General features: G+C 37.4%; 6 protein-coding genes and 1 long non-coding RNA gene across 12 annotated transcripts; 4 read left to right on the top strand and 3 right to left on the bottom strand.

Moving 5' to 3' along the window:
- Positions 1–5,935: 5,935 nt before the first annotated feature.
- GPR35 (G protein-coupled receptor 35) lies at positions 5,936–8,505 on the top strand. The gene is made up of 2 exons (XM_034439487.3): positions 5,936–6,073; positions 7,160–8,505. The coding sequence occupies exon 2, from the start codon at positions 7,190–7,192 to the stop codon at positions 8,114–8,116; it is 927 nt and encodes a 308-aa protein (XP_034295378.1). The 5' UTR covers positions 5,936–6,073; positions 7,160–7,189; the 3' UTR covers positions 8,117–8,505.
- A 2,663-nt stretch (positions 8,506–11,168) lies between these two features.
- LOC117678417 (tubulin alpha-3 chain) lies at positions 11,169–16,389 on the top strand. The gene is made up of 5 exons (XM_034439483.3): positions 11,169–11,889; positions 12,739–12,961; positions 13,637–13,785; positions 14,125–14,805; positions 15,717–16,389. Exons 1-5 carry the CDS (start codon positions 11,887–11,889, stop codon positions 16,011–16,013), a joined length of 1,353 nt encoding a protein of 450 aa, XP_034295374.1. The 5' UTR covers positions 11,169–11,886; the 3' UTR covers positions 16,014–16,389.
- Positions 16,390–18,345: 1,956 nt separating this feature from the next.
- Positions 18,346–32,003, bottom strand: LOC117678415 (integral membrane protein 2C-like). Its single transcript, XM_034439482.3, has 6 exons — positions 31,527–32,003; positions 26,058–26,225; positions 23,400–23,588; positions 20,895–21,005; positions 20,255–20,405; positions 18,346–19,223 (listed from the first exon to the last, which is right to left on the bottom strand). The coding sequence occupies exons 1-6, from the start codon at positions 31,638–31,640 to the stop codon at positions 19,132–19,134; spliced, it is 825 nt and encodes a 274-aa protein (XP_034295373.1). The 5' UTR covers positions 31,641–32,003; the 3' UTR covers positions 18,346–19,131.
- A 6,204-nt stretch (positions 32,004–38,207) lies between these two features.
- Positions 38,208–68,366, bottom strand: CAB39 (calcium binding protein 39). Of its 3 annotated transcripts, none has more exons than XM_034439480.3 (9): positions 67,801–68,366; positions 55,545–55,703; positions 50,806–50,970; positions 48,355–48,473; positions 43,965–44,133; positions 43,048–43,107; positions 42,362–42,427; positions 41,641–41,784; positions 38,208–40,920 (listed from the first exon to the last, which is right to left on the bottom strand). In XM_034439480.3, the coding sequence occupies exons 2-9, from the start codon at positions 55,656–55,658 to the stop codon at positions 40,732–40,734; spliced, it is 1,026 nt and encodes a 341-aa protein (XP_034295371.1). In that variant the 5' UTR covers positions 55,659–55,703; positions 67,801–68,366; the 3' UTR covers positions 38,208–40,731. The 3 variants fall into 3 exon arrangements, with proteins under 3 accessions (XP_034295371.1, XP_034295372.1, XP_087728820.1); XM_034439481.3 differs by having other exon boundaries at positions 67,805–68,105; XM_087872694.1 differs by lacking the exon at positions 67,801–68,366 and adding an exon at positions 67,464–67,668.
- A 29,360-nt stretch (positions 68,367–97,726) lies between these two features.
- Positions 97,727–103,858, top strand: LOC117678413 (transcription cofactor HES-6-like). 4 transcript variants are annotated; one of them, XM_034439479.3, is made up of 4 exons: positions 97,727–97,934; positions 98,927–99,022; positions 99,143–99,218; positions 102,983–103,858. In XM_034439479.3, the coding sequence occupies exons 1-4, from the start codon at positions 97,872–97,874 to the stop codon at positions 103,390–103,392; spliced, it is 645 nt and encodes a 214-aa protein (XP_034295370.1). In that variant the 5' UTR covers positions 97,727–97,871; the 3' UTR covers positions 103,393–103,858. The 4 variants fall into 4 exon arrangements, with proteins under 4 accessions (XP_034295370.1, XP_034295369.1, XP_034295368.1 ...); XM_034439478.3 differs by having other exon boundaries at positions 97,729–97,934; positions 102,980–103,858; XM_034439477.3 differs by having other exon boundaries at positions 97,731–97,934; positions 99,140–99,218.
- Positions 103,859–119,919: 16,061 nt separating this feature from the next.
- On the bottom strand, positions 119,920–120,707 carry LOC148113093 (uncharacterized). Its single transcript, XR_015728614.1, has 2 exons — positions 120,605–120,707; positions 119,920–120,049 (listed from the first exon to the last, which is right to left on the bottom strand). It is a non-coding gene; the product is annotated as an uncharacterized LOC148113093 (long non-coding RNA).
- Positions 120,708–120,782: 75 nt separating this feature from the next.
- LOC117678411 (transcription cofactor HES-6-like) lies at positions 120,783–124,570 on the top strand. Its single transcript, XM_034439475.3, has 4 exons — positions 120,783–121,120; positions 121,288–121,374; positions 121,512–121,593; positions 122,490–124,570. The coding sequence occupies exons 1-4, from the start codon at positions 121,040–121,042 to the stop codon at positions 122,933–122,935; spliced, it is 696 nt and encodes a 231-aa protein (XP_034295366.2). The 5' UTR covers positions 120,783–121,039; the 3' UTR covers positions 122,936–124,570.
- Positions 124,571–124,783: the final 213 nt, after the last annotated feature.

The raw sequence follows: 124,783 nt of genomic DNA, 5'->3' as shown, positions 1-124,783 counted from the left end.
CGTTACTATTTTTATATGCCTGTAAAGAATTGTTCTATTAAGAATTGCTTCCATTTTTTTCCAATTTAAATCTGTAAAGCATCAATGTCTGATTTGTCAATAATGTTCTTTAAAATAATTTGAAATAACTCTGAAGGACCCAAAGATGTAAATTTTGTAATAAAAGTTTTGTAAAGTCATTGTTTCTATTCCTAGTTGCTTCATGACATTTCTTTAGTTGAAGTGAAATTAGAATTTGAAACTGTGCGTATATGATGTGATTCAGTTGAAATACATTGGCAGGGGTGTCAAACTCAATTTTATTGCAGGCCAAATCGTGACGATTATGATTTATGGGGACTTTTTTTGCCTTTGTGGAGCCGGGGTAGGCGTGGCCTGTGCAGGCCATATCCGGCCTGCGTGCCGCCTATTTGACACCCCTGAAATACAGCTTGGAACTGAAACTGAAGAAGAAATTAATATCGTTGATTAATATGTAATAAGAAATTACATAGAGCTTATCCATCATCTCTGCTGGAAACAGCAAGCAAATAGTCTTCTGCTTCTCCAGCTAGCTATTGCAGGGTTGTTGAAAGCTCTACCTACAACGCCATGACCGTGTTGCTAAGATCATTCACTGGAAATTGTGCCATATAATGAATCATGCCTTGCACCCTAAAAGTGATGTTGACCGATTATATTTACCAAGAGCAGAGGGTGGTCGAGGACTCCTACAAGTAAAGCAGACTGTGGAAGAAGAAAAACGCAGCTTGAATGATTACATCCAGAAAAGTGAAGAACCAATGATTAAGGAAGTAAATAAAGGAGGCCTTTTAAAGACAACTAAAACAAAAGCAGAATATAAGAAAGAAGTAATTGAGCAGCGAGCTGAAAATTGAAACACAAAGCTCTGCATAGCCAATACTTGAAAAGTATTGAAGGCAAAGCTGACCAGAAACTAACTTGGAACTGGTTAAGATCAGGAGTACTGAAAAAAGAAACAGAAAGCTTTATTTTGGCAGCTCAAGAACAAGCCCTAGCCACAAACTGCATGAAGGCAAAAATTCAACATGTTACCACCAACAGCAAATGCCGCCTCTGTAATGAGAAAGATGAGACAGTCGACCACCTGATCAGTGGGTGTAGCAAAATTTCACAAACTGACTACCTACAATGCCATGACCGTGTTGCTAAGATAATTCACTGGAAATTGTGCCAGAAGTTTGGATTTGAGTACAGCAAAAACCACTGGGAACATCAAGTTGAGAAAGTTTTAGAGAATGAGAAACTCAAGATCTTGTGGGACTTTAGGATTCAGACTGGCAGGCACTTGGTCCACAACACACCTGACATAACAATAGTTGAAAAGAAAAAGTATGGTTCATTGACATTGCAATACCTGGTGATGCAAGGATTGAAGATAAGCAGCAAGAAAAAATCACAAAGTACCGGGACTTGCAAATTGAAGTTGAGCGACTGTGGAAAAAGAAATCGTGTGTTGTCCCGATTGTAACTGGAGCCCTTGGAGCAATACCCAAAGGGCTACCCCGCTATTTAGAAATTCTAAATTTGCCGGACTTGAACATTTTGACTTTACAAAAAACCACCTTATTCGGAACAGCTTACATCCTCCGACGATACCTTAACAGTTCCTAGGTCCTTGGTTAGGACTTGAGCTGCTGAGCTATTAACCAGCCTCAAAGGCTGTAAATCTCACTAAAGATTAACCAATAGTAATAGTAATAGTAATAGTAATAGGATCAGGAGTGACTTCCAATTTCCTGCTGGCTTCTTCATTGAGTTTTCTTGTGTGAATCTAGTAGGGAGCACCATAAATTTTCCTTCTTCCCTTTCCTCTTCTCTTCTCTTTCCATCAGACAGGTAAATTACTGCTTCTGAAGTAGGGAGAGGGAAAGGGATTACCAAACCAGCTGGGAAACTGTTACAGAACATTGGAAATAAAAGTGGTGTGATTGCAGCAGCAGTCAGTAGCACTTGAAAAAGTCACATCTTTCCCAAATTTCATTCCCTTGGGAGTCACAGGTCCTGTATTTTCATTCTGTAAATTAACCCATTTGAGTTCAAAAATGGTTGCCCTTTGATGCATCATTTCACACTGGTGAATGGTTGCCCTTTGATGCATCTATATGCTACAAAATTTCTTGTCATGAATTTCATGACAACAAGAAATTTTGTAGCATATACATTTCATTTGACTGGAGGTGGAGGGAAGCATAGCAGTTCAGTTATTTTGTTTTCCTGTCCAAAAACTCACTGTAGTGCAGTATTCAATCATAATGAATTTATTGACTGAATAGATATTTTAAAATAAATAGTGTGTTGATTAGTTGAGCTTTCTTTTATAGCTCATCTCAGTATTATGCATAACGATATTGAATGCAATGGAAACTCCCTTCACCTCCTTTTACATAAGTCCGTGGAAGAAGAGAGCCAACCCAATGTTCTGACCTAGGCTTCCTGAGTCAGTAAAACACACGAGTAGTCCCAAAACCTCTTTTATTGAATAGCTGTGAATTCTGGTCATTCACAGATGAGTCCCAAATAGTTGTAAAGATTCCTTCGGGATAAGGCTGATAATCACCCACCTTTATCTCCCTTGACCCGCTGTCAAAGACCTAATTGGCAAAGCCACATGGAGCCCAGAATCAAACAGAGCTTCAGACTTTAAACTGAACAGAATTAACAATGTTGTTTCCTGCAAAGGCCCACATGCCTTTGCTCCTCTTTTAAGTCTTATGGGAGGGGCCAATCATCTCCAAGCCCTGCTCCTGAGTTGTCCCTTTTGTTTTAACTGTTCTTGCCTTCTGGCAGCTCTGCACATGTGCACACTGGGAACAGGCTCCCCCTGTTCCTCTGCCTCGCTGAGATCTGATTCTGGAGGCTCTGGAGACAGCACGTACCTCCCAGATGGCCCTTTCTCTGTCTCCAACGCAGAGCCCTCGTCCAAGCCTTCCCCAGATTCCAAGACTGGCCCATGTTCCTCCCCAACCTCCTCACTGTCTGATTCTGCTGCCAGCTCTGCAGACTGCTGGTGGACCACATCACCCAAATAATTTTTTTGTGAGGGCAGCATTACTGGTTCATTGCTAAGCCAGTAATTTACTATGCCTCAGCCTGGTAAAAGATGTGATGTTTTCTTGATTTCTTCCGATATGTGTTTTTATCTATCTTACAGCTTTGGTTTATTTCCTACTAGTCTTTAATCATAGTGTTAACCAGATGTCACTTTGCTTAGTTTCTGAACCTAAACAGGTGAAATTTTACCTTATAAAAAGATTGAAAACATAGCAAACTTGGGCAATTCACAATTACTGTACCATGCTGGCTCTACTGAATATGTTCCTCAGAACTTATAGAGTACAAATTATATAAAAATTAAATGTGAAATTATAAAGAGATAAATATTCTTCCATCAGTATTAATCTGAGTGAAGCAAAATTAGAAATGAAAGATGTAAAAAGAGTTATACTATTTGAAGGAATCCATTATTAACTGAAAATTTATTAAAATGTTTAATTCGGAAGATGTGATATTCATAACAGTCTCCTTGCTATGCCTTCAAATAAGTAAAAATTGGCAGCTGAAAAGATGTTTATCTATTTTTCATTCAATTCTATTCCCTCATATTGTTGCAGAATATTTTATGCAGAAAGTGCAGTATTACCAGTCTTAGAGCTTCTCATGTATGCTATTTCTGCCAGCAACAGATCTACTGGAATTCTTAACAGTCTTAATTGTCCACTTAAGGCTAATCCGCTTAACTGAATATTGCTTAACTGAATCAAAATCTCCACACCCTACAATAGCAAGGTTTGGAATTAAGCTCAGAAGGAATTGGGATGCCTTAGAGGTGAACCATTGATAACATCAGTTCTTGGAGATTTGTAACCCCCCTCCTTGGGGTCAACGGAAACTCAGAATTTTATGATCATCATGATATCATGGATTATTCCTGTCATTACTAGTCTGATCCATTTTGCAGGCCATCTGGATCCATTCAATCCGGTTGGCCAACCTGTGGCTAGGGCATTGGGAGAAATTGGACTGGAGATAGAAGAAAATTCTTATTATGGCTTCATTTAACTTTATACAAAGATTTGTTTCTGGGTGGATTCAGAGACACATTACCAAGAGTGACCTTGGAATGGCAAAAATTAGTCACTTTTTCTTTGCACGTTGCTGTGGTTATCATGCTGTTACCAAGATCTTCAGCAGATTTCGCTTAATGCTCAGTGTGGTTTCCTGCTTGCTTACGTGCTGGATCCATTTTAAACAAATGCCAGGTGACACATCAAATCATAAAAATGGCTCTGCTTTTGATTGGAATGCAACATATTGCTGTCCCATTTCCCTTCAGTATCTCTCTGACTTTATTAAACATGCCATGTCAGCTGCCCAATCCAAAATCAAACTATGGATAAGGGCAATCTTATTAAACATTGATCTGGCATTCAATAACAGCAACTAGAACTGGGACCAGCCAGTATCCAAGGGCCTGGTATCAGAAGTAAATAATGAGGGGTGAAAAGTGGGAGTGATCTCAGCCAAGGGTCTTTCCATCCTTGTGATTGGCCCTCCTACAGACTTGCATCATTATTCCTTTGTCTATCATGAGCAAGATGGTATTGCCTGCCCATTGTCCACTTTTCTGCCCCTATTTTCACTCTGCCCCACCCTTCCAGACCATGGAATCCATCCTTCCCTGAATAGCTCTTGTACTGTTCTCAAGCATTCTGAAGGTTGCTCTACTGAGACAGTTAAACCAATAAACCACATGCAACCCTCAAAAATTATACAGATAAACTGATCAGTAGATCAGTTTTTTAAATTTTGCAAAATTAAAGAACCAGTAGATTTTTTGCCATTTATTGTAATTCGAATTATGATGGTTTTCCACTTCTTTTAAGAAAATTACCAATTTTAATTATTAGATCATATACCAGTACATTGTGCTACTAATTTGTATGTACAAGTTTTCATCACCACACAGATATGTTTCCTGACTTAAGTATTTTCCGCAAATGTTACTTTTTTCTCTCCTTTTTTTTTGAAAGAATATTATTACTATATACATACAGACAACTTCAGTTTTCTTTCCCCCCACTTTTTATTCAAGTTTTAATTAAAAGATGAAATACAAACAGAAACAAATATTGACAAAGTTAAAGAGAGAAAAAGAGAATGTAGAAAGAAGTGAAAATTTAAGAAGTTTATCTGTACAAGTACCACACTCTAGAAACCTAGGGAAAAAAATCAGGTTAGCAATTTAGAGCTCAAATATTGCTCATTCTCCTCAAAAAATGTTTTTAATTGGTTCCAGGAAAGTTCACAAGAAAATGGATATATAAATTAAAATATATAACATTCCATAAAAAGCCTTATATAAATTAATCTAATTATTGTACTTTATGGTAAGGTGATTGCAGCCTGGCTGCAGCCCTACATTTCAAACTATGGTAAAATGCAAGTTTCTTCCTGCCAAGTGTAGACCACTGAAAGATGCTGTTTTACTCTGTGATAAACCACAAGATGCAATATTATTTCCTTAATGTTGAACAATATATGTATTAGCCACTGTTTTCTTCTATACTAAATAGCCATCTTTTTTCATAAAAGGACAGAGGCATTTCCAGCACCCTTAAATTCCTCCCCTCAGAAGAAACCCTTCAAAACTGTAGAGTTTTTAAGTAAAATAGAGATGATATTTTAAACTAAAATGTTTGTGTTGAAATGTGCAACCAAATGTTTCAAGTGGATTTCCTTTTAGTCAGCATATGCCAGGCTTTCATTGAAGTCATTTTTGGGGAAACTCCAAAGATTATCAAGTTCACCTTTTTTGAATTTCCGCTAGACTGCCTTGATTTTGAATGTTGATATGGCCATTCTGACCTCAGTGTTAGCATATGAAATTGTTTTAACACAGGAATATGATAGAGCTGATTAATCTAACAGAAGAAAGAGTGATGAACAAAAAGCAGGCTGAACAAAAGGACTCATCATCCTGAAGAGAGAGGGAGAAAAAACCCAAGGTAGAAGCAAACAGAATATGGTGAAATCCTTAAAATTCTGAAAGGTAAGTTCTTTTGGGTAAATATGTCTAGACACTTCCAAATAAGTCTTTCATTGTTATATGCTTCAGTTATAACATCTTATATTATAGTCTGACAACTATATTGTTCATTGTAAGTTTTCAGTGCCTTCCCCATATTTTTCATTTTTTAAAAATGGAAAAGCTACAGTGATAGAAACCATCTATCCACAAGCACCGCACTGCAGCTGATCACTGATTAGATTGGAAAATGTTCAGTTAAATGATTCTGCCTATGATTTTAGCAACTATAAGCAAATATTACATTTACGCAGCCTTATACTGCAGCTTGCAAAAATAATTATTTGCAGACTATACAGTAGGCAACAATTCAGTACTACATAAATAATTTTTGATTTTGTTTCAAAACAGACAGCTGTTAAAAAGCGCATTTATGAACTCTGGAAAAAGATCCTTTGCAAGTCAGAGTTCAAGACTGCAAAATTTCTCTTTATTCTTGAAGCATTCTCATGGCAATGTCTAATATCTATTTACATGGCACAATCTCTATATAAATATATATACATATATCCATTTTTTTGATTAAAAATAATTTATAAGATGCTAAAAATGAATTTAAGAATATTCAAATTTATAATTAAAAATAATTTTACAAACAATTGTTGAAACTCTGCAACCTCAAGCACAATCTATACTTTATATTAGTATTAAGCAGCATGACAAAATGAAAACCTACATTGTTCAAGCTTATTATAAACAGAATATTCCAGAAAAGGGAGGGGGGAGAGAGAGAGAGAGAGAGAGACAGAGTTGTTCAGGTGTATTTACAATTGGTTAAGAATATTTGGGGGCCAATAGGAGCAAGTCTCTAGTTTAATGGAGGCCTTGAACAATTCCTTTCCAATTAGTTCTCATCTGTTTTATGGGAATAATTATACTAACTTTCTAAGATTATTGCAAGGATTAATATAGCTGTACTTTACACAATTCAAAATTGTAAATAAGTATAAAACATAATGCTTAATGTTAATTTTATACATATATTAATTATGCAATAAATAAATAATGGAAATGTTACAAAAATAATCATTTTTAAAATTTCTTTTACAGCATGTACTGTACAGTAATGATTCCCCAAAAATGAACCTCAGCAATGATACTAGTGAAACAAGCATTCTTCTTGCTGAAGCAATCATTTATGTACCAGTATTCTTTATTGGAGTTATCCTAAATGTGTTTGCTTTAAGGGTATTCTGTTGCAAATTGATCCAATGGACTGAAACCAGAGTATATATGACCAATTTAGCCATAACAGACTGTCTATTTCTCTTCACTTTGCCTTTCAAGCTAGTTTCTAACTTTATATATAAATATAAAATACACACCAGTATATACACAAATAAATTATGCATGGTTTTGGAGAGTGCATATTTTATCAATCGATACATGAGCATCTTCCTTATTACCATCATCGCACTTGATAGATACATCGCCATAACATATCCTCTCCAAGCAAAGAATATCAGGTCTCCTTTAAAGTCAGCGCTTGTCTGTGGTCTTCTTTGGATCATAATTATAAGTATTGAACTTATATTCATGTATATAAATAATGAAGAGGACAACCTTTGCTTTCAAACAATTTACAGAATACCATCAGTGTCTTCTTTTGCCGTGGTAATATGGGGATTTTTTATACCTTTAATTATCTTGAGTTTCTGTTCTATTCAAATAATTAAAAAACTCACAAGGAAGAAAAAGATCCATCTTCGTGAAAAAAAGGTCATTCAGAAAGCAATCAACATAATTCTGGCAAATATGACCACATTCATCACCTGCTTTTTACCACTTCATGTTACATATTTCATTAAATTCATAGATTTCAAAAATGCTACTGATGCTAATCTTAAACATAATCTGTTTCTAAATGTTGCTGTTATTCTTGCTAACACCAACTGCTGCTTGGATGCATTTTGTTATTACTTTGTAAGCCAGGAATTTCAGGAGGCTTCTATACTACGAAAGACTCAGAATCAAGCACCTGAAAATCAAGGTACTGAAATTATTTAGGAAGGCCATGACTCAACAATTCTGATACCTTCAGATCTCTCTGGGATCATCTTCCTCCTAAAAGTTTTGATTGGAATTCTCTTCGTGGTCTTAATAAAGTACAGCTCAGCCTTCTCCATTAATGTATTCAAATGAAGACAACATGTTCCCATATGTATGGCAGTATACATTATAAGTTTCAGGAAATTAATTTGAAATGCAGATTACTTCCTGGAAATGTTGCTGTTTCATTGTCACATCTAATTAATGTCTCTTATTGTTTGATTTGTTGCTTTTTGATGCATCACATATACCAAATGTATATAGCATGTGTTTTTTACCCCATTCTGTACCCTCTCTGACTCCAACACACATACCCACCTCTCTTGATAAACACATTTGCTTTGTCTGATGAACTTGTGATTCATGCTGTTGGAAGGCTGTTGAAAAATTAGTCTATCAAATTCAGAGTACAAATTTTTATGAGCGACATGACAAATTTGTGCCTGAATTTTAAAGGACCAGTAGGCATGTGAGATTTATATGTATTTAGCTTCCTTTTTATGGCCTATCAAAAATTGTTCTAGACAATAAATGTCAATTTTTATTCGTATTCGCATCGTCCTGCCGATGGGACTTCATCTCCTCTTCCCGAGAAGAGTCCAGGTAGCTTTAAATGGGTGCTGGGTGGCATTCGATGGATGTAATGTACTTTGGATATTTTTTTAAAAGATAGAAACAATTTCTGGTCTCTGACACTTCTATCATCCTTTGATCACTTAGATACCTTCTATTTGGGTTCAGTTCCTAGTCCGTGCATGAACAAATGTCAGTTACAAGTTGACTTAGTAGCTTTTCGAGAGACATTTAAGTCCATTCTTGATTTTGTCCATCCTGTTTATTTGTAGTCTTCCCTTTCTTCTAGTTTCCTCAATCATCCTAAGCAACATCTCTTTTTCTAGGACATTGTCTACTCACATCATAAATCCCAAAAATGTGAGTTTCTGCTTAGTATCATTTTGTAATCCATTTTTCTAGGGTTTGAACCTAGAATAAATTCTGACTTATGTATGACAGTTCCCACTTAAGATAAAACCAGTCATGTACTGCCTCCTGGTGATCAATGTAACCATTTTGACTAACTACCCATAGTCTCTTCAAGAACTTGTTTTCTGACATTTCTCACTTTGCACGCACCATATTTTTATTCTTACTTACAAGATCTTAAGCAAATTTATTGTTAAGGCAAAACCTTTGTCACTTTATGGGTGGAATTAGTATAGTGTCTTGTTAATTTGTACATTGACTTGCATTTTTTAATGCAGTGGTATGTGTGTATGTGGATATGTGTATACATACATACTGGTACATATTTTATGCTACACCATCTTGTTACCTTTTAGTACAGATTGATAGCATTTCAATTGTCTTTTCTCACAGAGCTTTATAACTTTGAAAGAAATATGTATATATTCTAAACAAAATCTGCTAAAGATATGGATACATCCATATATAAGAGTGAACACAAATTTCAGCTTAATTGTAATATTATATAAATGCCTATATAATATAGATCAGGTTCTTTGGAAAACATGGGACAAATATTTTAGACCTGATCTTAGTGAATCAATTTGAAACTGTTTATCAAACAAAATTCCATTTAACTTTTTTTTAGCATTTCATAAAAATGGACCATAATACAACCACCTTTTAAATTAATATTATATTGGTCAACATTTTTCTACATTGTTGGTACTCAACTATTTTCAATGGTAATTACTATAAAAACAAATGTTTTTAACTTAGTTGAAAAACAAGTCAAGAATATTTTGTAATTCATTCTACTCTTTATTTTTTCTGGTAACAGTCATATTCACATCTTTATTAGAAACAGTAGTATTTAAAAATATAGGAAATAACATATATGTAATATTACCTACTGGCCAGTAGGAGCTGTCTTTGTCTTCAGATTAAATATAAAGCCCAGAGCAATAAAAATCAGAAAATTCGATACATGACAGTATATTTAAAAAGGAACATATTGTGTAGCTTCTAAAATAAGTCATAAAAATAAAAAATAAAAAAAAAACTGGAAAAACCTTCAATGAATGAAGGTTTTATTCACATTTCTTATAAACAGAGTTAAAAGATACCACCGAGATCATCCACTAAAACACTATTCAGTGATCACCCTTTTTAAATTTAATTTAATTTTTAATTAGTCTAATTGTAGACTAATTCCTAAGAGATTGTTCCTCCGTAAAATATTTTCCTGGGCAAAAAATTTGAATATGTATATTTAAAAGTATATTTTTTCTTTAAAATTATGTTATTACCAAATAATTTTTGTGGATTTTTTTACATTGTTTTTTTAAAAATTATTTCATTTTTCTTATCTTCAATGTTTAACAAATTCTTCATAAAAATACATAAAATGTTGAAATGACATGTAGGAGTAACGTTATCCACATCCGCCCAAAACAAAAGCCTAGTATAGTGAAGGAATGAGAATTTCTGCTTATATCATTACTGTTTCTTAAACAATGAAGTTATTTCTTTATGCAATTTATAGTTTACACCTGAGCTATATTTATTTTCAGTGAAAATTATTCATTTTTTCATTTTATAATGTACAATTCTGCCTTGTGTTTAACAGCATTGCATAATTTATGGGTTCCAAAAATATGATACATGAATCCAATACATTTTGTCAGTTGGGCCACAAGTAAAAGTAAATCTAAGTAAATAAATAAAAAGTAATTTAAAAGATAATTGTAAAATGTTGATTGGCTGAGAATGACAACATGAAGTTTCCAAACAGTGACTTATAACCATAAACAAATGGAGTTAATTATTTTCTTTTCAGGTGTTAGTGGTTAGTGTAGACAAACTTCCAAGATTGAAAAGCAATGGCATTTAAACATTTAAAGTATTAAAATATTTTAAATGCAAAGACCCAATTCTATTCTGATTGGAATATATAATGCATTGTTACATACAAAAACAGACATATCAACAATAACCTTAAAGAATAACAAATATAGTCATATTTACTGAATTTCTACAGAAATTCACCATATACTTGAAAAAGCACCTTTCGGATATTTGACTGAATGTTATTCAGCAAAAAATACTTCTATTTCTCTTTTAACATGCCATTATCTGTCTATTGCCTGCCTATCTATCATCCATCTATATCTATCTATCTATCTATCTATCTATCTATCTATCTATCTATCTATCTATCTATCATCTCTGTCTTTCTCTGTCATTCATTCATTCAGTTACCTATCTACAATATTTATTTTAGTGTTGAGGCTACAGACAGAAGTAGCCTCTCACTAACTACATCATGTGAATTCCGGGTCTCAGGAAACTGTGAAAAATATAACAATGAAATAATATCTCAGAAAGTAGCAAGAATCACACCGCAAGGAATTCCACTTTATTTATTTTTTTAATTGAGGCTTGCGGCAGGAGAATTCATGAAATCTCGATCCTAACAGACGCCAGTCTATCCTTCAGCGGAGAACCCATTTCCCGCTCAAAATTCCACCGATCTCCGATTCTTCATCACCAGAGGTTCATCCCAGACTAAAAAAAAAAAAAAAACCCACCTTGTTCAACCAATCAGCTTCCAGGACCTGAACAGCCTCCACCAATGGAGAGTAGGGAGTTCGCGGTCGGGAACCGTTGCTCTAACGGTCGACAGTTGAGCCCACCTTCAAACGGGAGTTGAACGTCGAACCTTCGAGGGAAAGCATTGAACCTCGTCATCTTCGTGAGGCACCATGGTGGGAAGTGGGACTAGGGTGGCTGGGCTTTGTTCAGTGGGGAGCTGGGACATGGCAGCTCTTTAAGCCTCTTGGCGTAGTAATGCTATGAGGGAACCGCGAGCGTAGGATACGAGAATGATATGCTCGTGGAGGAATGTTTGTCGCCTCATGCGAGTTTTCCCGCGCGAGCTTAGCCTCAGTCGAGTCTTCATACCTCAGAAAGGCGTGATTCGGTCGAGGACATGGGTTGCCTCGCGCTGTATTGTCTTGTATTTATTTGGCTAGGCACGAGGGCTGAAAGGCCCTCCGCTTAGAATTTGCCACGGTGCGAAGCGGAAAAGGGGATGGAGGGGGGGGGGAGAATATAATAGTCTTGGTGCTGAAGAACTGTGAACCAACAAGAAACGAGAGAGAGATCTGTTGCATAGATTTAGAGTCCATTGATTTGGCATTACAAAAGACCGGTAAAAGAGCTGAATAATAAAGAGTCTAGTGTGAAGTAGTGGCGAAGAGTGAGACATGGGAGGGGTTGAAGTATGAGGTATAGCATAATTAAAGTTGAGACAAAAGAGATTTTATAAAATCGCATAGTAGGTACAGTGTAAGTGGGCTGTAGAGAAAGCGTACTCTTTAGCATCATTAAACAGTTTTCAAAGACCTTTTCTTTTTAACTTGGGTGTCCTAAGGGCAATTGATCATTAAAATAGTGCATATTTTAAAATAGACATTAGAAATCAAATAGGTACATTATCAAAATACAGAACTGGGTCAATATACATTTTTGTGGTGCTTCATTATTAGGCATATACTTTCAAAAATAAGCATTAATCATGCCTTTTATAAAAAAATACACTTTTTTTTAAATAGCGTGAATGTATCTCTATCCACGTTGGACAAGCTGGAGTTCAGATTGGTAATGCTTGTTGGGAATTGTATTGTCTTGAACATGGAATTCAGCCAGATGGTCAGATGCCCAGTGACAAAACCATAGGAGGTGGAGATGATTCCTTTAACACATTTTTTAGTGAAACCGGTGCTGGCAAGCATGTACCTAGAGCTGTTTTTGTGGACCTTGAGCCAACTGTTGTTGGTATGTATAAGGGCTTGGAAATGTGGGATCAACATGTGGATGATCAGAAATAATTTACATTTATAAAATATTTGTTTTCATTATTTAGAAGTGATAAAAGTAGGGTTTTTACCTACATAAACTTGAATTTTGATGAAAGCAATTGTAAAATAATCCCCCACTAAGTTAAGATTGCCTTTACACATTGACTTTGTGAAATGAAATCCAATTGTTATTTCATTTATCCTCTCATAAGAATAATAGAAGTACACAGTTTACTGTTTTATAACAGTTCTTTTCTTAACAAGAAAAAACACCTTGATGTAGCCATATAGTCATCAGAAGTAAACTAACACATCTTTTCATGCTGAGAGTCCTCTGTCTGTCTATGGTTTATTTTAATTCCTGCAAAAAGAAATACTATCTTTTGTTCAGAAATATTAGCCAGAATTGATCTCATAAGTATCTGAAGTATTCTCAAGTTTGTAATGGTTTTGGATAATGTAAAAACATAATACATATGCTTAACAAGTAATTAGAACAGCTGAATCCCTTCCAACTGTTATTCTATTAATAGAATAACATTCTATTAAATACATTATTTCTGAGTTTGTGGAATATTATTAGAAATAATAAAACAATGGATTTTGAATTAGAATTAATCAAAGTTTTTGGGGGTTTTTTTAATCTTCAAAGATGAGGTGCGTACAGGTACTTACAGACAGTTATTTCATCCTGAGCAACTCATTACTGGAAAAGAAGATGCTGCTAACAATTATGCTAGAGGCCATTATACCATAGGAAAAGAGATTGTGGATCTAGTCCTGGATCGCATTCGAAAATTGGTGAGTCATTATAAGATGTGAATTAGAAAATACTTGCAAATAAAACTGAAATTTTAAAATTTACCATTTTAAAGTCAGGAGCATAGAAATTCTAGTTTTTTATTCAAAAGTACCATGTTTAAAAAATATTTGATCTGTTTAAATAAGGAATGCATTTTTAGAACTATGTATACTATACTGACTTTTTAAATTTAATTTTAATTGACTGAAGGGTATTAATGCAAATATTTTAATTGAATATAGTAGCAAATAATATCTGCATGTTAAATTTATACTGTTGAAATTAAGTATTCTGTTCAATGACCACTTTTTATTGGGTTTTGGGGGTTGTCTTTGTAGGCTGATCTGTGTACTGGTCTACAGGGTTTCCTTATTTTCCATAGTTTTGGTGGAGGTACTGGCTCTGGATTTGCATCTTTGCTAATGGAAAGGCTCTCAGTTGACTATGGGAAAAAGTCCAAACTGGAATTTGCAATATACCCAGCTCCACAAGTATCTACTGCTGTGGTGGAGCCTTACAATTCTATCCTTACCACACATACCACATTGGAACATTCTGACTGTGCATTCATGGTGGATAATGAAGCTATTTATGATATATGTCGACGCAATCTTGACATTGAACGTCCTACTTACACCAACCTCAATCGTCTCATTGGTCAAATTGTATCTTCTATCACAGCTTCACTACGTTTTGATGGTGCTCTGAATGTAGATTTGACAGAATTTCAAACAAATCTTGTTCCTTACCCACGAATCCATTTCCCCTTGGCAACGTATGCTCCTGTCATTTCAGCTGAAAAGGCATACCATGAGCAGTTGTCAGTGGCTGAAATTACTAATGCTTGTTTTGAGCCAGCTAATCAGATGGTAAAATGTGATCCTCGGCATGGTAAATATATGGCATGTTGCATGCTATACAGAGGTGATGTAGTGCCAAAAGATGTCAATGCAGCTATTGCAACAATCAAGACAAAACGCACAATTCAGTTTGTGGATTGGTGTCCAACTGGATTCAAGGTACTATATTGTCGAATGTAAATAAACATGGGGTAAATCTTAGTGAATTCCAATGATTTGGGTGGAAACTTCCTAATATAAAAGTAATAAAAGCAGGATAAAAATATAATCTAATAATATATGAATAAGATTGCATTTACCTGATAACTGTTTCCAAATGGAGGGATTTTGTGGCAGATGTGAATACAGCAGTAATATTTTTCTTGCCCAGATCAGATGATATATTTCGCAATTCTGAAAATGTTGATCAGCATTTATTAATGTTTGTGTGGTGCCAAATTTAGAGTTTCCTATGATACTTGAGTCGACTTTTTAAATTCTTTTATGATTTTTAAAATAACGAGGTGGCAAACGTGTGAGAGAGTGACTAACCAAAATCATCCAGCTGGCTTTCGGTGAAGTAAATCATATCCTTACATGAAGAGTCATTTCATTATGAGATGGGTGGCAAATAAATTCAATAAATAAGTGCTACACACCAAATTGCCTTTTTTCAGTTATTAGGCTGGTACAATCATACAGGATAAATAAATAATCTATTCTAAATGAAAGCTGGTCTGCTTATTAGAGCTTTAGTATATTTAAGAGAATTAAGCCTTAATTCCATTTATTATATATAAATTATGTATAAATTCCATTTATTAATTCCATTTATTATGTATCTCATGATAAAAGTGAGGCAATTTGCATAGATTAGGGGTTTTCTTTTTCTTTATGAGGTATATGTGAATACATTCTCTGTCTCCAGGTCCCATTCTGATTCAAAGATTCATGTCTAATTTTTTGTTTCCCATTATGCTTTTATTCACAAAATTCTTGGGGAGGAGGAAAGGCAGGGAGAGAAAAAGTTCGGATTTGAAAATTCCTTGCACTATTGAGGGAAATGTAATGAATTTTTTGCCTTCCTTTAGGTAGGCATCAATTATCAGCCACCCACTGTGGTACCAGGAGGAGATTTGGCTAAGGTGCAACGTGCTGTATGTATGCTGAGTAACACTACTGCAATTGCAGAAGCTTGGGCTCGCCTTGATCATAAATTTGATTTAATGTATGCTAAGAGAGCCTTCGTGCATTGGTATGTAGGGGAAGGAATGGAAGAAGGCGAATTTTCTGAAGCCCGAGAGGATCTCGCTGCACTTGAAAAAGATTATGAAGAAGTTGGTGTTGATTCTGTGGAAGCTGAAGCTGAAGAAGGAGAAGAATATTAAACTATGATATATATTTCAATATTTTGTACTTTCAGGTTCACTTGTTCAGTTTCAAATAAACATTTAAGTGTTCTAAGAAGTTTAATAGCTATTATTTAAAATAGCTTTAAAATCATCCCTTGAAACAGTTTCTATAAACTTTGAGCAAAGCATAAAATAAAAGTTTTCTGTAAAACTGTCTCAGAAACATATTTATCCATTCTTTATTTTTCCCTTTCATTCTTACAGGATCTTTTAAAAACTTATAAAGTATTCTGAAATAGTCCTTAAAGTTATTGCATCTTAGAATGTATGTACATAATAAAAATGATACTGGGGTTGTCATTGATTATGTATATGGAATTTTATGTTAATTAAAGTAATGTGAATAAGAAAATCTTGTTGCAATTTTATCAGTGGATTTTGTCTACTCTGGTTTCATCTTCACTTTTATGTATTGAATTTTCAGAACTGGCTGGAAATAAAATAGTTTGGGAGATAATAAAATGAAGATCGTATTGCAGCTTTACTGATCTTTAGTATGGAAATGAAATGGATGAATATTTTACATAATCAACTAAGCATATTGATCCTAAGATACTAGCACAAACTTGATTTACATTAAAAAACATTTTGGTTCTTACATTCTGCTAGCTGATAAACAGCTTAGTTTATCAGCTAGGTTTAGGTGCTGCAGTAACAAATTTTATGATAAACTCCGCTATATCAGATTTCAAACTTTTCTATCACTAGCTAGTAAAGGCTTGAAAATAGAATAGCATTAAGTGATATCTACTTAATTGAATTATGAAAATGAGATGGATGGGCTTGATCAGTTGCATGGTGTAAAAAAGTAATGTGCATGTGATTATCTTAAATTACAGTAACATAGTTTGACGTATTTATTGAGAAGCCTATTCAGTTCATTGGCCTTTATTTTCAAATCAAGGAATTGTATTCTGTCCTAACCCTTCAGATGCAAAAACCTTGATTGCATTATCTCTTATCACTTAAATTATTTTTGAAAACTCAGATCTTGTCCTGCTTTCATTTGGGGTGATGATTTGGAATAGAAAATGTCAACCTTTTAAGTATACTAAAGCAATAAACGGCTCAGGAAGACTACAGCTGAACTTAATGAAGTGTGCTATATATTCTTGCTAGTCTGATTGCTCTCCCCACCTCCAAATAACCAAGTGAGGGAGGGTCAGTAGAGTTCATAATATCACTTTTCCAGGACTGAAGTAATGTTTCTGTTTATGCAGTGAGGCCTTTGTCAAGCAAATATATTTCTGGAATATTGCCACATAAAGTTATCAGTGATAGCATTCATCTTTTTAATCTGCATATTTTATACATTTAAGGTTTGGTAGACAATCTTTAAACTACTGGAAACTGGAGGGACTGAACAATTAAATAGATATATATCTGGTTTAATTACATTTGTTCTCAACAAATTGTCATTAGTTCCTCATTAAATTGGAAACTTGAAGAGACAGATGCTTATCAAATTTGTAGATGAAATTAAATTTGGTGTAATAGGGTAGGGTTTTAACATTCTTTTAGGTTACGGAATTTTTCTAATTCTCTGGAATCCCTGATCAACAGGCAAAGCTTTAGAGACTCAAAATAGGTTATATTTCACTGAATCTTTTCCTCCCTTTAGTCTCAGAATCCTATCAGCTATATATTCCTGATACGATTTTTGAAATTCTTATCACAATTGTTTTTCCAAGTAACATGCCTGCCCATTCCACAACATTGGTCTGCAAGGGTTGTCATGACAAGTCAGTTTTGCATTTCTTTCAATAGCATAGCTGTATTGTGTCATTTGGAAAATGATACTATATATAAATCCTTTATATTATTAATGTGCTTTTCCTGTTAAGGCTACAGCACAGTACTGTATGTTTTAATTTACACTGTTTATCTTTCATGACCTCAAGTTCAGTGCTTTATGTGGCAATAGCTGAATATTCAAACTAAAAAAAAATAAGACTACTAAAGAATGAAAAAAAAACCCTCAATTACCACAATTATGTGCCGTCAAGTCTCATCTCTTACCCACCAAATAAATCTCCAAGATGATCTGAGCCAATTTGAGCCTTTTTGTTTTCTAACTGCACTCATTACTGCTGTGATTGAATCCATCCACTTTCCTGCTAGCCATTCTTTTCCTCTTTCCTTTCACCTTTTGCAGGGTTATAAACTCAAGAGAACTAGGTCTTTAAATAGTACACCCAAAATATAATTTGAGGCTGATAACAAGCACACAACTAGGAAAATTGAAAAACATTCCGACATTTGTTTCTATAAAAACTTCAAAATAAAAAAGTCCTCCAGAAAAACAGAATAATTTAGTAAACTATTTTATTCACATTTTTTTGTAGATAAAATATACACAGCATTAAATGTTTTCTTTCATTCCAGAGCAGCTTTTCCCAACCAGATGTCCATCCTTCAAAAGGCACTTCAATTTGAAAAGCTCCCAAGCAGGTTGGAGATGGCTATCCCACAGTAGTGATGTTTTGACTTAAAATCTACTCCAGATTTTAAAAAAATAAAATAAAACAAAATATAGCATTATCATGGTTTGGGTTTTCCACAATTTATTAAGATTAATGACCAAAGAAAATTACTGGTTTAAGAAAAGTTTGAGTTCTTAAAAGTTTTAACTTGAGATCAAATTAGTAGAAAATAGTATCAAAGCAAGGTTTAAATATTAAGTTAGAAAAAACTTTATTAATATGCTCTTGCATTTTTTTTATACTCAGCGGATGTCTTTACAAAGAAATAGCTCATACAATATTGTCTGAAAAGGGCCAAAAGACACAAAAACAATCTATGTCGAAGTTTTCTATTCCAGTTTTTCTTGTGTTTTTTTCTTTATCTTCCTGCTCCCAACTCTAGACTTAAAGAACATCATGTACTCTGAAAAGGCTAGATTACTATATTATGTTTTATTATCAGTCTACAAAAAATTAATGAGGATTAATATATAAAATATTGATCCAGTATCAAACACCAGTGACGTAACAATTTAGTAATGGATTATGGTAGGCATATTTTTTTTCTTAGAATTTTTTTTTACAAAAAAAAGAAGCAAAGCCCAGAATAGAAAAAATCTGAGTGGCAGTTCTCACAATGGCTGGCAAATTGCTGTGTCAACCACAAAAGTATTTGCAAAATGGCGGATGTGATGACACTTCTCAGTAGCTCGTTGATGGATATCTGGAAAAAAGAACCAGAAAAGAAAGTCAAATTAAGTTTCTTGGATCTTTAAAGACACACCACCAAAAAAATGCAACCATTTAATTTCTAAATTAAGTACATAGAAATAAGAGCACAAAAACAATATAAATCACAGAAAGGGACACAAACATTACTGGCATTGTCATGTATTAATAAACCCAACTCTCAAAAGCTGTTTTCTCACCTTAAGTGATTTACATAGAATAAAGTGCTCTGATCCAAAAATACTATCAAAATATAACAATTTGTTACAGAAACAGCATCTAGACAAACGTTTGAAATGTTTGTTTTTTTTAAACACTAAATTTTAAACTGTCAGTGAAGAACAAATTTCTTTTTCCTTAATCTCTGAACATTTGCGATTTATAGCTGGCTTTATTTAAACAATATAGACAGCTGCCCATCTTACTGAGGTAACTCTAGATGGTGCATACAACAAAATACAAACACTAATTCACCAAGTGCCTGAAGTTGGGGGAAAATATCTACTATCACTAAATAACCGGCCAGCAGAGTTAGAAGCTCGTTTGGATGGCGTGGTCTTGTAGAGGGCCAAGTGGAGCTCATCAGGTCACTGATCTCTTAGAATGCCTGAATGGGAGATTTTTTTCTAATTTCCAAAAGGAAACATTGCTTTCAAGATGGTGTATCTTGGATTGGCTTCAACCTTGTTCAACCCTGGGATGCTATTAGATGGAGGTACAACTATGAGGATAGATACTCAGCAAGTTTTAAATAAGGTACCTTCAAGCCAGGGCAAGGAAGTTGTGTGGATGAGCCAATTATCATATATACAATAATTCATTAATGAGGTATTAATATCATATATGCAAAAACATTAATTTAGAGTTACTGGAGATACTATTTTAAAAATAGCTTCACTCTACCAGTATATTCTTTTGCCAATATCACATGTTGAATTGAAAAATAATAACTGCTGTAAAGTTACAGTCCATTTAAGAATCATAATATAAAATTCAGCAAAAGAAATAAAATGATGTTCCCCTTACGTCCTCTTGCTATCCTATGGCCCAATCTGAAGGTTTCTTTCCCTTGGCAGAGTTTATGAATATAGGAGCCAAACAGATCTGGGTCAGTGGCATGTTGTGTCACCATCCTCTCTTCCTGGATCATGTTGGTTTGTGGCAAATATTCCCCTTTCTGCAATCAAAAAATTTACAATTCACTGAGAAATTGCTTGTTTTAACATCTGGAAAGAAACATCTCTTCAACAAGTCCAAAACTATTATTTTCACTGTTAAGGAATTTTTGATCCATGCTTCAGAATATCACTTCAAGCAACAATAAGTCATTTTTCTCATCTCAACCTATACGCTGAAGTAACAATGGTATTAGTGCTACAAAATGATCACTATTTTGTATTTTTCTGATGATAATTTATCGATGCTCTATAATAATTTCTCAATTCATAACATTCATTCAAAAGTCAAAACCTAAATACTACAGAGACTGGGAGTCCTACTTTCTTTTAAGTCAAATATCAGGGTTCCATCAACCTACTACAGCTTTTCAAAGCTGGTTACTATTATTGGAACCACAAGTGAAAGCATTATCAGTTCCAAGGGAGGGTGCAATGGTTATAGAATATAGCTGTAATCAAATATAGAATAAAAAGGATTATTTACTGACCTTTATATTAAGTGTTAACTCCCAGAAATGCTTAAGTGGCATAACAATAGTAGCATTTAGCTCTCCAATGTAGCATTTATTTACTACCCAATCATAATAAGCTGTGAATCCCTGAAATTGCACCAAATAAAATCAGGTTAAAAACAGGTTGAATGCACTCAAAACAGATTCAAGAACCCTCACAGAAGAATCTGGGATTTGGTAAAGGTGACTGCTTGAATTGGACTGAAAATATTAAGTTTCACGTCCCCACTTAATCTCAGTGCTCACTGGGTGATGTATTGTCTCAGGACAAATTAAGGAATCAGGAGTAGTCACCCAGAGACCACGAGTTCAAGTTCTGATTTAGGCACAAAGCTAGCTAGGTGACCTTGGTCCAGTTATTCTCTCTCAGCCCAAGGAAGGCAAACCACTTCCAAAAAATTCTACTAAGAAAACTGTAGGAACTAGTCTAGGCAGTTACCAAGAATCAATGCTGACATGAAGATATCCACACACAGCCCAACTTCACAAGTTTATTGTTGCAAATCTTGAATTAGGAGACAAACCAATGTCAGTCACTTTGAGACTCAAGAGAAAAGGGTACTAGAATCATATGATTTAACCTTTTATACCCTTTTCATAGGAAGCTGCTTTCCAATTCCAGGCAACTGTCAAGAGCCAGAACAGTATAGGAACACAAACCCCCACAAAAGCACACACACACTAAAAGGCTATAAATGAGAGACTAAACTGATCAAAATTTCTAGTAGCACATATCCAATTGAGGCCAAAAATTAAATAAAATCAAAAAAAGGTTATTAAGGTACATTGTTCTCTTTACAGTACCATCCCATTATATACTTGTGATGGGAGATATCGAACAGGGGATATATAAAAACTAAGAAACTCAGGTTTCACAAACTCACAATGATATACTTCTTTTCACCAGTGGGAGACTAGGTACCCTACTCTATCCCAGTAGTCCCTACAAAGATGCAAATGTCAAGCTAATGTACACCAAGAATAATATATATGACTCCATCGATTTTCATTATTAGTACACTTCTTAATAAAACTATTGAGGTGGCTGATGTGCTGGCTAAACAATTATCTTATCAGGAGGGAATGAAACATACTGTATTTTCTAAATGAAGACAAAGGCGATCCTAAAATATGCTAGCAAGATATTTGACACACTGTTAAGAGAGTTATGGGGAAAGCTGCAACAGTAATTATTATACATTTAAATCCATACACCTTGCATGATGAACACAAATTCAACTGTACGAATTATGGCTGAGGAAAATGAATAAGGCAGTTCAGACACAAGTTTAGGGAATCAATAAAACTACAGGTAATTTTTTGATTAATGATCTGGCAAGATTATCACCCTCCTAAACATTTCCACATCTCTGATATGGTTCTCAGAAATATGGGCATATTAAGTATTTAAGTCTTAGAATTACAGATGAATTACAGGATTATAAAATTACATTTTCACATTCTTGTTAATAAGGAAGATTGAAAGCAGCAGTCTATGGACATGTGTGATTGATGTAAAGATACCTGGATATCTTTTATTTGGAAGTTACATAGAACTTTGCATTTTATAGGGTAAGTAAAGAATTTTGTAACAGAGAAACCATTATGTTTGAGATGCCTTATTCATTGAGCATTCCTATTCTGACCAGTCAGTTTGAAAGATTCCACTGATGAGTGATGCCATGGCTATTATCAGTGAATATATGCCCGTATTAAAACCACACTACCTCCCAATGAAAGAAGCAGGATCTGGATCAATTTTGTTTGTTTCTCCATGTCTTATAAAACTGTAAGATCATCAAAGGAAAATAAGTTTGATATCATGGCATTCCAACCCATTATATGCCTAGCCCATCAGGTTCTTTAAAATGCTTAGAATTGGTACTAGGGTCTCCAAAATGATTATTTCATATTATTACTGAACTACATTTCAGATACATCACCTCAGAAAGGCAATGTGACCCACTGATGGCCAACGTGAATCACCAGACTATCAAATCTCAAAAGGTAATCCCATGTACTATGTGGTTTAGAATATGGATGTCCAACCTTTTGCCTTGCCTAAACTGCATTGAGCAAAGAGGAATAGTCTTGGGTCACATATAAAATATATAATATAGTTAATATGCATAAATCACATAATAATGTTAAAAGTTTATTATGATCTTGCCAGGTTGCATTACTAGCTGTCCAGGGCTGCATGCGGCCTTTGGGCCATGGGTTGGGAGCATCTGGTTTAGAATGTTAGATGTCAGATGGTGAGACACATTCAGTTCCCACTCAACAATAAAATCTCTGGTTGGTTTTGCCCAGTTATCTCTGAAATTTGTTATGAAAATATATTGAAAGAAGAGTATTATATATGATATGAATTCCTGGAAAATGTGCTGAAAGAAATAACTTCCAAAAAAGTATTTTCTATATCTTTCTTTATTTCTGTCTTAGACATTCTTTCAAAGCATGTGCAGCCTAATTTCTTACCTGCTGAAAATCATGGATAATGTCTGCAGGATGCCCAACATTGGGCCTTGGGATGCTGATCTCCTCATAATCCTCTCCAAGGTAAATCTTCACATCCTCATACACTGTCCTGATTTCAGATGAATCATCGAATTCAAAGTAGTCACACTCCAAACCTCCTTCTTCATAATTGTAATACTCCGTCCTTTGCTACAATAGTTTAATAAAAAGTTCTCAAGCATAATTGACTGTGTTATTACCTCATTTTTAAACTTTTTAAATATACAAATTAATTTTGGATTACAGAATATGACACAGACTTAAAACTAAGTGATATTTCTTTCCTACTGACCAGTGGGACAGTGTAAGAAATTTGTAACCAAGTGTTGATCTTATGTCCTGTTTGGTCTATCATTCTGTCTTCTTTGTATCTATGAAATTGCTAATCTGAGATCACTTCTTTCTGTCTCTCTACCCTGGTTCATACTTCTGAGTATACCACCTGGTGGGATGCAGTTAGCTAGGTACTAGGCTTTTCCTAGCTCTGTAATGTATTTCCTCCAAATAAATCTCCCTTTACTGGAGCATGTTCCAAAACCTGCTCCAGTAAACTTCCAGAGAATAATCCATCATTTCTAAGATTTAAAAAAAACCCACAAGATGGTACAATGAGATAACGTTTAACTCATCGCTGAATGTACATATATTTGCAGTCTAAATCTGGTAACTCTAACACACGAGTGGAGTTTTTGTCACAAAAAAGCAGTCTTAATTCTTTTTCTACCAGTTTTTTGTTTTGTTTTGTTTTGTTTTTGCTGCTTGTTAAAAGCAGTTTTTTCTATATTTTATTCAGTATTCAGTTTAATCTTTTAGTTAAGGCATCAGAATAGAAACCACGAGACTGTGAGTTCTAAATGTGCCCTTAGGCATGAAAACCAGCTGGCAGCCTTAGATCAGTCACTTTCTCAGTCCAACCTACCTCACAGGGTTGTTGTTGTGGGGAAAACGAGAAGGAACTGTGTTGGTTATGTTTGCCACCTTCAGTTATTTATAAAAATAATAAAGGCAGAATAAAAACAAATATTCCCACATATAATTCTTGTAAACATGATTGCAAATAGCAACTTGCAATTGATTGTAATTGTCTAAATAGATCCATATCCCTTCTCAGTGGAGCAGCTTCCTAAAGCAGCTTTTCTGCAATTTTTCCAAAATGCTGATGGGATTCATTACATTTGTACATATCATGCAGATTACAAAAGACTCATCTGATATTCTGTATACCATATTTACTCAAAGGGTCAATTATACTTTTAAAGTGACGGGATCATCTTGGGTCCAAATATAGTAACATTGAATGCTTGTTTTTACTGCTAGATTCAAGCATATTTTCCCATTGAGCAGGAAACAGACAAGATAGGGAAGGCACATTTTGTTGCTCTCTTATTAAATGAAATTACCATATTTTTCAGAGTATAAGATGCACCTTTTTCCCCCAAAAAAAGAGGGTGAAAAACTGGGTGCGTCTTATACTCCGAATGTAGCCCTGCCCAGATTCTCAAACGGAGGTTTCAGAGGCTGAAAAAAGCATCAGAAAAGAAGCTTCAGAAAAGAAGGCCCCAAACAGAGCTTCAGAGGCTTTTTTTCTGAAGCTCTGATTCGGAGGCTTTCAGAGGCAGGAAAAAAAGTTTTTTCTGAAACAGTGTTTCAGAAGTTTCAGAGGCAGGAAAAAAAGCAAAAAAGAAACAAGGCACAGAGCTCACAACTAAGGAACCTGTTGCTAAAATTCACCTCTGGGAACAGCTGATTGGGGGTATTCTGGGAGACTGATCCACCTGCCAATCAGCTTTTTTCTTATTTTCCTCCCCAAAAACTAAGGTGCGTCTTATACTCCAGTGCGTCTTATACTCTGTAAAATACGGTAAGTGGCTGAGTGGGGTGAAGTAGTGAAGCAGTATTACACCCTCATGTATGTCAAAAAAGAGAGTAAACGCAATGTGAAAAGCAAGTTGGTATGGACAAGAATAGCATGTTCTACAGGTACAAGGAGCAGTTACCATGCGAAGTGTGTTCATAATAGAACCATAGAAAGAGAAAATCCTCAAGCCAGGATGAGTCTCCAGGAAAGGTAATGGGGAAAGGTTGAAACTATCAAAACAAGTCTCTGTTTACTAAAGCCCTATGGAAATTATTCAGTGGACATACGGCAAAAGGCTTTCTCAATGTGAAATCACAAACGTCCATTCACAGAAAGAGGATAGAAAACCAATTTTGCAGGTATTAAAGGGCATAAATTCATGATCAGTTATGGCTGATGAATATGAATTATAGCTTAATAGAAGAATATTATCTGCTATCACTAAAGACAAGAATGTCATTTTAGTAATGTTTCTCTTCTGGCTATAGTGGGAATTATATGCTTGTAAGAATCTGTCATATATGAGACATAATCTATCAAATATTGGGTTAGAAAATATATAAAAGGAAAGCTTATGCTGAAACTACTTTGGCTATCTGAAATGGGAAGCTCAGTTGTCTCAGATTATTGTGTAGCTCTCGGCTCCGTCTCTCATCTGTCTCTCATCTGAAGCAGACCAGTGGAGCAACTACTTTATAAATTTTAAGGTGGAAATGTTAATCCTCCAATCGTGTGATTAGTTTGAACCAAATCATACATACCATATCCATGCCCACGTGAGCAACTGAGTGAGTGAGAGATAAATATTTGTAGATATACATCGATGTTGAGATCAAGACGAGCAGTAACAACAAAAATCCCAAGGCCAAAAAGAAGAGGCAAGTAAGAGATCGCCAGCTCTGCTGTGGCAAAGATAAGGGCTGCTTCTCCTGTTTAAATAAAAGGGACAGGTCATTTATTAATGGACAGCATAGTAAATACGGAATATCCTGAGCAAGATGGTTCTATGCCAAGGTTCCTTTTTCCATGTTGTGTACATCTGTTTTCTTTTACAACAGGCTTCCTAAGAAGGAAAAATAATGTCTTAAAAAGTAATAAAAGATAGAAATACTGTATGCTTAACTCAACATGACTTGCTGATCACTTTCTCCTTGGAAAGTGGAAGAAACACAATAGGATAAGATAACTTATTTTGATACTAAGAAATAGTTACCATATTTTTCGGACTATAAGACGCACATTAGCTTTAGAGGAGGAAAACAAGAAAAAAAAATCTGCCTCTGCCTCTCAGCATCATCCGGTATTCATTTGGCTAGTGTCCTTGCAGCAAACAGCCTGGTCAACTTCAGCACATTATCATGGCCCCAGCACATGACTCGCAGGGCTCTGCTCCACTGCGCCCACCACCGGTCAACTGAGTTGAGCTGCTGCCGCCACCAGGGAACATTGGAGCCTTTGCTGCCAAGCAGCTGATTGGCGTTTGAATTTGCCTCCTGGAATACCGCTGATCAGCTGTTCTAGGCAGCGGGAATCGCTGTGGCCCGTTCGCTGCACCCTGTTTGCTGCTGCCCATTCGTCAATGTCACGACCCATTCGCCACTGCCCGTTCACCACCGTGTCCATTTCATTGTCACCGCGGCCCGTTCAATAAGCAATAGGTGGCGGCAGTAGGAGACGGCAATCCCTGTCACCTAGAACAGCTGACCAGCACCGCACCAACCGCCACAATATTTGCTCTGTAAGACACACTGACATTTCCACCCACTTTTGGGGAGGGGGGGAGAAGTGTATTTTATAGTCCAAAAAATATGATAAGTCAAGAAACTGAAAGTAACAAATATTGGGAAAAGTCATTAATACTTGAATTCTTGATTGGAAAGGAAACTAAGGTACATGCAGTCAGACATGAATCTTGAATTAAAAAATAAGTTTTTAATAAACTTGTAGCACTGATAAGTAGGAAGGAGAAGATACTGTAAGAAGAAAAAGGAGCTCCATTTCTAGGTGACTTAAATTGCAGGAAAATATTGAATAAATGTTAAGGAAAACTTCCTAAGAGTAAGACTAGATTGACAGCAGAACTAATTACTAGACGAATCTTTATTAGATGTATTAAAGCAAAGGCTAAGCAGCCTTATTACGGTGGTATTTCATTTGGATTTCTGGAAAAGGTTGGAGGGAATGGCTTAATTAGAATAATCTAACAGATTATCTTATTCTATTGATGTAGCATGTTTACAAATGTACATGAAATTTTCCTAAGTAACCTAAACAAACAACAATCAACTGCCATTTCACATTCTGGTTCCTTAAACCATCTCTTCTAATTTAACTTTGCAGACACATTTGTGCAAGGGTATGAAGAACATAAATTTCAAACAAACAAATGATATCACTGTGTGTTCCAATGTCCATGAGATCAGCCTACCCAATGATAATACTAATTCAACATTGTAACAGCAAACTACAGTCAAGTAATACAAAGAAGGATGTCTATTGATAGCTAATCTCCCATCAAAAATAATTAAAATAGGCAGTTTATGGATCATATATTTAATTTGTATATACTGATATATATATGTGTGTGTATTTTAATATGTGTGTGTATGCACACACATTCGCACACTGCAATATAAAGAAAGGGGGGGAATCATACATTTCAACAGATGAAATTACTTCTCGCTTCTGATCTTTTTTCAGAATTTTTTTAATCAATACTGCCTACCACTTTTTTTTCCTCTAGGCACACAAGCACATTTCGAACAAAGCTACTTATATACTGGATGCTTCTAGAGCATTTCTGCACACAACAACTGCATAAAGAAATACTTACTTGAAGATGTCACTTGTTTTGTAGCATGCTACTTTTAAATAAATACATAAAATAAATTAAAAACAGAATTTATTGAGCATCAGAGAAACTGTGGGCATGCAGATACACTTGAGTGCCATAATTCCAATGCCCAGTTTTTCCAGAAAGCAGGAAAAAGAAATCAAGAGAGTGGTAAAATAAATATCAAGATATGAAATATCCAAAATTTCCTCAGAGCATCATACACTAGTTTTTCCTGATTATGAAACACATCTAGGCCATATTAAAATAAATTAATACAGTTTAGACAGGTTTTAATCTCTTCTCCACGTTATCTCCTCTCTTTAAAAAGATGGTAGTTCGTATAGTTCTGGAAGAAAACCCTGAGAGAACCATCTTTGTTGCTAATGTGATACAGATCTACAGTGTCAAGCCAACTGTCAGGTTGAAAAATAAAATATGAATTTTTGTTCAGGTGTGGGGATAATCCAGTTAATGTGTCAATATTCTACTTAAAGTTATTTCCATTAGGTACAGTGGTGGGTTTCAAAAAAATTTCTACTGGTTCTGTGGGTGTGGCAGGGGAAGAATACTGTAAAATCTCCATTCCCACCCCACTCCAGGGGAAAGATACTGTAAAATCTCCATTCCCTCCCCAATCCAGGGGAAGGTTACTGTAAAATCCCCATTTCCTCCCAATCAGTTGGGACTTGGGAGGCAGAGAATAGATGGGGGTGGAGCCAGTCAGAATTTTTATTACCGGTTCTTCGAACTACTCAAAATTTCCGGTACTGGTTCTCCAGAACTGGTCAGAACCTGCTGAAACCCACCTCTGATTAGGTAGCCCTATGAATGAGAACAATTTCCAGTGAATATTGTACTAAAACAGCAATATGAAACTCTTTATAATAAAATGTGTTACAGGATTGGATTTGAAAATTATGCTGCCTGGATTGAGAGACTTATGTGCAAGAGTATATTTAAGAGATTTAGTGAGATTTGCATGAAAGCAAAAAAAAAAAGTCTTCGGAAACAGAAAAAAGCTTAATATTATAAAAATAAACCTTTTAAATTGAATTTCACTTCCTTTTTAGTCTCCAGTGACAATCTCCTTCAAGTGTTTTTAACTCTGCAGAACTCGTGTAAGCAGTGTAGGCCTACAACACATCTCCCAAATACAGGGGAACAAATAGCAGAAAATGTTACCTTCTCCATGTGTAGGTTGTGGTACCACATATTTTGCCTCAATGTGAAATAACTCTAAATACCACAGATGTAATTTTTGGCTACCAAAAATCCATCCATATATGGTCTAGCCATAATGTGCCTCCTAAAAATAAGATTAGTAGAGCTGATTTTATCTTTCAATCTCACCTACTAATGCAATCATAGTTCATAGCACAAGGCAACCACCAGGCTTGAAAAAAAGCCATCAACAGGGTCACATGCAAATTACAGAAGATGGAAAAATTACCTCTGCTGTTTTAGATTACAGATCACAAAAACTAGAAATATTCTTAGTTTTATTTCACCTTAAATAGAGAAATGTTCTGCAATTATTGGAATTTGTGGAAGACAAAAATAGGTCCCTAACATGATAACAGTAGAGATATTATATAACAACACAAACAACAAAGAATGAAGTCAAGTTCCGATTATTTTTAAAAAAAGAACACAGGAGCAGCAGAACAATCCCTCAGAAGGCCTGATAGAGAACGTCCCCATGGTAACAAACAGACTTGCTTGCCCAGAAATTTTTGGCTTTTTTCCCTTGGTTTTATAACTGGAGATATTCAAGACTCTAAGAAGAACACTAGCCATTCATCCGTGTCAAAGAAACAGGAATAATCTGAAACATATATCATTCAAATTTGCCAATCCAATCCTAGAGTAGGAATAGAGAATCCAGTTAGAAGCTCATAGCATTACTCAAGGCAAGGATAAGGCTTTCACCAGAAGTATCCACTCTACCAGGTGAAATAACTAAAAACCACCTTCTCTACCTTGGTGCCTTCTGAAATGCTATGGATTGCAACTCACATGAATTCAAACAACATGAAACTGTACAGGAATTGGAGTCGCAAACATGCAGAATAAAAGAGTGTTGGGGGAAGACTGGACCAGAACAGAGGGGAGGCGGTCCAAACTTCTGCTGGAGCTTCATTTGACTTATTATTTAAATGAAACGTAATCGTTTTAAGTACCAAACAATCCATATCCTACAAATTTGGCACTGAGACACCAGGCTCTGATCATGATCCTTTAAAATAATTTCACATGTATACGTTCAGAAGTACAACAACAGGGGTAAATGTTTGGAAGATAGGGATTTAATAAACCCCTTTCAAGCAAAAGTTGCTTTGTGGTATGGAAGTTAAAAGATCCTTTAGGGCTGGGAAACAGTTGTCTAAATCCAGAGAGTTACAACTGACTGTATATGGGCCCGGTTGCCATTTGTTGCACCGCAGACGTAATTTGTAGAGCAGTGTTTCTCAACCTTGGAAGCTTGAAGGTGGGTGGACTTCAACTCCCAGAATCCCCCAGCCAGCGCTGCTGGCTGGGCGATTCTGGGAGTTGAAGTCCACCCAGCTTCAAGCTACCAAGGTTGAGAATCACTGTTGTAGAGGATGTGGAGTGGAACCTTGTCCGACTTGATGCACGTTGACTTCATAAGCGTCGCTTATACCTCAGCCACACAGCAGCACATTTTCCACTCCGCTGGCAGGAAGGGATGGAAACAGATCAGCACACGTGGTGCCAGAGTTGAAGGTAGGGGATTTTTAGTTTGGCTTGCTTCGTTAGTAGCTGAAACCAACAGCAGGCACTTCTGGTTTTCTGGCATCCATGTGGAAAGGGGGAGAAATACTCACTATTCAGTCGCCCTAGCCCAGTGTTTCTCAACCTTGGTAGCTTGAAGATGGGTGGACTTCAACTCCCAGAATCCCCCAGCCAGCGCTGCTGGCTGGGGGATTCTGGGAGTTGAAGTCCACCCATCTTCAAGCTACCAAGGTTGAGAAACACTGCCTTAGCCAGAGACAAGCCCTACAACAGTAGCACTTTTAAAGAGCCACCACTCTTTCCCTCTATGAAGGGAATTTCTGTTCTGACCCCGGGCTCGAATCGCTTGCAATGAAAGCGCTGTTCTTCACTTCTAGCGTCCGCCGGACCTACTTCGATCTTACCTGTTTTACTCAAACACCTTAAAACCATATTGCGCCATGCAACAGCTCCATCCTCGGAAAGATTTACCCAATCGTCCAGAAACGCACCTATGCTTCAATAAATGTATTAAAGGTTGGTTTGTTTGTTTTTAAATCACCACCACAATCTCGTCGGCTCCTCAGAGCGTTCATGTATTCATCCTCATTAACTGAAATGCAAACCCGATCTGATAAACGCCACCCACGTAACAACTCACCGCATCCTGAGAAAGGACGAGGCCTTTTGCTGGGGCCCCGTGGCGCGTTGCAGCTGCCGCCTCTTTCTCCGGCTTGAGGTCAGCTGTAACCGGCTGGAAGCCGATTTTCACCATGGCTCGACTGCAAATCCCCCCCACAGCGAGCCCCGCCGACCGTTTCGTGCAACCCGCGCAAGCGTCTCCCGCGAAGATCGGGGCTTTTGAGATCCCGCCTCCGCGAACGGCCCCACCCAGGCAGCTCCGTTTCGCCTCCGGTTTTCATTGGCGAAGCCTCACGCTCTCTTTGCAGAAGCCCAGCCTTTTTGATTGCAAGCGGGCCGATTGTGGAAGGCCCACCTCGCACGTGCTAAAAAAAATATTCAGGACTTTTTGCACGTGGGTCACAAATCTCTCCTTAATTTTACCCGGAATGAATCTGAGGAGATTCTCAAGTCATCCAGGACATGGTTGTCCCAAAGGTGCTTTTTTTCAGGAGACAACTGAACTTCCTTGTTTTTTTCTTTTCTTTTGAAGAACGTTTAGCTTCTCATCCAAGAAGCTCCTTCAGCTCTGATAGGATAGTGGGGAATGGAAGGATTTATATTCCTTGCAGACCGCTGGTCCTTTGCGTCCTTTTAGGGGGTCTTTGAAGCACTTGGAGGTTTATCTGTGTACTCAGGGTCGCCCAAGTATTTCCATTCCCCACTATCCTGAAGAAGCATCTTGGATCTTCAAAAGAAAAAACAAGAAAGTCCAGTTGCCTCCTGAAAAAAGCACCTTTGGGACAACCATGACCTGGATGACTGAGAATTTCTACAGACTTTTAGCTATACAATTTGGGATGAACACCTTTGGAATGGAGTGGATTTCCAGAGAAAAAAATTGCACACTACAGGAACCAGGAGCGCTACTCAGGTGACCCTGAGGACACAGATAAACCTCAGGCATTTATCTATGTCCTCAGGGTCCTTCTAAAAAGATGCAAATGACCATCTATCTGCAAGGAATATCAATCCTTCCATTCCCTATTATCCTGTCAGAGCTGAAGAAGTTTCACTCTACCTGGAATGTTTGAACACAGGTTGGAATCTCCGTGGGTGAAAGCTACTTGAAATCTGACGATCCACCCATAAGAGGATTAATAAAATCCAGTAAAATTTATTTCGGGATAAAAACCAGCTATCTAGAAACTCAGTCTAATTGACAGTCGGAATTCCAGAACATAAAAAGGCCAGCCTGTTCTTTTTATTAAAACACTATTGTTTTTTTGCTGCTTGTATACTCACCAGTCATCTATATATTACTAAACTGCTATTATTACTACTTACTAGCTTAATGGAAGGGGAGGGGGGAATTGGAATTGATGGCTAACTATTTATTTCCTTACCAATTTCATATGCTGCTCATCTTGCAGTTCAAGGAGACTGAGCAGCTTACAATGTAATAAAACGTATGGATGTTAAAAACCATTATAAATGAAAACAGGTTAAAATTACAGAAGTTTAAAACAAAGAAAAAAAATCAAGGGTGGAATGGAGAGGTGGTAGTGACTTCTCTGTTATTATATTACCCACCTCCAACCAAGAGCTTTTTCAGGGCCCCATGCCAACCAACCATCATAGCCAAGTTTTAATGCATTTACTGAAGGCCAGAAAGGTGGGGGGTAGCCTTCGCTTCCCGTGGCAAGATGTTCCAAAGGTTGGGGGGATTTTAACAGAAAGGATTCTTCACCAGGACCCCGCCAGCTGCAATTTCTTGGCTGATGGGATCCGCAGCAAATCTCTTGCCAGCATTAGTGGGTGGGCCAGTCCTATTTAGGCAAGACAGCTCCTCAGGTATATCCTGGACCTATGCAATAAAGGGCTTTAAAGGTAATGACCAAATATCTTGAATTGGACCCAGAAGCAAAGCTGCAGCCAGGGCAGTCCGTGTAACAATGGTGTTATACGTGCCACCCTAGGGATTCCAAAAGTGTCCATGCTGCTGCATTCTGGACCAATTGTAGCTTCTGAATACTCTTCAAAGGGATGCAGTGCCTCAGTGGCTAAGACGCTGAGTTTGTCGATCAGGTCGGCAGTTCAGTGGTTCGAATCCCTAGTGCCACGTAATGGGGTGAGCTCCCGTTACTTGTCCCAGCTTCTGTCAACCTAGCACTTAAAAAGCACGTAAAAATTTTAAGTAAAAAAATAGGGACTACTTTGGTGGGAAGGTAACAGTGCTCCGTGCACCTTTGGCATTTAGTCATGCCGGCCACATGACCACAGAAACATCTTCGGACAGCGCTGGCTCTTCGGCTTAGAAATGGAGATGAGCACCGCCCCTAGAGCTGGAAACAACAGGCTAAGAAACATAGCCAGGTTTTTAGGGCCTTACAAAAGGTTAATAAGATTGGAGCCATTCTAATCTTGAATGAGAGAATATTTCCATACTGATGGTTAAGAAAGATGTCCGATGAAAACCATTTTAATACTCAATAATAATTCATTTCAGCATTATTGAATTCAACATTCAGATTTTCTGAACATTCTGAACATTTTCAACATTCATATTTTAATTTGCACATAATTATTTTCAATGTTTGTATAACAATGATTCATGTAATAGCCATGGGCATCAATAATCAGGATTCAATGAGGAAACTTGAGGAAATATGCATATGAAATATGGGACATAAGTACATATATAGTTGGTATTGTGTCTTTATTGCAAAAGTGTCATTTTTCTATTATTATGACTTGCTGGAGAGAAAGCAAATACAAATCCGTAATCCATTATTTTAAATCTGAAATAGTTTTTCAATTCTGAACAGCTATCCTGTTTGTTGTCTCCTCAGTTGCAATATTGGCAACTACTGAGTATCCCGTTTGTGTCAAAATCAGTTGCTACATCTGCTAATATTGATTGCAGATGTCTATGGAAATTCTCAATCATCCAGCTCATGATTGTCCCAAAGGTGCTTGAATGAAAAGCAAAACGTTTTTCAAGGAAAAAACAAAGTCCAGTTGCCCTTTGAAAAGCACTTTTGGGACATTGATTGCAGATATAATCTCAGCTCTTCAGCTCACAAAAAACTTTCATTATATACCAGTTAAATCTACTTTCTATTGGGTCTTTATTCAAATTATTACTAGGTCTCATATAAATAACTCTTTTTTTCAAAGCTTGAATTAAAAGTTTATTCATTTTTAGTCATTGCTGATTTCTACAGTTGTTAAGAGACTTTAAAGGAATCATCTTAAGACTCTTGAACCTGTAACCTACTTTGATATTTAAAAAATCAAAATTATTTTCCTACGTATTTATGAGAACTTTGGGACAACATGCAGGAATGGGTGCTTTTGTAAATCAAGAGGTCACCTTTAAAAAAATCTGCAATTACCCCAGTTGCATCTTAGAAAAATAATATAACAGACAATTCTATCTATTGGGACACTTTGGGGAATGTTTAATAAGATTGTGGGCCACATCTTGCTATTAGAAATGTAAGTCAAAAGTTGAACATGGCTTGGATTTGTCCAGTTACCATATTTTGGAGTAAAGCTATAGAAGTATTAATATGACTTCTAAATCATTGTTGCTGATTAAGAACGCACATATATTGCTTTACTATATTTCCAGCATTTAGAATATGTAGTGGACTAAAAGTGTACAGAAACTGGACAAACATACTAAGTTATGCAACACTGGAAGAACAAATTTACCCCTGACTTCTATCAATAGAATGCTAATGTATGTGGTCTGTCAGTATTTGAACTGGGTTTGTGGTTCTTTTTTTAAAAAACAATGAGCAATAAAGAACAATCAAGCAATCTGCTCACTTTGTTTGGAGTGTTTTCTCATGAGAAAATTTTCCAGACTCTTATCCCCCTTTCTTTTCTTTGTATATATGCGTGGCTAGGAATAAAATTTTATTGTACATTATTTAGTAAACTCTATATATTTAATTTTTTTCTCAATGATTTTTTTTAAATGTAAGGGTTCAAGATATTCTTCAGCTGATCAATCAATTAACAAGTTCTAGTTTATTACTAGTTGCTCAATTTACAAAACAAGAGCTCCTCTAGTGATGAGATACTTGCACTGGAATCTGTATTTTTATTTTTGTAGGATTGCAATTCTGTGCACACATATACCAGAATAATTCTCACTGAATACAGTGGTTTTTGCTTCAGAGTAAACAAGCAGACTGAATCACTAACAGTGTGGTCTACTCTGAGAATTCTAGAGAGGAGCATGAAAATAAACTTAATTTTTGGAGAAAACAGTTCAACACGTCCTTCAAATGTGGTGGCTCAACCACATGTTCTTCGGCTGGGATAAAATCTAGTTGGTGAGAAAAGACACATTCCAGTTTCTATGGCAGCCAGTTTCATTGTCTAGGTGACAAATCAAATATATAAAGGCAACTGAACTACCAGGCAATAAATTCAACAAAGTTTGCTAAAATGTTTCAAAATACAAAGTTCATTTCTGGACTTAATATGTAAAATACTATCATTAAAAGCAGATATTTCTGGTTAATTTGGAATAACTCCTGTGGAAAATCTAATTTTGCTACTATACTAACTTCACATTATTGCCTTTATTTGTTCTCAAATATCCTCAGCTTAGAGCCTTAGATACGTATGCACAAGACTAGAAATTATTATTTATTATTCATTCATTCATTTCATTCATTGAATTCAATTCAATTCAGTCAAATCAAATCAGTCAAAATCAAGTGACTCTCGGCGACTTACAATTCTAAAATTATAAAACAATAAAAACATCCAAAAAGTAAATTAAGTACAAAAAGCACCAATGACGATGAATCAACTAATAGTAAAGCCAAGCAATAGGGTCCTTACCACTTTCTGAGCTCCAGGCCCTTCTAAAAAGTTTTTAAAACTTTGCAAAAAGCCAAAGGGGCCATTCTACTTTCTGAGGGGGGAATATTTATTTATTTATTTATTGGTTCGATTTATATGCTGCCCTTCTCCGGAGACTCAGGTGGCTTACAATGCGTTAAGCAATAGCCTTCATACTTTTGTATATACCTGCTTAGTAGGGCTTTCGGGCCCCCCCTAAGCGGTGTTCTTTTTTATACATAGTCAGCTTATTGCCCCCACAATCCGGGTCCTCATTTTACCTACCTCGGAAGGATGGAAGGCTGAGTCAACCTTGAGCCTGGTGAGATTTGAACTCGCAGTAATTGCAGGCAGCTGGCAGTTAAGTGCTATTTAACAGCGCTTTAGTCCGCTGCTCCACCATAGTCCATAAGGCAAAGGCCTTATGGCAGGAGCAACAGCAGGCTAGCATAAAATATGGTTATCATCGTCTCTGATAGACCTACAGCAGCTGGACCAGAGTTCCAAATCTTTCTAAGCTGAAAACATGGCTGTTCTGATAAAATGACTGCTTCGGTACCACTTTATTTAGCCTTCCAGATGTTTCTCTACTAGAATTTTTTAGCATTTAGCATTTAGTTTTATATACCACTTTACAGTGCTTTACAGCCCTCTCTAAGCAGTTTAGAGTCAGCATATTGCCCCAAACAATCTGGTCCTCATTTTACCAACCTTGGAAGGATGGAAGATTGAGTCAACCTTCAGCCTGGTGAGATTCGAACTGCCAAATTGCAGGCAGCCAGCAGTCAGCAGAAGTAGCTTGCAGTACTGCATTCTAACCACTGCATCACTACGTTTTTTCCTGGTCAGGGAAACATATTAAGAAAAACATTGCACTGTAGACCCCTTTTTCAGAATGCCTTCAAAATTTAGTGTCATTGTAACTTCAAACAGTCAGTCAAGGACTACCTGCAATTTAATAGATAGTGGTAAAGCATGAATTGGTTATTTTATGGTAGATTTGGTTTCAATGGTAAAACTGATACAATCATATATCCATTGCATGTCTTATCTATTCACCTCATTCTGATTTAAGTTTATAACTAGAAGCTCTGCCAGCTTCTAGTTATAATGCATTTTATTTTGATTCTACTGGGAGCAGCGACAAAAGAAGATTCAAGACTAGATCAAGAATCTTGCAAAAATTAGGGAATGTTATTTTTATAAATTTGATATTTTAAGATGTACGAAAGTATGTATTCTAACATGTCAGTTGTTTCAAAGACAAAAATGTGTGTGATGAACAAGAGTAATATCATAATTTTAATACATTTTTGTATAAGATCCAGCAGAAAGTTTTTGGGGGTGGGGAGAGAACAAGGACTTTTATTAGTGCTACAGATCTACGTTTTTTTTTAATTGCATAAAGCTTTTTAACAGTGAGTATATCTTTAGGAGGAAGGAAGTACTACTCTTACAGAAAATTGATATATGGAGTCTGCCTAAGTAATTGTTAATGAATTCCAAAACCATTTATGATATGGCATAGATTTATATATAATATTCAATGGCAATTCTACTCTAAATATTGAAATTTAGTGATAATCTCTTCAAGGAAATTTAGTAGCAGGAAGATTGCTCAGATGCCTTACTATTCTCAACATCTTCACCCATAAATAGTTGTTTGGATACTTTAGAGAAAACAATGACAGTAAAAGAGATATAACCGCAAATTTGTCCTATAAAAAAATAGCTTTTTAAAAAACTTACAAATACATTTGACCATTTTTATTAGCAAGATCAAAATTTAACCTAAGATAGTTTTTAAGAACTCTAACAACATTGTAAACCATGAATAGAACAGCTGGTAACTATGTCTGGTTGAATATTATTTATTTACTTGTATGAAAATTTTAAATACATGGCCAATGTTTTACAAGAAGCAGAATACTTCTTAGGAAAAATACTCATTTTTGGGTGAACCTTCTTCTTGATACATATTATAGCACGCAATTTGTGTTTCTTCAAAATTTTATTTCAATTTAAATTAAGGGGCCAGCCAGATCTTCTAATAAGAAATGCATTCATTTGAAGAAATGCTTTCATGGAAGTAAATTTACAATTGTACAGAGTTAGAAAAAAACCCCAAAAATCACATTAAATAACTTTTAGTAATATCTTTAAGCCTTCACACAGATAAGAAACCATTTCCAGTACAATAGTTTTTAATATGAATAGCACATCAAATGGTCTTAAATACAACTTTTTTTTGAAAGCCAACACTTCAAGGATTAATGTTTTTTTAAAGTATAGCCTTTTGTCCCATGCCAAATAATAGAGAAGCAAAATCAATATCCAGATCCACCTTTTAACTTTCATATATCTATTTTGATAGATGTGTGTGTACACACACACATACACACACATATATAGATATATAGATATACACACACACAGATATACAACTTTTAGCATGTCTATATTTTTTTTTCTAAAAGTGGAAGCCTTATGCATAATGGAGAATAACTTGCCACCTAATATTTCCTTGTCTTAGCTATACTAAACCAAAATATAAAAAAGGACAGAGTACTGTACTGATCTATAATATTATCACCTCCATGGTTGTTTTTGCTTGTCTATATAAATGATTCAATAGAGGATTATGATTTTTTTCAGTAGATATTACAGACCATTTTGGAAAAGACAAATGGCTTATGGCTGCTGAAAGAAACATAGGTATATATATCCAACATTATCAGAATCCTATTTGCTGGACTTTATTCCAACTTCCATCATGAAGGCTTTGAAAATTAGCTAAAATGTCAATCAGCAAATTAATCATTTGTAAAATAATTTAATCATATAGATGCTAGAAAACAATAAATAATTGTATAGCATTTTCAGCCAGATTCAATCATGCGGAATTTGAACTTTCATACTCCCAATTCAAAAAGTTGGCTGGTTGTGATCTCAGTTCTACTATTATGAATAGATAAGATTTTGATAACATACTTTAGATATATCTAGCATTTTGTTATGATCACAGTAACAAAAAGTGGTGCAAAATCAGTCTTTAAAAAAAATAAATACTGATAGTTTGCAGCATTAAGGAACAGGATATTGACACTAGGACAGTTATGAAAATTATGGTTGTTGAAGGGAAAATATAAGTTAAATACAACACAACTATTATACTAACGATATGAAAAGAGATTCTCTTTATACCCACATGAAAAACAAATCTGAATTAATTTAGCATAATCTTTATAATTTACAATTGGCCAAACACAGCACTAATATAAATGGAGAAGGCCAACATTGAGGAATACAGGTTTAGTGGGCTCCAGAGCTATATTTTTAGTCTACTTTAACTGATGGCACTGCATTATACTTGCAAATACAGAAAAATGGATTCTTTTTAATGCTGCAGTATTTAAGAAATGTGAAATCAGTATTTTCATGTGATCCAAAGTATCATTTTACATGAGCTTTCATTTTTCAAAACTCAGTATCAGTATCAGATAAAAGTTACAGACTAATACATTAACATTCCTCTGCTGTACAAATTAAATCATTTTTAAAGAAATGAGCAGCGTAGGAGTTATATACAGAAGAAAACAAGCATTGTTGAAATGAAACACAAAGTGTCACTGCTAAGCTCTATTGTCTGAAACACAATTTGAAGTAAAATTAACAAAAATTCTTATAATGTATTTCCAAGTCTACATCTCAATTCTCAGAAAATCACTCTCAAAAACAAACTATAAAGCAACGAAAGGCATATATACATTTTCCTCATGAACTCTGAGATGTCATTCTTAGAAGTTGCTAAGTTTCAGTATCAATTTTATTTGCAAGACAACTGTTCATCCCAGAAAGCTCACATCTTAGATACATTTCCCCTTTGATTACAATTAAAGCACTGCACATTTTTTTAAAAAAATCAAGGCATATAATCTTATACTATGGTGCCAAATATGCACAGATCACATTGTGCTCGCATCTCATACAAGGTTAAGTGCAAACATGGATTGAATCAGATTTTCTAGCATGCACCCTGTCATAAACTAGTCTAATACCTTCTCTCCTATCTCAAACTATCTTATGTTTGTTTCATGAACCAATAATCTTTCCCATCCCACCCCCACCCTGGACTTCTAAAAACAAGCGGTGTGCTTGAATTCAGACACAAATATCAAGAAAGTCCACATTGTGCAAGAAAGCAGCAGCTAGGTTTGTCAACTCGGACTAAAAAAATAAAGAGAAGAAAAAACAAACAAACTGTTCACTGAACAGCGGTTAGCAGTAATGTTCCTCATGAAGTGATAAGAGTGCCTGATGCTGAATATCTAACAGCAAATGCTGAATTTGGATTTAATATTTTAGGGGTTTATAGAAGATTAGGCTTCTTGTTGTGCTGGTCTTTTCAAATCCCTGATCTGTTTAACTAAATAGGTCTTCTCATCGTTAAATTGTTCATCCTCGGTCCTGTCGTTCTGAAACTTGCTGAGAAACTCAATAAGTTTGGTCTGGTTCTTTAAGAGAATATCTAATATAGGTTGCGTCTTGTTAGGATTGGCTACAAACACCTGCAATACAATTTTCAGAAAAATTAAAATTAAAATCAGAATGTATTAGAAAATATTAACAGAAGAATAAGTTTTTCTCTATATAATGCATGAAATTTACAAGCAATGTACCATATGTAATCCATGCATAAGAATTTGTCAGAATCACAATTACACTATGTAGGCAGTGTTTCCATTTTTTTTCTTTTAATGACCCTGTAATCTCTTGCATTGGGTGGGGAGCTGAGCGTTTACTGACCCTACACGGTGTTGGGAGCAGATATTTTCTCTTTGAGGCCAGAGAGTGAAATATCTGCTGCTACTTAGGATCAAACTCACAGCTTCCTGATTGTGAGGCAAGAGCTCTACCTCTAGACCACCTGCTGCTCTTTAGGCAGTGTTTCCAATGATTTTTCCAAATTGGGAAGTAGATCAAATATCCACAAAAAGCCTAGCAAAATACAAAAAAACTCCATTTAAAAGTTCTATAAATAGGCTGAACTTAAGAAACTAAAATCAGCATTTAGGTATTTATTTTCACAAGCAATAAATGTATTCATACCATAGTTTAGATCTGTGATGCTGAATTAAAAAAAAATAAAAATAATTACATGGATTTATTAATTGCTGACTGTGTATACTATGATTCTGAAAAAAATATCCCTGGCTCCATCCCTTTCCCATTTATTCAAATCTTACTAGACAACTTTGTATTATACGGTGACTGTAAATCAGCATTACCTTAAAGACGTGGAAGGCCTCAAACTGAATGTTGCGACTTTTGTCCCTTAAAAGATTCATCATTAGCTTGAGATTTTCAGGTTTACTGATGTATTTTGTCATAATTGTGAAGTTGTGTCTATCCAGTAGCAATTCACCAAGTAGCTACAGCAATAAACAAACAGGGTTGTTTTTTCACAAGGACTATAAAGCACAGAAGTTTCAATAGTTAACAGAGCCAATGGTTGTATTTCCCTTTGCACAATTGTTATTTTCAAAAGATTAGTGATATTAGACTAATTTACTATTATACCCTATTCTCTGCCATGTAAATTGTTAAAATTATCTGGATTCATTCCAAAAATCATTTTAAAAATGGAGGTCACCATAGCCTTATAGACCATAATTGTCAAATGGAAGGACAAAGAACAAATATGGAAGCCTTCTTCCAGATTAGACCAGAGATGCAAGAAGTGGGAGAAAATGGCAAAACAATCTTTTTAGTACTTCTGCTACCAATTAAAAAAAATGAGTAGTGTTTATAGTAAAAAGGAGAAATGTATATTACATCCTTAAAGCTTTAGTTATTATTTGCTGGCAAAGAATACTTGTAGAATTGGTATTAACAAGTTACATATATAACTACAAATTGCCTAAAATTCAGAATCCTCCTGACACTTTTTATTTAATGTAGAAGAACAGAATAACTAAATCATCTTATAGCAGTGATTTTTTTTTTTACCTTAAGTGACTGTCGTTTTGTTACATAATTTTCTGAGTGGAGCAATTTTTCATATTCACTGAAGAACTGGATAGAAAAAAAAAATAATCATGGCTTTTCCAATCAACAGAATGATCCCAAGTGATCCATTTAATTAGAAATAATAAAAACAAAGAGAACTGGATGCGAATCATAGAAATTGAATTCCAATGCATTTAGATCGTTCTAATTGTTTTTTTAGCATTTTTCTTGTACTACCTACACAAAGCATCTGAATAAGTATTCTGCAGCTGACAGAATGGAGTTTTCAGTTAATTCTTTAGGCAATCACATACTTGAGTTTATAAACAACCAACTTTATATTTTTATCATTAGCTATGGCCAGTAGATGGAGCAACGTTGTCATATATACTTCTCTGATTAGCATGACTACCAGGAATGGCAACATAGTGAGAGTATGTTGTTTGCTTCTTACAAAAACAATTTTATTCTTAGCATTTTTAAAACAACTACAAAAAATTCCTGTCCAAGTTTAAGAAAAACCCTTACATCCCAGGTTCAACTTGTATTGCAACAATAAACCAGAAAATGCTGAAAATAAAAATATTTGACTAGACAGGAACTGTTTCATTGTTTTTCACTCTCTTATTTTGTGATTATTCTGATAGTTGAAAAAAAAATTATAACAAAGAAATAAAAATACATACCCTATCATAATGCTGTTCCAAAAATTCTGCACTCAGCAATTTGTGCCTTGTAAGTAAATCCTTAAAATAAGAAAATATACTGTTACTTAAAGATATTCCCTCTCCTTTTCTATAATTTCAGGATGTCTGAAAGCAATTTTTAACATACAGGTAGTCCTCAACTTATGACCACAATTGAGCCCAAAATTTATATTGCTATGCGAGACATTTGTTAAGTGAGTTCTGCCCCATTTTACAATCTTTTTTGTCACAATTGTTAAGTGAATCACTGCAGTTGCTAAGTTAGGGACATGATTATTAAGTGAACCTGGCTTCCCCACTGACTTGTGAGATGATCACATGATCCCAGGACACTGCAGGAGTCATAAATATGAAATAGTTGCCAATCGCCTGAATTTTGATCATCTAACTATGGGGATGCTGCAACAATCCTAAATGCGAAAAATGGTCATAAGTCACTGTCTACAGTGTCGTCGTAAATTTGAATGGTCACTAAAAAACTGTTGTAAGAAGGACTATCTGAATTCTTTTCCATTTAGTTAATTATTTATATGCCTCATAACTCAGTTGAAGCTTTCATCTATTTTGAAAAAAATTAGTACAGCCATAATTTCTGTGCCATTTTTACTTGAGCAGGGATGGAGAACCTGAAGTCACTCCCGCCTCAATATTACCAAGTTGGTAATTCCTATTAAACTTCATTATTATGTTGCTGGAATTCAACAGCTGAAATGCCACATGTTGTTGTTTATCTCTTTTTTTTTAAAGTGGTGTACATTTTAATATTGGTTTTATTTTTGCAATTTTAATAATGTTATTTTGTGGCTGTCTGGTTGATTCTTTGATATATTTTCCAAAATGAACTACAGCAGTTATGATATAAATTTTTAAATGTTGTCGAATATAAACAATACAACCTTGAAAGTGGCAAATGCATCTGAAGCAATGTCAAATGTTGACATTTCCACATATCTGAAGAAGTCGTAAAACTGTTCTGACCACAAGATTATTTTCGCTAGTGGTTCATGTCTGATGCATTCTCTTAACATGATTCCACAATTCAGAGCAATTTCTGGAGATTCATACCTGTTTAAGTAAAAAATATAGTATCAACAAAACAGGCATACAGTCAAAGCAGATTATTAATGTATGTTCTAAATCACCTACTAAAAACATAAGTTTATATTTACTGGAACAACACTTCTGTTGCATGAATGTCTGTATGTTCAGACAGATATCCCTCCTAGTTTTTCATTTATCTTGTAAATGGACAGGCTTCATACATGGAAACAGTATCAGATAAATGCTATGAAAACAGCAAGCAAGTTGTCAATGTTCAAATATTATAAAGGGGCAACAGCAATTGAAAAAAATAGTCATGAAAGTTTATTGTGGCACTTTGTACAGCTACTAACCCGGTTTTTTTTAATCTTTGATGATAGGGATTTACAAGCAAAAACTCTTGATTTTTTAAGATAATTTTTCTGAAAAAGTACAATCTGATTTTCTGAGTGAAGTTCATTACCATAAATGTTGATAGGTCTGTTAGCATAAAACTAAGACTGAAGCCATGGTCAGGGATGTCTTTACCAATTTCACATTATTAGAGATAATAATTGAGAGCAAGTTAGGTGTGTGGTTTAAGGTGCTGGTCTAGAAACTGGGATATTGTGAATTCTGGTCCCACCTTAGGCATGAAACCAGCTGAGTGGCTTTGAGTCAGTCATTCTCTCTTAACCCAACACACCTCACAAGATTGTTATTGAGAAAATAGGAGGAGGGAAGAATATTGGATATGTTTGCTGCCTTGAGTTATTTATAAAAATAATAAAGGTGGATGAATAGCAAATACAAAATATAAAGAAATAAAATTAGCAGGCTAATCATCTTCTTCATTCCTGCCTTCAGAATCCATTGTTAAACAATAAGTTTTCCATATTTGGGAGGCTATGGATACAACTGGAGCTTGGAAGAAAAAACCACTCTGGGTAGAAAATGTTTTATGTAACCCTTTTTATACAGGTTATCTGTACTTTTTTTCCTTTTCTCTTTTTCATCTTTTGCTAGCTTACTCTCCTCGATCACTGCTTTTGCCAAGGTATTTTTTCTTTTAGCAAAGCTCTGTCATGTAGCTATGTCAACCATCCCACTCAGTCATTTAGCAAAGAAAGACTCCTGGCCATTTGTTTTTGCCAAGATTATACTTTACTGAAGCTTAAGTGGTTACAAAAGTAGAGTAACCTGAATCTGAGGTTTTCTGTGCAAATAATACAAAGTAAATTTTCCTCCTCTCATCTTTGGCCATCCCCAGTTATCTTAAATGTCCAATTAGATGCTTGTATATTGTTTAGGACAGGGGTCACCAACCTTTCGGACCTCAGGACCACTAAATTCATAATTTTAAATCCTGCGGACCACTAATATGATCTGCCTAATGACCGGCTAGGTGGGGGTGGCTAGGTGGTTATGTGACTGGGTGGGCGTGGCCAACTCAATGTCACTCACATCGAGGGATGCTTCACTAGCGTCTACTCGCCCCTCCCCTCCCAGCCACTCCTTGCCTCCCTGCCTGGGCTCCTTAGCGCTCCAACAGGAAGACGTTGTTGGAGCTAAGCAGCCACCACAAAAAAGAGTTGGCAAAACAGTTCAGTTCAAATTGGATCTGAGCGAGGAGGGAGCTCAGTAGAAGCACCTCACTGAGGACTACGAGCATAGGCCTTCAAAGCAGAGCGAAGACCTGCAGGAGTGCAAGGCCAGGTACCGGCGCCTGGAGGCTCAGCAGGCTGAGATTGTCAGCCAGTTCCAGGCCATGATCCAGTCCCACTGGAACAAGGTCCTCTGGCTCTTCGCCACCAGAGGCACTTCCCTCCAGCCTTTATCCAAAGCCCTGGCACCAGGAGGCCAAAGCAGACTCCAAGTTGGAATTTCTGTCGCCCTCCGACCCATATAAAAAGACCCTGAAGGGGGACACTCTCTGCAGCAACACAAACGTTCACTGCAGGTATTCATCCCAGGGGCCTTGGTTTGAGGACCCCTAATTTAGTGCAACATAAAAAATACAAATAATTTTTCTGCGGACCACCAAAATTTTCTCACAGAGCACCAGTGATCCACAGACCACCAGTTGGTGACCGCTAGTTTAGGAAACAGGTTTTCAATTCCCAGCTCTGTATATTGATAGTTGACCTTGGCTGGCTGAAACTTCTCACAAAGCTCAGCTGGGCTTCCACCCCTCCCTTCTTCCTTACATTCCAATCTTTCCCTCTCCATCATCCCCCACCCCCATTGCTAATGTCAGGCTCATGAAGCTTAGATAGGAGTGATGTAGCCATGACAACTTCACCTTTCTCTTTTTTTCAAAGAATGTTCTGGGTGTACATAAAGTTCAAGGGATTCTGGGCAAGGGAAGGGATTTGCCAACTGCTAGGGGCTTCAGTGTAAATTCAAAGAAGAACCAAGGGACACAATGGAGTCCAAACATTTGCTATTTTTACATTCATATTAGAAGTCCCTATAGAGTGAGATTTCAAAATGCATTCATGAATTGAATTCCAAGAATACAATCATACTCCAAATAATATCCAGACTTCCATTACACATGTGCTGGTTTCACTGGCAAAGTCCTAAGTAATTTACAGCTTAACTATATGACCTTAAAATTTGGTGGAATTTTGGTGTATTATTTATTTGCTATGTTTGAATGAATAAGCAACATTTTGTAAGTTTTGAATGCATCGTGTTTGTTGCTTATGTGTTGAGTAAGAAGCAAACGATGGTCAAAAGAAATAAGTACTCTTCTGTTTACAAATTATTCTGTTATTTCTCACATTGCTTAACTGTTTTTTAAATGACAGGAAGAGATTTCATTTCCCCCAGACGTGGGGAAAAACAATTATAAATATCCCTCTGTGCTAAACAGCAACAATACTTCACTGTTCATTAATTTGTTGAAAGGTTTCACATTTGTTTGTGACTGCGAACACAAATGAAGCATGATGCTCCAATATATTAATGCACATGATATAAGCAGAGGAAATAGCAATCTGGTGGGGAACATACACAATGAGTTGTTCTTTATTTGAGAAAACTGAACCAATAATTCATCATTGCTACAAGGCTATGAATTGTGTATCAAGAAACACAGAGCGCATTGTGTGGGAAGACTTCGGTCTACTTTGTGAATGATAAGCAAATGTTCAATGTTTAAGAACCAATTTGCATACCAAGGTGACAAAATATGCAAACCCACAGACAAACTAATGAGAACAATTCCATACATCAAGACTACTTATGAAGATACATACTGAAAGAAAGTGAAGCTTATCTTTAAAATAAGACACTTTTGAGTATTCCTCTGCAGGGATATTTGACTCAGGTCTTTTAAAGAAATCTTAAATCTACCTTCCATAAAATATGGTATGGAAGTTTTGTTTCTAAAACACTGACTATATTTGAAAAAAAACAATGCTAAGCTACAGTTTAATGAGGTAAGAATTTCATAGAAGTACAGATTCAATTACTGCAAGTTCAAATCTCACCAGGCTCAAGGTTGACTCAGCCTTCCATCCTTTCGAGGTAGGTAAAATGAGGACCCGGTTTGTGGGGGCAATAAGCTGACTTTATATAAAAAAGAACACCACTGGGGGGGGGAGCCCTACTAAGCAGATATATACAAAAGTATGAAGGCTATTGCTTAACACATTGTAAGCCGCCTTGAGTCTCTGGAAAAGGGCGGCATATAAATTGAACCAATAAATAAATGAATAAATAAATTCTATCTTGTCTTGCAGGAAAACTGAAAGTTTAAGTTGAAAACATATTGCCAGTATGTCTGCATTTCTCATTAATTTTAATTTAATATAATACCCCATTCTTTCATTATGGTTTATGGAAACAAGCCTCATTTCCACTAATCAGACTTAATAATATAGTTTACCCAGAGGTAAGATGACATAATAAATTGCGGTTAACGACCAACAGATGCAAAAGTTTCCAAACTTCTCATTGTTATGCTTACAAGACTATTGGGAGAGTCCAATTTGGCAGAAACGGGCTTTTGTGTATAGTATGTTGGGAAGAAGGAGGTCCTTTAAGAAGTAATTGAAGTTCAGAATTTTCTAGCCACTGCAGATAATTACAGGAATACCAGCAGCTCTTTAGGTCTCTAAACTAGTTGACAGCAACCTTTATAATTACAACTAATTATTAAGGTAGAGATACTACAGCCCTACCCAGGTAGAAAATTAAATGTAAACTAGTTTACATGAGAAAAAAAAAATCATCTCATATTTACAATATAATACATACCCTTTTAACAGCATGAACAATATATTTTGCTGAGTGCAGATATATTCAACTGTGGGTGTTCTAGTACCAATTTGTCTTCTCAGAATATTGTTAAATATTTGAGCCACATCCTTTTTGCCCTATCAAAAATACAAAGTAGGATGTTATGTTGGTATATTACATAAAATGCAGTAATAACACTAAAAATATATAACTTCACTTTGTGTTTTAAACTAATTGATACTATTTTTATAAAATATATATTTTATAAATTAAATATATATATTTATTCAATACTGAATAGCCAATATAATTAGTTTACAGCTACAAAGCTATATCAACTTTTTATTGCCTAATTTTTACCAAAACTAATTTCTGTATGCAGGATTTTTTTCTCCAACAATAAAACGCTTTAGCTATTGCTTTCAACTACAAGAGGAGCAATACCATCTGTGATTGTATGTGATATTTACATCCTAAACTAAAGCTATAGAAGAATATTTCTATTTGCCATCAAGAATCCAACTTTTCCAGTCATCATAGTTTACCCCATGTTCATCTTGACTAGCTCTAAATTTATTATTGGCACATCAAAATAGAATTTTTAAAATTCCTTTGAAAGAATAAGCCAATCACAAATGTTTGTATTTACCACAATTCTCTATTCTATACACATAGGCAAATACACAGCTAATGAATCATTCTTTGTGATTCTCCTTCTTTTACATACATTATTTAGGTTTCTTAGTATTTCATCGTATTTATTCACAGGAGGAAAGAAAGCAAATATTTTCTTAAATATTGTTGGTTATATTACTAAGGGAGCAGAGATGAGACTACAGGAATAAATGTTGCAAAATATAATTCTGTAGGAAGACAGGAGGCGCTGACTGACTACAGTCCAAATACAAATATTTGTAATTCCATTGTAAACTGACCCAAAAACAGGAATAGTTTTTCCCTTTGACTAATGTTTCTAGAAACTACTTCATTCAAAGTGCATATCACAATAATCAAACATTACTCAATAGCCCTGCCAACTCTACCTCAAGTCTTGTGATTTTTTTTTCTGGATTTATCACTAATGCCAGCAGTTGTCATAAGAAACTTGATTATGAACAACAGTAACACTTTATATGTTTGAACTATTTTCTACTTCTAAATGATACAACTTCGTCATGATAATGATAATTACATATATTATATTGGCAGTGCTGAAAAAGAAAAGTTCCATGTTTTTGATGCACACAGCAAAAATTGGGTCAGCTAGGTGCGTCTGATCCAGGTCAGATCGAGTCTGAAAGCTGGGAAGCAGCAACAGGAGGAGGAGCTTCTCAACTGTCAGACTCGATCCGGCAAGATCAGAGGTCTTAACCCATACCTGACCACTGGCCCCTTGCTCACTTAGAAAACACTGTTTTTAAAAAGTATATATGCACATCTCTAAAGATATATTCCATTACTAGGTTATATAAATGTAATTCATTCTATAAAAATAGTAGGATAAAGGCAAGGCTTCAAAGATTAGCCAACAAGTTCTGCACTCTCCCATTTAACAACTGTTTTTGAACTTGTGTTCCTCATAAAATCGTAGGGTTGGTAAGGGCTTTGGAGGTCTTCTAGTCCAACCCCTTGCTCAAGGTAGGAATCTTTATACCATCCCGGACAAATGGTTGTCCAATCTTTTCTTGAAAATCTCCAGCGATGGAGCACCCACAATTCCAGGAGGTAAGCTGTTCCATTGATTAATTGTTCTCACTGTCAGGAAATTCCTCGTTTCCAGATTGAACCTCTCTGACATGTTCCAGTTTTTACTGCTTCTGAAACACAGGGAGCCTTCAGATACAAGTCACTTATGATACAGAGAGGGGAACGTGGTTTGCTTCTCAAAAAACTCTAATTGCCTTTAACCCTAAAGGCAGAGTTAATAGCTTGTTATATAAAAATCACATATAACTAATAATGTAGATAATGAGAGAGAAACCACATTCCCACAATGGGAGCTTATCGAGCAGTTTTTATTTTCTCATTAATAGAATAGCCAAATGGAATTAATGGGCATATTCAAATTCTGGGGGAAAGATTCATTCATCTTATTGCTGGAGTTTCTTTTTTTTTTTTAATGAATCCCTCAGCTTGTCCATGGGCCTCAATGAGTACCCAACTATGCAAATTACTTGTCAGCTCTGGAATGTTCTAGGGCACTTTCAGTTCTTGTTGACAAAAAGTGTGTGTTTCATAATCTTATACAACTATATTTACGAAGAAATCTTTTTATACCTAAAAAGACACCAGTGTGAGGTTTTTTCTGCCTTAAAATAGGCCTTAAAATAGATACAAGGAATCATCCATAAATCCAGTAGGAACCCAGTTTCTCCCCACATTCTACGCATGGAGATTTCAAAAAAATAATTTACTCTGGTCTTTGATGAGATCCAAATGTGAAATTAACATTAGTACATATTTTCCTACCTCAAAATCAATGAGTTGTAGATCAGCTACTAGGGTGCTAAGAAGACCGCTGTTGTATAGTTCTTGAGCAAGCTGAGCTACAGCTTCTGTCTGAGGTTCCTTTTCATTGGTGCCATATAAGATTTCTTTCATGGCAACTAGGTTTTTTGAAACTTCTTCGGTAGCCTGCACAAGGAAAAAAGCCTAGTTATTTTTAAAGCTGAAAATCTTTTGCTTACTAATTTTACTGCTTTTTTTCATTTGTTTTGAATACAATAAGATACAAAGAAAAAAGAAAATCATGTGAACAAAACAAAAACTGACAAACAACTTAACAAAAAACCAACAAAAGAGGAAATCTGTAATATATTCATCAAATTGTGAAAGGGCTTCTCATTCTGCATTTAAAAAGATGGTTCTCTAACATTACAAAATATCATAAAATCAATGCCAAAGAACATATTTAGTCATTAAATAATAGTATTAATAGATAAGACTGTCTTTCAAAAACAATTAAGTTACTTATGTCTTGAATCAAATCTTACTACTTTTCCAATTTTTCAAAATTAATTCACTCAGCAATACCCAAAACTCAATATGACCTTATTATTGCAAAAAATAATCAGATTTCAAAGTTATGGGATATAATTTATCATAACAGTAACATCTTTTATCATTGTAAAAACATTTCCCAGATGTCTATGGAGATTTTCAATCATCAGAACTGAAGAAGCTTCTTAGATGAGAAGTGAAATGTTTTCAAGGAAAAATAAAACAAGAAATTCCAATTGCCTTTTGGAAAAACACCTCTGATCTCCCAAATATTAACCTGAAAAATTCAGGAATTGAAGATATCTCATTTAGGCCACCTTACTTTTCTGAAAATCCATAAAATACTTCCAAATCACACCTTCATTTTTATTATAAAGTCTCCTATTTTGAGGCTTAAAAAAGACTTCTCTGGACAAGTAGAATATCCCTACTTGCTTGTAATTTTTTTTTTGCTATTATAGTCTGTAAAAAGACAGGTGCCCAAGCTATTTTGTACATTTAAATACATTTAGTTTTTGAAACATTATCATACATATGTCACCAAATGGTCACCTTGGAAAGGCCTGCATATTCCCAGCTGTTATGCTGGATATATCCAGTCGCAAAACTCAATACTCCAGAAAAGAAAGAGAAAGGGAAAAATATGAGTATTTAGAAATGAACAAGGCAATTACTGAAAGCCATCATGGGTTTGTTAAAAACAGATCATGCCAGACAAACCTGATTAGCTTCTTTAATAAAGTTATTAAATTAGTGAACCAGGGAAATGTTTGTGCTGTCCCACTCGCTCACTCACTCACTCACACACACCTAACAGTGGTTTTGTGGGTATTAATATTCCCCAGCAATTCTTTTCACCAAAATCTCAGAACTGTCCAAAATCCCAGAACTGTCCAGCCATTAAGTCCAGCGAAAAGCAGACGGTTGCTAGTCCACAGAGCAATGGCCAATTAGTCCACAAGGCACTTGAAAGTTTCCCAATCAAGATAAACCTATCAGGGAAACCCAAATTCACAATACAAGAGGGTTCACGAGGCAAGAAAAATCCAGAGTTCACAAGGCGCAATCCATGTCAAGGCACAGTATCAATCCAAAGCAAGGTAGGAATCACAACGTCTAGGAAACACACAGCTAGAAAATGAACACATTGTTCCCAGCATCGCCTCCATCTGTCTGCTGTGCTAACTAGCCAGCTTCACTGTTCCTGCCTTTTCTCTGTCCTATGTGTTCTCAGATCAAATGTAGAAGTGTTCCTTTTCCTCCTCGCTGACCATCTTGCAGCTGCATGCTTTCCCCACCTGAAGTCTCAGGGCTGTCCTGCTGCAGCTGTGCTTCAACCCAATCCCTTTCAGACAGCTGCTCGGAGCCGTTGACCAACACCTCTCCAGGTATACCCGGAACTGGTTCATCCTCCTCCAAGCTGACTTCTGGAGAGGTATCTGGGAAAGCGTCTGGGGGAGTCATCACTATGCCATGGATATAGTATCCTTAAACATCAGTAGGGCATTTGACAAAGTAGATCACAGCGTACTTCTTGGCAGATAGAACAATGTAAAATAGACAGTCTTCAATGGAACTATATGTATGTGAAAGAAGCATGAAGTGGGGTACCTCAAAGTTATGTTTTGGACCCAGTGATCTTCAACATCTTCATAAATGATGTAAATGAGGGGATAAAACTCATCAAATTTTCAGGTGACACCAAGCTGGGAAGAATTGCCAAATTTTCACGATTCAAAAGGACCAAGACAGATTGATCATTGGGCCCTATCCAAGAAGATGCAGTTCGTGGTGAGAAAATAACACAGGAAGTGATAGTACTGTTCTGTACTGCACTAGTGAGGCCACATTTGGAATACTATGTCCAATTCTGGTCAGCATAACACAAAAAAAGATATTGAGGCCCTAGAAAGAGTGCAGAAGAAAGCAACAAAGATAATAAGGGGTCTGAAGTCTAAATTATACAATGAACAGTTGTGAGAACTAGGTATGTTTAGGCTAGTGAACAAAAGGCTCAATGGAGACATGATAGCAGTCTTCCAATATCTGAAGGGCTGTCACAGGGAAGAGGATATCGATTTTCCATAGCACTGAGGGTAGCATAAGAAGCAATGGATGGATGAAAGCTCATCAGAGGGAGATTTAACCTGGAAATAAGAAGGAACTTCCTGACACTGAGAATGATTAATCAAGGGAACAGCTTGCCTCCCAGAGTTATGGATGCTTCATCACTGAAGTTTTTCAAGACATTTGTTAGGATAGTATAAGAACACTTGCCTTGGACAGGGGATTGAACTAAAAGACCTCCATTCTATGAAAGGGAAAGGAAACCAGATAGATTGGTAGGAGCAGTGGGCATTATTTTAGGGACGTTAGGGTGGTTTAGTAATGAGATGTTGAATGTCTGAAGAATGCAAAAAATCAGTTATCATTTAAACATAATCTCCTGGAAGGATAAAAAAATATCAGGCAGAAAGAGGAGACAGACTGTTAATTAAGCTCACACACTTGACTATTTATAGCATCAAGAGCAATTATACACACCACAAGCACACTGCCCATTTAAAAATAAATGCTGAGGTTAACCAAAAAGATAGAATTAGATCAACATATATTCAGAAGCAAACGAAAAATCACCCTAATATACCAGCCACACTTGTATTCAACTATTTAGGAGTCTGCTCCCAAAATCCCAAAAAAGATTTCTCTCCTTCGAGGGATATAACTGAAACCAAAAACAAAAAGACCTTGTCTTTTGCTTATTATGTTCAAGTCAGGATACCAATTTTTCTCTAAGCCAGACTCAAATTACAGTTTGTTCTTGGCTTCTGTTCAAAAAATTTTGAGGAAAACTGCCTAAGAAATTACACTGCGTAAGAAATTACACTGCATAAAAATTGTATACATGCATCCTTTGTATACCTTTTAAAACTGCGAATTACCATGAGAAAGTCAGGGGAGTGCAATATTGTTATATGACTACATTCTGAATTATAAATTTGAAAAAGTAAAATGATCACTGCTCATTTCATATATGCAGGAAAAATATGCTTAATCATTTAAATTGTTTTTCCATTCTTTATAAAGCGCATATATTCTATGCGCTTAAGTGGTCATACTGGAATACTTTTCATAATAGGAAAATGAGAATATAAATTTTCTCTGCTTTCCAAAACTGAAGCAGGAAATGGAGGAAAATTCTGTGCTCAGATTGTGGAGAAACAAAATTCTTAGTTAAGGAGAAGCCAGAAAGACTAGTTTCTTCTTTTAATCAACCAGTCCTAATTCTGAAAAGTGAAAGAGGATACAGGTAGTCCTTGATTTATGACCACAAATGGGACCAAATTTTGGTTGTAAATTGTTGTGGTCATAAGTCAAGGGACCCACATGACTGGACCCAATTTATGGTTTTAATGGCAGTTATTATGTAAATCATGCAATCATAAATCTGAATCATACTGCATTCATTATGCATTATGCAAATCCATTCTTCCAAAAGTCATGTGATTGCAGGTAGGGCAGAAAAGTTAGGCGTCCTTTATGGGCTGTAAAGTACCCTTCCTAGGCTGTTGTAACTTCAAATGGTCAATAAATGACTATTCATAAACTGAGGACTACTTTTATTGTAGAAAGATATTTTAAGCAAGAACCGCATGTGAAGGATTCTAGGCCTAACTTAAAAGTATTGCAATTTAAATATTGCATTATGACAATGTAATCTTCCTTTTTCACTACTACTTCTAGGCATTTAGTCCAGGGAAATGTTTTGTGAACATAAAGTTACCATTTCAACTGAGAAGTAGATTAGTTGGACAAGGATTCTGGTAGATTATTAGACTAGTGATAGATTAATAATAATGGAGTATAAACTAGAAAAAAATCAGGTGACAGTGAAAATGCATATAGGAAAGTAAGGAAAGTTTTTGTTGAAATTTTTTTTTGATGTTTGTTTATCTGGAAACATAGAAAATTTTTGAAGAGAAAATATAAATGCTATTAAAATAGTGCTGATAACAAATTAGTAAGGGTTGGGAAAGCTTCAAGAGCAGTACATTTCCCATATAATGTCCAGAAAAGCTGCTATAATCATTATTTGCCAAAATAAAACAACAGGATGATGCTGAGGATTAACAAAAATGCTTGGGAAAATTTGTACTGTTAAACAACCCCTCTGGGATAGGTCCATAAAAAGAAAATGTAAACTTTACCTTTTCTACCTTCTTGTCAGAAATATCTTGTTTTTCTAGAACTGCCATGCTTTCTTTCAAATTCTTCACTATGTCTGCAGGAGACTTGTGTGATTTGCCAAAGGGAAATGGCATGCTTGCAAACTACAAGGGTCTTTTCTTCTAAAAGTCTTCTTTTATCTGAAAAGTAAGAAGGAAGAGAGTTAAAAGTAGTAAAGAAAGCATATAACACCTAGATACAAAAAGTAGACATCATAACATTTGTTAGAATTGAGCCTGAGATTTTCAGCTTCAAATTAAAGCAGAACACTGAAGTAAATGCATGGAGTATATCAGTGTAACTTTAGTTCTACGGAAGTTAGCATTCATGAGCAAAACCACATCTTCCTGGCCTACAGAAAAACCACCCTCCATGGAACCAGTCCCTGACACCCTAAAGGCTGGGGCAGCTGGTCTAGAGCACTTCCACACAATTTTTGCAGTTTTCTTTTTCAATTTTATAAAATATACAGGTGGTAGCTCCTGCCCAAAATGTATCTGCTTTAGAAACTAAGCAGGATCAGGCTTCATTAGTAGCTGAGCAAGACAGATCCAGAGAATACCATGTCTGGAGGCATGACTGGTAAGTCAAAAAAGACATCTTGGAAGAAGGTAATGGAAAGTCACTTCCATATTGTTGCTGAAAAGATACATTATCTGTAAGGTTATCAGCACAGGAATCAAGTTTAACCTGAATTTATTTAATTAGTTTTTCAGCATCCAAGTAGGTGAAAGTGCTATTTAATAATTAATCCCTTAAGTGACTGGCCTTGCAGAGGAATCTGTTGGATAAAAAGGAACAAAACAGGGCTGTTTACAAAAAAAGTTTGGTGAAGCTAAGGTTACATAGCTGCCCTATGAAATGTAGTCAGAAAGAAAAACATAATTGCCTAATTACCCCTCACAAATCTCAACCAACATGGTTAAGGCTGGCTGGGAACTTTTGGAGGTGGAATTTGAACATTTCCAGGGAAATTAAGTTTCGTGGGCTGCCCCATTCCATGGAGCAACTTAAATGATATAATAATGTAGAGTAGAAGAAATAATTATTAGAAACAAATGTAAACAATTAAATGTTAAGAAACATCATTTAAAATGAAGGCTAAATGAATGGGAAATTGACAAGCAGAGATATTTGAATGTAGAAAAACATTCTTGAACATTAGAACATTGGATTCATAGCATTAGATTATTGGGTACATAGCAAAATGAATATTAACATATTCTAATTAAATAATATAATTAAAACAATATTTTTAATACTGGAAAAATACCTGTTCCAAGCCATCTGTTACTAGCTATTTCTCAAATACTATGAGACAAGCCAATACCACACATAATGATTTGTATTTGAAAATATTTTTCATTAATTATTAAGCAACTAGTTTTAGATTCCTTGTTTTTATGAATGACAGAATAAAAAGAAACCTATTTAGCAAACAGCTGTATTTTTTGTCAGCTGATGAGAAGTGCCAAATCAAAAACATGCACGGAGGTGCATAATATTCAAGAAGCTGTAAAAAAATATCTCTCCTATCTCTTCTATTTTATAGAAAAGAGAAACAGATAAGAAGAATTAGGAGCTATGTGATATTTATGAATACAGGAAAGTTAAATAACACCCTGCACAACTGTACTTCTCAGCAGCAGCAGCCGTGCTGGCGCTGAAGTACAGGCCTGGGGTCTTCAGTTTCAGCTGTCTGCTCCTGCACCTCAGCTTCACGCCCAGTGGCGGTACACCAGCATCACAGAGCAACGGTCCCATCGCCTCCACTACCCTGCATTCCAAGATCCTGCTAGGTCCAGCTGACCATAGCTGTCTTCTGCTGCTGAGGCCAGCCCAGGCCTATCCCAAGGCAGCTGTTGGCCGCACCAGGCCTTCTTCCCAAATCTGACTGCACCATTTTTCAAATAGTACACCCTCATTTTTATGATGCTTCAGAAGACCTCAGAAGCTTTCCAAAGGTTTTCTGTAAAGCAATGGCAACCAGCTAAGGGCCAAGGGGTTCTTCTGTACAGGAAGGCAAAAAGGGCAAAGATGAGGTTGTGGGTGGGGGAAGTAGGTGGAAAGGGGAAGTCGAAGCATCCCTGAGCCGTAAACGCCAAGCACTCAAATGTTGATTGTGGTGGCAATGCAAGAAGCTGAAACTACAAAGACTAGGCATAAGTAAACATTATTCAGCACTTTTGAACAAATGGTATCCTCTCAAAGACTACTTGTATGATATAGCCACAATTAATTAAGAAGTTTTTAAAAATAAACATATACAAGAGTCTAAATTTTAATCATATTCAAATAGTGGGTGGCTGTTTTGGTTAATACTCAGATCTTAAAAGCATAATAGCTGGGATTTTAAAATAAATGGTACACTAATTCCCTACTTCTTTGTCATATGTAGAGCAATTTTGAAAAGGAAGTTAAGGTAAATTTGTTTCCTGTCCTTTTCCAGTTCTCCAACTAAAATTTAAAGCAAGTCCTGCCTGCAGGCTATAATGTTTTTAGTATGATTTCATCCGGGAGGCAAGTCAGGAGTGACTAATCATTCTAAAAGCTAAAAAGTACAAAACTCAATGAACTCTTATCATACATACTAAGTAGGTATTTAATCGCTTTATATCCCCCATCTTACTCCAAGAGATAGCTAATATCAAACTTCATGTAGCTTTTCTTGGTGACATAAAACCTTTAAAGCCTGCTTATTTTCAGAAAGGTAGCTCTGCTGTGTGCTATCATATAATGTTGAGAGGTCAAGAAGAATTAATTTTGCAGTTTTAACACATCTCATAATCACCAATAATTTAACAGTTGAAAAATACTTAAAAATACCAACAAAAGCTTTATTCTAACAAAAGTAACATAATTTCACAGACGCCTACCCAAATTCCCACTTTCCCTGAAGTCATGATTCTAGAACAGTGTTTCTCAACCTTGGAAGCTTGAAGAAGGGTGGACTTCAACTTCCAGGATCCCCCAGCCAGTGCTGCTGGCTGGGGGATTCTGGGAGTTGAAGTCCACCCATCTTCAAGCTTCCAAGGTTGAGAAACACTGTTCTAGAACTTCTGCTGCTGAACCTTATTCAGAAAGGAGGAGATCTATACCTTCTTTCTTTTAAATTAAGGCTGCTATTCATTACTTAGGGGTGAACAAATGAACACATTTAAGAGAATAGACATACAGGACTGTACTATCAACTAGTACAGTCCAATCCAAGATTAAAAATTAAAGTGTACTTTTTCTAAAGAATGACTGCATTTGGATTTGTATGACGGTTGTGTCTTAAGGTCACATGATCACCATTCATTACTTTCCCAACTGGCTTCCAACAAGGAAAGTCAATCAGGAAAGCTGGATCAGCTTAACAACCATATGATTCGCTTAACAACCATATGATTCACTTAACAACCAGTGTCACTTAACAACGATGGCAAAAAAGTTGTAAAATAGGGTGTAACTCACTTAACAATCACCTTGCTTAGCAACAAAAATTGTTGACCCAATTGTGGTTTAAGTCAAGGACTACCTGTACAACGTGTACTCGATATTATGGTTACTGTAGAGCCCTGTGATCATGTGATGAAAATTCAGGAACTTGGCCAGTCCTTATAACCAATGACAGGGATACTGCAACTGTCCTCGCTCATCTATCTTTCCCGCTCAACTCACTCCACTGGGTCCTTTGGGCCTGGCTAGGTACCCACAGATCTTAGGCCTGCCTCTTGCCCAGATGAATTGGGAGAATTAATAAAATCTGTTAAAAGCCCAAAGTCATCATTTTAAGAGCTGAAGAGTATACCACCCTTTTTAATTGATTTTCAAACACAATACAATTTATAATATATGCCTAAAATGAATTCATAATCAATATAACATTGAACTGAATATGCTTGGTTACATTTTAAAATCATGAAGGATATTACCTTCAATCTATGAATTCCCAGCTAATTATTTCTATTAGAAAATTTCCAAATTAGCATGCATCCAAGACACATGGTGTAATTAAACTATAAAGATGCCTAAAGGTGAAATGTTCTGACACTGATGGGCAGAAATGTACACACTATACCACTGAATAGCTAACAGCAGCTACTAATCTAGATTTAAATGTTAACTGGCAGATGGCAATGCTGACACAATGATAGTATTCATGGTGATCATGTGACAATACTGGCAAAGATACAGTTCCTTGCATTGTTTTTCATTCAGTAATACATGTAAACCCAAAACAAGTAACTTTGATCCCGAAACAAACATGCTGGGATATCAGTATAATGCACAATAAAGAAGAATAGAAGCTTTTTCATATATTCTCTACCTAATTTTTTATAATGAACACCAATAATATTCAACAAGACAAGAATTAAGCAGTTAGCCCTTATAAAAAAGCACAAGGTATAAATCACTTTATTCAATAACTGCCCATTATCAAATGCCATCACACCAACATGGTTTGTTATGTATAATATACATAATTATAGAATAAAAGAAGCCAGTTTATAGGATCAGAACTATAAGGGTCCATTTAAATTATAAAATTCAACTAACTGGATGCTACAGTCTGTTCCCAGATTACACAATCCATCTGTTCCATGAATCCTTTCATAAATTGGTTTTCGCGTATCCTTAATCATACATTGTGTGCATGCATGTTGGCTATTATTATTGTACCCCTTGTGCAATACAGTACCAGAATTAATAAGGACTTCCGGGAAGGGGGAGGGGGTTGCCTTTTTTTTTATGCGTTCAAATCAGAGTTGACTCCTAGAGACTGCCTGGACAAATCCTTGTAATTTTCTTGACAAGGTTTTGGAAGTAGGTTTGCCACTGCTCCTTTCCAGGCTGAGTGTCTGGCTCAAGGACATCCACCTGACTTTGTGCCTAAGGCAGGACTAAAATTCACAATCTCCCAGTTTCTAGCTTGGTGCCTACACCAAATAAGGACTTATAAATGGATTAAAATTATACTTAATACACTATTGTTACATAGATTAATGCCAATACACTCAATGTCCAGTTTGTATTTGTCATACCAACCATTAAAAGTATTTCTATTAATTATTTTCACAAGCATGCTGACATTTTTTATTATATTCATTAATCAAACAGTAACAATTTTAATTGTCATGTTACTCTTCTTTGAAGGCTAATACCTAGAGAACCCAAAAGTTATTAATATGACTCTGGGAAGCTTTAATTCAATGACAATTTGATTGAATTATTCCTTCAACTTGAATCAACAAGGTAATTAAATATATGAAATTGTATCCAGTGCTTTCAAATCATTTCAACAATTCAACAAAGTAAAATAATTTTCTACCTAATCAATGTGCTTGTCAAGTCTCTTTCACAATTTCATTCAAATCTTGAGTGACATGGAAAAACCTAGCAATTACCTACCATAATATAAGCATAACTTTATTATGTTATACTTCCCATCCTCATTTTAACTCATTTTAAAAATAAAAGAACTGTACAATTCTAGGTGACATTAAAAGGAAATATATTATTTTTTATATTGCCTGAATTAATACAAGTTAACTTTGAACTATTTATTCATTTCACATAATTGAATGAAATCTCATTAGTAATATAACTACTTTTGCTAATGAAAAATTTATGCATACATTGCAAGCTGATTGAAGAGGTTTTTTAAAATGTGAGGTGACCTTTACTCAACTTTTTTTATAACTAGCAATTAATGACATATTTGTACGTAAAAAAATTCCATGGTGTCTAAAAACCCTTTTCAAAACATGAAGCAGAACTACAAATACAAGTAGTCCTCAACTTACAAGCAATTCTTTAACAAAGTTACAAAAGCACTGAAAGAAATGACTTACAAGTGGTCCTTGCACATATATGACTATTGCAGCATCACTACAGTCATGTGGTTACAGCATCCTGGCCTAATGTGATCATCATTTGCAACCTTCCCAGCTGGCTTCCCATAAGCACAGTCAGTGGGGGAAAACAGTTTTGCTTAAAGAGCATGCAATTCATTTTAACAGCTATAGTGATTCACTTAAGCACCATGGCCAAAAAAAAATCATATATGATTCATTTAATAACTGCCTTGCTTAGCAATGGAAATTCCAGTCCCAATTGGGTCGTAAGTCAAGGACCTGTATTTATAAATTGTACTGCTTCACAGCTGGGAAATTTAATTTCCACTAGCAATATAAAATATTTTCTGCATATTTCAATCCTGAAAATGATAAAGCAAAGGAATGTTTCTTATTTGCATGTTTAGTATCAGAGACTGTGGGGAAAAAATGAACGATGTAAAGTCTCTATAACTGCACATTATTCCAATGCTCACAGGGCAATATGAAAAGACTATTCTATAAATTGTGGACATTATACAATTATTTAATTCATATTTAGTGTGGAGGAGGTGAAGAAGAATATAAGGCAACAGCTCCGTACCAAATGCAGATGGAATTTATATACTATTTTAGCACACAAAAGGGCTACTTGAATCTTCTATGACAGAGAAGATGCCATAAATTCCACGCTGTTCCAATATTTTGTTATTTTAAAGTGTATGTGCCCGAATTAGATAGATTGCTTCAAAAACACCCATTGTAACTGATTCACAAAGCACATCAGTTTAACTTCCCTAGACACCGTGGAGCCAGACATATAAGTTGCAAAAAGCATTAGTTTCAAAAGAAAATTATGCATGACAAAACTTCATTTCCAATCATGAAATCTAAACATACAAAATGTTTTGGTTGCCTATGGCTATTGGTGCATCCTACTAATACAATATCACAACTATTGGCACCATAGATGGAACTGCTGCTGTACAAAGTACAAAAGTGCTACCATGTTACATTGACAAATCTATCTCTGGATAACTTTACTGTACTAACAAACCAAACTGGGTAACATATCGAACAGTCTCATAGGAGAAATATGTTGGGGGGAAAGCGGAGCAGAAAATCTAGACAATTGAGCCCTCTACCAATTTCTGGTCTATGTAAGTACAACTTTGCAAATTTTCAAATGCTTCCTAATAAATATTAAAATAATTCAGTTATTGAAATAGCTTTGTATTCCCATTGCATGTGGAACAATCATGCAGCTTTTGAAATTGATTGCGGTATAATGGACATTATAATTAATGTAACACATGGATAATTAGATCCTTTAGCAATTCTGAAGCAATTTTATAAAATGTAAATATCCTCATTTTCTCCACCTAAGGAATGGTTTTAATCAATAAACTACCTACAACTGATATCTAATACTTTATAATAATATTATATAAACTATGTTCAAATGCTTAACTATTGATGGCCAACATAAAGAACCATAAGTGTACAGGTTTAAGACATTTAGAGAGGAACACAAAGGCTTACATGTAACTGCCTGATTTAGAGTGTAGACAAAAATGAAAAAAAGTTATCAGTGTCACAATTGCCACATTTAGAATAAAGGATCTCCAGTATAATAATTCAGGTGCAGGAGTTATTTCTATCCAAAGATTTGAAAATTTACTGCATAAAACATCTGTGAGAATAGTCATGACCCTAAAACCAATCTTTAACTCTCTGGTTATATGCCATCAACTCAGTGTTAACTCTTAGCAATGACATAGGTAGTTTTCATTAGGATATGTCCCTAATCTGGTCCTTCAAGTCTTCCAACTGTGTACCTATCATCATAATAACTCAATATATCCCCTTTGCCATTTATCATCTTCTTTTTCCTTATATCTTTTCCAGCATTCCCTTCTCGAGAGAGCTAGATCTTAATCAGTCAAAGTAAGATAATTTGTGCCTTGATTGCTGTGATTGCTTTGCTTGATGATCCATTGATTTGTTTCCTTGGCTGTCCATAACAGTTTCAGAAGACTTCACAACACTAAAAATTCAATATTCTTTTTATCCTACTTCTTCACATTCCAGTTTTTGCTTCCCTAGAGTGTCATCGGAAATACCACTGTTTGAACTGCTTGCACTACTCTGATCTTTTTGACCTCTAGACTGCCAAGGTGCAGGATAGAGTGCAGGGTGGTGGGGCAGTGATGGGGGAGATAGGAAGATAAGGAGAATTGAAGTGGAGACAGGGCAGGAGAAGTGTGAGGTCCTGGCCTAATGACAACAACCAGGACTACTGAAACTGGTACTGCAAAGCAGTGCAGTCATCTGATGTTTATCTAATAACATCACTTAGCCACCAAAATTCTGGTGCCAATTAGGGTTATTAAGCGAGGACCATCTGTAAAGGGGTTCTTTTGGTTTTTTTATATGTAATATAAATATGTAAGTATGCATTAGAAATGTGTGTTTACATAGCACCTCTCAAAATAAAGCTACTATTACTTTTCTTGGGATTGGATAACTGTCCAGAACTTCAATATGATCTCATAAAAAGATATTTGATTTAAGGTGACAGGTATTACATGTATGCCCATGCCCACCCCCCATCCCACTAAAATACCTTGTTCACTTTCCCCATCTAAAGTACTACCTACCATAAAAATAACCCTAACCTCAACAATTAACTTTAGTTTGGAATGATTTAAGAATCTGTAAATCAGGTTGGGATTGTTTGCAAGGATAACTAATATACAAATAATTTAATATAGAAACTACCGCATTTTGAAAGGTTATATAAGCACTAAATTGTGTTACAAATTAAGTTGTGTCAACAAACAAAACCTAGCAGCAAAAGTGCCATCCTTTGTAACATTAGAAAAATGTTGTGTAGAAGATAATGTCACAAATTTACACTACTGTGATTCAGTCCAGCCCCATGAAGCAGCCCTAATATGACTGGAATTTTGTTTCTTACAAGCAAAACCAGGAAAGAAGTGCCAGAATTCAGTAACTACCAGGTGTTGTTTAAATACTCAACAAGAGAGTATTTATTTGTACAAGGAAGTGAAAGGGCCTCTAGATACCCCACCTGTAATTGGAACTCTTCCCTGCCAGATAATTAAATTTGATTACAAAATTGTCAACTTGATCCTAAAAATCTATACTGATTCAACAGTTATATACTGAATTTAAATCACAATATTGCCTGATTTTACACTACCTAAATTGCTATGAAAAATAACTATGACTGAATTCATCAGTGTCATGGATCTAATATTTATGCTGTAAATATTCTTTACTTTCTTAAACTTCCTATATTTCTGGCAAAATGCCAAACAAAATTCTGCTACTTGCCACATGATTTAAGAGTTTTGATTTGCACGTAAACAGCATTCATAAAATCATCATGAGCCCCTAAATTTTTTCTATTAAGCAATCATGAGTTTTTTAAATCAGTCAATTATATAAGACACTGAAAATTCAGTTAGACTTTAATTGTGGAAAATCTAATTTGTCTTCAAATATACTGCAAATAATTACCATATTAAGGTAATGTACACACTAAGGCTGATTAAATATTTTAAAAATTTAGTTCCAATATGATTAAATACATCTGTGATTAGTAAGATGACTTTCAATTTAAAGAAATGCCTTGAAATTGTTCTCAAAGGAACAAGCTATAATGGAAATATACCTTAGGAGCTATATGTTTTAATTAATGTTAGTGATGTTATTTTCACTGGACTTCAATTTTGCAGATATTAGTCTGATCCTCATGAATTCATGACATTACAATGCCATTATTTATAAGAACTATAGAACTAGACAAGATACTAAGTAGCCTTTATTAAAATAAAACTATAGTAAGAATACAATTTTAAAACTGAATATTAAAAAGTGTCAATCATATCAGAATCAGTAGCATTCTTCCTCTCCTGAACAAACATTTTATCTTAGGAATCTAGACATTTCAGGGAGGTAGAGCATTCTTGACATAACTTTGCAGAACCAGTCATTGGCCTGTAACTAACAGTAATACATGATATAATCTCTTAAGAGTCTTTTAACACTGAAACAGTCAGTAGGCATGCATATACAGTAAACTGTTATGTGATTTCCAAAATGCATGTAATTGCAATGAATATTTACAAGGCTAGTGGAAACAATGGCCAATATCTAAAAAGACATATCAGAGAGGGTTTCTCAAATACTCCATTCTAAGTGCATCTTTCAAGCCCCATTAAAAGCTGTCCCAAATGTCACTAGACAGGTATCCAGAAAGAGAGACACAGAAGAAACACTAATACTGAGAGAAAATAAATGCAAGCTTAATTTAAGAAACTCTATGATTGTTAAATTTATCAAATATTTAGAACTGTTATCAAAGTATTTGATTTATGTTATTAAGCAACAATAGTGCTTTGTTGGAAGTTATTAGGATTCAATGAAGAGAAACTATATCAACTAATTTCTTACATAGTTGGACTATATTATATACATTTCTTTGTTTATGAAAAGAAATGGCACTTTTATTAAATAACAATCAACAATTTTGGAAGTTACATTATTATCTTTGTCTTAAATAATAAAAAATTATCATGCATCAGATAATATTTCAACAGCTTTGCTATAATAGTTAATATTTTTAAAATGATACATCTTTTGAGGATAAAGAATAAAACTTAAGCAACTTAAGTGTATGTGTGTATGCATATTAAGTCTAGAGACAATTATATTTTCTATACAATATAGCACTGTAACTTCTTAAAAATATAGCACTGGAGAAATAAGATAAATGAATGACAACTTGAATGCTAAGTATAAAAAATATTCCTATTCAATTTTCTACCATTTTCTTAATACCTACAAATAAATTTAGAATTTATTTTCATATATATCCAATAATTTATTAACCTTATCTACAGCACATGTCAAATAAAATCTTATCAAAGCAATCTTAACTTTTCTTGGAATGTGTTACAAGGACATTTTATCAGAAAACGTAATTCAAAATGGTCAGATACTTTTGTTTATACTTTAAGACTATTCTACTTTTAGAAACAGAAAGAAATTAGTTTACACTTTTAATCTTCTATTTTACATCCAGTAATCAGCATGGAAAGTTTTATTATCAGCTTTTCCACTGAAAAAGAGGAACTCATTTGATCAAGACTTATTCAGATCTTACCCCACTCTCTCTCAGGGAGAGAGACAGATTCATTTCTCAGCTTTTAGAATCAGTTTGTCTATAGGCCATGTTTGTAACTTCTGTATAATTTGAAACATATTCATTAAACTTTATTTAAAGAAACAATTCCATTAAGTAACACATTTTGTGAAGACCTTGATCTACAATTTCCAAACAAAAATCGACGTTGCCTTTTATTCCCTCTGCTATTCTTCATGCATTACCAGGAACTGAAAAAATAAATCCCACCTCTATGAAAACCAATACAGAAGCATGTATTTTTATAAACATTAGGAAGTCAAAATTATCTAGCTTTAGAGTGTGATGAATACCCACACCAGTAGGTCAAACCTATTAACTCAGGAGAGGAAACCACCGAGAATAACTTATACAGTAAATCACTGGTAACATCAGTAATAACTAGTACTACGCTTAAATATTTAAACATACATCCCAGGCTTAGAACATTTACCAAACGAATCTAGCAATTAAAATGTGCTGCTTTTATCGATGTAGATATGTTTACCTAAACTGGGCCTCTCTGCGCGCAATGGTTTTGCAAGAGAAAAGCAAATAACTTTTCATTTCTAAAGCACCACTAAACTGGACGAACAAACCTGACGAGAATCTCTTTGCCTTTCGGTTTTAAAGGCCGCATATATTTTTTTTTTAAACCTAACATTTCCGGATTGAACAAGGTCTCTCCTTCCCTAAACACGGAGAGCCGTGGGGCCAATGGGCAAAGAAAGTTTTCCTGGATCTGGCTTACGTAGCTAACAATGCTCGGCTCTCCCAGCACTAAAGGGCAAGGAGAGGTCCGGGGTCGCCCAGGAGCGCCTCTCTCTTTCCGCATCCCAATTAACAGTGAATCAGGCACCGATTCCCACCTCGCGGTTCCCCGGTGACGATCACGAAGGCGGCTTAGAAGCCCCAGCTGTGGGAAACGCCGGGAAGGAGAAACCTGCTTCTCCTCCCTCCGCCGAACGGGGTTAAGAGGCCATCCGCAGAGCACGCCCCGCCGCCCAAGACGCGTTTCCCTCGCCCACTCCACGACCAGGCGGCTGGGAAGGCAGAGAGCCCTTGCCCCGCCCGGCCAGGCTAGGCCTCGAAAAAGCAAAGAGGAGCGAAGGATGCTCTCTCGAGACGGGCCTCCTCCCCAGGCTCCGCTCCGCGCTGGGCTTGGTCAGCTGCGGCCCGCAAGGCCCGAACAGACCCGGCGCTTACCTACTTTCTTCCCGCGGCGAAGAGGCGACGGGCGGCCTCGGCCTGCTGTCGCTGGAAGGTCGCCTCGCTTTCAGACCAGGCCTCAGCCGACTAGTCGTCGGCCTCGCTGGCCCCTCCCTCGCCCCGCGGTCCTGGCTGTGCAGCGACCCGACCCCCTTTTCTCTCTCTCTCCTCTCCTCTCTCGCTCGCTCTCTGCTCCTCTTTTCGCCTTCTCTTCCCTTCCCAGCCCGGCGGCGGATACTAACGACAGGCGAGCAGTGGCGGGAAGGGAAAGGAAGCTCGAGCCTTCGTCGGAACTCGAGCTCGCTGCTTCCCTCTGCGGCGCGGAGGGATCAGAGCGGCCACAAGTGCCGCCCGGCCGCTCTTCACGGCCGGCCCGGCGGCATTCTTGACCATTCAATGGCAAGCAAGCCGGAAGGGAAAGGCGCCGCACCTGGGCAAAGTCCTTTCTTCGGTAGCGCCAGTCACGGTCTGACCTGCAATTCAAATGTTTCTCAGTTTTATCGAGGCATTTAGCAAGCATGCGCTATTGAACCATTTAATCCTGCTTCGCTTTCTGACTAGGTGGCTCAGTGGCTAAGACACAGAGCTTGTTCATATCAGAAAGGTCGGCAGTTCGTTTGTTCGAATCCCTGGTATGGGTCTCCTGCGTGAGCAGGGGGTTGGACTAGATGACTTCCAAGGTCCCTTCCACAGCTCTATTACTGTTACAAGATTTGCACAACATCCTGCACCGTATATAACTGTATAGTCCGAGCTTTTTACAGCAAGCTGGGTTAAAATAGGGTTTGGCTAGTTTGTTCCTGGTATTTCATGAGACCGTAAACCAAACACGCCAAGATTGCAGAAAGAAGTCGTCTCTGGTCTCACAATTAATTGGGTTGTGCCCATGCGGATACCTTTATAGCCAAGGTTAATTTAACTGTGGTTTACCGAATTAAGGCAACTATCTGTGTTTATACAAGCAGTCACATAACATGCTAAGCAAACTGTGTTTAGCTGGTTTGCAATTTAGTGTGGTGCAAATCAATGTTTAATAAATATTTGGGGAAGTGGTTTTTCAGGAGGAGAAAAATTAAACTTTAATTGCAGTTTAGCCCATGTATCTTTTGTATCGTTGCTTTTTTTTTTTTTTTTTTTGCTGATTGACTCAGCGGCGTAAGGTGGGGTTTCAAAGCTGCACTTCTTAAGGTTTTTTTTTTTGCTTCTGAAGAACTAGGTGAGGTTATTTCCTTTTCACCTGGGTGGCAAACCTGCAAAAAGTGCCTTGAGCTACATGTAATTTACAAACTCAACAGGAAGATATAGGCTCCTGAGCATATTTAACTAAAGACCTAGTGCCACCACTGACTCTTTCTTTGATGATCCAAAAATATAGGATTCCACCGTTTCCTTTGTCTCAGTCTCATAGCTATCGTTTTTATGAATACCTTTGCTACAAGACAACTGGAGCATTCATTCTGTGACTTCAAAATACAGTGAAACTTGTGGTTTTCTATAAGGAAAGCTTTTTTAACCAGGCTTATTTTAGCTCCTTGGGACCAAGGCTGTGGTTTTTAATCTAACATTTTCTTCACTGTATTTGTGAGACTAGCAAATTTTCAAAGCCAATATATTAAGGCTGTGTATGCCTCATTTAAAATAATACTAAGTTGTAATTATATTAAAGCTTTCAAGTTTCAACAGATGGTTGTACCTGGAATTGAATGGAAACAGGTATGTACTGTGCTGTCTTTGCCAACTTCATCCTGTCTAAATGTGACTGGGTTTTAACATAGAGATGCTGGGAATTGTAATCCTAGCCTATCTGGAAATCATTAAGTTGAAGAAGGGCATACGAGATTCAAAAGGAATTTGTAGGCATAATATGAATCTTCAGTGTTAATGTTCAAACTTAACCCCTAGATGTGCACTAGGTTTTTTTTTTAAGATTTAGACTATTGGTCGTATATTGATCTTGAAATTATAAGATCAAAAAGTTCAATCAGACAGAAGAATGCTATATTTAGGGGTTAGGGAGGAGGGGGGGAGAAAAAAGGGGGGGAAATTTGTATTTTAAAAACTTTTTCAATAAAAAAAAGAAGAAGAATGCTATATTTTATTTCTTCCATGATTTAGTTATGGCCCAGCATTTAGATTTTCTGAAGAAATTTGGAAACTTTCTGGATATATTTCTTGTAATAAACCACCATTGCTTTGCTTTAGAAGATAAACCATTAGAACAGTTATAGTGAATCAGTCTAAAGTTGTGTAGTCCAATATATTCTGCTCCCAAATGGCCCATCAAATGTTTATGAAAATCACCCACATTAACCAAGTGTTCCACTGTTAAAGTAACAACCCAATCTTCCACAAGGGGAACTGTGTAAGAACATTATTCAGACTGGCACAAATACAGTGCAGCAACCCAGAATGCCAGAAAAAAAGAAACAGACCACTAGGACATTTTCTAACAAAATGAATGCTCATTATCAAAAAGTGCCTGACCACTCAACCATACATCAAAAACTTGTCAGAAACAACAGACTATTACAACCACATGGCACCATTGCAGTGGTGGGTTTCAAAAACTTTTACTACTGGTTCTGTGGGCGTGGCATGGTGGATGAGGCATGGCTTGGTGGGCGTGGCTTGGTGGGTATGGCAGGGGAAGGATACTGTAAAATCCCCATTTCCTCCCGATCTGCTGGGACTTGGGAAGCAGAGAATAGATGGGGCGGGGCCAGCCAGAATTTTTACTACTGGTTCTCCGAACTACTCAAAATGTCTGCTACCGGTTCTCCAGAACTGGTCAGAACCTGCTGAAACCCATCTCTGCACCACTGTAATTGTGGTGCTACATGGCACCACAAACCAACTAAAGCCCCCTAAAACATCTTAAGTAAGACAAAAGACCCAGTAGCCCAATTATATATAATTGATTTTTTGTTTAAGATGTATGTTGACTGAAATTAAAGTTTAAAAAAAAATAAAGACAAAAAAAAATTAAACTATTATTAACCATGCTACAAGCACTAAAAGGATGTAGTTTGAAAAGATTTAAATTGTAATTTCAAGTTATCCTTGCAAAGGAATATATGTAAAGATGTCAGAAGAGAGTCTCTTCCAGTGTACATTAGCTCATTATAAAAGACTAAAGAGGAATAACAAACCATGAGCTCTGCTGCATCTCACTTCTGATTGCATAGGCTGGTATCTAGTAAATTTACAGACAACGTATAAAGATACTATGGCATACAGTACTAATGTTACCCTTGGATGAAGGTTACTAAGGTTTAAGTTCCCTCTCAGGAGCCCATGGGTGAATATTGGTAACTTATACTTTTGTTCCAATCTATTTTTCTAGAAATAGCATGAAATTATCCCACCTCTTAATGAGTACTACACTGTATTCCTACAGGAAAGGCAGGATACTAGAAATACAATATATTTTTTAAGAGCGCTCAAGTAGAGATCATAGATGCATAATAAACTAAAAGTGCAGCTTTTTTGCTCCTGTTGCATCCAACTTTGTTTCTCCATATTCACTGATTGGGACAGCGAGATTATTCACTGGCAGTTTTGTCTTTCGAAATGCAAGTGTATCCCATCTCAAGCATGATTTTTCTTTTGTCACTTGCAGCGGTCCTAAGTGGCATTCTAACCAGTGGTGGGATTCAGCCAGTTTGCACCTATTCGGGAGAAGCGGTTGTTAACTTTCTAAGCAGTTCGGAGAACCGGTTGTTGGAAGAAATCTTATTTTATTTTTTCCACTTTACAGGGCTAATCCTGTAAGGAAGGCAGGAAGGAAACATTCTGGTATTGTTTCTAGCCTAATCTTTATTACCCTGCTTACAGAAACTGCCTCTCTGGTTAACCCTTATTACATTGTAACAGCTAAGGCGAAGCGCCCATTGACGTGAGTGATGTTGAGCTGGCCATGGTCACATGACCACTGAGCCACACCTACCCAGCTGGTCATTAGAGCAGAAAACCAGTTGTTAAATTATTTGAATCCCACCACTGATTCTAACCATATTGATACCACATAGTTAGTAGTTAATCTTTTTCTCTCTCAGTCATTTCTGACTCTTTGTGATCTGGTCAAAAACAATTCACTAGGTTTGCCTATCACTTAGATTAGGACCTGTTTAATGTAAACAAATGGGATGTCATGTTGCTGGCTTTAGCAAAAACAATGGCTTGGCTTTGCCACAGAAGTAGTAGATCTACATGTGGATTTTTAGTCAATAGCTATAGCAAAGTTGCAATAAATCTATGCATAGAATATTATGGAATAATTATAACATCTCAGCATTATCTCCTAAGAAATGATGTGCCATGTTCATTAAAGCTCTAAGATGTATGCCATTTAACCTTATAGGCATCTCCAGTGCAATGATTTGCCACAGTCCTCAGATTCATTCTTCCTCATGTTGTTGATGGACAAGTTTATTTCAGTAATGCTTAGCAACCAGCTGAAGTCTTAAGAGTACTACTATTGTACTCACCACTCCAAGGAAATAGGAAAACAAGAAATCCCGCCTCAAACTATATGGAAAAGAAAGATGCAAAAGGCAGTCTTAACAGGGATAATGCAATGCAAATGTATGCTAATTCCTCTGAGGTTTCAAAGGAAAAAGAAAAAAGGGAGGGAGCTTTTGTGGTTAGTCCAAAGAAGACAAAATGTGGAGGAGAAGAAGGCATATAAAAGAGGGAAAGGAGATGCAGAGCAGCAAAAGAGAAGGTTCCAAGTACGAAGCTGAATTATATTACTGTACAGTTGCCTTTTTAAAAAAATTCTTCTAAAACTTTTGACTTCAACTTATAAACATGTGCATGTAATATTTTAAAGAGAAAAAAAATAAGAATGACAAAAGTGGCAACAAAAGATTCATTGAGGGGAAAGCCACAACACAAAACTGCATTGTGAAGCTTATCAAAAGTCAAGTCACACTCACTATTTTGCCACTTCTTTTGCTTCTGCGAGGCTAAGGAGAATCTAGGACTTTCTCATATCTCACATGCTGTTCTGTTGTTTTAAACCAGTTGTGTTTGTACCTCTGGCACAAGCTGCATCATTTCTTTCAGAGAAGCTTGTGCTCACAAGATATAATCCACCCACACCCAGCAACAGTTAGCAATTCAAGGGAATCATTTCCTTTTAGAGTCTCCAATGGCTTTTTCAATGAACAGACTCTATGCTAGAAATGGAAACAATGGAGCTGTACATGAGGCAGAAGGAAGTCATTGTTGCTAGGATTGGTTCTAAACCTGAAAAAGCAATGCATTCAATATATGAAGAAGGTCATGGCATCTTAAAAACAAGTTCACAATAATAGAGTTGACAGGGAATTCAAAGATCATTTAATCTGACCCTATTGTAACAAAAAAGCTACTGCTAAGCATCCCTAATGTGCATATTTAATCTCTGCGGTAAAATATGTAAAAGAAGTTCCTTCATTTTATACTAATCCACTGGTGCTTAGCTACTCTTTGTTGCTTAAGTCACAATTGGTTCTCTCCACATAGTACACTGATTCACAGATCATGGGTTTCAAACCATAAATAGTTACTCATGGGCAGAGCTGCAGGCAACTACAACGGCTCCTATCCAAGCTTAAACTGACTTATTTTATCTTCTAACTGTTTTTAAGGTTTCTGTTTTAATTTTTAAATTCTTAAGTTTTAAATTTTAAATATTTCTATATTTATATTTTTATATTTCTCAATTTACCTTTAGCTATACCCCGGCTATAGTAGCTGTATTTTTAACAACTTTTAACTACCTGAGCTGGCCTCAGTTTTGGGAGTGTTTTTGCTGCCGCTTTTGTTGCTGCTATCTACGATTTATTGCTTTAGCTTGGAAGCCGAGTACTGCCAAGCTTTGATCTGACTTCTTCTTCTATCTGACAATTATTTTTAACTATCATTTTGTTACTGCATTTATCTTATTATTTTTATCTACTCCCTGCTCCTTGCTCTGCCGGGAGGGTAGGATCCTTGCCTTACTCGTGAGGAGTTTTGTTGTTATTTGCATCAGGGCTTGTTTCCTCTTGATCCCTCTGCCTCTGGACCTGGACTCGTCCCAGAAACTAGATTTTTCACCATATTATATAATGAAGTCAAGGAAAAGGACCAGATCCCTTACTGACTTGGCTCCCCAACCTTCTTTGAAGCAATCTAAGATTGAGGACTTTGCTTTAATTCGACCTCCCTGCCTGGAAACTCTAGCTCCCTTTCATCTGACTGCTGCTGGTCATCGTGATCTTCCGTTGGTCGAGGATGTCGTCCCCCGAGTTGAGAACAAAGGCTCTTCAAAAACTATGGCCCCCACTCAACCTTCAAATGAACCTACTCTTATAGAACTCTTGGCCCAGCTATGTTTTCTGGTTGCAGAAACAACTGCGAGTATACAGTCACAGCTTGATAAAATAATAAGTACTTTAGATTGTCTAGTTTCCTCGATTACCGCCGGCTGCCCTGGACGGACTGCTCGGCAGCCTGGTTCAGTGACAGGGCCCTCCCTGTCGGGCCCCAGCAAAAGTACCGGTTGGGGTGGCTCTGCCAGTGGGTTGAACTCTACACCTCCGGGTGCGAGAAGCCACCTGGTTTTACAGCCAAGACAGGTGGCCCTTAATATTAATCCCATTAACGGCAATTTGCCTTACTGGGGCTCAATTCAGCTGGCAAGGGGTCATATACTACAGCTACTGGGGTTGACTGCTGATGATCTGAAGAAGATTGAACTTTTACCCTCCCCTGCATACTGCTCCAGAGTGTTACTTAATTTTGATAACTCCAGCACCCCGAAATTATTCTTCAGGAGAAGTTCTCTGCTAAGATCTTTCGGCATCATGCCAAGCAGAGTCTTCAAAGATATATCGATTAAGCCACTCTTAAGAAACCGACAATCTGTGACCAGCAGGAGACTTACAGCCCCAAAAAGACCCTTAGCAGCACATACTAATGTGCCAATTTTGAATGCCATCCCTAATACTAGACCATTTATCAAACACAGATCCATTCCTGCAAGACTTCCCGATGGCATCTTCTCAGATGGTACCTTGTCTGTTCCTCCTACAGCTTGGTCAAATCTTCTCCCCTCAGCGAGGCCCATCTCATCAGGAAGTTTGTCACGATCTGATCAGCTGGGAAGAAATGGCCCCAAAGGAAGCGACACCAGCCCAGGGCCTCCAAAGTTCCTTAGTGAATAAGCCTCAGGCTAGTGCCTCTGGGATTCCACCCATCTATGAAACCATTCCATCTCAAGACAATTTTTGGAATCTGGAGGAGATACAGCTTTTCGACTCCTTTCGCGCACTTCCACAACCAGAAAGGGCCCAAATTATAACGCGCCTGTCTGCAGTTAAATCCAAGCTCTGGAGTCTTTCACTACCTGATAAGGATCCCCCTGGACCCCAGGGAGTCCACATCAATTTATCAGAGGCAGTTCCCTCGGCCCTCCCTCCAGAATGTCCAACTTGTAAACTTGAAGATCCAGGGCTACTCCAAACCCCGTCTGTTGATGTCACCGAATGCTTGCCAGGTAAGCAACCAATGAACGATAGAAGCATAAACTGGACTGCGTGTAGAGCCCTACAGCCTCATGAACAAGGCTCGCCTCCCTTCCACTTTTCTTTGCCTTTATCTCCCAAAAGGGTGACACTTCCATCGAATAACGGCTGTATTTTTTCGGATTTGAAGGGCTCTCTGGAAAAAATTAATTATACAGAATGACTAGCAAACCCGGCATCCCCCCCCTTGCACACTTAGATGCCTTTCATGGAATATAGCAGGTTGGGGGAGAAGGTGCGGCACCACCGATTTTATTAACTATATTCAGTCATTTGATGTGGTCCTGCTTCAGGAGACCTGGGCATGCGATAAGATATCCCTTACAGGGTTTACGGCCATTTCTTTGGCTGCTACCAAACAATTCAAGTCGGGAAGACCTAAGGGTGGTTTAGCTTGTTTGGTCTCTACCTCCCTGAAAGTGGAGACAGTGGAGCTCCCCCCCAGTGGGTCCTTAGCCATGGCGCTCCTAATTAAGAGAGGACACAGTAAAATGCTAGTGTTCAACGTTTACCTTCCCCCGACGGTGAGGCAAGCCGACACTAAGGCTCAATGGGGCGAACTGGAGAGCTATATTACCCATACAGAAACTAAATTTCCAGCGCCGTACATCTTTATAGGGGGTGACTTTAATGCCCGATTGGGAGGCCAAATTCCCCCACCAATTGAGGCACTCTACTCCCAAGAAATCTGCCAGGCCATAGGACACCAGTTCTCAGCCAGGCATTCTAAGGATGAGCTAACAAATTTTGCCGGCGTTCAATTAGCCCTCTTAGCATCCCAACACAATATGACAATCCTTAACGGGAGTACCCCAGGCGATCTAGCGGGTGAATTTACTTTTAGCTCTTCACGGGGGAGTAGTGTTATTGATTTTGTGATGGTTTCCCAGCCACTAAGACAGGCAGTCCATGTTTTTTTTGTGGACTGCCTCACCGAGAGCGACCACTACCCCCTGGTCACAATCATTGGGCTCTTTACAAATATACATCTGCCTAAGGGCCCCCAAATACTGGATCCTTATGTGACCTCTTATGCAAGGAGGATCAAATGGTCTCCCAAGACTGAAAGAAAGTTCCACTCTCTTTTATCATCGCCGGAGTGTCTTAGCCTATACAATCAGGCCTTAACATGCAGTGACTCAGCGGCAATCTCGACCTTCGAATCATTAATTAACAGTATTCAAAGGGAACTAGGAGCTGATCGTAGGCCAAGTGGCCCATATCGTCCAAGAAGCAATCCCTGGTTCGATGAAGAATGTGTGCTGCTCAGGAACAAGATCAGACAGGTTTACCTGCTCTATCGTAATCGAGGGGATAAACGCCTACCTGAGGACTATTACCACCTGAAGCGGGAGTATAAAGGACTAATTGTTAAGAAAAAGAGGGCTAAAGAAAAAGAGAAGTGGGACCTACTTCTCCTCTCTATTCAGCAGAAGAACACCCGACTATTTTGGCAAATGGTCGCCTGTTCGCTGCCTGGTCATCAAGAACTCCCTCTCTGTTGTATTTCCAACAGAGATTGGGAAAGTCATTTTGGATCAATCTTCCAGGCTTCAATAGTCACGACCGGACTCGGACAACAACTGCCCCCTGCAATTCCGGACTGGCACCCCGTGACTCATGCTGAGATCAACGAGCTTATCTCTGAACTTAAGTCAGGCAAAGCTCCTGGCCCTGATGCTATACCCCCTGATCTGTTAAAATCTAATCCCAAGTGGTGGTCTCCTCTTTTAGCAACACTCTTTACCCATATCAATACCTCTGGCAGGATTCCTACCTCCTGGAACCAAGCAATTATTGTCCCTATTTTTAAACGAGGAAATAGGAACAACCCAGCCGATTATCGTCCTATAAGTCTGCTCTCCATCATTGGGAAATTGTACGCTAAATATCTCCAACGCAGACTCCTCACCTGGGTCGAGGAGTCCAACATTATTGGTGCTGAACAGATTGGGTTTAAAGCAGGCTGTGCCACATTGGACCACTGCTTTGTCCTAGCGCACCTGGTTGACAAATATGCCACCATACCAGGTGGTAAACTTTTTACTGCTTTTATCGATCTAAAGGCAGCATTTGATTCAATCCCAAGGGAATTGTTGTGGACAAAATTGTTCAAAAGCTCCATCGACAGACGTCTGTTGTTCCTAATTAGATCCCTATACAATCAGACTTCTAGTCAGGTCAGGTGTAGTTTGCAGGGAGAACTCTCTAACCCTATCCCGATAAAGAGTGGAGTAAGGCAGGGCTGTCTCCTGGCTCCTCTTTTGTTTAACCTATTTTTATCTGATTTGGCCTCTTATATTGGATGTATTGAGTCTCACGCCCCAAAGCTGTCAACAACGAAGATCCCGCTTCTCCTTTATGCTGATGACGCGGTCCTCCTATCACTGACGAGGCTTGGCCTGAAAAGGCTTCTCTCTGCATTTGGGTCCTACTGTGCTGAGAATCACTTGTCCATTAACTACGACAAATCAAAAGTCTTGGTGTTCTCTAGTGCCCGGAAGTTACACAACTGGGCTATTAAGGGTAATGCTGTTAAGCAGGTTTCCCATTTTAAGTATTTAGGTATACATTTTCAGAACACTGGTGCTTGGACTAGACACCGAACCCAGGTGCTGAATTCAGCTTTTTGTAGCCATCAGCAGATTTTAAGATTTTTCTATACCCAAGGTGGCCAATTTATTCCTTCTGCTCTGCGTATTTACAAAGCCAAAACCTTGGCCCAAACTCTTTATGGAATTCCGATATGGATACAGGGCTTCAAGGAGTGTATTGAAAGAACGCAGGCTGCTTTTTAAAGGAAACTTTTGGGTCTCCCTCCCTGTGTTGGCTTTGCTCCGATGTATCTGGAACTGGGCATTCGATCAGTCGAATGCATGGCGTGGATCAACACCTTTAAATGGTGGTTTCGGGCACTCTTTTTGGCAGCCCCTGGCAGCTACCTCTCCCTGGTGTTAGCTGACCCCTATACATCTCGGTGGGAGAGGGATCTGACGAAGAAACTCCACCTGTTAGGTTTTTCGGGGGATGCCATGGGAGACTATGGCCTTAAAGATGCCCAATGTAGGGTAGTCCAACAGCTTGTGGACATAGACTTACAATATCTGAGAGCTAGAGCCAATAAAACCTGCTCCCCTCTGGTCTTCAGCCAACTTAATAATTTTGGACTGAGGATGGCCTCATATTTCTATACTCTAACCATCTCTAAGTATAGAAGAGTCTTCTCCCTTGCTCGTTTTAACGTCTTGCCTTCAGCATTGCTGGACGGTCGATTCAAGAGGCTTCCGAGGGTCGAGCGGCTATGTCCCTGTGGTAGAGCGGAGGTTGAGACTGTGGAGCATGTCCTTTTACACTGCCCCATGTACAACGTAGCCAGGACTAATTTGATGTCTCTCTTAGAGACAGATTTCTGTGGGCCCAATGATAGTGATTTGGCCTTGTATTGTCTAGGGGATGGCTCCTCATACACTACCTCTCAGGTTTCAAAATTTTTTCTAAGAGCCGTAACCATTAGAGGAGAGCGCTGTGGTCCCTCTCAGCCGGGGCTTCCGGTGGCCGGCTGTTCGTGATGTTCTTTTCCCTATGTTTTTCTGTAGCTATGCTTGCATTTTGGTCTGTGACCGTAAATAAATTTATTATATTAATAAAATAGTTACTCATACATATTAAATCAAAATTACTTTTTGTTGGTTTTCAAGTAGAGTTTTGACTCCAGTGTATTGCCAGCCAAAGAATCCATAATCCTCTAAGGCAATCTAATTGTCTTCCCTGCTGAAGAAATTGTGTTTCTTCCTCCTGAGACACCTGTTCACCTGAGTGTTTTAGTCCAGCAGTATCACCCTGGACGGGAAACAAACAAAATACATTTTGAAACGAAAACCCAAGAGGAGGGAAAGAATATAATTGATTAGAAAAACTCTTGCATTTTTTCTTTCTTCATAAGATTTTAAAATATATAAAAAGAGCCAGGTATGTCAATATTTCTTTAAGCCAGCAAAAAAACCTCATAAAAATAGTATAGTTCTGTTGGTTTTCAAGAAGAGTAAAGAATCTAAAAAATCTAAAAAATCTAATAAAACAAACAATCCAATGCATTTTTAAGATGTTTATTTTCTTGTTAGGATTGTAAGTACAGGACAACATTTATTAATAAAGGAAATGATGTACTATATCCTGCTGTACTAATTGAAATTACATTATATTGAGAAGCAATATGACTTCTGAGAAATTTAAAGACATTTCCTTTATTAATAAACTTCCCATATTTACAATCCTAACAGGAAAATAAACTTCTTAAAAAACTCATTAATAAATAGGTTGTATTACTGATGCCATTTAAAAAAATGTTGCTTGTGAATTCACACATAGAGAATTCAAAGTATATTCTGTTCTTTGCACTGCTAAAAATATCCAATGGACTACTGAAGGGAGCTTGCTAAGTGAGAGATGTCATTCAGCTTTAGAAATCAGGATGTGGTATTGGCACACACATTTACTGGCTCACATTCAAGCCAAGAAGTTTAAGGAAGTTGTGTCATGAGCACAGAAAAGGTATATTTATCTCAGGCAGGGTAGAATGTACATAGTGACTTACTCAGCCAATAGACAGTTCCTACTTTGTTATCAAAACCAGTTTTCCAGGAACTTGTGAAATCTAGTGGAAAGTATGTGCCCTTGGAAATACCAGTTGTGTAAAATCAAGAATATCTATATGGCAGTTCTTGAGACAGACACTTTCTGCTTACTAGGAACAAGAGAAGTATTTCTGTAGAAGGCAAACTGGGAAACAATTCATGTATCACATATAATTTTTAATAATTTTTTAATAATTTTATTTCTATACCGCCCTTCTCCCGAAGGATTCAGGGCGGTGTACAGCCAATTTAAAAACACAAGACACAACAATGATTAAAAATTAAAATAATTAAATAGATTTGGCCGATTTAAAACCCCAAAAATTTTAAATACCCCAATTTAAAATTATTATGTTGATAGCCCGGCCTGGCGGAATAACAGGGTCTTCAATGCGCAGCGAAACACCTGGAAGTCGGAGATCTTACGTATTTCCGGGGGCAGTTCATTCCACAGGGCTGGGGCTCCCACAGAGGAGGCCCTCCCCCTGGGTGTCGCCAGCCGACATAACTTGGCTGATGGCACCCTGAGGAGACCCTCTCTGTGGGAGCGGACTGGTCAGTGGGAGGCTATTGGTGGCAGAAGACGGTCTCGAAGGTACCCCGGTCCTATGCCATGGAGCGCTTTAAAGGTGGTAACCAACACCTTGAATCGCACCCGGAAGATCACTGGGAGCCAGTGCAGCTCGCGCAGGAGGGCTGTCACATGGGCACAACGAGTTGCGCCCATAACCACCCGCGCGGCCGCATTCTGGACCAGTTGGAGTCTCCAAGTGCTCTTCAAGGGGAGCCCCATGTAGAGAGCATTACAATAGTCCAGCCGGGAGGTGACAAGGGCATGAGTGACCGTGCGCAAGGCGTCCCGGTCCAGAAAGGGCTGCAACTGGCGGATCAGGCGAACCTGATAAAAGGCCCCCCTGGCCACGGCCGTCATATGCTCTTCTAAAGACAGCCGTGTGTCCAGGAGGACACCCAGATTGCGAGCCCTCTCTGGGGGGGGCAAAGATTCACCCCCAATAGTCAGCGATGGCACCTGCTGACTATATCGGGACGCCGGCAGCCACAGCCACTCGGTCTTGGACAGGTTGAGTCTGAGCCTGTTCCTCCCCATCCAGACCTGCACGGCCTCCAGGCAGCGAGACATCACATCAAGGGCATCGTTGGGGTGGTCTGGGGTGGAGATGTACAGCTGAGTATCATCAGAGTACAGAGGACATTTCACCCCAAAACCACGGATGATCTCACCCAGCGGCTTCACATAAATGTTGAACAGAAGGGGCGAGAGGACCGACCCTTGTGGCACTCCCCATGCGAGACGCCTCGAGGTCGACCTCTGCCCCCCTGCCAACACGAACTGCGAGCGGTCAGAGAGCAAGGAGGAGAACCCCGCAGAATGGTGCCCCCTATTCCTAACCCTCTCAACCGCCGCAGCATGATACCATGGTCGATGGTATCAAAAGCCACTGAGAGATCTAATAGGACTAGGACAGAGGAGCAACCGCTGTCCCGAGCCCTCCAGAGATCATCCACCAATGCGACCAATGCCGTTTCTGTGCTGTGCCCCTGCCTGAAGCCCGATTGGCACGGGTCTAGATAGATAGCTTCATCCAGGTGCCCGGGCAGTTGTCATGCCACCACACTCTCAACAACCTTCGTCACAAAACGAAGGTTGGAGACCAGACGGTAGTTAGCTAATTCATCCGGGTCCAGGGAAGGCTTCTTGAGGAGGGGCCTCACCACCGCCTCTTTCAAGGCGGCGGGAAAGGCACCCTCACTCAGAGAAGCAGTTATAATCCCCTGGAGCCAGCCTCGTGTAACCTCCCAGGAGGCCAGTACCAACCAGGAGGGACACGGGTCCAATAAACATGTGGCGGCACTAATCCTACCCAGAACCCTGTCCACATCCTCGGGAGCCACAGGATCAAACTCCTCCCTGATAATATTCTCAAGACCTGCCCCTGTCTCCTCCCCTGGACTCATTCAATTGGAGTCCAAGCCATCCCGAATCCGAGCGACTTTATCATGCAGGAATTGCACAAAATCCTCAGCGCGGCCCTGCAAGGGATCTTCCCGCACTCCCCCCCGAAGAAGGGAGTGGGTCACCCTAAACAGGGCGGCTGGGCGGTTCTCTGCAGATGCGATAAGAGCGGAGAAATGGTTAGATTTCGCTGCTTTTATCACCACTAGGTAGGTCTTGATAAAAGACCTACCTAGAATGTATATGTATATAGCATATACTAATCCTTTCCAGACCCAATAGTGGGAATAAAACTATAGGTAAAGGTAAAGGTTCCCCTCGCACATATGTGCTAGTCATTCCTGACTCTAGGGGGTGGTGTTCATCTCCATTTCAAAGCTGAAGAGCCAGCGCTGTCCAAAGACGTCTCCGTGGTTGTGTGGCCTGCATGATTAAATGCCAAAGGTGCACAGAATGCTGTTACCTTCCCACTAAAGGTGGTCCCTATTTTTCTACTTGGATTTTTTACATGCTTTCGAACTGCTAGGTTGGCAGAAGCTGGGACAAGTAATGGGAGCTCACCCTGTTATGCGGCACTAGGGATTCCAACCACTGAACTGCCAACCTTTTGATCGACAAGCTCAGTGTCTTAGCCACTGAGCCACCGTGTCCCTTTAAATAAAACTATAAGACTGCACAATTTGGAGACGGACATGTGTTGGATCCTCTAGTTTGCATGCAGAAGTTCCTAGACACATACATATGAAAGATTTCAACCATTCAGGTAAGGCTGGGTGATCAAGAATTGCAGATCTTCATAAGCACAACATTTATATTGGGTTGTTGTACTGTTTTAAATGTATAGGAAGGGAGGTTTTATGACTGTAAATATAATATTAGTAAGCATTAGGTCAAAGCTATTTCCACAGTTCTAAGCACCAATCCTATTATTTGGAATAAGTTATAATTAGTGTAGTTCATTTTAAGTAAATGGCTTTCAGAAACGTAGGTAAATGGAGATCTGGGAAGGCTGTGACTCTTCAAAAGTTTCTTCAACTTTAAGATCAGTGGTGGAACCACTTGTTTTAAATTCCCATTTAAGCATTAAACTCTTGGATCTGGTTGATTGTCTTTCATTCCAATGATCTTCACAAGATTATTCTGAGGTTAATATAAAAGAAAATCTATATGCACTGGTGTTACTGTATGAAGGAAGCAAGTTTGAAAAGAGATATAAAAATAAATGAATTGGAATACAGTTTGGCCTTCTTGGACATGGGATGACTGCAGACTGAAGAATGCAAATACAAGATACCAAAAGGTAATTTCTTTCCATATTATCATTTTAAGAGAGCTCTTTAAAATGTAATATTTTATTTTCTGTTTTGATCCGTACTTCTGAACACAACCATCATGTTTTAAATTAAACAACCATGGCTTTCGTACATCTACTTCCCACATCCTCTTTTCAATTAAAGGGAAGTGAAGTGAGAAAATCAACAATAAAAGTAAAAGAAAAGGTTTTGCAAAAATACATGCTGATTTTTCACTCGAAATAAATAAAGAATATTCTGTAACTATTTTTTAGCAATAAACTAAAAAGTTATCTCCTACAGATGGATAAATGAAAAGTACTTGCTAATCCCTCCTCGACAAATTACTTTTGTTATTAGATAATTCTCAATATCATTGCTAGTCTTTAGTATGAGGATTTGAGGAATAAAGTCATAGTAGTAAAACTGACATATCTGAAATTAGGTAGTATTATCTATTGTCATTTCATTCTTCTCATTAATTATTCCTGGTTTCTGGTATATACTCATACCCAGGGCCATATACAACTTATTCAGTCATCTTTCTTGAAGCTGCTATCCTGGGTGAATATCTAACAAAGATATTAATGGGATGGAATTCTGTCTTTGAATACATTTTGGCTAATATAAGACAGGAAACCAATACATTGAATAATTACAATTCCAGCTTTCCTCACCATTATACAACTTGAGCTAATGAGAATTGTAATATTTTGAAGGCTATGACTAATTCTGGGTGAGATTTCTCTCTACACCATATACAATATGCTTGCAGTCTATTTCTACATTTCGGTTAAATATTTTAGTAATGTAGTAGGGGCTGCTTCTCTCATTTCCTCTTACATGCCTCTTTCCTGGCATAACAGTGTTTGTCTAACATCCCAAGAAAACGTTGGTCATTAACGTAAATACACTTCTGCCGAACTAATCTACTTCAGGGGTGGGTTCTACTTACCTTTAGTACCAGTTTGCAGCGGGGCCACGCGTGTGCGCTCTCTTCGCTCGCGTGTGCACGCACTCTTCACAAGCGCAGAAGCTTTTGGGCATGCGCAGAAGCGTTTTGATGACGTCGGGGTCAGTGGGTGGAGCCTCCCGCTGGTTTTACTACCGGTTCTATAGAACCAGTGCGAACTGGGGGCAACCCACCACTGATCTACTATAAGAATGCTCCGGAATCTTTCTTACATTGTTTTCAATTACTTGCCCTCAAGGCCCTAATGTTGGAACTATGCTCCTCCTCATAAAGATGTGGATGGGGTATCTTGTTAGGTAATTTGTAACACAGTTGTTACTAAATAGTATTAGCAACTGCATGTTTCTTATGTGGCATGCAAATGATTCACAGACTTATGTCTTTTGAAATATGTAGTCTTGGTACAGGAAAAAAAAGGAAGGCTGTGGTATAATGTTATCATAATCTGAAATAGCTTTCCATAAACTTTTGTCATCTAGATGCATTGGGTGAGATCTTCCATTATCCCTATTTATCATGTTCTTGTCATGTTCTTGCTCTTAAGACCTGAAAGTGAGTCATAATCAATAGAACATTATAGCATTAATATCACCCTTGTGTTTGCTTGTTTAATAACTAAAGATAAACAGTAAGCATTAAAGCACATACAAAGAATTGTTATGGACAAAGAGCTTTTTTGCCTTTAATAACTATACAGAACAAGAGGATTCAGTTATTCCTGCATACCAAGCCAGCATAGGAAAAAATAGGGTGGTAGGATTAGATTTCTTCTTCTTTTTTCCGTGTGAGGGGACATTTTTATGGACTTGAGATTTTTAAGGGACAGAAGGGGTGCAATGTTTAAGGCATTCAATTCATTCTTTAAAACTCCTGAAACCTTTCCTAAGGTAAAGGTAAAAGTTCCCCTCGCACATATGTGCTAGTCGTTCCCGACTCTAGGGGGCGGTGCTCATTTCCATTTCAAAGCCAAAGAGCCAGTGCTGTCCGAAGACGTTTCCATGGTCATGTGGCTGGCATGACTGAACACCAAAGGAACACGGAACATTGTTGCCTTCCCACCAAAGGTGGTCCCTATTTTTCTACTTGCATTTTTTATGTGCTTTTGAACTGCTAGGGTGGCAGAAGCTGGGATAAGTAACGGGAAGTCACCACGTTACGCGGCACTAGGGTTTCGAACTGCTGAATTGACGACCTTTCGAGCTCAGCATCTTAGTCACTGAGCCGCCACGTCCCATTTGAAACCTTTCCTAAAGTGTATCCCTATTCCATGCACTTTTGGATTACAACCCTTGATAGGTATACAGAGCTTGTTACAGACTTCAATAGATGTTATACGTTTTTATAAGTTCAGACCAGATTTCATGGCTCACAAATTTTGTGCTCTAATACCAGCCTATAGAATGGTGGTTTTTCTCCCCAAATAAATGCTTAATCTCCTATCTAGTTAGGTGTCAGGAGAAACAGTTTAGTGACTCCAGATAAACCCAATTGGACATACGCTGAATTCTAGTAGAAAGAGTTTAGACCAGTGATGGGTTCCTTCTGGTTCGGTCCGGTTCGGCCGAGCCAGTAGCGATGACGATATGACGTCACCGAACTGGTTCTCCCCCCCCACCCCCCCACCCCCCATTATTCTTACCTTTTATTTGGTCCCACCCCCAATCTATTGCTGCCTCCTGAGTCCCAGCTGATGACTAGAGGGAAGAAAACTGTTTAAACTCTTGCCGCGGGGCTTCAAAGCCATCCTACAGCTGATCAGTGTTAAAAGCAAACAAATGAGTTGGGTCGTAAGTGCGAGGACTGGTCGTAAGTGCGAGGACCTTCCAGAAATGACTCTGACCAGCTAGCCACGCCCACCTAGTCACATGACCTCCAAGCCACACCCACAAAATAAGCCACGCCCACAGAACCGGCAGTAAAAAAATTTAGAACCCGCTCCTGGTTTAGACTACAAAATGGAGAAGATTCAGCTATTTTCTATAGGTAGTCCATAAAGAATTCTAGTCATTAAAGTAGAATGCTTGCTTGAAAGAATGCAGAAAACATCTTACTGATAAAGAGTCTGGTAATGTCAGAGCCAAGCCGTATAAGAGAAAGTTCAGCTTCAGCCATAAATTACAACTATTTAGCTAAGCCTAAAATGAGCACCGCTCCCTGGAGTCAGGAATGACTAGCACATATGTGCGAGGGAAACCTTTACCTTTAGCTAAGCCCTAGTTTTGATCTTGGGTAAGACTACCAGCAATATAAAACATGTCACTTGGATGACTTTCATTAAGAACTTGGGCCATGAGCCAAGGGAAGATGTTTTCCTCCCTACTTCTAATTTCATTCATAAATAATTGGGGTTAAGGATTTGGTCACAAAATGCTGGGTGGTCACTGAAATACACCATATTGCTCTCGTATAGAATTACTCTGATGACTGGAACTACTATAGAACCACTCTAAAGAAGAGTTATAAATTCACGATCAGGGAATTAACATATGATCTTATTGCATTAGTTCTTTGTCATTAGGAAAGCTTCCAGTGGAGGTAGTCCTTGACGTACGACCACAATTGAGGCCAAACTTTTTGTTGCTAAGAGAAACATTTTGTTAACATTTTGCCCTATTTTATGACCTTTCTCGTTACAGTTGTAAAGTGAATTACTGCAGTTAAGTTAGTAACACGGTTGTTAAGTGAATCTGGCTTCCCCATTAACTTGTCAGAAGATCGCAAAAGATGATCACATGACCCCAGGACTCTGCAACCCTCAAAAGTATGAGTCAGTTTACCAAGCATCCAAAATTTGATCACATGACCATGAGGATGCTGCAATACAACAGTTGTAAGTGTGAAAACCGGTCATAAGTCACTTTTTTCAATGCCATTGTAACTTTGAATGGTCACTAAACTTTTTTAAATTATTTTATTTATTTATTTGTTAAGCATATATAAGATAACAGGTAAAAGTATAAACATAATTTGAATACATGAAAGGAGTAAAAGTAAAAAGGAATACTAGGACAGGGATGGTAGGCACACTGGTGCACTTATGCACGTCCCTTACAGACCTCTTAGAAATGGGGTTTGGTCAGTGGTGGGATTCAGCCAATGCACACCACTTCAGGAGAACCGGTTGTTAATTTTCTGAGCAGTTTGGTGAACTGGTTGTTGGAAGAAATCATTAGGCAGAGAACCGGTTGTTAAATTATTTGAATCCCACTACTGGGTGAGGTCAACAGTAGACCTTAGTAGACCTTTAACCTTAGTTTAAGGTTAAAGTTTTGGGGGTTTGGGGAAGAAACCACAGAGTCAGGTAGTGCATTCCAGGCATTGACCACTTTGTTACTGAAGTCATATTTTCTGCAATCGAGTTTGGATCGGTTTACTTTGAGTTTGAATCTATTATTTGCTCGTGTATTGTTGTGGTTGAAGCTGAAGTAGTCATTGACAGGTGGGACATTGTGGCAGATAATTTTATGTACTACACTTAGGTCAGACTGAAGTCGGCATAGTTCTAAATTGTCTAAGCCCAAAATTTGAAGTCTGGTGGCATAAGGTATTTTATTGCGGGTAGAGGAATGAACTGTTGTAGGTCAAATACTACCTGTATATTACTGTATATTACTGGGTTCATTTCATAAGGCTGCTTTTGGATTTTAATATCCTAAGAACTTAGGCTACAGTTATTTATTAAGTGATGTCCTTTTTCATACAATTTGAATCTACTATCGTGGGTTTCTCTGACCTTTAGATTGTCTTACTTGCCACTCTCCAAATGGCACTGCTTCCTTAATTCTTAGATATCATGGCCTTTTCAGAGTATGGTTAGTTTTGGGAAGGCAGCAGATTAAAAAAGCTGGTGAAATGAGATAAGACTAGAGGGATTTTTTTTTCTGGTTTGTTTGTTTGACAAAGGTTTTAATAAGTAGGCTAAATCTAGCAGTTTAAGAATTTTGCAAAATGTATTTGATTCAGAAATAAAACCAAATTAAGAGACCCCAGGACAGTGCATGCAATGTAATACAGGTGGTCCTCGACCTACAACTGTTCATTTAATAAGCGTTCAAAGTTACGTTACCAAAAAAAGCAACTTATGATTGTTTTTCACAGTTACAACCTTTGCAGCATCCTCATTATCATGTGATCAAAATTCAGATGCTTGGAATTGGTTCATATTTATGACCATTGCTGTGTCTCAGGGTCATGTGATCCCCTTTTCTGATCTTCTGACAAGCAAAGTCAATGGGGAAACCAGATTCACTTAACAACCTGATTACTAATTTATCAATTGCATTGATTCACTTAACAGCTGTGGCAAGAAAGGTCGTAAAATGGGGCAAAATTCACTTAACAAATGTTTCACTTAACAGAAATTTTGGGCTCCATTATGGTTGTAAGTCGAGGACTACCTGTACTGTATATCATTTAGTATATTCAGCACACAACTCACTTTGTTAACTCATTCTTTCACATACCAGAATATATATAACTGCAAACAAATACGAGGGAAATCTTAAGATAATTTTAAAGGCTGGTATAGTTCTGTCACTCCACACCTACCCACAGAAGATGTAAAAATGGAAGGGTGAGTGGGTGTAAAATCTGGATTCAAAGCATCTCCAGCCCCTGCCCAACTCAAACCTCCCCCCACTTCAGTGTGACTTTTCACTACAGTATCAGATTTCACCAATATTGGAAGGAGCCAGCTCCAAGAAGAAGGAGCAAGAATCTGATGTTAATGTTCACCCTCTAAGTCAGAGTCCAAATTCAGAACACAATGCCTATAGTGTCTGAAATCCATATTCCTATGGCCCATAGGATTATTATACAAGAACTGAGCCTTGGTGGAGCAGCGGATTAAAGCGCTGTTAAACAGCACTTAGCTGCCAGCTGCCTGCAATTACTGCGAGTTCAAATCTCACCAGGCTCAAGGTTGACTCAGCCTTCCATCCTTCCGAGGTAGGTAAAATGAGGACCCGGATTGTGGGGGCAATAAGCTGACTTTGTATAAAAAAGAACACCGCGTGGGGGGGGAGGGCGAAAGCCCTACTAAGCAGGTATATACAAAAGTATAAAGGCTATTGCTTAATGCATTGTAAGCTGCCCTGAGTCTCCGAAGAAGAGCGGCATATAAATCGAACCAATAAATAAATAAATAAATATTTGACTCTTTTATTACGTTGTTCTTTTTATTTCTTTTAAAATATTTAAGATTACCAGTAATTTATTAGGAATTTTAAGTAGAGTGAAGTGAGTTTATTAACTTTTTAAAAGAAAATATGTGCAAAGAATGAAAAACATATCCTATAGTGATGAAATGCCATCACTATTAACTATCCCCAAACCCAACTATAAGGCAGGGAGTATTGACTTATTAGCAAAATCCTATCATAAAAGCAGAACATCTGGGATTTAATTTCTGATACTACCTATCTTCAGATCTATACCAAGCTTCTAGATACCTACTATCAGCCAGGAGAGCACTGGACCAAATGATCCAATTCTTCAGTTTTTTTTTGTTTTTTTTTTTTAATTTGATTTATATGCCGCCCTTCTCTGAAGACTCAGGGCGGCTTACAATGTGCTCAGCAATAGCCTTCATCCTTTTGTATATTTATACAAAGTCAGCTTATTGCCCCCACAAACTGGGTCCTCATTTCACCTACCTTAGAAAGGATGGAAGGCTGAGTCAACCTTGAGCCTTGGCGAGATTCGAACCCTGCAGTAATTGCAGGCAGCTGGTCTTAAGCAGCTTAATAACAGGGTGCCTTAAACCTTTGTACTACCAAGGCCCAACTCAACCAAGTTGAGTTCTATGCCATTTTTTATCAACATTTAAAAAGATCAAACAAAGCAAAGTTGCGGGATGATTGCTTCTCATCCTATACTATATATTCCTTTTTTCCCACTGGAATCCATAATGATTCTGTGTCTCTCTGGCTCGAAGACTTTGTCTGCCTTGTTTTCCTAATGCTGTGAAAAAGCCTTTGCTCTCTGAATAAACACATTGCCTGAAGAACTGCCTGGATGGGATGTGAGTTTGGCTCTTTTTAAAATCCTGATTTATAGTTGCATTTACTACTTTAAAAGATTTTTGGCATTCAGATACAATGAGCCTTGTACTGTGCAGATACAGGCCCACCACCTGCCTTCAGCCAGCAGTTGGCCTTCCCACTTAACCCTGTCATTTCCTGGGACCAAAGCCTAACCTTTTGATCCAGGGGCTGTGATCTGTGATGAAACTGCAGAAGTGGTTCACTGGTTTGTCTTGACTACATTATATAAAATACATCGTCTTGTATCCAGTATGGTGTGTTGGAAGATGTTTATAAAGTATAATTTAGAATTTTCAAATCAGTAGGTTGACATATAATTAAGCATGTGGCTGCATCTATTCTGTGTAAAAATCAATTTGTATAAAATCTCTGATATTAATGTTATCTTATTTTTCCAGATTAGTATATGTTTTTTATCTGTACACTTTTTTTAAAAAATAGCATGCTTAACTATTCTCTCTTTCTTTCACATAACATACATTTCTATTAACCGCATGACATTTCCCTGATTTTGTTTAACTGCATTTTTTAAAAAATTATTTCCTGATAGAACATCCTGATACATTAGGGATGTTTATTCCCTAATCTATAACAGTCTGAAACACTAGTTAAAAGGACTATTCCAAAAATGTATCACCTGGAAAAATTAAATGCAAAGTACATAGCAGAAACAGGATACACTTAGAGATATCATTTTACAGTGTGGGGACATTCCATGTAAATCATCAGCAATTCCCAGAATTTCCAGCCAATGTGATTATTGTTGAGATTTGGATCTTATAGATTTAAGAATTGCCCAGATTTTGAGAAATGGCTATGTTAAGTTATTGTACCTGCATTTTAGCTCATAGAAGCAGATACAGTAGTGGGTTTCAATTTAGTTTGCTACCAGTTTGCTTATTTGTGCGCGTGCTCCTGCGCATGCGTGATGCTTCTTCGCATGCGCGGAGCCTACCGCCGCCGCCGCTACTGGTTCGCCCAATCCAGGGCGAACCGGTAGCAATCCACCACTGAGCAGATAGTAGTTCCCTTAGTTATTTCAAAAGCTGACCAAATGTTCCTGTGATAGTACCAGTATCAACCCTGCATTTGGAAGGTCTTGTTTATTGTTTATTGCAGTATTGTTTATTATACTGCAGTACTACTACTTCTTGTGATATGTTTCACAAATTTAATTTAATTCCATTCCAAACATTAAAGCTGCAACTTAAATAGAAAGTTCATAGAAATGAGGGCTACTATACTTCAGTTACTAAATACACATCTATAAAGTAGCTACTAGGATTGTGCAAAGCTTTAGAGCATTGCTTTGCTTTAATGATTCACTGATCTGCCTCTTCTCCTATAGGAATTGTAGTGGAAACTCTTATGCACCTTTGCTGCTAACTCCCATTAAGAAGCCACCATACAGGGCTATTGAAAATAATTGCTGGTTCACGCCTTACTTTAAGTACTATTATCTCTTGAGTTATAAACCATAATGGCTGGGTTCACAAATCACATGAAACTTATTTATTGAATAAGGCCCAATGACAAAATTAACACAGAATGCTAAGTTAGTAATGATGATGATTTCACTGAAAACACATACTAAGCTAAAGCCAACTCACAGATTAGTATCATTTATTTAATGCAGCCAAAGAAACAAAATGCAGATTAAATATACAGAACTAAAGATTTGTTTGTTTGTTTGTTTATTATTTATTAAATTTATTTTCCACCTGTCTCACCACATGTGATTCTGGGCCACTTACAACATTGAAAATAATAAAACTGTAAAAAAAATAGATATCTCTAATAACAATAACAATAAAAACAGATTATAATTAAAAATGAGGTGGGAGAGATATTGACAACCCCACTGGGTTGCACACACCATACTAACAGTGTTGTATGAATCCAGCCTTTGTGGGAAGTGTGTTGTATTCTCAGAATTAGTTTAATGTTATAAAATATAGTTAAATTAAATATGAGTAACATATAATGAAATCACAGATATTTTATTTTAGTCTACTTCTTGATTATTATGATATTTATGTAGGTAGATTTTTTTTTAATCATCCTATTTGAAATTAATGTGTAATATGAACAGGAAATTATGGATTCAGTGTTGTCAATAAGTCAACTCTATCTATGCTTGAAATGTTATTAAGCCCTGACAGACTTTTCTCTTTTCAATTCCACTTAAAGTAACATCTCCTAAGAAATTCTGAAACTGAACAGAATTATTCTGTTCAAAACACACAAACACACACACACACACACACACACACACACACACACAGAGAGAGAGAGAGAGAGAGAGAGAGAGAGAGAGAGACGTATTATCTTTAAGTGATTACTGAACATTGACAGATGGAGCAGATCCAGGTATCTTGTAAATAGTAAGGGAGGGAGTTGCATTCATCCATTGATATTTTTCTTAAGTTGCTCATCTCAGAGCCTGCTTGACTGGATTCCTCTCAATAAGCATTGATATTTCTCATTGTCTTCTGCTAATTCATATCCCCACTTCCCCCACCAACCAGTACTGCGTAAGTCCTGACTTTATGAACTAAGGTTAAAGGCAATCCATAGTCAACAGGAATAAACTTATTAGCTGCTTGAACTGGTCAAGCATGCTTGACATGAAAGCTCTTATGGGATCCAAGGTTAGGGTATATATCCTAATATAAGGAGAAAATTAAGAATCATTGACTGAAAAAAATTATTTCTTAAAAAAAAATTCTGATGGATTTGACTTTCTGTAAATCATGAATCCTTAGCCCAGCAGTTTGGACATTGCACAGATTAATACTGTAGACAGAATCTTTTGACAAAGCCTCTGTGTAATGTGGGAATGGCCAACTATGTCAAATAAAGCTATGTGGGAATTCTATCTTTATTTTGCATACCAAATCAGAAAGGGTTAATTTTCTCTACGGGCCTCTTTGGTGGACTTGCTGTCCATTTTCCTGCTGGCGATTAGATTCTTCATGGCTATTAGGTTGGTTTGAATAAGTTCTTTGTGAATTAGAGTTTTCCCACACCCCTCCACAAGCCAAGCAGTCGCGTGTCCTAAGTCAGAAAAGAGTTGGAGCTATGAATTCTTAAACCCGATTTTTAAAGCTTCTTTTTTTAACCTAGACATCTGCCTTGGAGGGGATTCACAAACATCTGCCATATTTTTTTTGTTTTCTAGTTTCAAGTCTCCTTTTCTTCTCATCTTAAAAAAAAGTACAGGAACAGATGTTTAATGCTGTTTTCTTTTAAAATCATGTGAAATATTCACACATACTGAGAAAAAGGAAGGAGAGTTAAGATGAATTCTCCACTGCTTTAGGAAATACAGAAAAAATCTATAGCTTTGCAATTCAAGGCTTTTTCTTTTTTCCCTCTAAAAACCGGGCATTGAGCAACATAAAAAGGAGGAGAAAGCAAGTCACAGAGTAGACCCTTGAATAATATGCAGACACATTTGCATTTACATTCCTATTTCCCACTCAGTTACACAGACAAATGTCATACTTTGCCTGAATAAGAATGATTACCCAGTTACCCAGCTAAAGACATTCAATATCATATAATATAAATTTATATGCCGCCCTGAGTCTTCGGAGAGGGGCGGCATATACATTTAATTAATTAAATTAAATTAAATTCTGTAGTTCCTACAATATATGAATAATTTTTATGGAAATATAGTAATCACATGGGATAACATATCTTGGCCAAAAAAGTTAACATATTTGGAATCATACAGCATACAACATATTTGGAATCATACAGCATGTACAACATGCTCAACAGTCTGTTGAGCCTGGATAGCTCAACAGACTAAGCACTGTAATTTAACACCAGCTGCCTGCAATTAAAGTAAGATCAAATCTCGCCAGGCTCAAGGTTGACTCAGCCTTCCATCCTTTCTAAGGTAGGTAAATTGAGGACCCAGTTTGTGGGGGCAATAAGCTGACTTTGTATAAAAATATACAGAAGTATGAAGGCTATTGCTTAACGCACTGTAAGCCACCCTGAGTCTCTGGAGAAGGGCGGCATATAAATAAAAAAAAAATTTTTTTTTTAAAAAAGGGACAAGATAGATGATTGGGAGATTTTTAACTGGATACATCTTTTTTTTTTAATTTAACAGATATATTGGAATTTTATAGTTTGGACTGAACTTGCAAAGTTGAGAGTTGGTTTGGTTTTGCTTTAATATGATTTGGGAGCCCAACTAGTATAGGTTGTGAGCCATGGTTCATGTCAAGTCAATTAAAAATGGTTTATGTATCCAAGCAATTCTGCTAAGTCAGTTACATAGGGGTAAAAAAGGTACCACATGGTGCTATGTGGCAACTATGTGGCAACTCAGCCACATAGCATTATGATCTCATTAGAGCTCAGTAGCCCAAAGTTGCTATCCTGAATGCAGAAATAATGGATCATGTTTTTATTTCTATAATTTAAATATAAGATTATCTCTTTATTGAAACTAAGATAAATAACGGACAAAAATGTGTTTCTAAATAAAAGTTCCATATCTTTATAACATTAAAAAGGGCCTGGTGCTCAGCAGACTAAAAGCATTGTGATTAACACCAACTGTCTGCAATTACTGTAAGTTTGAATCTCACCAGGCTCAAGGTTGACTCAGCCTTCCATCCTTTCTAAGGTAGGTAAAATGAGGACCCAGTTTGTGGGGGCAATAAGCTGACTTTGTATAAATATACAAAAGTATGAAGGCTATTGCTTAACGCATTGTAAGCCACCCTGAGTCTCCGGAGAAGGACGGCATATAAATCAAATTTAAAATAAAATAAAATAAATAAAATAAAAGTCCATGTCCATAAGAAGTCTTTAAATTATCCCAGTTGTTATTCCAATATATTGACACAACACTGCTCACACAATATAAATGAAGTTGTATATTACAATAGCCAAAAATAGTGGTCTGTTGAAATTGTGCAAGTTAAATAAAGTTTGCATTGTTGTTATTTTAATATTTTTTTAGAGTGTACCTTTACATGGGCGTTGCCCCTGAAAACGTCATGGGTCAATCCAAATGGAGACAGTTTTGCTGACAAGTGGATCCTGCCATAGTGTGGGAAGAAGAAGAGAATGTACCTTTCAATAGTTATTCTATGGGCCTCACTGTTTAAGGATTTATATTATAGTATGGTTAGACCATGCCATAATTTGCTCATGTGTAACTGAGTGGATGCCAAATTGTAATTTTAATATAGATTTTATCTCTTATTATTTTATTCCAGATTTTGTACGTGGACATTCCTTGGGTGTTTATAACTTTTGCTGGTCTCTGACTAATAAATACTGATTTGACAATAGTCATTCAGCAAATTTCATATGGCCAAAAAAAAAAAAAAAGTTTTCACAATGATCTTTCCACCATAGATTTCCTGACTTCGAATTAGTGCCAAGTTTATTTATATTGGAAAGTCACTGAACTGTTATAATCTACATGTTTCCCAAGAGGGGTGATTCTATTTAAGATAGTTTTCATTGTTCCTGATTCTGAGGAAATATTACTCCCACCAAAGACAATACAAAAGATATATCTTCTAGCACTGAAGTCATAATCTATTTTTCAGCAAGTTGAAAACAAAACCACATGTTTTGGCCTTTCTTCTTCTTCTATATACTGTATGTAATATGGTTAACTCAAGATGAGTTTCTGGATCACCAAGAGTTACAGTAATTTCTTCTCTGCTATTTTTTGAGGTTGAAGAAATATTTATTAGATCTAGTGACGTGAAGTGAGCCAGAAAAATGTAAAGGCCCCATAATCCTCCTCCAGGATGGATATTATATGTTTGCATGCAGCAAAAAAATGAACAAGTTTTTCTGAAATTTTGGATTGATTGATTGTATCAAGAGTGCAGGAATTAAAAACTTTATGTATAAAAATTGCCCTTAGTGATCTTTTGTCATATAAAATAAAACTTCCCTAATGTAGAAACCCATGTTGACCAATGTCACATTTCTGGTTCTTTCTTACTACTTTTTAAAATTGTTTTTCCAATTCAATCTTCTAAAGTTAGAATTATACTTGTTAATGTTAAACTTAAGATTAGAGTAGTGATTTGCAAAAAGGATCCAAGAAAATCAAGGTATTTTTATACAATATGAAGCCATAGTGTTAGCAGATAGAAACTGACATAATTCAACCTTCCTTGCTACAACACATCAAATAATTATATACAGGTTTGCCACAGTTCTGAAATCTGTTGTATTAATTAAATCCATTGTGATGGATTGGAAAAGAGTTAACAACTTCTTTCTTGCTTTACCATAATTTCTTCAAAGTAAGTTTGGTTTTTAAGATTATTTTATGGTGCATTTCAACTTTTAAAGATTGGATACAATTTAAAACAATAATATATATTTTAGAAACCTAGAGCTAGTACATATTAAGCAGGGGATTAGATTAGAAGACCTCCATGCTCCCTTCCAACTCATGATGATGACGACAATGATGATATCCCTAAGAAGAAACTGAAAGTCCACAATGAAACTTATCTAAAATAAACATCTTTAAGATTGATAATCCTCAAGTCACCTTTAGCACTTCTGATATATGACACTGATTATTAAGTTGCTATTAAATTTTGGAGTGGGCATTCTATTTATAAATTATTATTTATACAGTAATTTATAGAATTATTTATAATCTACAGAAAAATTCCAGGTTGTGTTCCCCAACCTTTTCTGTGGCAACAATAACTTCTCCATCATACTTTTATAATGAAATGGAAAATCTGTTTGTAGTCAATGAGTAGACAAAGGAACTTTGCCCCGATCCAGTATCTGATATTGTATAGCTTCCTCAATCCTGCTCTTGATGGGCACATGGGCATTTGCAGAGACAAAGCTTCTCATCCAATATTTTCCTGTGGTGATGATTCATTCTGTGGAAAAATGTTGGGAAGCTTGCAAGACCTTGACTTGTGCAATCCCATGTTCTCAAAAACATTCCAGTTACTGTAAATATGATAAGTGCTTAATACTCATTTGTACACATTTGTGTTCCAGGTGTGAAAGAAGAATACACAGAGTTCCTGCCTGAAGATTTTTAATGTTGCCCCAAGCATTCCAAAGGGCAGAAAATAGGTGAGCCAAGAAAGATTCAAATACAAAGTTGGTATTTCCATTAATCCCAGCAGCCCAGATATTTCTCAGTTGGTTATGGTTTAGATTATTGGTATTTTTTTCCCCTGGGAATCAGTGCTTATTTAGAAAGGAGCCAAATAATCTCTGGCACTTGTTTTCTGCCTCCTTAAACAAAAGATTTCTACCAAGCAAAGCTTTCATGAAGCTGGACATCTGTCGCTCTTTAGGCACTGTGTGTGTGATCTGGCCATTGATAAGTAGTGACCTGTCAGCCTTGATTGATGGTCACAAGCCTCTGGCCTCAACCCCTTCTGTGGGAAAAGGAGACCAGCTAAGCAATTTCCTCATTCACATGCTAATATCCAGCTATAAATGCTAGCAGAGTGCTCTCATGACAGAGAATGCTCCAGAAGACAACGAGAGAAGCCAGTTGCTATAGGGCTTTCTCCCTTTTCTCCCCTAAGCCTTCAGGCAGGCGTGCAGGACTACAATGACAGCTACAACCCTAGCCAGCAGCGGACAGAAACTTTCTAATACCAAAGAGGAAAGGAAGGTATGCATTATTTTATAAATAAATTCATTGTAAGAAACTTGCCATCTCTGAAGGGATCAAACAAGGGTGCCATACTATTTCAGTGGCTCTGTGGGACTGTTAAAAGGCTGTTTGCACATATGTGCTATCTAGATGTGTTTCGTTGCTTTTCCAAGAATTACTTCCTTCTAGTAGGTAATTGCTTATTTCTGACCCTTGATAGAAATAAAATTTAAAAATGCATGCAGCAAGTAGAAAACCCAAGATAAAAAATACTGTGTGCACAGAAGTCCTGAGGGTGAATCAATCTATTTATATATTCTTATGTACTTAATATACAATATAATAGAGCTCATCTTTAGCTGTAGGATGCAGTAGAAAAACAGCTATAGAAAAGCAGATTACATTTATGGACAGTGTTAAACTAAAATATATATTGTTAGAAAAAAGAAAAGCACAGGGCATGGCTGGCTTGGGTAATGTGGCTATTATGATTGTCATTAGAAAAGCTTACCTCCCTTTAGCGCTAATTAGGCTGAATGAAAGAAGTAGCCAAGGAATACAAATCTATTAATAAAATTTGACATTACAATACATGAGATAAAGGGAAAGCAAATTGTACTTCTAAGTTTTAGGAACTACATTCACAAACCATTTACTTAATAATGGGATTATTAGAAATTATAGTACTGCAACCCAATATAGATTGATCTGAAAATATGGTCCACTGACTAAAGTTAAGACTTAATTTGAATATATACACATAGGATTATACTATCAGTTTGCTTGACTGTATCAATCTAAATTTATATTGTGCAAATTTGCCTAACAGAAAATGCTCCAGAATTGTAATTATTTAAATACTGATAATAAAGATTGTCTGATAGTTTCCATATATGTTGTTCCATCGTATGATGAAAGAATCTGCTTTGGAAAATAACTTCTTTCAATGAAGGCCTATATGGATTCAAATCAAGCAAGCCATCCCTAATATTCTCCCTTAATTATTTCAGTTAAGAAAACCTTTGATTGAAAGGAAGCGAAGAGAGCGGATTAACAATTGTTTGGATCAGCTCAAGGAAACAGTTGTTGGAGCCTTTCGGCTTGATGTAAGCATAGATTTTAACATTTTTCCATTCCCACATTTCTTTATTTCCATCTATATTTCATTTTTCAGCAGCTTTCAAATAGGATATGATAATAATTGTTATTTCATTTTAAAATAGCAGTCAAAACTTGAAAAAGCAGATATCTTGGAAATGACAGTAAAACACCTCCAGAATATCCAACACAACAGAAATATAGGTGAGTTGATATTCTGTATCTATATATTGGCTGTAGATGCTCCTATTTTATATATGAAAACCAGCTCAGTAGCTTGGCAAAGTTATTCAAAGAAATAATGAAGCAGGAATGAGAGCGATAAAGTGAGACAGAGAAGAAACAAGGTAGTATGTATATATTTAGCTTCAGTGAAGTTGCACTTTGTATAAAATGATGACATAACATCAAGGTTGTTTGGGAAATGGCCAAAGATGTGCACACAAATAGTTTTTGAATTTTATTGGGTTCAAGATTCTCAGATACAAACCTCCTTGAGCTCCCCCCCCTTTCCCCATTGTTCAGGGGATACAGTGTGTTCTTCAGAGTTAATACCATTGTGTTTTACCAACACAATGCCTGCTACTGTTTCAGCCAGATTACCCATGTGCCTTCGTTTTGTGACTTGATTAACCCTTTCCAGGTCCTTTAATTTTCTGAACTTCAGTGTGGCCTAAGGCCTAATCTGGGCCTCCTGCTAGGGTCCTTGAATTACTGTCCTGGCACAGTCTGTGTTCTTGATTTTGGTTACCACAAGCCTTTTATTTCCTTGGAGCTGTTGGCTGTTAGCAGGCTGCAAGACAGATTTTCTGTCTTGCAGCCTGAAGAACAACCTCTTCTCTTTCAAGTCCCCTTCTACTCACAGCTAAAGATGCTATGTTTGAATGGCTTTGCTTAATGTGGCTATGTAGTGTAAGGAATTCTCTCTTCCATAAGAAAACTTTATACTTCAATAATTTATGTGAGAAAAGATACTTTTACTATCTCATACTGTACCTTTTATTCTACCATGCTGTAGGGCAGGGGTCTCCAACCATGGCAACTTTAAGCCTGGCGGACTAACTCCGTTGAAGTCTGCCAGGCTTAAAGTTTCCAAGGTTGGAGACCCCTGCTGTAGGATGTAAGCTTCTTTGGTGGATAAACTACAAGGACAGTCTCTGTCCTTGGGCATTTTTATTGACCTTGCCTTATGTCTAAATCAGAAGGGGCTACTTCTAGATAGAAAGTTCAGTCAGAATCAGGCCCCTTAAGAATAGGGCTCTGATGTAATAACTCTTTTAAATCTTCAGATGCTTTTTGAAACTCTGGAATCTGCCTGTCTCTTTTGATCCTTGCTTGATCCTGGTCAGTAAGGATATAAGCCTGAGTGGAACAACCAGATGGAATATCCAGTTAGGCTAGCAAGATTTTCTTAGTTTGTAAATGCCTTTCAGTTTCCTTAGTTTGAATTTAGGGAACTCCATTTCCTACTAGGAACTGTAAATATTTTCACTCTTGATATTCTAGGTAACACTTGGCCAGTTTTATGATAAGCACCTTTATATAATTTAAATAATGTGTTTATGTGCTTGGGAGTTCTTCTCAAGTTAAACTACATATAACTTCATTGTTTTATTACTACAAAGTATATGTCTTTCTGAAGCTCTAAGTAGCTTTACTGTATTGTAGCATTAATATAACAAGAAACTAAAATCCATTAATACAATTATAATCAAACAATTTGATCCACCACCATTTGGGAGAGCACAATCTTATTTCTCCTAAGACATAAAAAATATGAAAAACTGTATTTTAATTGTGCTCTAAAAACAAGAGTGAGCAAAGAGTAATCTACACTTCTGGTAGTAAGCTGTCCCAAAAGAAGATCAGTAGATCATCAATGTCGGCTTCATATATTTTCCCTTGCCATTATTTTTTATATAAATCTTTGGAATGTGGCAGGGCCCTGTGTGCTCTGAAGGGAATTTTGTTGAAATGAAATAGCTTAGAATGCCATTTTGTTTTGTTTTCCATTGATATTTGCCAAAATGGTTAGAAAGACATATGGGGGTCTTAGTCTTTCTAGAAAATTGAGGCATTAGATAGCTATTGAATTTAGCAACTAATTTCACTTGACATATGTCTGCACAGAACTGAATTTCAACACGTAGCTTGGATACCAATACATTTAATCACTCATAGTTTCAATTTTGCTCTCCTTGGTAGCCAACAAGGTCTTTTCTAGGTTATTCTATTTCCTGTATCAATGATATGTATCATTAATGTAGTTACTTCATTCGTCTTGTAAAAGTAGTTTAGAAGTTTGGAATTTTTTTTCTCTGAATGTTTGAAAAGGGTCTGGTATAATGGGCACCCATAGATCAAATCTTTACCTTGTAATTCTTTTCTCCTTACCAGTTGGTATTCTTTACATGCCTGGCAGTGCCTACTGAGATCATTCTCTATTCATTGTCAGTAGTGTTTATATAATACATGGTAAAGAGTTCTTACTCTATTCAAACGTTGCTCAGGTGCTATCTGGAGAAGTAACTGAACTTTCCCTTGCACAAAAATATTTTCTTATACTAGATCTAGAATGTTTTTTAATACATTCATATGTGTTTCCATTAGAAGACAATGCATGGGGCTCAGTGTTGAATTGTGCAGTCCTTGCTACTTTCTGAGCTTAGATGTTTGCTTGCAGACATATCATTACCCAATTAGGTAACATCATCAGGGCATGGCACTGGGTAGTGAAACATCTGTAAACAAATAGCTCATACAGTACCAAAAGTTCTACCATTCTTTTGTATTAAGTTAAAGAATAATTATAATCTAGTTTTTATCTATTTCATGTCTACATGGGGCTCTCTACATGGGGCTCCCCCTGGGGTGCACCCGGAGGCTCCAGCTGGTCCAGAATGCGGCCGCGCGGGGGATTATGGGGGCGACGAGGCGCTCCCATGTGACACCTCTCCTGCGCGAGCTGCACTGGCTCCCGGTAGTCTTCCGGGTGCGCTTCAAGGTGTTGGTGACCACCTTTAAAGCGCTCCATGGCTTAGGGCCGGGGTACTTACGAGACCGCCTTCTGCCACCAATAGCCTCCCACCGGCCAGTACGCTCGCACAGAGTGGGCCTCCTCAGGGTGCCGTCCGCCAGACAATGTCGGCTGGCGACCCCCAGGGGGAGAGCCTTCTCTGTGACGGCGCCCACCCTCTGGAATAACCTTCCCCCGGAGTTACGTATAATAACAGACCTCCGGATTTTTCGTCGGGCCCTGAAAACTTATTTATTTCAACTAGCTGGGCTGGCTTGAGCTAAATTTTAAATTGGTTTTAAATTGGGTTGTTTTAATTTACGGCCAGAATATCTAATTATTTTAATACTGTTTTTTAAATTTTGTATGCTTTGTTTTTACTTAGGCTGTGCACCGCCCTGAGTCCTATTTGGAGAAGGGCGGTATAGAAATTTAAACAAATAAATAAATAAATAAATAAATGTCTATTTGCAAATGATTAGATCCCAATAGTTCAAGAGTGTCAAACTCAAGATCTGTGAGCTGGCTCTGGCCCGTGGGCCCACCCTGGAGACAGCAAAGGATCGGCCTGCGGTGCTGCTGCCAACGAAAAGGGAGCTCGGGGAGGCCGCATGCGGGCCTCCCAAGCTCTGTTTTCACTGGCAGAGGGTTGCAGGAGGCTGTCACAGCCGAAAACGGAAACCGGGGAAGGCAGTCATGGCCAAAAATGGAGCCTCGATAAATGACATTGAGATGGCATTCCCACCTTGGCCACGCCCCCCAGCCCCCTGAGTTCAAACACAACCTTGATGCGCCCTCAGTGAAATTGAGTTTGACACCCCTGCAATAGATGATCCAAGCCAGGAACTTAAAGTCAGAGTAGTACCTACTATTATGGGAAAAGAGTCAGTCAAACAAATTTCAGTTCTTATGCATTAAATGATTGAAAGCATCTCTCTTCTTCATTTAGCAGATTCTAAAATGGGCCTTGAAGCTCAGCAGAGGTACAGCACTGGATATATTCAGTGCATGCATGAAGTCCACAATCTCCTCCTGACTTGTGACTGGATGGACAAGACACTTGGAGCACGATTATTGAACCATCTATTGAAATCCTTGCCCAAATCCAATGAGGAGGCTTGCAAGGAGAACCCGAACCCTTCCACTCCAGTGAATGGCAAGGGAAATACAACAGGTTCTAGCCAATCTCAGGATCAGATGTATCCAACTGAAGTCAAACTGGGATTGAAAAAGTCATTTCAGCCACAATCATCATCACGATGTAATCAGCATGAGTTGCCGCATCCCAGGGAGATTTTGCAACCTCATTTTGCACATAATGGTGTTAACATGGGGTCATTGGATATGTGGAGACCATGGTAAAAAATATCTTGGGGGAAAATTCTTTCTAATTTTAGACCCTCTTTTATATGTATCTTATAGATATGTCTCTTTAAAACACTTTTTGGAGCACGTCTGCTCCGGTAGGTGTACTAAAGACCAGGGTACTTCAAGCCGGAGGAAATCTCTATGTAGCCTCCATTGTAGAAGGCTGCTATTATATTGTATTTATTGAATACATCTAAATTATTTTACAAAATCTTCTCTGTGGCTGCTTAGTATACCGTATTGACATCTAAAATTCCTTTTCCTACGTTATTAAAATTAACAAAGGATTAATAAAAATAGAAACAAATACAAGCCACTCTCATTTGTCTCTGGTTTATAAGATAATTTTTGAAACTCTCCTTAACACATACACCCTTCCCACCCCACAACAATAATGTATGAAAAAAAAGCTTATTTCTATTAATTCTGTGAAAATAAATGAAAAAATTGTCTTGTCTCTGGCATCTTGTTTTCTTGTTTTTCTCCTTGCTAAATGCTTTAAAGAAAACAAATGGAGGAATTTCTAAAACACTTTTTTTTCACCAGTCACTTCAAATAATTCAATTTCTCAAGAGCGTTTGATGTTGCTGACTGTAGAAACTGGGATCTTCAGGACAAAAAAAATGGTGAGGCCAGCTAAGTTTCCAAAGAATAATAAAAATATTGCCTCAAGTGGCCTGTGAACATATTGTTTCCTTAGAGCAGGAGAGTTCTGGAGCCCTAAATATAATAATATATCTTCCAATTATCCTCTGATTAAGAGAGTTTCTATATTTCTTTTCACTAAAAGTACATTTATTACACTATCCCCAATTTCACATCCTTTAGATATTCTCATAATCCCCCATTAGGAGAGCTAACCTGTGGTTACTGGCACCAGGTTGGAAAGGGACTCTTTCAACAAACGGTCTGCATATCAGTTAATAATCCTCCGAAATGTGAGGCTAATTATACCCACTGATTTAATGAATTTTTGGAAAAATGAATGTTATCAAATACATTTTAACCTTTTACTTTGTGGGAATCTCTTTCTTTTAGCCTGCTTTCCTGAAGAGTGTTAACAGCAATGCCAGGATGGTAGGATCAACAACTGTCTGCTTGAAAAACAAATATGTCTCCTAGTTTGTGTAGTGTCAGTGTTTAATCACTCTTATTTTCTCAGCAGGTTCATAGAAACGTTATGTTGTCACAAGCTGATCATTTGCTTCTCTTTCATATAGGTCAGGGGTCAGCAACCTTAAATAGTCAAAGAGCCACAAAGGTCCTAACCAGAAGCCCCCCATTCAATTCTGGAGCCGAGCGGAAGTCCCATTTCCCCACCATAGAGTCTCCTCCTAGCACGCCGTCCTTTTTCCTCTACCTGTCCTAACCGAAAGCCCTATCAATTGTGGAGCCAACAGGCAACAGGGAGCCACAGCAGAGGGATGAAAGAGCCACATGCGGCTCCAGAGCTATGGGTTGCTGACCCCTGATATAGGTGGATACATAACACTTTACAACCTTGGCACAACCAGCATTTCTACTAGTAGTGGGTCTATCAAAATTCAAATTCAAACCTTTATTGTCAATGCACAACATGTGTACAATGAAATTGTACAAAATCATATTTCTATATCACCCCCATGATTTACGCCAATTCAAATTCAAATTCAAATTCATTATTAGAAAAAATTCAGAGGGATATGAAACTCTTTACTAACTGACATCTTCACACTGCAAAATCATGTTGTTGCATTTCTATTAATCAAATGGATGCTTAACATAAAAGAGTGCTGCTCTTTTCAGATACAGGTAATCCTCAATTTACAACAGTTCATTTAGTGACTGTTCAAAGTTACAACAGCACTGAAAAAAGTGACTTATGACCATTTTTCATACTTATGACCATTGCAGCATCCCTATGGTCAGGTGAACAAAATTCAGACGCTTGACTCATGTTTATGATAGTTGCTGTGTCCCAGGGTCATGTGATCACCTTTTGCGACCTTCTGACAAGCAAAGTCAATGAGGGAGCCATTGAACAACTGCAGTAATTCACTTAACAGTGGCAGCAAGAAAAATCATAAAATGGGAAGAACTCACTTAACAACTATCTCGCTTAGCAACAGACATTTTGGGCTCAATTTTGGGCTCAATTGTGGTCGTAACTGGAAGATTATGGATTTGTAAGATAGGACTAAAATACAGTCCTAGGTTACAAATCTAGTTAGTCTAATTATTTAATGCATAGCATGGATTAGATACTATTTACTTAATAATGCCATCACCCCAGTTAATCCTATAATTTTAGCCCAGTTCAGTAATAAGTATGAAAAGCTGCATTCAGCTGTCTGAATATTTATATAATATATAAATATTATATAACAAATATTTATATTTGTTTAAAGTCAGCCTTTGATTAAACAGTGGCAATCTATCAGGGCTTGGGAAAGGTGCCTTCTATGTCATGGTGCCTGCCTCTGGAATGAGATCTTCCCTAAAAATTTATGTTGTCCACACCCTGTTAGAACTCCATAAGGCCTTGAAGACCTCATTATTCTCTTGATTTTGGCTTAGGATGCATGGGCCCACCTTTGATATCATCAAACAACATCTGCTCTCCCAAGTCCAAGTCCCAAGGTGGACAAAAATGCCAAATCCAGTCTAAACTTTTGGCTGACAGTGCAACCAACCATAATAATAGATGTAGAAAGCAAAAGAAAGCAAAGATAGTACTAATAGTAAGAGGTGCCTTGGGTGTAATTCCAAAACATCTGGAGCACCACTTGAACACCATAGGCGTTGACAAAATCATTACCAGTCAGCTGCAAAAGTTAGCTTTACCTGCAACAACTTACATCCTGTTATGATAACTTTAATATTATTAAACAAAAACATCTGCCTGTTCCAGATCCTTGGGAAGAACTTGAGAGGTGGACAAGAATGCCAAGGCCTTGAAGACTTCATTATTTTCCTGACTTTGGGTTAGGATGGATGGGCCCACTGTGATGATATCTTTGATATCATCAAACAACATCTGCTATCCCAAGTCCAAGCCTCAAGGTGGACAAAAATGACAAATCCAGACTAAACAATTGGTTGACTGTGCAACAACCATAATAACATTTAAACTTGTACTTTGCCTGTCTATTGTGAACCATCAAGAATCAGTTGGATTTAAATAGTGCCAAAATATATTCAAACAATTTAAATTGATCATTGTCTCAAGGGAGCAGTCAGTCTTCCATTTGGGCCAGGATTGATTAATTGGTTCCTTTTTTTAGTCCATGATATTAATCATAAGTGTCTTAATATTCGTATTCAAAGCTGCATCTCTTTTTTCTCTTAATGTCAAGTGTGGGAAAAATCAGGAAGTCAAAGCAGTTCAAATGAATATAAAGGTTTATCGCAAGCTTAAACGCTCTACAAGAATCTGAACTAGTAACAGTCAAAGCAAATAGATCAGGGGCGTCAAACCGAATCGCATCGCGGATTTTATCGTGACGTATCGGGATTGCTTTTACACTTGTAGAGCCAGAGTGGGTGTGGCCTGCGCTGGCTGTATCCAGCCCATGGGCTGCGTGTTTAACACTACTAAAATAGATGGTAGGTAAGAGTCAATGTATTCAAGGTGGGCTGAACTTAGCTCTCATGTGTGTGTGAAAAGACTTGAGACTGATGATGAGTTTGACTCCTCCCTCAGGCTGAGCCTGGTCATCTACTTTCTCGGTATCTCATATTCCTAGCCATATACAGGTAGTCCTCAAGTTACAACAGTTCATTTAGTGACTATTCAAAATTACAACGCACTGAAAAAAGTGACTTATGACCATTTTTCACACTTTGTAGCAGCCCCATGACCATGTGATCAAAATTTGATGCTTGGCAACTGCTGCAACTTATGACCGCTGCTGCATTCCAAGGTCACGTGATCCTCTTTTGCAACCTTTTGATGAGTAAACTCAGTGGGGAAGCCAGATTTGCTTAACAACTGTGGTACTAACTTAACAACTGCAGAGATTCACTGAACAACAGTGGAAAGAAATGTTGTAAAATGAGGCAAAACTCACTTAACAAATGTCTCACTTAACAACAGAAATTTGGGGCTCAATTGTGGTCGTAAGTGGAAGATTACCTGTAATACCAATGGAAAGACTATTGCTTTAACTATTCTTTGTTGTAATTGAATTATTTTGATCTTAGGATGAATTAGTTCAAACATACGACCTGCTTGATTCACAATGGCTTCCTCCTACATAAGTATGGCCAGACTTTAGCCATCATCTTAAACAAACTAATCAGAGTAGCCTTTGCTTCTGCCATTTTTTTATTTGAATGCAAAAGCAGTTTTGAATTGTTACATTTACACATTTCATTGAGTTGTGGCTTGCTTAACCATGGTTTAATGAACCATTAATTGACTGATTTTAGTAACACATTAAAGCCACAAACTATCATTTAAGAACTACAGCACCTGAATTCTTACAACATACTGAGTCCAAATGAGGCAAAACAACACAGGTAGTCATAGTAACCCTTCATAGTTATAACCAATCCAAAAAGGGGATTACTACCCGGATTCGAAGTTCTGACTGTTGGGACCCCTCCTCAGTCACTTGACTGAACTTTGGGCACTCAGCAACACAACTGTATTTTATGGCCAATGACCACCTGATTGCATTTTATGATGGTTTTGCTGAAAATTGACACAGAAGTGTCAGCAATAAAATAAAACCAGCAATATGATTGGTTCACTTAACGACAATGATGTTTGCTTTACAACTGTAGATTTGCTTAACAACCACCACAAAAAAGGTTGTAAAATCCAGTCAGCCACATCACTGACCATTATGACATATGACTGTAACATAGAAGCTCTCTATTCGTTTGTATGTAAAAGTCTACCTGTATTATGGCTTCATATGTTGAATAACCTCAGCCAATGTTGCTTCATTGGTCGATATGTAAAAAGTTGCTTAAAGTTTACTACAATTTAGAAGCCAGGAACAGTCTTACAATAGAGCTTAGCAACAGCCCATTCATGACTTGCTCACAAATTTCACTATGATTAACATGTTGATGCTTGCAAAAAATCATGTGATAGAAAACCAATTAAATTTATAAGATCGCATAACTATATGCAAGAGCTAATTATACCTGTTATCCTACTTTTCCTGCCTAAATACTTCATGCAGCTGGGCTTGGCAGCTGTGTTCTTACTTGCAAAACACAACTAAGGCAATGTTAATGTAATTACCTGATTTTAATAAGAGTTCAGAATATTTGAGTGCAAATCAAGAATATATATTTGCCTATTTCTTAGTAGACTATTTCCTATTGTTTACCAAATGGATTTCAATGACTAAGTATTGACAGGACAAACAACTTGCCTTATTAACTACAAGAATATCATCAGGGAACATGTTATGTATCATGTTTAGAAATTTCACTATTTGGCATTGAATTAGGAAAATGATGTTGATTCTATTAACTTTATTATTTACCAAATAATAAATTTTGTCCAACCTCCTGCAAAGCAGACCTCAATTACACCATCTTTCATTGTAGCTATCTAGTTTTCTTCTGATAACCACTATCAAGGAAGACTTCACCATGCTTTAGTGAGATTGTTCCATTGCTGAACAGTTTCACTGTAAGGAATTCCTCCTAATAAATCTCCTAATTTCAACCTTTACTCCTTATCCTGCCATAGATTTGATTATCTTCCACAAGCTTTATCTTGATTTCTTTTAGACATTTTAGCTGGAGAGTGTCCACTCTGAGGAAAAGTAGTTCTTTTTGTCCAGAGACGTTGGATGTGATTAGGTGAGTGAGTTTTAGTTTTAAAAACTCTTACACTAGCCACTTTTTCAGTACTAGAAATGGGGAACTAAACTGGATGCAATTTAGGAGTTGACTTATTCCCAGTGGTGGGATTCAGCCAGTTCACACCACTTCAGGAGAACCGGTTGTTAACTTTCTGAGCAGTTTGGCAAAGTGGTTGTTGGAAGAAATCATTAGGGCAGAGAACCGGTTGTTAAATTACTTGAATCCCACCACTGCTTATTCCCCAAAGCACCCGACGATAGGAAAATAAGCAATGAGTGGAAACTTATCAAAGAGAGATTCAACCTGAAACTAAAGAGAAATTTTCTGATAGCAAGAACAATTAATCAATGGAATAACTTGCATCCTGGAATTGGGGGTGCTCCATTACTGAAAGTTTTCAAGAAAAATACTGGACAACCATTTGTCAAAGATAGTGTAAGGCCTCCTGGCTTGGACAGGGGGTTAGACTAGAAGACCTCAGCAGTCTCTTCCAGCCCTATGATTCTATTCTATTCTATTCTATTCTATTCTATTCTATTCTATTCTATTCTATTCTATTCTATTCTACTCTACTCTACTCTACTCTACTCTACTCTACTCTACTCTACTCTACTCTACTCTATTTTATAGAACAGGTCCACTTCATCTTGTATATGACAGCCTTCTAGATACTGATAAACTATTGCTTTACCAACCTTTAGCACCCCTTTTTTTGCAAATTAATCATGACCATTTCCTTTCATCATACCTCATCAAACTTGCTTTCCAGCCTCCTTTTCATCTAGCAACTTCCCTTTGAACCTTCTTTACATCCCACTTAAGGTGTGGTGCCCAGTTCAAAACATAATACTCCAAGTGTGTTATTACCAGTGCAGAGTACAACAAAACCAGTGTATTATCTTCCATAATATGAAGGCATTGTTTCTGTTAATGAAAACCAGATTTGAATTGACATTTCTAGCTGCTGCATCACACTTCTTGCTCATAGTAAACTAAGGATCACTAGGATTCCTAAATCCTTCTCTCATTGCTGTCAAGCTAGGACTCTCATACTTATTCTTTTGATATTTCATTACTCAGTTGCAAGATCTTATGCTTGACACCAGTGGACTCATCCTATTCAATTGGGGTATGTTCAATCTGCTGAGCTCATCGTAAATTTGCCCTTTAAGATGTTAATTAAACCCTGTAACCTTTTGCTATCTTTTTTAAAATGAACTATCCTAAATAATTTTTATTATGATCAAATTCCATACCTTTAGTGCTACGTGTACAAAAGTCAGTTGGGTGTAGTGGTTAAAGACCCTGAGCTAGACACCAGGAGATTGTGAAATCTGGTCCCACCTGAGGCATGAAGCCATTTGAGTGACTTTGGGCCAGTTACTCTCTCAGCTTTAGGCAGTGCCAAAAAACCCTCCATGGACTTGTCCAGGTAATTGCCAGAAGTCAAGACTGACTTGAAGACACACACAGGCCTACACTGATATCTAAAGAAACTCAGTTTCTCTTTCCACTGTGGGAATGATGACTTTCTATTCTCTCTTTAAATGAAAAACTGATCAAGAAGGGAATCACGTTTCATATTCCATGATTTCTGTGTTTACTCCAGATTTTTTGTAAGAAAGTTTGATTTTTTCTCTCTCTTAAATTCAACTGAACTATCAAAGATGAATTTTGTTTAGAGTGTTTCCTATCACAACATTACTCATTCAGTACCAGGAGAGGGAGTCATGACACAATTCTTAGATACTGGTCTTCTTCCAAGTTCCTCCCTAGAACTGCAGCAAGCAGTTCTATGGTATCAGCAGGACTATTTATTGTGGAAGATATTCAATTTCACTTTGCAGACAATACAGTATCTTCATAGGATGCATAGATTGCCTACACTGGATATGGTATATGGAATAATCTTTCTTCTCTGGGTTTTTAATTTAACTATTGTATTTTGAACAAAAAATATCCATTACTTGCCTTCTAAAACAATAGTTAATAGGAAGACCAGATGAGTATTTTAATAGTACTCATTCATGTCATATAGTAAATATTTCTCTGCATTTGTATAAAATCATGAGAATACAGCATAGTTATAATCATTTTCTATGACAAGTCCTTGCCTCTATGAGTTTACAATCTAAAATTCAACAGATCAAAAACAAACAGAAAGGACATAGGACTTAATTGGGAAAGAACATATAGTTCTTTCTCTGACATAAACAGAACATTTTTTAAAGCAAAGTTGGATATCTATCATGCAAAGTCAAAAAATGTTCTGCTTCCATTGCCTTAATATGTTTGGTAAAGCAAACTAAAATAGTTTGCAATCCTTATTTATGGCTTATTATGATGAATGAACTAAACCTTTGTCGTTTACGCTACAAATTAGTAATATTAAAATATAGAATAAATAGAATGAATATATATATATATATATATATATATATATATATATATATATATAATCATACAAAAAAAGCATGTTTGTCTGTCATACAGGTTAATAATGGTAGGCCTATAAGGCAGATTCCTATGTATAAAGCAGATTCCTATGTTCTTGAAAGAGAGGAAAATAGCATGAAAAGAAAACATATTTCCATGGCATGTCTGAGAAGATAATTTCACAGCAGATATTCATTATAAATGGATTGGTTAGGACTGAAAAGCAGGCATGAGCACATAAATACAAACACTTATTCATTTTATCCTTCAGGGTTGATTGCCCATTGCTTTGGTCGGAGCTATAATGAAAAACAATGTCATTATTAACACTTGGAAGAAGCTTTGGTACATCATCTGGTTAGACCCTAGAGAATCTTGTCAGATATCAGTATCCTTGAAATTTCAGAGGTCTGACTGATCAAAAAGTTGGAAAATAAGGCTGGAAAAGGAAGGCAGCAGAGAAAGTAGACAGAGTAGTCTGCTTGAAGTGCCTTTAATGCAAAAAGCCAATGGAAGGGGCTGCCAAGAGGGACCTAGAAAGCTAAGTGTTCCACAATAGGAGGCAAACAGATGGTGGGTGGGGGAAGGGGAAACAGAATGGAGGATTGGGGGCAGGGAGGGGCTAGCGATGACAAGTCTCAGATCTGCTAAATCCTTCTGCCAGACTTCCTAGTATTTGTCTGTTTGTTTAAAGAAAAAACAACAGCACCAGTGCCCTAATATTTTAATCAAGGAAGGGTACAAGGTCAAAGGAATCAGAGGGCATTGCAAATTCTAGCATTCAGTGCTGTTTTTCCCACCACAAAACTTGTTTTGACTCCCAACAATAGTTATTATGCACTTCATGTGTACGTATGAACTGGAACCTGAAATGCTGCTATTTTTTTCACAAAAAAGCACAAAATCAGTAGAGAGCAGCCTAAACTCATTGATATAAAAACCCACCAAACAAAAGTCAACTAAACAAAAAAATAAATAAAAAGAAAGCCACCAGGATGAATTTAGTGCAAGTGGAAGAAAAAGGTTAAAAGGCTGGGGAATGATTAGAATTTATACAGTACAGCTTGGTGGACCAGGCTGTAGAAGGCTGTCTTAAATACCTGTTGTATTAAATATGAGGCATTTATTTTTCAACAAAGAAAAGTAAAGCAAAAATGGATCTAGATAATCAGCTCCTTCCAAATTAATTTGTAACTGTATGGTCACCATCTTCTTCAGGACTTTGCCAGAGAAAGGACATTGGCTTTTTTATTTCTATTTGTAGTCAAACAAAATTTGAATTCTAGCAGAAATACAAAAGTTGAAAGGCATGTAAAAACTAGTGTTATTATAGTTACCATATAATGTTATTATACAGTTATGTGTAATTATATAGTTATCTTGTGGTTATCTTATATAATATTACAACAAATCTCTTGATGATCCTGTACATGGTAATCTATGGTGATATATTTTCCAGGCAAATAAAATATTCATAGCGGTTCCATAAGCCATAATCATTATTGAATGTCAAGAATGATTAGGGCTTATAGTTTTTTAGGGTTGTTCATATTTTGTACCATAAACTAGACAAGCTCCTTAAGGCACTTAAATTCTGATGAATCTCTACTTTTAAAAAATCAATATGGTTGAGAAATTAGCATGATTTATTTTAAGAGACTAATCCAGAAATTGATTAGAATTTTTTAAGCTTAATATTTAAAAAATATTTTAATATTAAAATCTAGAATAAATAGAATATATATATAACATAGAAAAAAGCATGTTTGTCATTTCATACAGGCAAAACATCAAGTTTATAGTAATAAAAAGAAATTTATGTCCATCACCACACAAATGTTCCCTTATGATTAAACATAAATGACCATGACGTTTTCTACAATACTTAAAACAAACATTTTATATATACTTTTGTACTAGTCCAGGGGTCTGCAACCTTAAACACTCAAAGAGCTATTTGAACCCATTTTCGACAGAAAAGAAAACACTGGGAGCCACAAAACCCTTCCCATGCCTGACTATTCTTGAGCGGCCACAAAACTAGCATATGTAGTTGAATTATACGTTCTGTTTTCTTCTGAAACTTTTCTTTTCTTGGATTTATACATCAGGTTGGCCTTCTGGGGGTTGAAAAGCACAATAAATCACATGCAGGCGGGTGTTGCACATTGGCAGTTGTGACACATATTTTGAGTGACAGGGAGCCGCAGCAGAGGTGTGAAAGAGCCACATGCGGTTCCAGAGCCACAGGTTGCTGACCCCTGTGCTAGTCAGTTGAATTATCAGGCAGTACCTAATATGATAACTAATCATTCATAAATCACACTTATTCTGAACTGAGCCAAAATTGATAGTATCTACTCCCCATTTTATTAACAGCATATCTATATGTCTTCTGTGAAAAGAAGTTTACGGTTCTTGGTTTGCAGTTAAACATTTTAATTTCAGTTTTAAACAACCAAATAAAACAACTGGCAATAATAAAGAATGCTTTACAAAAATGTTTGATAGAAAAAAAAATACACTTGAATGCATCTTCATGTAGCTTGTTTGTGCCTATGATAACTGATCTTACATCTACAGTAGATATATTTCATTTTATTGATAAGGAAAAATATGGCATCCTTTGCCTAAGTGATTGAGAGCAGGAGGGAGGAGAAGACCAAAAAGGAGACAAAGAAGACAGAATGAACACCTGTTGTTCTCCTTAGGGACAAGATCTAATGTTTTCCTTTGATTCTGCTTGTTGACAGGACTGCAGCTGCCAACTGTCATCACCATCAAGTTACATTCACAAAGCTGCAGAAATTCATTCTTTGAGGGAAAATGCCAGCAGCAAAAATGAATGAAGAAGAGAGGTTTTTTTTCAGCCATATCAATATGAAATTTGTGTGGTTTTTCTTGATGATGATCAGTTTCATCTTGGAGGGAAATAAGCATATTTGAAGCAGCTATTAAGGTATCATAGAGCATATTCCTTGAAGATAAACAGTGGTTAGCATTCAGTGATTTTTGTTCTATTGAATTCTCCTGAATCACTTTTTTTGCAATGGAAAGCCAAGTGATGAAAGTTTGTGAATAGGTAAATAGAAAGAGCAAAACATTCAAAATGATTAACTGGTTCTGTAAAATGTGGAACTAATTTATTACATGCTTCCATTCTACATTTGTAAGCACTGTCAGTAGCGCTAAGAATTATTGGACATTGAATCTGTAGTTTTGCAAAGACACCAGATCAGCAACAAATAGACTATTACAAGAAAAAGTTTCAGTGACAGTTAAAATAATTTTTAATGATAACTTTGCTGTTACTTACTCACTGCCCTGATCCTGCCCTGCTTCATACTTTGAGCCAAGCCATGATATGTTTAGTTTGGCTGGTTTTGGTTTGGTATGTTGCATGAGCCCAAATACGGTTCTTATTAATGCTGGTTAATGCTTGATATTTTGCCTAAAACCAACTACAGTTTAACATTAGAATCAGAATAAGCCATGGTGCAGATAGCATAATATACCCAGTAGTTAACTAAAAAGGAAGGTTAAAGGATTTTGTTGTTGTTAATAGAAATCAAGAATTTAAAAAAAATGGGCTGGGTTGGGTTTTTATATAGCATGCCTTATCCTGGAAAGATAACAGATGGTATATGATCCTGTCAGACTTTCGAGGTAGTCCAGACAAGAAGCATACCCAGACATACTACTTCTATTTTTATTATAAGATTACATTAGCAGAATTTTGCAAGACTGAAAGTAGATCTCTCTCCCCACACCTTTACAATCCAAGAAACTAAGTAGACTTCCTTTTGAAATATTTGTGCACCCCTATCCCTTCTGTGGGCTCACATGTCTCTTTTTTGACCATTGCCTAGCCTGTGGCTTTGTCCTGTCTCCGAAGGTCATTCCCCATTTCCACAAACCATTACATTTATCTTTTTAAGAAAAATTCTGTCTATATTCAATGATTGGCAAAAATTATCTTTCCTCCTAATGGGCTGAGATCTTTTAGCACTCAAGGATGGATTCTACAGGGATAGGTCAAAGTCAAGAAGTTAACTCTGCAATAGGAAACCCAGCCTTTTAAAAAGTGCATTGTGAAAGTGACACAGGTAGAGTGTGGGTCTTTGACCATTCAGTTATGGCCACTACCTTGACTTTTTGGAACCTTCCTACTGAAACCAAGTCACTGTCAGTCAAATTAGTGTAACTATTAGGGTTTTCTCCTTTCTACTTAAAGAAAGATAAGCAAGCAAGGTATATACTTCTCAAATATTATCAAACTGAATTATGCAGACCTCCCAAATTTCCTAGTTCCTATGATCATGTAATTGTATTTATGTGACATTCTGATAATTTTTGTTTTAAAAACAAAAGCAGTTTTAGCTTGATTTGCTTTCTGCTGGACTAAATACTTTAATGGTTTTTTCTTCCTTTAAAAAAAAAAAATTGGTAATTGTAGACCCAGCACTCTGGAAGGCACTGAACTGGGAAAAGCTGTAAGAGATAGTTAAATGTGTAGTACAATAATGCAACTCATTTATACATTTGGAAAATATAAGTGAAGAATAAGCAATTCAATGATGACAAAAGGCACAGTTTATTAGTTTGAATGTGATAATGGAAATGGAATGATAGCTAAAGTTGTATCTGTAAATCATTTTGTCATACAGCTTGTCAAGCAGACCTGCTACCCAGGAGTGGGTTCTACTTACCTTTACTACCGGTTCGCAACGGGCTCACATGCACACCTTGCTTCTGTGCATCCGCAGATCGCTGATGACAACATCTGGGTGGTGGGCAGCGCCTCCCGCTGGTTTTACTACCAATTCTTGTGAACCGGTCCAAACCGGGGGCAACCCACCACTGCTGCTACCTCTATGCTAAGTCACAATATCTCTGTGGTTATATTAGAATACATGACATAATGGATACAGTTGTTTACAGGAAATGTTTTATTGCTGCTTGGCAACAGGGAACAATCATTCTTATGATTGTTATTTATCTTAAATATTTCAATTATGGAGCACAGAATACTGTGTTGAAGAGGGAACAGGCTTTTTCAGACTTCTAAGATTGCCTCAAACCTTTTGATGTATGTGAATTCAGATACTTCTCACTCAATTATGAGTGATGAAGTCACAGCCCCATTTTTCCAAAACAGTCATTTCAAGATCTGCCATAGTGTCCATATCTGATGCCAAATTTGTTTCAAGTTATTTTGCACAAAATGTGCCCTGTTTGTCCTATGAGGAATCCAGAGGGATGTTTCTGGCAGACGATGTCGTTTATCATATTGGAGGAAGAGCATGTGAGGGTCCCTCCAATCTTGTGTTTGTATTTGTTGGGGTCTGTGATGGTTGGTGTAAATGGGGGGGGAGACATCTGGGTTTCTTACAGGGTCTGATGCCTATGATATACAATTGTCCTGTTGTTTTTCATTGCTTGTGAGAATCTACCACAGGTTGGATTGAACTTTGTATGTAAATATGGACATGCCACCCAGTTTCTAAAAAAGCATGGCATCATTGTCCGTTATGAGTTCTAGCACATTAATAATGTATTTGAGTCTTTTGAACTGTAAGCTATTATTAACAACCAGTGGTGTTTTAAAGTTCTGTTTGCGTGGTCTTTAAAATGATGTCTCCTGGAAATTGATTTGTCTCTATTGATTTGTCAATAAATTTCAATAGATGGTTAACTCAATCTCCTGAATGTCTGGCTTAATTCCCTCAATTGAGCATCTCTGTCAAATGGATTGGAACAAATGCAACTATGGCATACCATCTGCATATATATATATGATATCTTATATTTGATTTATTTATTGAATTTATATAGCCACCTATTCGCCAATGGTGACTCAAGGTGGTTTACAGGATATACAACCACATTTAAAACAATAAAACTAATAAAAAGAATCAAATAAATTAATAGAGTATAATATAATCATCCACACCCCCGCGATAGCGACACACGAGCCATTTAATGGGGTCCAGCCTGCTCTGGGTTCCCCAGGCCCACTGGCAGAATCAAGTCTTCAGCGCCTTCTGGAAGAGTACTAGAGTGGGGGCCACTCTAATCTCTGGGGGAATGATGTTCCAGAGAGAGGGAGTCACCATGGAGAAGGCCCTTCTTCTAGGTCCCACAAGTGTATCTACCTCGGAGATGCAACGCACAGCATTCCCTGCCTCCAGCACTGATGGGCTGGGTAGATGTGACCAGCAAGGGACGGTCCCTCAGATAACATGGTCCCAAGCCATGAAGGGCTTTAAAGGTGACAACCAGCACCTTGAATTGCACCCGGAAGCAAATTGGCAGACAATGCAGCTCCCACAGGAGGTGATACATGTGCACACTGTGGGCCGCTGCATTTTGCACCAACTGGAACTTCCGGTTGCTCTTCAAGGTCAGCCCCAGCATTGCAATAGTCAAGATGGGAAGTGAGTGACTGTGAGTAGGGATTGTTGGTCCAGGAAAGGGCGTAACTGGCATACAACCCGCAGTTGCGCAAAGGTCCTCCTGGCCACAACCGCCACCTGCTCTTCAAGTAGGAATCATGAGTCCAGGAGAACCCCCAGATTACACACAGGGTCTGTTTGGAATAGTGCCACCCCATCCAAGACCAAAGATGGCAATTCTCCCTGAGCCAACGAACCCCAAACCCACTTGGTCTTGCCAGAGTTTAGTTTCAACCCGTTGCTCCCCATCCAGCCCTAACAGCCTCCAGGCACTGTGAGAGAGAGGACATGGCATCACTTAACTCACCACGGGCCGAGACATACAACTGAGTATCATCAGCATATTGGTGATATCTCAGTCCATGGTGACAGATGATCTCACCGAGCAGCTTCATATAAATGTTGAACAGAAGAGGAGAGAGTCCTGAGTCCTGTAGAACCCCACAGAGCAGTAGGCAAGGGCTGGATCTCCTCCTATTAACACTGACTGAGAGCGGCCGCAGAGGAAGGAAGTTAACCAGGATAGCACAAAGCCTCCCCCTCCCATCCAGGAGAATACCATGGTCGATGGTATCGAAAGCTGCCGAGAAGTCAAGTAGAACAAGGATGGATGCACTACCCTCATCCCGCTTCCGCCAGAGATCAGCCAAAAGTGCTGTTTCTCTCCCAAATCCAGGCCTGAATCCTGACTGGTAGGGGTCTAGATAATCCGTTTCCTCCAGAAACTTCTGGAGCTACCATGCAACCTTCTCAATAACCTTTCCTCAAAAAGGAAGATTGGAGACAGGTCGGAAATTATCTAACCAGGTGGAGTTGAGTGATGGCTTCTTAAGAAGAGGGTAGACCACAGCCTCCTTAAAGTGCTGGCCCCCTTCATATGGATTCTATTTATCTTCCTCCCTCATGTCATCCCAATTTAAATTATACATCAATCCAGCTTCTCTGTGCATTTGATGATTGTGTTAATTGGGAAAGCACTACTAAATTCTAATTATTATGACTGAGAATTAGTTCCCATGTAAAAAGCTGCACAACTTTCTGTACTAATTTCTGCAAACATTAGCAGGTGGTACAATTTTGGAAACATGTTGCCCTGGTTAGGTTTTTGGTTGTTCTTCTGTTCCCGTGCATTATGCAAACATTATAGAATTTGCCCCTACAGAGACTGTCAATGGAATATAAATGACAGCCTGTACACAGTGACTTACCTGGTTATATTTTCAGCTGTGTTATGAAGCAAAAAGGGGTGAAGTGCTCCATGTTTCATGACATCATCAACATGTTCAGAATACTATTTTCATATACAGGCAGTCTTTAACTTAAAACCACAATTGAGCCCAAAATTTATGTGAGAAATTTGTTAAGTGAGCTTTGCCCTATTTTATGACTTTTTTTGCCACATTTGTAAAGTGAATCATTGTGGTTGTTAAATTAGTAACATGGTTAAGTGAATCTGATTTCTCCATTGACTTTGCTTCTTAGAAGGTTGCAAAAGATGATCACACAATGCCAGGACACTGCATCTATCATAAATGTGAATCAGTTGTCAAGCATTCAAAAGCAAATCATATGCAATTGTCAGAACGGTGAAAAATGATCATAAGTCACTTTTTTCAGTGCCGTTGTAACTTCAAGCAATCAACTAAGTAAACTGTTGTAAGTGGAGGACTACCTGTGTAGGGAAATAAGCAGTGAGCAATTGTATGGACAGTGAGCCTCTGCAAAATTGCTAGTGATGTGCCAGGCAAATGTATCAGTGCTGCTATATTAACATTCATTCCAAGAACAAGTGTTGCCTTGTGAATGTTCTACCACTTCTGCATAAAGCTGCAACTACTTTATTCTGGTGTCATTCCATAAAATTGCTTCCATTGTTCTTCAGTATTGTTGCTGCCCAGAGATCCTTCCACTCCAGATGTTCTGTAACAGCAGGCAGTCACTTTTATCAAGTTCTGTAACAGCACAGTTACTTTTGTCAGGTTTACAGTTTGGCAGAAAAAGAAAAAACCTTAAGAAAAACTGAAACTTTTCTCAGTTCAATTGATCGAGGTTTCCAAGTTTAGATGTAAATCAGCACAATCTTGAATATAAAAGAAACCCCAATGGCTGAATATGAGACGGAAGCTTCCACTGTACAGACCCGTCAACGTTTCTTTGTTATACAAATAAAATTCCCCAAATCTCAATGCCTGAGGGGGGGGGAGGCGGGGGCGGCGCTGTACACACACATATATATGTATTTCTGAGACCTCTCTCCCTAATATGCAGTTTTTATCCTGGCCAGATTCTGGAATCATAACTTTCTAGCCAACCTAGTCAAGAGATTTATTGGGAAGACCGAGTCACACCCTTCTTTACAACTGACGAGACTGAAAGGCTCCGCAAAAAAAAAAAAAAAGCACGCCAACGGCAGCGAGGGGTTAAAAAAAACAACACAACACAAAACGCTCCGAACAACCGATCCCGAGCGCCCCCCCCCCCCGCCCCGCCAACTCCAATGCACGCACGTAGGACGGGACCTCACGTCCATTGGTCCGATTTCCTCCCCTCCTCGCCGTTTCTCTTGCGAGGCCCGGGGAAGCCGCTTCGGCTGCCTCCGAAGAGACAAAGCGGCCGCTTCTTATTGGTGGTTCGGCTCCACATTTGAGCTTCCTCTCTGCGCGCGCCGTCCAATAGGCTCATTGACATGCAAATCAGATCCTATAAATAAGGCTGGGGTGGCGGCTCCGGGAGGGGGCGCCGAGTGGGCTTGCGGAGCGGGAGATCAGCCCCAGGAGAGGAGAGTTTTTTTTTCTTTTTTTTTTGGTAGAGGTGTTGGGGGGGGGGCCGCCCGGCTTTGCTGTGATAGGAGCCGCCTCTTCTCCTTTCCTCTCCTCCCCCTTAACTCGCCGGCCTCTCTGGTTGTCCTTTGCTTTCGTTGCGTTTGCTTCGTTGTACCACCAATGGCTCCTTCCTTTCGCTCCAAAAAAGCCCGATCGAGCCGGGACGAGGAGGATTTCTCCCAGGGCAGAGGAGATAGGAAGGTGAGGCGCCTGGGAGCCAAGGGGTGAGGAGTGGGTGTGTGTGTGTGGGAGGGGGGGGGGTCTGATCTGTGTCGGTGAAACTCAAGCTGGCTCGCATGCATTCACACGCGCGTGCAGCGGTGGCTAGTTACGCCCTTTCCTTTTTGCTTTCCTCCCGCCTCGGCCAGGCAAGAAAGCCGCTGGTGGAGAAGAAGCGGCGAGCGCGAATCAACGAAAGCCTGCAAGAGCTGCGTCTCATCTTGTCGGAAACCGAGGTGACTTGGCCGGCGAAGGTTTAGGGGCAGGGGTGGTCGATCTCCGCAGGGAGCCGTGGGGTGGCGGCCGAGGGGAGGGGAGGGGAAGGCTCGGGCTGACCATCTTGTGTTCCGCTGTGCGTTTTGCTTCCTTCTAGTTCCAGACGAAGATGGAGAACGCCGAAGTGCTGGAGCTGACGGTGAAGCGAGTGCAGGGAATTCTGCAGAGCAGGTCGCTAGGTGAGTGTCGGCTGCCACCCACCCATCCACCCCCGGTCATCCCTGCGCCTCATCCTCCGGGGGTTTGGCTACATTAAAAGGGACCCTCCGGTAGACTGGCGAGTGAACTCCCTCCCGCAGGAGATGCTCCTGCTTGGCTTTTCCGCGCAAGAGGTAACAGTTCTAAAAGACCCGTTCCTGCCAGGATATCGGCTGCTGCTTCCATGTAGTTCCTAATTGGACTAATTGTAATTACTCTCTGGGAAAGACAGTCACAGCTTTCAAAGCGCTCTGTGATTGGGTTCTTTCCTTCAATTGGACGGTATACATTATTCCTTTCTTACAACTTGATTAGGCCCTAGTTGACATTGGTATTTTGAACATATTTTTTTAGAACAAAACAAAGGTCCTCCTTCTTGACCTGTTTTATTCGACTTCTTATTCTTAATTCAGTACTTCCTTTCTCCGATCCCTGTATCTTTTATGTTAGATCGATAACTGATAATGTTATTTTTCCCCAACTTAATTAGCTGGATACCTGAGTCTCTTGCAACCCTGTGGCTTCATAAAAGTGAATTTTTAAAAAAATCATAAAAATATTTTAAGAGTTTTATGCACAGAAACTGAAAGGCTTTAACTTTTGTCTTTTGAAAATGGAACTTGTTCAATTAGATATTCCCTTCTTGAAATAATGTGGCTTTTCCAATAAATTTTGAAATAAATTCTGACTATCCTTCCATTCAAGCTCTTAATGTGAGTTTAAAAAGGTTTTTCACAGACATGACTGCAAGTGTAATACAGTTTAAACATCTAGTTGACATTATGAGAAGACAGATGGGGGGAATTGATTCAAATACATTATCGATGGAAGAACTAGAAAGAGGTTATTTTTGTTTCCTTGTTTACCTGCATCTCAGATGGTGACAAAATGCAACGAGAAGCCAGTGAACGCTTTGCAGCTGGATATATTCAATGCATGCATGAAGTTCATACATTTGTCTCCAATTGTCCTGGGATTGATTCTACCATTGCAGCAGAGCTCTTGAATCACCTTTTGGAGTCAATGCCCCTGAACGAAGGCAGTTTTCAAGACCTGATTGTGGATGTCTTATCAGATCCCTCCATCAGCCAGTGGCCAAGTGGAGATGGGCCTTCTCAAATGCCTGGAGGTTCACATGGAACTTTAACCCTGTCCAGTCTCACTTCACCTCTTCCTTCGCCTTCCTCCAGTGAAGAGATTTGCTCAGATCTGGAAGACACAGAGGCAGAGCAAAGCCACATCTCTTTGGATGGACTGGACAGGTCTAGGAGTCAAAATGTGCCTTCCTCCAGCCTTTCCAAATCTTTGTGGAGACCATGGTAATAAACTTCACAAGAACCAACGCAGATCTACCTAATAGGGAGAATACTTGAGCACTGTGTTCTTCTAGCCATTGGAATATAGACGGTGAGGATTTCAGATAGTGCATTTAAGTCATAAAACTATTGTATGCAGGACTACATAGCTGACACTCTTTCACTGTCAAATCCTGACTGATTGAATTGCTAAGTAAGTTAACATTTCATCTGTGAGTATGAGAACTGAAATGTGTATGTCTTTTTTTCTTAATTATTACTAAGGTGTGGGGGTTAAAAGATTTGGAAGTGTTTGCAAAAGAGCTCTTTTGTTGATGCACAGCACTGCTTTTGCAAGTACCTTTTTTCTTGTGGGGGATGTAAGTGCCTCCAATACCATGTAGTTTGGGTTAAGAAAAAGCCCTTGTGGATTTGAGAACTTGTTGGTTTAATCCAATTAAAGATATGAAGTAAAGCATTAATGCAGAATTTCATATATTTTAATGATAGATTTTTTTAAAAACAAATAAAGCCAAGAAAAATCCCTGAAAGGGATTGGTGCAGCTAGTTTCTTGATAAGTTTAGTATTCTAGGATTTCTCCTTCAGTGAAGGAAGAGGAAACTGGAAACTAGGATTGAATTAGGTAAACTTAAAACATTGGTGGCAGGGTGCCTTCTAGAAATGTGTTTTGTGCACATCTAGCACAAAATGAATATGAATTTTACTGTGATACGTATATCGCTTGTCAAATTTTTATTTTAATGTTTTTTAAAATGAAAGTTCACCGATTGCTTGTATTTTAAGGCACAAGATTTCTGCTGTGGATATTCAGTTCCATGTTGGTGATTAACAAATATGTATCCTTGAGTGCAAACATTGGTAATTAAGCACTTAATTCTTGTAGTGAACTTGTCTGTTCAAGTCCAGAAAAGCTGGAATGTTTCATTTGTTCTTGGACTGATCTTGATTTCAGCACACTAAATTCCTCAAATTTGTTCTACATCTTCCAGATTCATTTTTTGAAAATATATCCCTGCAAATTTTCAAGCTATCCAAGCATGCTCATTTAGAAGCAAGGATAACTGTGTTGAGTAGTGCTTAAACCTAAGTAAATTTGCATAGAAACCAATTTAAAACTAACAACTCTTGACAGTTTGGACAAATGAAACCTGGCTGAATGAAATCAGTTAATGATACATAATTGTTCAGAAAGCTTACAACCACAACTTAAAAAAAAATAAAAAATCTTCCACTGCGTCCTTCCTCATGAAACTTGTCTTTGAAAAAAAGAAGTGTTAGGACTCTTGCTGTTATTTTTCCAGGAAGCATATCATAGATACCTATGGCAGTCTTCTCAGCCTGATATTCTGTTTCCTTTATCCTCAGCCAGTACATCCAGCAAAGATGGTTGAGATCCAGTGTTTTGGGGGCACCAGATTGCAGAAGTTGTTAACCTATGAAAGTGCCCCAATTTAGGAAAAAGGAGGGATAAACTTGTAAGATGTGGGCTGTCTTTTCTTTTATGTACACTGAGAGCATATGCACCAAGACAAATTCCTTGTGTGTCCAATCACACTTGGCCAATAAAAAATTCTATTCTATTCTGTCTGTGTAATAGTTCTTTTTGTTAACTATGTGGAACAATAAAAAGCGGAAACAATATTGACTGGAAGGTGTGTGCTTTGTGAACTGCCTTTTAGACCATCAGATGTGAATGGTCTTAATTCAAAGCCTGGCCCAAGAGTTGTTTCTCCAAGTGTGCTAATTTCTCACCATTCTCTCCCCTTTTGCCTCCCCAAGAAGGAATGAGCTTCCTTAGAAAGGCCTTTCTGCTTCGAGGGTAGACAGAGGAAGATTTTCTTGTGTAAATAGAGC

Source organism: Pantherophis guttatus, chromosome 6, assembly GCF_059756535.1.
Source record: "Pantherophis guttatus breed Tessera chromosome 6, ASM5975653v1, whole genome shotgun sequence".
Taxonomy (NCBI): domain Eukaryota; kingdom Metazoa; phylum Chordata; class Lepidosauria; order Squamata; family Colubridae; genus Pantherophis; species Pantherophis guttatus.
This window is presented reverse-complemented; position numbering and strand designations above follow the sequence as displayed.

What these genes read in the sequence shown, in the direction of transcription:
- LOC117678411 (XM_034439475.3), top strand. Translation starts at nt 121,040, where the DNA reads ATGGCTCCTTCCTTTCGCTCCAAAAAAGCCCGATCGAGCCGGGACGAG. An exon ending in AGGGCAGAGGAGATAGGAAG is followed by an intron (nt 121,121 to 121,287) that starts GTGAGGCGCCTG and finishes CGCCTCGGCCAG; the next exon opens with GCAAGAAAGCCGCTGGTGGA. An exon ending in TCATCTTGTCGGAAACCGAG is followed by an intron (nt 121,375 to 121,511) that starts GTGACTTGGCCG and finishes GCTTCCTTCTAG; the next exon opens with TTCCAGACGAAGATGGAGAA.
- LOC117678415 (XM_034439482.3), bottom strand. Translation starts at nt 31,640, where the DNA reads ATGGTGAAAATCGGCTTCCAGCCGGTTACAGCTGACCTCAAGCCGGAG. An exon ending in AGTTAACACTTAATATAAAG is followed by an intron (nt 20,406 to 20,894) that starts GTCAGTAAATAA and finishes TTTTGATTGCAG; the next exon opens with AAAGGGGAATATTTGCCACA. An exon ending in CCATAGGATAGCAAGAGGAC is followed by an intron (nt 19,224 to 20,254) that starts GTAAGGGGAACA and finishes TCTTTTTTCCAG; the next exon opens with ATATCCATCAACGAGCTACT.
- CAB39 (XM_034439480.3), bottom strand. Translation starts at nt 55,658, where the DNA reads ATGCCATTTCCCTTTGGCAAATCACACAAGTCTCCTGCAGACATAGTG. An exon ending in CTGACAAGAAGGTAGAAAAG is followed by an intron (nt 50,971 to 55,544) that starts GTAAAGTTTACA and finishes TTCCTTGTGCAG; the next exon opens with GCTACCGAAGAAGTTTCAAA. An exon ending in ATGCATTTGCCACTTTCAAG is followed by an intron (nt 43,108 to 43,964) that starts GTTGTATTGTTT and finishes TCTTATTTTAAG; the next exon opens with GATTTACTTACAAGGCACAA.
- LOC117678413 (XM_034439476.3), top strand. Translation starts at nt 97,872, where the DNA reads ATGACAGCTACAACCCTAGCCAGCAGCGGACAGAAACTTTCTAATACC. An exon ending in ATACCAAAGAGGAAAGGAAG is followed by an intron (nt 97,935 to 98,926) that starts GTATGCATTATT and finishes TAATTATTTCAG; the next exon opens with TTAAGAAAACCTTTGATTGA. An exon ending in CCAACACAACAGAAATATAG is followed by an intron (nt 99,219 to 102,979) that starts GTGAGTTGATAT and finishes TTCTTCATTTAG; the next exon opens with CAGATTCTAAAATGGGCCTT.
- LOC117678417 (XM_034439483.3), top strand. An exon ending in CCTTGAGCCAACTGTTGTTG is followed by an intron (nt 12,962 to 13,636) that starts GTATGTATAAGG and finishes TAATCTTCAAAG; the next exon opens with ATGAGGTGCGTACAGGTACT. An exon ending in GGTGTCCAACTGGATTCAAG is followed by an intron (nt 14,806 to 15,716) that starts GTACTATATTGT and finishes GCCTTCCTTTAG; the next exon opens with GTAGGCATCAATTATCAGCC.
- GPR35 (XM_034439487.3), top strand. Translation starts at nt 7,190, where the DNA reads ATGAACCTCAGCAATGATACTAGTGAAACAAGCATTCTTCTTGCTGAA.